Raw genomic sequence first — 142,918 nt, forward strand, 5'->3', positions numbered from 1 at the left:
AGAAAGTGTTTTTAAAGAAGCTTTTAAAGTTTTAAAGTGATGGTTTTTTAAACTTTGCTCTCCTTTAATTTGACATTCTCCTTTAATTTGACATTCTCCCCTTGGAGATTTTGAAAGATAGTGTACTTCGAAAAATATTAGCTTAACTTTTAGCTTTTTTATCCCTTTGATATATATCAAAAATAAATTTTAAAAGAGAGAATGCTTTTGCCAAATAATTTTGAAGTTTTGAAACACTTGGTTTAAAAAAAAAAAAGTGACTTGGATTTTTTTTTAAGAAATACTATCCATTTTCAGTTTTGAAAATTAATATTTTTATTATATTTTCAAGGAGGGAAATATTTTTAAAAAACGGCTTAAGTAATTTTTGCAATGTACTAAGGTAATTTATGAAATTTACTTAAGAAAGAGAGTAGATAAACAACATTTAAATATTAATTCACTTATTGTCTAAGTATGTAAAAATTAAAGTAATTTTTATTAAAAAATATTTAAAAGTAATCATCTACTTTTCTTAAAAGAAATATCTAACCTTTAGCTACTAGTTATCTACTAGAAGATAGTAAACTAGATCAATGTTAATTGGTATTTTTCGTCTAGATTTTATGTTAATGTGCTGATATAAGCATTTAAAAATTCAGGTAATCCCTTAAGCATCTCATACCATTCTAAGTATTTTTAATACACAAATAAAATATTCCTAATATGCTTATGAGATGTTGGCTACCTAAATCTATAGGATCATGATTTCTATGAGAAAATCTGGGCTAAATCTAATTTTTGAAAACCACTAAAAAAAATGAGATTTTTATTAAATAATAAAAAATTTAGTTTTCAACCTAGAAATAAGAAAACATAAATTTTGAAAGACAACTTAAATTTTTGGAAGAGAATGATGAGATAAATTTGTTGGGCACTACTCGAAATTTCATTCTGTTTCTCTTGTACAAAAATTTGTACAAGTACAGAACTTTTCCTAGCAACCCATGTGTTCTTCAAAAGTTAAACTTAGATTGTAAACGAAACTTAACATTATTAATCCAAGTTCGACTCATGTGTTCTTCAGAAGTTAAACCATATTATAGAAGTTGATTAAATATCTATTTCAAAGATTGATTTCCAGGTCGTTGGCGAGACACTCGGCCTTCTTGGTTATGGAATCATCCACCACTTCCTAGACAAAGCCTTTCAAAGAAATTGAATATTTAAACTCCTTACAATAAACCCTAGGTTTAACTACAGAGAACTCAATTGAAGCACAAAATTGATAGTCTCTCGTGTTGGTATTTCAGGATCCATACAAAGAAAAACTAAACTAGTTTCACTACGGAATAAAGAAACTAGTTGTACCTTTCTTCGTAGACAAAGATCTCTTGATCTTCTGCTGTATTCCTCTCCTCCTCTTAGATATCGTGTGAGCGATGATCTACCAAGATAAAGCACCCGAACCTTTTCTTCTTCTCCTCCAAGCACCGCCGACCATAAAGATTGAAGCAAGGTGCCGCCGACATCAAGAGAAAGAAAACAATAGAAGAGGGCCGACCACACAAGAGAATAAAAGAGAGAGAGCTTAGGTTATGTTGTTAGGGAGCACCTCCTCCTCTTTTATAATCTTTGCTAGCGGCTAAAAAGGAAAGTTTTAAATAAAATTTTCCTTTTATTTGCTATTGTGGATGGTTACAAAAAAGGAAAGATTAAAATCTCTCTTTTAAACCACGGTAAATAGCTATAAAAGAAAATATTATAATAAAACTTTGTTTTAAACAAAATCTTCTTTTTATTCCTATAATGGTTGGTTACAAAACAGGAAAGATTTTAACAAAATTAAAATCTTTCTTTTAAACCATTGTAGATATCTATAAAAAGGAAAGATTTTAACAAAATTAAAATATCTCTTTTAATCCTTTGTAGAAAACTATAAAAAAAAGATTTTAACAAAATTTTGTTTTAAATAAAAACTTCCTTTTCTCTTCTATTATGGTCGGCCCCATGCTTGGGCACCAAGCATGGCTTGGCTGGCCCACATCTTGAGCACTAAGCAAGGCTTGGCCGACCCCTTGCTTGGGCACCAAGCAAGGATGTGGCCGGCCCCTCACTTGGGTAGGAAGGAAAATCAAAACGGGTGAATATGAGGCTTTATAGAGGCTACAGCAGAGACCGAGAGGAGGAATTGGTTTTGGCCTCCTGATGAGCTTGAGCTTCCTGTGTTCAACCCGAACACTCAACTCAAGTTCATCAATAATAACTCATACCACTAAAGAGTTATTATTGAACTACCGCACCAATCTCATATTACATTATGGGCTCCTTATCATGTGTGTGTTAATCTCCCTATGTTTAAGATATCGAATGTTCATTAATTAAATGAGTTACTGACAACTCACTTAATTAACATCTAGCTCCAAGAGTAGTACCACTCAACTTCATTATCATGTCGGACTAAGTCCACCTGCAGGGTTTACATGACAATCCTTATGAGCTCCTCAAGGGGACATTATCAACCTAGATAACTAGGACACAATTTCCTTCTATAATCAACAACACACCATATAAATAACATCATTTCCCAACTTATTGGGCCTATTGATTTAACAAATAAATCTCACCCTTTGATAAATTAAAAAAATAAATACTAAGTACATGTGCTTGTTATTATATCGGGATTAAGAGTATGCACATCCATAATAACAGAGGTTCTGTTCTTTTATGCAGTCAGTATAAAAGGAACAACCTCAAATGGTCCTGCTCAATACACACATAGTATACTAGTGTAATTTTATAGTCAAGATAAATTAATATCAAATTACACTAAAACCATTCCAATGGTTTGTCCCAATCCATCTTAGTTGTTAGCTACTATTTATAATTTATAAGAAACTGATAACATGATCTTCTATGTGACACCACACACTATGTTATCTACAATATAAATTACATGGACAACTGCATTTAACTAAATGCAGACATTTGACCAATGTGATTCTTATTTCAAAATAAATGTTTATAAAAAAACTAGACTTTTAGTATATATTCTAACAAAATTAAATTGAATTTTGAGAATATTTAGGTTCTATTCTAAGTTAAATTTAGATTCAAGTTATAATAATACCATGAAAAATCAACTGCTAGTAAAAGTCAACTACAGTCAATATCAAGTCATATCCCAAAAATATACAATAATGTGAAGTTACAAAATCAAATAGTCTACTGGGGCTGTGATGAAGTGGATATCCTGTGCTCAAAGATCTAAGTAAATCTATGATCTCAATGAGTTGGGTCTATGTCTGCTATCAAAAACTAGTAAATGACCTCTCTAGTCAGGTAACAATCCCTCAATCTTGATGACCCTATCTTTCAGGGTAGGGTTGTAAACGAACCGAGACTCCAAGCTTGAGCCAGCCTAGGCTCGAGCCCGGCTTGACTCGATTTATACTAGTTCGACTCGAGCTCGAGCTCACTCGAGCTTGTAGAGTTGAGCTCGATATTTAATTATGGGCTCGAGCTTAACCTCAAATTTTTTTTAATTATTTTTTAAAATAAATAAATATATATATATATATATATTATATATTATATATTATAAATATATATATTATTATTGGCTCATTTGGCTCAATGATGTTAAGGTCGAAATGTGCTAGAGGGGGAGGGGGTGAATAGCTCATCGCACTCGTTGATGTGTTTCTTCGATGATGTGTAGTGGAATAAACAACAAGAAACATACTCTACAATGCTAACACAAGGATTTACTTGGTATCCACCTCAAGAAGAGGTGACTAATCCAAGGATTCACACACGCGAGCACTCTTCACTATGAAAACACTCCTTTATGGTAACTACCGAAGGCGGAGAAACCTTACAACACTCTCAATACAAGAAGAAAGAAAGGGAAGCAAATACAAGTAAAATCTTACAAAATTTACACCAAGAAATCCTAACCCTAGCTTCTTCTTCTTGTTGTAGAAACGTCTCTTGACCTTGGAAGTGTAGCAACACTTTGCTCCAAGAAAGCTTCAAGAACTGGCGTCGACAATCGAGAGCAGTGAAGAGGATCGCGTGAAGAGGAATCAAAGAACTGCGGAGGAAAACGCTCGTCAATGGCTATAACCTGCGTAACGGTCGGATCCCAATCGATTGAATGGCTCTCAATCGATTGGGGAGGCTTTGAATCAATTGGTCGATCGATTCAGAGCACATCTATGCTCTCTGAAAATCACCTGAATCGATCGACCGATTGATTCAGCTCAATCTTGCTATTTCCAGTTCCCCAATCGATCGGTTGATCGATTGGAGGTGCCCAGTTGATCGGCTGATCGATTGGGAGAGGTTTTGTGCGTGTGATTTAAGCTCCCAATCAATCGATCGATCGATTGGGACATCTGCTTGTTGCGGCGCACATCCAATCAATCAACTGATCGATTAGACTTCAGTTCAATCGATCGATTGATCGATCGACCCACCTTTGACTTGCCTAAACTCAAGTCCAAGGTCTCCAATTCCAACATCCGATCAACCGTGGCCTGTTAGAACATCATGCCTAGCATCCGGTCAACCTTGACCTGCTAAGACTTCTTCACTAAGTGTCCGGTCAATCCCTTTTACCCACTTGGGTTTTTCTTCTCGTGCCAAATATTCGGTCAACCTTGACTCATTTGGCCTTCCTTCCACCAAATGTCCGGTCATCCTTGACCCAGCTGGATTTCTTTGTGTCAAGTATTCAGTCAACCCTTTGACCTACTTGGAATTACCACACTAGGTGTCTGGTCAACCTTGACCCATATGGATTTCTTTGTGTCTGGCTTCACTCACCATGTCTTTCCACTGCCCGACTTCACTCATCGAGACTTTCACCTGGCTTCACTCACCAGGATTTCCCTTCTATCTAGCTTCACTCACCAAAACTTTCACCTATTTTCACTCACTAGGACTTTCCAACTGTATGGCTTCACTCACCAGAACTTTCAACTACCTAACCTCCAGTTAAGACTTTCCTAGTCAAGTATCTGGTCAATCCTTTGACCTACTTGACTCTTCTTCACATCAATCTAGTCAAACCCTGACCAGAGGAGAATTGCACCAGTAATCTCCCCAATCGAACGATTACACCTGCAATCTCCACATATTATCAAACATCAAAACCCAAACATCTAGACTCAGGTTTGAGCCAACTAAAACCTAGTCAACCTGATCAACTTGACCGAGGGGATATTGCACCAACAGATGAGTCACTGAGCCAATAATAATTATGCTCGAGCTTGGCTCAATTTCTAATCAAACCGGCTGGAACTCGGTTTGAGCTCGATTAACTTCGAGATCAAGTAGAGTTTTGACCGAGCCGCTTGCGAGCAACTCACGAGGATCCAACCTTAGGAGTCTTTCCCTTAATCCTATAATTATTAAATAATTTAAGTCTAACTATTTAAAACAAGAAAAAAAATTAATTTAGGGGTATTTCGGATGTTTCCTTGACATATTGAAAATTTTATAAAGAAAAATGACAACCTAGGTTGATTGAACTTGGACCGGGATAAAAAAACGACATGAAAACGGAACGAGAACTTGAATTGAGGCGTCTCTAATCAGAGATCTCGACCTCCTTATATAAGGTCATCCAACCTATATTTATCCAAGCATCTAGACACATCGTAGTATTGAGGTGCCTGGAGTGGTTCCAGATGACTCAATAGTGAAAATCATGGGTGTCGTGGTCAAAAATCGTGGGTGCCTCAAAAAATGGTTTAGGATGCTAGAATTAAATTCAGGCGCCTTTGTTGAGGCGATGATACCCAGGTGTTTAAGTTTTAAAAAAAAATTAATTAACTTTACGTTAAATTAGGTTTAGATTAATGAAATTAAATTAAGTTTAATTAAATTTTAAATTAAAGGTTCATTAAATTTTAAATTATATAAATTTAGTTAAAGTGAAATTTAATTAAGTTAAGGTTCTAAATTTTAATTAGTAAGGGTTAATATGTGTTTAATTAATTAGTATTAATTTGGGTTTTAATTGGATTAAGATTATATAATATTAGGTTAATTTGATTAGGTTATTAGATTTATTAAATAGGTAGTTTAATTAAGTGAATTTGGTCAATTAAGTTAGGATTAATTTAAGTTTTGATAATTTGAAAAATTAATTTAAGTTTCAAAAATTAATTAGGTTTTGAAAAATTAATTGAGTTTTGAAAAAGTAATTAAAGTTTTGAAAAATAATTTAGGTTTTGAATATAATTTAAGTTTAAAAAAATTAATTTATTTTTTAAAAAAATAATTTAGGTTTTGAAAAATAATTTAGATTTTGAAAAATTAATTTGAAATTTGAAATTTGAAATTAAAAAAATAATTTAAGTTTTGAAAAATAATTTAGGATTTGAAAAATTAATTTAAGTTTTGAAAGATTAATTAAAGTTTTGAAAAATAATTTAGGTTTTGAAAAATTAATTTAAGTTGATTAGATTAATTAAAATTAAGTTAACTTAGTTTTTGATTAACATATTAATTATGCTGGTCTAATCAAACTAATTCTAACTTTAGTATTTCATCCATTTCTAAATTTTTAAATAGGAAATTTTATAGGTATTGTGAGATGATTATTAATTTTATATTTTTTAATTTAATTTGAAATCTAAAGATTGATTGACATTTGAATTAAATTCAGGTTTAAACCATCGGTTAATTAAATACACATTACGAAAATTAGCTTTCAAGCTATAGCGAGGCACATGAGCATCTTTGGTATCAAAACAACCATCACTTTTAGACAAAATCTTTTTAAGAAATTGTGTATTTAATTTTTCTATTGAAAATCTTGGTCTAACTAGTCTAGAATGTGGCAAGGTAGCTACGGTTAGTTCTGTTGGTCCCGTTGAGGTCGGCTAGAAAGGGTGAATAACCTGTAAGTTAGAATTAAAACTAATCTTTTGCTTCCTTCTTTAGCAAAGACAACACACATTAGTTAGTCAAAAATAATAGCATAAAAAGAAAGTAAAAGACTCAAGATTTACTTGGTTTGCAACTGGGGAGGTTGCTAGTCCAAGACAATACAAGCTCCTTTCAAAGATCTCCCTTTTGACGAAGGTGGAGTAGACTCTTAACAGCGTTGAAAGCAACAGAAACTAAAGACAAAATTTGTAAATGAAATATATAGTGTGTTGTATTAAATGAAAAAGACCAGAGTTCTATTTATGGCTCACTGGTCGAAATATAGTCGACCATGGCGTGGCAGGTTCCGGGCTCTTGGACCATGTCTGGCCCCTGGATTTGGTCCAGATCTACGGACAAATCAACTTTGTGTTGACTTGTCTGGCTGCTGCTTCGATCGCTTGGTAATTCTTCGGTCATCCAGAGTTGAGCTTACTCGAACCCAACTCCAGCTTTCTCCTTGAGCAGACTTCCTTCCCGGCTTCTAATCCCTTGGAAGCGCCACACACGTCCTTCTTGTCCGCTAGTGTACTCTTCCACATCTTTTCTTCCCTCGGATGCACTAAGCTCGTCAATTCACTTCCTGTGTCATCATTCTCGCTAGCTGTATTTTCCGCTCGACTTACTGTATTCCTAAGTTCTTGTACACTTAGACATAAGACATCAAATACGCAGAGTCTAACTTAACATGGTTGATTACATCAAAATTAACTCGAGGTACTTATAATCTTCCCTTTTTTATGTGCATCAACCTAAGTTAAGTTAGGGATAAACTAAAATAGAATAATTTAAACAAGTAAATTGCAATAAATTAAAGGAAAGATAAAATATTTTATACCACCCCCTTAACTTAAGCTTTCTAACTTTCTTCCCGTTTGATTACATAAAAAATAATGTTATAGAAAATATGAAAGATAGTTAGAAAATTTTGAAAATTCTTTTAGGGGTACAAAACAGAATTTTTAGTTATTTATTTATCTTTTTACAGAAAGTAATTTTGAAAGAGATAATTTTTATTTAATTAATCAATAGTTTTTGTAAAAATAATTTTAAAATTATTTTAAAGTGTAAAAAAAATCTTGAAAAGTTTTGTCAATAATAATCATAATAATTTGAAAACATGATTAAAATTTCAAGTATAGAATATTTTTATTTTAACCGTAGAAAATATTTTAAACCGATAGAGTTATTTTTAAAAATAAATAATTACAAAAATAGAGATTGTCATAAAAAAAATCTTGCTAATTTTTCTATATATTTATAATGCAACAGTAGTTTTCATAAAAAAACAGAATCTTCAAAATTAATCTTCAAAATATTTTAAATTTTAAAAAAATCTATCAAAAATTTATAAAAGAATTAACTACTAGTTGAAAAATTCTGAATTTTTTTTACTCTAATAGAAAACATAACTCATAATCACAAAAGAATTATGTTTTCAAAAAATAAATTTTCTAAACATTTTCAATCGTCAAAACTTATTTTTCGAAAGAAGAATTTTAATAATAAATATAGTGATAAGAAACTTTCAAAAATATTTTTATGAGTAGATAATATCTTTATTTTGCATAGAAAAAATTTTTAACACAAAACATTAACAAAAGACATACGAATTAATTAATTTGATAAACAAAGTTAAAAACTAAGTAAATTAAATTTAAAGTATGCATAAAAAATTAATCCAATTAGTTTAAGCATGATTTAGAAATCTAGAATAAGTTCTTTGCTATTAGATTTATCAAAAAAAAATATAGAATAAATTTTCTATCTACTTTTATAATTTGGCTCTTAAGATTCCTAATATACTAGTTAAGCCCTTTATAATTTCTTAAATTTAGAATATCATAATTTGAACATGCAGAATTTTTAAAAATTTCTATTTATTCTTTCACTTTTGCATTTTGTGTTTAATTTTATCGAATTATTCTAGTAGACATGCTTTAGCTAAATTTATCTTTAACTCCTTGTTTTTTTATTTTTAAATCCATACATTTATTTTGCAGTTTACAAAATTTCTAGATAGCATTTAAATAGCATCGTAAAGTTGGTTGAGAGGTAAGAGTCGTACCCCTCTTACCGTGTTGGACTCATCGTTCGAAGCTCTCCTTCATCGATGCCCTCGATGCTTATCTAGAATGAAGTCGTGTCATCTTCTTCATCTTGGTGACTTGCCATTGTTGGGGTTCAATCAAAGTCCCACATTTGAAAATTTTCATAAAGATCATGAGTTTAAAAGGATGTAGGATATCTTCATTGGTACGAGACCTTCTGGGGAGAGCCCAAGAGCAAAGCCATGAGAGCCTAGGTCCAAAGTGAACAATATCATGCTATTGTGGAGATATTGGGACATCCTTTGGGCATAACAAATAGTAACAGAGTCATTGTCCAGACCTGATGCAATGTGGGGTGGCCTTAAACAAAATCAAGGGGAGACTCAGAGTAGGTCAGGGTGACTGGATATTATAGGTCAAAGTGACCAAATGCTTACAGGGAGACTTGAAACAGGTCAGGGTGATTAGATGCTCACGGATAGGCCCGAAGCAAGTCAAGTTTGATCGGATCCAACTGCTTGCGGGGAGACTCGTAACAGGTCAAGGTGACTGAATACTCACGGGGAGGGGAGGGGGGGGGGGGGGGGGCAGAGCATGAGAGTAATGGTGGTCCTTCGCTTGAGGGGAGGATTATTAGGGTTCAATCAAAGTCCCACATTGGAATGATTTGGTAAAAATCATGATTTTAAAAGGATGTAGGATATCTCCATTGGCATGAGGCCTTCTGAAGAGAGTCCAAGAGCAAAGTCATGAGGGCCTAGGTCCAAAGTGGACAATACCATGCTATTGTGGAGATACATGGACATCCTTTTAGGTAGAACAACCATTAGTGCAAGTTTGGTGTCTTTCTTCATCTCACATTCGGATGACATCTCGTCCCAAGTCGCCTTTAGATTTTTATACTTTGTCCGTCTTAGCCCTTTGTTTTTGTCTTTTTCCTTAGTTTTTAATTTTGGATAGTTGTCTTTAATGTGTCATTCTCATTGACAATTATAGCACCAAATCTTTCATTTGCTTCATAGAAGTTTCATAGCCTGCGACTTGTTAAACTTGTTAGACTTAAAGAAATTACTAAAAACTTCCACCATAAAGGTTGCTTCATCTTCATCGAGTGATGTGTCAGAATCTGGTTTGTCTTTCTAGTTAGATTTCAGTGTTATCTTTTGACTTGGCTCCCTTTCCCTTTTTAGACCTGCGCATCTCAACTCGTATAATTCGAAAGTGAAAAATAAATTTTTTAATGTACTTAGCTCAAGTTCTTTGGAGATGTAGAAAGAGTCTACTATAGACGTCCACTCGAGTGTTCTTGGAAAAACATTTAATGCATAACTTAGTGAATCTCAATTTGCTGTCATTTCTCCGAGATTCGTGAGTCTGGTGATCAGCTCCTTGATTTTTGTGTGTAGATGAGCGATTGTTTCTTCTTTTTCCATCCGGAGGTTGCTGAGTTGATTCCGGAGCAGGTCTCGTCTTGCAAGTTTGGCCTCCGAGGTCCCTTTGTGCAACTCCAGGAACTTCTCCCAAAGTTCTTTGGCTAACTCATAGACTCCAATCTGGTTGATTTCTTATGGCCATAGAACGCTTAGTAGATGGAACTCTACTTTGTCGTTTGCCACGAAGTCGGCTTGTTCCTTCTTGCTCCGCAAGTACTCTCCTTTTTCAACTCCATGTTGATCGCTGAGTGCTACAAAATCATATTTAATCATGAGCAAAATATCAAAATTCGTTTTAAAGAATACCTCCATTTTCTTTTTCTAATTTTTGAAATCTCCCTCGAACTTTGGCGGGTGAATGCTTGCTCTGGCCATCTCCTTATTTCTTCAGTTTACGGATAGTCCTTCTGAGGTGTCCGGACTCTGATATCAATTGTTAGTCCCATTGAGGTCGGCTAAAGGGGAGTAAACAACCTGCAAGTTAGAATTAAAACCAAGATTTTGCTTCCTTCTTTAGAAAAGACAACACACATTAGTTAGTCAAAAATAATAATATAAAAAGAAAGTAAGAGACTCAAGTTTTACTTGGTTTGCAACCAGAGAGGTTGCTAGTCCAAGGTAATGCAAGCTCCACTCAAAGATTTTCTTTTTGACGAAGGCAGAGTAGCCTCGTACAAGAGTTGCAAGCATATAAACTAAAGAAAAAGTTTGTAATCGAATTACAAAGTGTGTTATACTAAATGAAGAGGACCAGAGCTTTATTTATAACTCACTAGTCGAAATATAGCCGTTGATGATGTGGCGAGTTTTGGGCACCTGGACCAGGTCTGGGCGCCTCCACTGTGGTGCCTTATCCGCTCTGCAACGGCTCCACAACGACTTCATGATAAGTCTCTTATCCATGCTCGGGCACTTGGACCGGTCCAGGCGCTTGGAATGTTGCTGACATGGATCCAAATTCTATCCTTGCCGTAACGTCTCCGAAAGGGTGTGTGTGCTAGCCTAAGCTAGTTAGGGGGGTCCGGACTGATCTGAGTGTCGGGATTTCGGGTGCTTGGACAAGTGAACTTTGTGTTAACTTGTCCGACTTCTGCTCTAATCGCTTGGGTGATTCACTGGCCATCCAGAGTTGAGCTCACCCTAACCCAACTCCAACCTTCTCCTCCAACAAGCTTCCTTCCCGACTTCTCATCCCTCGAAAACGTCACACGCATCCTTCTCATCGGTCGATGTACTCTTCACCTGCTCTTCATCCCTCGGATGCACTAAGTCCGTTAAATCGCTTCCCATGTCTTCATTATCACTTACTGTATCTTTCGTTCGACTTCCTATGAGTCCTTGTACACTTAGACACAAGACATCAAATACGCAGAGTCTAACTTAACATGTTTGATCATATCAAAACCAATCTGAGGTACTTACAAGTTCCACTTAGCTAAGTAGACCAAGTGGGGTACGCCTTACCTTATTTGACTCCTAGACCAAGTTTTTCTAATGTACTATCATCCCGTTCCACCCTAATACTAGGTTGAGCAAGTCGCAATTAAGCATAAGTCCTTATCTAACTAAATTTAAGAATAAAAATAAGCAAATAAATAATGCGGTAAATCACCCAAACATACAAGTTTATTTAATAACAAAAATAGTTTTTCTATTAGCTCCCACTAGATCATAGCTTTGATATGGTCTATCTAAATAATGAATTTGATCCTTGGGGATCCAATATTGATTTGGTCCAATTTGATTAATTAAGTTTGATTTAGAGACTCATTCTTAGACTTGGTTTCTAATGTTTCGATTACAAGTAAGATTTAAATATTGTTTTAGCATTGTATTCAAGTCCGGATCAATTGTATATGATACTCTATTTTCCAAGAATCATATTAAGATTCTTAAAACTCAAGATAAACTGTTCCCATAAACTCTTAAGTTCTTCGACTTGACTTTTCAAAGTGAAATTTTCTTCCTCAAGTTGTTGGATTTGAGTTGAAGTTCCATTTTGAACTTGATCAGTTAAAGGACTTAGGCTTGTCACTTCCTTAAGGGTTGTTACCTTATTTTAGAGTGACTTGACATGAACATTAAACTTAGCTAATTTGTATATCAAACAATTTATTAAATTATACAACTTATCTACTAGAGGAGAACTTATAATATTGTTTGATCATTCAGAAATAGATACAGATCTGTGACTTCTTTCAGACTCGTCTTCTGACTCAAACTTAACTTCGATTTCACTCTAGGACTTAGAGTCGATTACTTGTTGTCGTGCTACACTACAAAAATTACAGCGAATACCGACTTAATTTTTTGTCACAATTCCGTTAGTAATTTGGATTACCGACGGAATTTATGACATCGGAAATTATTGCATCGAAAACGTAATTTACCAACGGAAATGATATTCAATCGGTATTCTCCGACGAAATATAAATTTCCATCGGTAAAGTTTAAAGACAGAAAACTGTCCCATCGATATATAGGAGACGGAAGATAAAGGAATTTACCGACTAAATCTAGATTTCCATCGGTAAATTACCGACTGAATTTACTATTCAGTCAGCAATTACCAATTAAAATCATGATTCAGTTGGTAATTACCGACTAAATCATGATTTTTCAATCAGGAATTTATCGATAAATCACTGTACAGATTCAATATTTTTCCGACGAAATTGTGCTTTCCGTTGAAAACTACCGACGGAAATCATAATTCCATCGGTAAATTTTAATAAAAATTCAGCAGCCTCTCCTTTGTTTAGATACTATCCTATATACAATTTTCATATCAATAAAAATCATCACAAATGATGGCAACACAAACACAAACCACACATAAATCACAATTCCTACAACACACTCACAACATACAAACAATCAAAATATCCAAAATTCAATATGAAACACAATCATAACCGTCTAAATCTCTAAAATTTAGTACAAAACACAAGCATAAGTATCCAAATACAAAATGCTCACAATCATAATTATCCAAAGTGAATGACAAGTAAAAGGCAAATACAAAATATTCAAAATACTTACCATGATACATCTCCTACATATGTCCAAATATAATTGTGTGAAAGTCAAATACAAGAGATTATGATTAGAACGAATCGATCCAAATATAATATATAACTTAAAAATTATAATATATAACTAATTTTACATGTAACAAAAATACCTAGATTATATTTTGGATATGCAATGATGGTGATGGTGAATGTATCAATACGGACTCCTGAAAAAACATAATACAATTTAAGATAAATATCTAATAATATCTAAATAGAACAAATGTATTTTACTTAATGTATGAAAAAAAATCAAGTTATAGTTGAATATACCTCAGAAATCTAATCATCAGCAGTGTCTGATGGATTTTAAGTCTGCTGTGACTCAATATCATGCTGTGACTGGTCCCATCTAACAATGGCTGCTCGCATCTTAGCCAATTCCTACTCCTAAGCAACCCACCTCTCCTCCCACCTTTGATCCATTGTAGTCATTTAAGTCTTCAATTCTTGATTTTCTTTTCTTAATGACTCTACCTCAGAAGAAGAGGAAAAAGAAGAAGAACTAGCATGACCCCTAGGAGTCCTCAAGCGATCAAATACCACCTTAGCCTGGAAGTCAAGGCCGTAGAGGGAGGAGTTCTTTGTCCTTCCACCCACAACTTAATAAATATCATTTATTTGCTAGGTGGATAGATCCTGTGACTCCCCCCCCCCCCCCTCTACTGGTGGCTGAGATGTCTGAACCATCCTACTTGTCATTTCCTCTTGTGTAGAAAAAAAATATACGATTTATATCTTGTACATAATTACTAAAGCTAATTAATCATTATTAACAATTAAATATAATAAAGTTAATAATTCAAACTCCAATGCTCTTGGATCGAACATCAACATATGTGTCATCATTTCTTTGGTGAGTCTTGAGAAAGATCTCTAAGCAAGTGAGTTGTCTCTGTAAAGAACGCTCCTGCATACACAAATAAGTAGAGCCAAAATTATACAAGTTTGTTAATAAATAAAATTTGATTTATATAACTTTAAATTAAACCCACTAGATCCATAGCATGCTCAATAATGAATTGAGATCCTGATGTATGCCGAGCGGATCCGGTACTCGGGCCACCTGGTTCTGTATTCGTATTCTCTTGAACTTTTAGAGTCTTTGCATGCCATCTCTCTGTAGACCAAGTGTCGTCCATGCACCCCAGATCTCGTCGGATAGATAAGCTGGTCTTGTGTCATTCTTTCTCATATAATATAAGAGGTCCTTGTACAATTTGACACAATAAATATTCCAAGTCGTTGCAAATTTTGCCTCATGCCCATCCTCCCACGTATATTTTTTCTACAATTAAAAATTAAAATTTTAGTATATTAAAGGATAAATATATTGTACATATTCAATTTACTTACCACAAATTCATTATAATAAAAATATTTTGTCTCCTGGTCTACATGTCTCTATGTAATACCAGAAATGCAGACTCTTTCTTTAAATTTTCTGCTAATATATATCGCTACTCAATGACTATTAGGAGTAAACCTGCATATAAATAATATTAATATATAAAATATATATTATAAATAAAGAACTTGAATTACTAATAATAAAAAAATACTTACGACTTTCCAATAACTCTAAGCACTGTAGATACATGGAGTGGTGTTGGATGATCTGTCATGATATATAATATATATAAAATAACATTACAACACAGAGTGGTGCTAGTAGTGTCAGAAAACTCACTTGGGCTTATTCCTCTTCTTCTTATTCATCTGATGACGATTCATCCCACATAATTTTCAGGATTTTCTTTCTCTTTTGTTTCTTTTCTCCTTTTAGATTTAGACATGCTGACTTGAAGTGTCTTTTTTTTGTTACAACCGTAGTAAATTACATATTATTTGTCTTATATACTTGTGTTCGGACTTGACTTCTTTATCTTTTGTTTGAATAACCTTTTTGATCTTGTGTTTGGTGAATCATTTCTTCGTTTTTGCATAATTTCCGAACTAGACTTACTTTCCAACGAAGTAAAAATGCATCCTTAATTCGATTTAGCATTTAGGGCCAATTGCCGAAGTAAAAATGATCCATAATATTTCTTATTTTCCAACGAAGTCAACAGAGCATGCTAAATTAAACCCTAAAGTTTATGCAAATCTCCTCAAAAACACATCCTATAAATTTCACGGATCTGGGGCGCCGGAAATTTTAATTGTCTTTAAGATAAGGGTATTGCTAAATGGTCAGTATCTGACCAGCTAGAATATATGCATGCATGCATATGCATGAGTATTTTAGTAATTTCATATGGACATATTAATTATATACATGTACATGCATGCATATAATTAGGAGAGATATTTCTAACTGGTCATATTCTAGTCAGCAAGATTTACTCTTAAGATAATAAGACGATATAATCTTCACGTGAAGCGGAGATAATATGCAAGCAGGAATCTTCGACGTGGGAGCAGTGCGACTCTTCCGGCGTTCCTTCAGAGAGTTTAATGCCAGCTAACAGAAATTTATATCGTACATCCACTTCTTCCGAGCTTCATTAAATTCTGATAACTCCCCACGTGGCTCTACGCGCATGTATATAACAGCAGTATAGCTTTAGCATGCAATCGACAAGAGATCGATTGCTCTCGTCGTATCTTGTCTCTATCTCTCTGTTTCCCATGTCTCTTGCGAAGGATCTACCTTTGGAACTTGGCTCGCAAGCTTGTCCCATGTTCGAGGACGGGGAGAGCTCCGATTCGATGGGGAGCTACTCAAGCAGCTTTCTTTCTTTCTTCTCCGGCCACCACTTCAGCGCCGGTGGGAACAGAGAATCGCTTTCTTTTGTCGACTACGGAGCGGTCTCTGTTCCGGGCCCTTCGGTGCTCAGCTTCGAGCACGAGGACAGGGACTGGGTCGACGCCATCGAGCAAAGTTGCAAACTTGAGATCAGTGGATGTAGGATGGCTCGTGAGCAGGACAGCTTTGGGTTCGCCTTCCCATCATCTCGCGGAAAGAGACAATGCGACCAGGTAATTAATTCGTGGTTTTTTTATTTTTAAGTTTTAGTTGAAGAGATCGACCGAGAGCCCTTTAATTTGATATTCTAGTTGCAGGATTCGCGCGAGATGCCGAGCCCCAAAAAGCAGTGCAGCAGGAAGGTGAAGGAGAAATCCATCAGTCTGCAGTCCAAGGACTCACAGAGTGTAGCAGCAAAGGTAGAATTTTTAAAGCTTTTTTTTTTTTTGAGAATAATTAATTTTCTATGGTTTTCAGTTGGATTACGCTCTTGTTGCACAGAATCGGAGGGAAAGAATTAGCGAGCGGCTCAAAATTCTACAAGATCTCGTCCCCAACGGCACAAAGGTTGATCTGGTGACCATGCTGGAGAAAGCAATCAGCTATGTGAAGTTCCTGCAGTTACAAGTGAAGGTGATGACTGATGAACTAGTGATTCTATCTGTTCTCTGTTAATCTTGATCAATATATGTAATGTATTGAGAGATTTCAGGTGTTGGCCACTGATGAGTTTTGGCCAGTGCAAGGGGGAAGAACAGCAGATGTAGGGCAAGTAAAGAAAGCAATTGACGATATCTTATCCTCTCAGAGAGACAGGAACTCCAGATGTAATAAACACTGAAAACTATGCAGGAGAAATCGATCCCATGTTTTTTCTTCTTCTTCTTTTCTCTCTATCGTTTCTGACATGTATTCAGATATAAGCTCAATAAACTAATTCTAGCAACTTAATTGCTGCAGAATGCTTGATACTCATATGCATGCATTATGCATATTAAGATACAAAGATGATCTTGTTTCTTAAAAACAAAGTGGAGAACTGGATTGAATGTGGAGTGATAAGTTATTATGAAGTGTTCCTGACCGACAAGGAGACAATTAATGTCTAATAGAAAAATAAACATCGAAGAGACATATGCCCTTTGACCTTTACCATTATTTAGCATATTTTTTTTTATCAATTACTTGTTTTCAACACAGACGTGAAAGCCTCTTCTCCTTTTATTATTTATCTACACCCAATTTGCACATGAAAGAATTTGGATTATTTATTAGTCGATTGTGAAACTGAAATATTTTCCATTGGTAATGACTGATAATGAACAACATCCACCACAATTATAGTGGCCTAAATTATATATATACATATACAAGAAGTGGAAGGGAATGAGGGTGCAACGCAAGCATGGCAGCTTCGCCACATTGACCAAACACGCATGCACGTGGCCATTAATTCCCAATCGCTCCTCCAATAAATAAATTAAGAAAGCAGAAAACTGTTTTTGTTTTAGTTAAATGATTGAAAACAAACCACGAGCGTTGCGGGATTCTATAGGGGGTTTGAGCGTTAAGGCAATAGCATTTAATTGAGCGTGTCTTCCTACAGTGTTTTTTTTTTATAGGAAATAATTCATTGCTGTGGCTTAATTTAATATGCAGGAACAAAAAGCGATTGAGGCCTACAAAGGCACGTGTTTCGATCGATTTTGTGAATAATTTTTTTTCTTTCTTTCTATTATTACGAAAAAAAACACAGAGTTTAGAGTAGTAAAGTATACTGAGGTGGATGGGGGTGAAGAAAAGGGGCCGGCTGGTTGGAGCGATTGGCAAAGGAAATAGCACCTTTGACAACATACCAAGAGAGTTTTTGCTAGGTAAATAAGAAAGGCGTTCTGTGTTTTTTCCAGATCATTAAAAACATATACCATTCGACTATTCAGCTATATATACAGTCACTCAACTTCCCCATGTTAATGTCCAGTATTATTTTATTATTATCTTTTGTTTAAGCATTGTAATAGTTACAAAACTGTAATTACTTTGTAGCAGCTATAATTTTATAATTGTATAATATAAATACTAGATAAATAGATCGAATTTGTATTATAACATCTACAGTTTTATAATTATTATAATGTGAATGTTAAATGAACAAGGTTGAATCCACATTGTAAGAACTACGGTTTAGTAGTTGCTATAATGTGATTTTTTTAACAAGTTAAGTATGCATTGTAACATTTATGAAATATAAGTTGTTCAACGCTCCCGATCGCCTTAGGATTTAGGTGGAAGAATTAAGTGGGAGATAATAATACAAATGATATTGCATAATGATGTGACCGTTCGTGGTGTCTAGGGGTCAACGTAGCAAGTGGTATGTCAATCAAAGTTAAGGTCAGTGAAGAAAGATGTATTGCTCGGGGAATGATCAAGTCGATTGGGAACAAGAACGGAAACTCACCCTCCTAACCCTCACAACTCCTAAGCTTTCTCAAACAAGTATAGTCACTGTTTGGGTAACCCTCCAAGATACTACTCGAGTACACTTTATAGCAAGCAACATCTCCACTTAAGTACATATATAACCGCTCAGGTGAGTGAGCCACCGAGATACCACTTGGGAGGAACACTTCATTTAAGCTTTCTGCCTTAATAAACACTCAGTATCACCCACATTAAATATCCATCATAGGTACATGCATGGGAAGTAGAAATTCTGTCCCCAGGGCGTAGCACAGATGGGGAGTGCATGGTTCTGTGGCTTAAAGGTCCAGGGGTCGATCCCCGGGGTGTCACTGCCTGGGGTTAACGTCTCCGCCATGCACTTTCCACCTGTGTACCTGCATTTACCTCCCTCCATATCCGTGGGACCGGCTCTAGGGGGCCGCTGATGTGGCGGTTCCACATTTTTTATGGGAAGTAGAAATTCTGAGAGAAATTTACTCCAATTAGGATGTTCTCATCAATAAAGCTAAATTAAAAGTTGGAGGAAGATAAAATGAAGATCCTTGTAATTAATATACTAATCATTAGTTCATTAATTCCATTATAATAAATATAGCTTCATTAAATGAGGAGGAAAATGAAAAGTCCAGAAATGTGTATAAAAGGATAGTAATAATAAGAGAGAGGGGAGATCTGAAAATTGGAATTCTAAGCTTACTTCTTGTGCTCTCTTTTTCTTCCTCTCCACCATTACTAATTCACACATCATTATAGTCTTGTCAACTTTCTTGCCAGTGCATCGGTGAAAGTCATCCTCAAGTTTCTCGGAGCAAGATCACATAGTACTACCGAAGGATAATTGAGTAATTATACACAGTCAGATAGTCAAACGGGTGTCCTTTTGATTAAAAAAAATTAATGTAGAGCCTCCTTGATGATTTGGGGGGAAAAAGACGCCATTTTGATTTTTGTCCAATAAGAAAAAGATAGTTCAATGCACGAAACTCTCATCAATGTTGGTTCCAGAAAGAGTATATTGTACACCGTCTTAGTCGTTTCTATTTTTTTGCTATGGAAACAAAAATGTGGAGGAAAAAACAAAGAACGAAAGGAAACCAAAGAGATGAGGAAAGGAGAATAGGAATGTTTGCGGCCACCATAACCATTCAGCAACACTTTTAACTTCACATTTGTGGGCATCGTTGCCCCTTTACGACCAGTTCGACCATTGAGTTTAATTAGTGGCAGATCTAAGAATTCAAGTATGAAAGGATAATTTTTACGTGAAACAAAAGATAATATCCTTTATCTCTATCAGTGAAATCTTCACCCGAGTTTAACAAGATGGAGACAAATGGTGGAGACGAGGCTTTGATGTCTTTGAGTGCAATGAACGCACATCTTTGAGTGCAATGATGGTCATATATATAAATTGATCTCAATTCTGAGTAATTAATAAATTTCTATTTATAATATTATTTTTTTTAACTTATCAAATAATGACACAGATGATATAGTGTCAATTATTTTTGATATATTGGAAATAAGGAATATTAATATACAAGACGAAATTTATTTATTCATAACGAAATCAGATGAACGTTCCCTTAGTGCTGATTTAAGATTTGAATAATAACAGCGCTCAATTTATGATTAGATTATAAATATATTATCCATTAAAAAAGCAATGAGACATAAAGAAAAAGATATAATTAAAGAGGTTAATAGAAATTATCTAGCTTTAGTTATGAACTGCTTACGAAGGATTAATTTTGTAGGATCAATGCACAATCACGTGTTTAAAAAAAACTTTGTTCTGTTTTTAGTTTTATAAAATAAATACGTAGCGGAAAATATGAAAATAGAGAAAAAAGCAAACATGAATATAAGTAATTTTACTTAGTTAGGAATTTTCGATGACTCCTATTTTAAAACTTAGGTCCCTCGGATTTATCGATGGGCAGTCCAATAAATCTTCTTCTGGAGCCGCCGGAAGAGTGATCGAATAGAAAGAAATAAATAGAAAAGTGTAACAATCCTACACTTTCCTTTTGCAAATATATAGAGTAAGCACAAATTTAAAACTAGTTACCAACGCGAAGATGTTGAAGTGAGAGCGTTCATGTGTCGATCACAGTTTATTTGCAGTAGTTGAGCATAGCAGTGTCATAGCAAAACAGCAGCATGAAATCAGAGTAGTTGAAACGTCGAACGATTGCGTAAAACATGATAGAAGAGGTGTCCTTGAAGAGTTGGTTGAACAAGCCTTTTAAAGAGGATTGGAGGCACCTCCAATGCCACCAGAGATGTCTTCAACCCTAAAACTTATCCCGAAAGAAGCAACTCTTATCGTCGATGAAGCCCTTTACCTTATCCAAGCAAAGACGCCTTCAGTGCCAAGTTTCAAGACGCCTCCATCCACATGGGAGGTGTCTCTGCGCCCTTCTGAGCGGGGACTTCAACCAAAGCCTCCAAGGCGCCTTCAGCAGCACAAGAGGTGCCTCAAATATTGTTCACCCGAATTTTCTTATTCATTTTTGTTCCTGTAAAACATGTAAGTTCAAAAAAAAAAAAAATATTGTTAGTGCAATTTGTATTAATGATCTAACTCAGGTTTTGATGAATGACAAGGGGTTTAAAGTTAGAGTGCTTTGTGGTTTAATTATTTTATCAAGTGTGCAGGAGTTGATTGGTCTGAAGGTCTGACACCAGGCTGAAATCCAGCTAGGTCCGCGGGACTCGATAGCTAGTGGAAAATCCAGCTGATAGGTCCGTGAGGCCCGATATTTGGTGGAAAGTCCGATTGGGTTCGTGGGACCTGACAACCGGCCGAAGTTCAGTTGGGTCTGCGGACCTAACAACCGGCAGAAAGACCTACTGGGTCAAAGGAAGTCAAGCGACTGCAAGTGGTAAGTGAAGGTAAGCAACTGGAGAAGAGATCCAGTGAGGATGTGTTCCCAGTTGAGGAAACTGTAGGCGTCAATCCAACTTAGGTCAATTTGGGAAATCTAAATTGAGACCTTGAATAAATCCTAGTCTCGGGGAGATAGTATCTAATTACTACTCTTATTTTATTATGTTGTGCTAATTTTGTTTTGCAGGGTAAATATATTTTATATTGCCCAGACTAACCCTTTTTGGAGGGAAAAAAATTATTGAAAAAAAGGGGAGTCCGAGCGCCCGGACCAGCTCGCTCGGCTAGGTGCTGCGGGCACCTGGGCGGTCCGGGCGCCCAGAGTCGGTCCAGACGCTCGGATTTGAAAACTCATCCAGAAGCTGAGGTGGAGCGCGTCGACTGGCCAAGCCATGTCGACTGGCGTGGTCCAGGTGGTCGGAGGAGTTCTAGGCGCTCGGAATGGGCTTATATAAAGGTCTTCGACCAGGGGCTTCAGAATGACAACTGCTACGACTTTCACTCTTGCGCAGTGCTCCAAAAAAGCTCCTACGACGCTGTGAAGCTCCTCCGACAACCGGTGATCAATATCTTCCTATTTTCTCTGTTGTTAGTAACATTGTTTTTAGTTCTTGCACTAAACTCTGTAATCATTCGAACTATTAGTGGATTGTCCAACGAAAGAACTCGACGAGTGCGGGTCTTGGAGTAGGAGTCGTTGAAGGCTCCGAACCATGTGAAAGTTGGTTTTATTAGCATTGTCTTTTATTCTTCCGCTGTGTACCTATTTTTAGTCGCAATTTTTGACGAACACTATTCACCCCCCCTCTAGCGTCTTTCTGATCCTACATATCTAATCTGTAAAACAAAGTTAGCATAATTATAAAATAGCGGTATTAATTAGATCATGTCTTTCCAAGACCATGATCTAGTCACGGTATCAATCTAGATTTCTAAAATGGACTTAAACTGGATCTGCGCCTAAAGTCCCTAATTGAGACTCATCCTCACTAGAACACTCTCCTCTAATGGCTTACCTTACTTACCATGTAAAATCGTTTGACTCTACTTTGATCTACCATGTCTTCTTGTCAATTGTCAGGCCCTCAAACCTAACTGGATTTCGGCTAACTGTTAGGTCCCGCTGATTCAACAGTACTTCTCGTCAAATATTGGATTATTCTTTGATCTATCTGGACTTTTACACTGGCTATCAGGTCCTTTATACCTACTTGAATTTTAGCCTAGTGTCAAACCAGTCAAGTCATACACAATTGGTAGAAAAGTTAGATCACAATACCAAAGGAAATGATAATAAACAATAATTTAAGAGAAATTAATTGATTTTGAAATTCTATTTTATTATCTTAATCATTTTGGAATTAATTTTTTCATGTTTTCTAGATTTACCTTAGTTTTTCTTACTTAAACTCTTATTCTACCCCATTTGACATTCATCAAAATATATACAACTAAGCAAGAGACAATATAAAACAGATAAATAGAGCAAGTAAGTATGTCAAATAAATTTTTTAAAAGTAAAGTTTTTAGGTTTATTTAGGGAGGGACTTAGAAATTTAAAGATCTTTACGGAAATTTTGCACAACATTTTTCTAAAGTGTTTTCAAGGAAATTTGTCAAAGTAAAATAATTTTAAAAACATTTGCAAAGTTAATTTTCAAGGTAATTTTTTTCAAAGCAAATTGTGAAAAAAAAAAATCAAACCAGTTTTTTCAAAACATATATGAAAAGTGTAAAAGTATTTTCAAACTATTTTCAAATTCTTAATAAAGTATTTCAAAGGACTTTCAAAATATTATTGCAAAGTAATTTTTAAAATAGATAGCTGAAATGTAAAAGAGTTTTTTTAAGGCAAGTTTTAAGTATGTTTAAGGACATTTTTTTAAAAATTTGCAAGTTATTTTCAAAACATAAAACTTTGTACGAATTTTGTAAAATATTTGTCAAACTATCTTAAAATTTGAACAAAGAAATTTTTCAAAGTAAAATTTATTTTCAAAGAAATTTTTCAAAATAAATTTCAGATCATCTCCCTTAACCTGATATTATTTTAAAAATAATATTTATCTAAAAATAATCCTTAAATGTCTAATCTTTAGCTACTAACTAGCTGCTAAAAGATAATAGCGTTCATTTGGTTAGTCAAGTTAAGTATGTTAATCTAGATAGTTATTTACTAAAATAAACCACTTAACTTAATCAATGTATCTTTGGTATTTAACACCCATCCTTATTTTGATACACTGATATAAACATATGAAGTCCAGACAAAGGCCTAAGCATCTCACATTATTCTATGTTTTTGAATACACAAGCAAGATAATTCTGGTGTACTTGTGAGATGTTGACTGCCTAAAACTATAGAATCATGATTTATAGGGGAAGTTCTAGGCTAAGTCCATAATAATTTTGAAATACTAGAAAAACGGGGGATTTTGAGAAAATAGAATTAATGAATTTTCCTAGAATTTAAAAATAGTTTAAGGAGAAACACATCCTATGCTTTAATTAGATTTTCAAAAAAGAATTTACTAGATTATCAAACTAATGTAAATAATAACTATCAGATATATAAACTGAATAAGTTAAGTAGATAAGCCAAGTAAATAATATATACAAGTGCACTGAATAAAGTATAATCATTATCAACAGGTGAAGGTTGAGGATGATCAGTTAAATGTAAAGCCTGAAGTATAGCCTATATCTACTGGTCTATTTGCCTAAATCCAGTGGTCATCTCGCCACGGAGAGACGTGAATCCCTCCGAGACTGAATGCCAAATTTGTGTGGTAGACTGCTCTAGTTGGGCAAGGCGCTCATCTATGTAGAGTGAGGTCGAAGGCTGGGTCATGATTGGAAGAGCTGCAAAGAACTCCTCAAATGTAAAGTCTGACATCTCTTCCTCTGTAGCCATGGTTGCCTCATCGACCTCGGCTGGGATAATCGGCAGGATTCCCTCATCTGCCTCGTCTAGAATGGCTAGTTGAAGATATGCTCTCCAAGGCAGTCCCCTTGAGCGGTAACCTCTATATGCACTAATGCAAGCTGATGCTAACCAATCTTATCATACTCGCTAAAAGGAGTGAGTGTACTCTGAGTCATGTCCACACCTATGGTCAAAAAGATGAATGTTAAAATGTGACAGTAGTGCATGTGAATTCGTCCCCTTGTGATAAGACTGGATACCTGAATGACATTCTAAAACATATGTAATGCAATGTCGATGTCTAATCGCTGGTATAGTGCATAAAGGAAGAAAGAATGTGATGATCACATCGTCGCAACATCGCGAGATGTGATTGGTAAAATACAGGTGGTAAGGACTCTATACAAGACATAATCCTGAACTCTGAGAGACAGAGATCTAAAGTCGGTCACAATGAGTACTCTCTCTTCAAAAAAAAAAAAATACATATGGATGGTATCCAATGTAATATGAGAGAAGGGTTCGCCAAATGGCAAGTCCCTACTAGGATAACATAAAAACGGGCATGCAGACTGCCTAAGTCCCAAACTATCATATAGTAGAGTAGGACAGAACCTAAAGTCCTTACCGACTACTCTGGTAGAATATGTCAAGTCAACTATCTTAATTAAGTTGTTATAAAATTGGGCATATAAATCTAGGTTGACTGAATGACTATAGTAAACCTATCTATCTAACTTGTAGTAGTCTATAAGTTCTATAATAGAGGTATAATAACGAGAAAAAGAAATTGTCCTATTGAGGTACCTAGACTTTAATGCAACATATGTACAGTTCAAAAAAATCTAGCCTAAGTCGCTTAGTAGGAAATCTGACATCAACAGAGGAGACACTACAAAAACTAGCATGGAATGGATTAACGCTCTGTCTCTTCTAAAAGTGATACATACATGTAAATATTCAAAGAAAGCATGCAAATATAAAGGAATAAATATTTAGATAGAGTAAGAGGATACTTAGGAGGCATATTTGTTGTTTAGGAGGTGAAAAGGTAGAAAAACGCATAGAAAGTCGGCTAAAGGCTCTTCCAAAGGTGTTTTCATTAATAGAGAAGTCCTCTGTTCGCTGTCAAAATAGGGATTGAAGGTGCCTTTAAGCAGATAGAAGATGGCTTCTGTGTCTTATAGAGGGTGCTTTTAAAGTTTATGAAGGTGCCTTCAACTGTTTGGGCTGGAGTTTTACTGCCTTACTGCAGGGCGCCTTCAACTTAACTAAATGTGCCTTTGGTTTTTTTGATTTTTTTAAGGTTAAGTATTAATTTATTTTAAGCAAGTTTAAATTAAATTGCATTAATTTTGATTTGTTAAATGAACTTAGAATTAAATTGATTTTAATTATAGTTAAGTTAAGATAAGGTTTATGTTTAATTAAGTCAGGGTTTTAATTATTTTGATTAAGTTCTCATTTAGGTGTGAATTTTAAGTGATTTTAATTTAGAGTTTTGCATTAAGTTAAACTTTAATTTTAATTTATGTATGTTTTAATTTTAATTTTAAATTTAAGTTTAATTTAAATGTTAAGTTTTAGTTTAATTTAAATTTAAATTTTAAATTTTAGTTTAATTTAAATTTTAAGTTTTAATTTTAATTTTAATCTTAAATTTTAAGTTTTAATTTTAATTTTAATCTTAAATTTTAAGTTTAATTTAAATTTTAGTTTTAATTTTAATCTTAAATTTTAAGTTTAATTTAAATTTAACTTGAATTTTTATTTTTTATTTTTAACTTTAAGTTTAATTTAAATTCGGTTAGATTTAGGTTTAAATTTGAATTCAATTGATCTAATCATCTCACCCAGTTTAAGTTTTCAGACAAAGGTATTCCTATAGTTTTGTGAAATGAATTAGCTGAATTTTTATTTGAAGATAGTTTGACTTTGTGTTAGATTTAGGTTTAACTGTTAGTTAATTAAATGCACATTTCAAAAATTTACTTTCAGGCTGTGGCAAAGTACAGGAACCTTCTTGGATATCGGAGCAACGACCACTTATAGACAAAGTCTTTTTAAGAAATTGGACATTTAATTTTTTTATTGATAAACTCTGGTTTAACTAGTCTAGGATTTGGCGAGGTGACTTCAGTTAGTTTCACTTAGCTAAGTAGACTAAGAAGGGTATGTTTTACCCTACTTGACTCCCTAGTCTAAGCTTCCCTAATGTACTATCATCTCGTCCCATCCTGGTACTAGGTTAGACAAAAGTCAAGTTCTTTTTTTGTCTAGTCCTAATTACCCAGCCAGGTAAACTATTATTTTAGAGGTGCCAACTAGTTTTGTGTCTCCCTTGAATTATTGAACTTGGGTTTATTTTAAGTTTTATGTTTATGTTGATTTATTTTATAGTTATAATAAACTTGATTATATCAAATTTGCAATTATTTGATTTAAATTTAGTTTTTTTTTATTTGAATTTAATTTATTTGTTTTAGATTTTAAGTTTGGATTTGAATTTATAGATTTAAATTTTGTTTTTAGGTTTGAATTTAAATTATTTCATTTTGTTTTTAGATTATGAATTTCAGTTTTTAGGTATATAATATTACAGCTTGATTTGAGTTTCCATTTTCGGTTCGATAATTAATTTGTCTGGGTGTCTGGAGCTCCTTTTTTTAGCTACATGATTTCTTACATCACAAGGTTAGCATAACAAACAAAACATAATTGAATTTGACAGTCTCGGGATTATCCGATTCTGACTTTCAAATTTTCGTAAAATCCTAAGTCGAATCGACATCTGCTGTTCCCTCTACAAGGAATGCGTTCTCACCTACTCCTCTTAGGAGAGTTTACATAATGTCAAACCAATCCTCGAGACCAGTTGAAATTTTGCTCAACATCCGAGACTTCAGGACTTTTCGCTAGATGTCCTATCCCCGACCTATCCAGACTCCCGCCTGGTGTCTGTGACCTTCAGGATTTTTGCCTACTATCCTCGACCCGTAAGATTTTTTGCCCGATGTCTTGGATATGCTAGGACTTCTGTCCAGTCCCTTAAACCAAGACTTCCTTGTCTAGCCATAACTAGGACTTTTCATCTACCTAGTATTCATTAAGACTTTTACATTGCCTAAACTCACTTAAAACTTTCCTGCACACGTAGTCAGACTTATTAGAACGACAATATCTTTAACTTTGACCCCTTTGTCATTATCAAAACTTAAGTTCGATCATCTGGGGCCAGCTGCGGCCAAACTCGCGGCTAATAGTCGACGACCACCCAAGCTACTGTCGGCTAAGTTGCCGACCGTGAGCTGGTGGTCGACCAAGCCACCAGCTGTGTTCTAGCGGTTGACCACGCAGCCAACTGTGGCCAAGTCACCAATCGCAGCCAACAACTGGCGATTGCCCAAGCTACGACCGATCAAGCCGCCAGCCACAAGTTGACAACCAGTTAAGCTGTATACCATATTTTGGCTGTTATAGTGGTGTGCTAGCGGCCAAAGCTGCATGTTGACAGCCGGCAAAGCCGCCAGCCACAAGTTGACAACCAGTTAAGCTGTATACCATATTTTGGCTGTTATAGTGGTGTGCTAGCGGCCAAAGCTGCATGTTGACAGCCGGCAAAGCCGCCAGCCACGTGGTAGCAGATTCGGGAAGAAGGAGAGACAATTTAGAGGAGAGAACTTACCAGTTGCTAAAGTCGCTAGAAGATGATTTGGGAAGAAGTTGTGCGCATTAGAAAAATCGAGGTTGTGCCCTAATTTTTCAATCCCATCTTACTGTCAAAATTGAGATTCCGTCGAAAATTTTCAATGGAATAACATTTCCGTTGGTAGCTTGGGCTAGGGCATTCCATCGGAATCACAAATTCTTTCAATAACTCAGGGTTGGATATTAGGATTTGGTAGTACATGCTATACCTTTTTTAATGGAATTTTATTTAGTTTTACCGACAAAATTTCAATTTTATCCATATTTTTGTTAATATTTTTGTAGTGGTTAGATTTGATTGATATATTTTTTTAATTTTTTATTGATTAAAATTTGATTCACCCGTTAAAGTTAAGTTTAACTAGTAAACTAATAATATTTATTAGTTATGCTTATTATTAATTGGTATTTTTTTTTTATAAAAAGTCTTTTAAAAGTATTAAAACACATTCAATATTATTTATCTCTAAATTTTAATTTTCTCCCTCTCTTCTAGTTAGGGTGCCCTTATTCCTCTAAGTTATTGTTTGTAGCCTCACTTTTCTTTACAATTTATTATTAATATAAAAAAATATTACCAACTAAATATTTTTTCTTGATCAATAAAAATTAAAATGTATATTAATCAGTATTATAATAATTAAATATTACTAATAAAATTAAATATTTTATATAAAAATTATTTTAAAAAATTAGTATTTATTTTTTTTAATCCCAACCCTAAATATTTTTTTTTCACCTAGGCCTTCAAAAGTCTTGAGATGGCCGTATATATATACACACGTTAATGGATGGAATTATGATATAAATCCATAATTAATGATAATTATTTTCTTAAAATAAAATAAGAGAAAAAGAAAGGTAAATTGTTTGATATAATTATCATACATATGAATTATATATCGACGGATTTTATCTTTATTACAGTGTATATATATATATATATATATAGTGATGCTATGCTGCGGACTGGAATTTGCGGATCGCTACGGACTGCCCTCGTGGCAAAGTCCACGTCTCACCGTTTTTAATTACTTCTCGCCACGAAACCCTGCACAAGCCCTCATCTTGCCTTTCGACGTTGTGCCCTAGCTCCTGCCCCAACTCGCCGCATCTTCTTCCTCCCGACGCTGCCCCAAATCACCACTCGCCGCATCTTCTTCCTCCCGACGCTGCCCCAAATCGTCTCTTCCTTTTTCTCCTGGCGCTGTGCCCCTACAGGCGCCTCTTCCTCCCGACGTTGTGTCCTAGCTCCTGCCCCAACTCGCCGCATCTTCTTCCTCCCGACGCTGTCCCAAATCGCCTCTTCCTTTTTCTCCTGGCGCTGTGCCCCTACAGACGTCTCTTCCTCCCGACCTGTGCCCTAGCTCCTGCCCCAACTCGCCGCATCTTCTGCCTCCCGAACCTGCTCCAAATCGCCTCTTCCTTTTTCTTCCGACGTTGCCCAGACTCGCCGAAGAGACCCCTCTCGCCGAGTCCCTGCAGAAGCCCTCTTCTTATGATCAAACCAACATCTAAATCATCACTTTGGCATCTTCTGTCGACTACACAACCTCTAAATCATCACTGAAATTGTTACTACCACTTGTAAGTTGCATGTTTATTTTTGTGTGCATTAAATTTGACACTTTGATTTTTTTTAATTTTTTTTTTTACAATTTAATGGAGGAACCTAATTTTGTTTATTTATTACACAGGCTAATCCTGCGCAGGCTCTTAATGTTCCTGTTGTCCCTTTAGGAGCTTTACTAGCAGCTGCCTATCCTTTATCATCTGGACCTCCATATGTTCTGTCATGGCTTAATGATCAAATATCAGCACAGGATATGATTTCAGCCTGAGTTGTTTACAAAGCTTATCTTGAATAATTTTTGTAAGTACAAATTTATTGAACCGTAGTCTTAATATAGCAGTTAACATGCTCATACTGTAGACACATTACATGCTGATATACTAGCCACCAATTTTCTGACTGGTTTTTGCTTTGATTCAAATCAACTTCTACTTTTCTTTTGTGGCAAGCCTATTTACCTTCATATTTATTTTTAATCCCTCTAGATTAGTGAACACTATAATTGGGGATAGTACATGCAAATAAGTGGCTTTGGCTTCTTTTTTTTCTTTGGCTCGGTGGATGAATGATTTAGTTTGTACAACTCTAAATCTAGCTTGGTCAACTTTATATAGTTTTGTGAAATTCTCTTTGAAAGATGTGGAGGATGTGATTAATATGTACAGAAAAGGCAAGTCTGAAAGGGTATGATTGTTTGTAACTTATGGGGTACTTTGATGTTTAGATATTTGTAGCTTGTGATCTTAAAACAGCTGATTCTTCAGAGTAAATGCTACAATTCAGTTTGTCAGTTTTTTTTTCAGAAATCATTTTTTTTCTCTCTATTTATGGTTTTTTTTCCTAAAACATTTTGTTTGTGTTCCCATAACACAAGGATGGAGTATAAATTTCTTTTATTTTACACAAGGATAAAACTCTATCTTAATTACTTTATATCCGTTTCAAATGTCACCATCTTACATTCTGAATCATGGTACTTCTTTCCTGAACCGATTGTCGGAGCTAGTAGTAAAAATTAACTTATGATCAAATTTGTTTATATTTCTGTTGCAAATTTCATCATATTGTTTACGATAGTATTTACAATCTGATTTATTTTTATTTATGTTGCAAGTGTTTCTGTTTCTGTTTTACAGTATCTACAATAAGTTGTATTTTTTATTTGTTTATCTAATTATTTATTGTCAATTATAATGTGAGGGTGTCCAGAAATGGAAGAAAATCGAGTTGATAATCAGGAATACATTCCCCAAGTTTCAGATGATCGAAAGCCAAAAATTGGAATGGAATTCTCATCACTAGATGAGGCATATTCATTCTATAATCAATATGCACGAGAAGCTAGGTTTAGTTCAAGGATGCACATGAGCAAGAAAAATAAGATCACAAATGAAGTAACGTGGAAACAAATTGTATGTTTTAAAGAAGGACATACAGATCTAATGCAGTGGAATAAACATACAAAAGTTGATCAACCGACAAAAGAAAGAGCACGTGGCGCAGTTAGAACGGGTTGTAAATCAAATATTACATTTGTGAAGAAACAAACTGGGCCTAATTGGGTTGTTGGTAACTTTATAGAAACTCATAATCATCCACTTTCTACTCCATCCAAGGTGCATTTGCTACGCTCACATTGTAATGTTTCGGCAGCAAAGAAAACATTGACGAAACAATTTTCAGAGGCCAATATACCTACTTGTCAACAAATGCGAATATTGAAGATAGAGTATGGAGGACCTGAGAGAGTAGGTTGTACAGAAAAAGATATTAGAAATTTTGAGAAAAATCTAAGAGATGAGCAAAAAGGTATTGATGCTGAAACACTAATCAAGTTTTTTTACATCCGAGCAAGAGAAGAATTCTGCTTTTTTCTTTAACTATGAGACTGATTCAGATAATAGATTTAGTAGATGTTTTTGAGCTGATCATATATCCAGGCGGGCATATAGTGTATTTGGTGATATAATTGTATTTGATACAACATATAACACCAACAAATATGGCTTGATTTTGACACCTTTTGTAGGAGTTAATCATCATCATCAGACAATTATATTTGGTTGCGGATTTCTAAGTGATGAGAAAACTGAATCTTTTGTTTGGTTGCTTAAAAAGTTCATAGAAGCCATGCCTAAAGGTCCACCAAGTGTTATCATCATTGATCAGGATCTTGCTATGACAAAAGCAATTGCACAAGTTTTCCCTCAAACAGTGCATCGATATTGTTTATGGCACATACTGAACAAATTTCCAGAAAAATTAAAACCTTTGACTTTTCAAAACCATTATCAAAGCTTAAAGAATATCATTGCAAATTCTACAACACCTGATGATTTTGAAAAATCATGGGAATAAGCTATCAAGTCTGCTAACTTAAAGAATAATAATTAGTTATCGTTGATATATGAATTACGACACAAATGAGTGCCAGTATATTTTAGACATTTATTTTGTGCTGTAATGTCAAGTAGTCAAAGATTTGAAGGCTCACATGCATTTTTCAAGAGATATGTCTCAAATAAGAATGATGGATTTTATCATCTGTTTTAATAGAGTACTGAGACATCAAAGACATAATGAGTTAGTTGCTGACCATATTGTAATGAATGAACATCCGAAAATTAAGACAAATTGACCAATGAAAACTCAAATGGTTAAGTTGTACACAAAAAAGAAATGGCTGGAGTTTCAAAGTGAAATGAGCGAGAGTCATGGTTATTATGTGCAGCAAGTATTTACAGAAGTTGACTAAGTGGTTTACCATGTGATGAAATTTCAAAGTTCTTCTTCCTCGAAATCAAGGGTACTTATGCATGACAAACAAAGAGATTACATATCGTGTAGTTGCACAAAATTTGAGTTTGAAGGCATTCCATGTAGACATATGCTAACTTTTTTCTATATTAATCAAGTGTTTCATTTGCCTGATACATATATACTCAAACGATGAACAAGTGTTTCTTCTCCTTTTACTCTTTTCCCAAATAAAAAAAAAAGACAAAAAATTGTACATGTTAATAGAAAAGAACTTTAATAAAAAAAACCTAAAATGAGTATTCAACAGCTAGAAATTATATTTTATTTTCCATAATCGATTATTTGATAATCGCACATTAAAACATATGCGAGACAAAGTAACAATTATGAGCTCACCTTTCTATGCGACAATCATTTCCTTTCCTCTCTCAGAAAAGAATCCTATCCACCCACGTTGCGACAGCGTGTCATTTCTTAGCGTCCGCATATTCCCTTGCCCGCAGATGACAGCAGCGCACGATGCCGGTAAAATTACTAAAATCCCCTCGCTCTCTTTAACTCAGCAGAGTAATTGCCATGGGTATTCTCGTCTTATCGGCCAAGATAATTATGGGATCTCGGGCGTCTTCTTAAAATGGCCTAAACTCCTTTATCTTTTAATAAAATAAATAAATAAATAGTTATTTATTTATTTATTTATCAACTGTAATCATGGATTTCCAGATATAAAATGCTCTTTGTCAATTTAAAGCTCAACTTAATAGCTTATGATAATTTTTATTTAATCATAATTATTCAATTTTCAAATTCCAAACAAACGTACGTATATTACATATAAGTAAACTATACGATCTTGTGCAGGAAAATGTTGAATGATTTACTAGAAATTATGGTCAGAAAAATGTTCCCAGAAAGGGAAAGAATTTCACGTCATGATAAAAAAAATATTACGGAGGGGCAATTTCGTCAACAACGAAAAGAGGACGCACTAAGTCCCCGGAGAGAAAATAATTGGAAAAGATAATCGAAATTGGTCCACTCGATCTCCCTCTGTTTCCAATTCTAGGGTTTTCTCTGTGCGTCCCTTGTTCGATCCGCTTTTCGTCCGTTCCCTCCCTGCAATTTCCTCCACTAATTGTTGTTGTTCACCTTCAATTCAGGGCTCCGAAGTTCCTTTCGCGATCCAGTTCGTCTCCCTCGTTCGCTCGAGTGAGGAATTCCTCTTCGCCTGAAGGTTCCGCAGTTACTCTTTGCCTTCTGGGCGTCAGAAGCCGTTTTTGTTTTCCCTTCTTGTGTTCAGTTTGTGGATTAGGGCTTTTGGTTCCCACTCCTGGGGGGAACTGAAGACCCTTCTAGGGTTTAGGCTCGGGAAGCTTTGATGAAGAAAGAGTATTCGTGATGTTCACCCCACAGAAGAAAGGGTGGTCGCTATCACCTAGTATTCGAGACTTCAATGAAAATGGATTGGACTCGCCGTCCAACCCTCAGGGGCGCGTCGGTGGCCCATCGTCCTTGAAAGGGAAGGGGAAGAGCGTGGTAGAGGAGCCACGGCCACCTCAGGCTTTGCTGGTTGAGAATGGAGGGGATACCATCGGAGGATGGGGTGCGGAGGTGGAAGCTTGGCGGCATTTTAGGGATGCAGGGTTGCTGGACGAGTCGGTGTTGCAGAGGAAGGACAGGGAAGCTCTTATTCAGAGGATTAACGAGCTAGAAAAGGAGGTTATTGATGCTATTTATTTATTTTTTTCTCTAGTTAGCATTTTGATTTCACCATGATTGGTAGTTCTAGTTATGCTTACCTGGCGTTGCAGACATGCACAGTATTATTTTGACTAAGTAAAGCATGATTTAGAAATTAGATTACTCAAGTGGCCTTCAATCTAATGATATACATTTTTTCATGTTAATGTAGAGCAAAGATATTAGCATAGAAGCAAACCCAATCCAACCAAAATAGCTGGTCACTAGAGCGGGCAGCCACTGCCCACTTGAACAATTTGGCGATGTGAACTAAGTTGCTTCAATTATCCACCTTCCATTGTAACCTATTTAGGATAAATTCCAGGACACTTGCCTAATAAAACTCGAAACAACCACACACTTATACTGAGCTAGGACAACTAAAGTTCCTTTGATACTGTGTTAAGGCCTGAGAGAGACCTAGTTCACCCAAAATAGGTAGCCATTTAAGATTTTCTCTTAAACAAGCAGAACAATCAAACACACAAATTAGCAGTGTGGATCTAAGTAATCTCAACAGTGTCAGTAAAATGTAGTTACTTCTGAAGGGCAAACTGTTTAAAACACACAATTAGTAAAGAAATGCAATCTACACTTTCAGGATATCATGCTATCTGAATCTGCAGAATATTACTTGTTTGGATTTTAAGATTCAGGTTTAGTCATTGTCTATGAACATGGACAAGCTATGGTTCCATGTTTATCTTTGACATTATGCTGAGAAATTGTGTTATTATCTTGGTTCATCTGCAGGCACTGCTTTCAAGCTTACGATCATATACAATAAGACATATTGCCTAGTTTTGTCCAAAGTGTTGACAACCTTCTTAATGTTTGCATAGATGCCAATTGGAAATATATGCTTTAGTCTTATGCAGTGTCAAGTGAAAGATTATTTTTTTCTTCTTCCAAATGATCATCTTCTGGCCTACCTTATTTGAATTAAACAAGCCAAAATGAATCATCCTTTAAGAGGAATGTTTAGGAGTCTGAGTCATTTCCTCTTTCATTCATATGTCAGTTCCTCCAACTTTCTGTCTCTTTTACTGTTACCTTGGTCTTGCACACAAAGGAGAAGCACACTGAATATATGTTGATCCAGAGTAGAGCCTTGGATTGATAACCAATTGTAAGATAGATTTGTCATATTTATATCAAGAGCTAACTATTCCTTTCAATATTATATTATAAATCGAGGTTTTTGTATCTGGAGATTTTCTTTTGGATTCCCATATCTTCACTAGTTATTAATATTTCTGCTGTACTGGGATTATAGTTGTTTTCTTGCCATATTATTCTGAATAAAATTAGAAATGAACTACTGTTCAGAAATTTTTCTTTTGCATATTATTCATTATCTGATTGATTTCCTTTTTCTTTTGTCAAATATGGAAAGTCCCATATTTCTTAGATACAATGTTGTCCCTATTTATATGTCATCAGTACTAATTAACTACTTTGTTGTATGATGTTTTTTATGCAGCTTCACGAGTATCAGTATAATCTTGGTCTTTTACTAATCGAGAAGAAAGATTCGATCGCTAAATATGAAGAAGTTAGGCAGGCTTTGGCAGAAGCTGGGGAGATTCTAAAGAGGGAAAAAGCTGCCCATTTGATTGTGGTCTCTGAATATGAAAACCGGGAAGAGAAGTGGCAGAAGGACTTGGGGATTGAGAAGCAGAAAGTTGCAGTTGTATGAGAGTAACTTTAACTTTTTTCTTTATAAATGATTTAGGTTAAATTATTTTGTTCGACATCAAGTTTTAAGGTAAACATGCCAAGTAACTAAACCCATTTGTAAATGCGGTTCTTATGTCTTTTTTGGAAAGCTACTATTTCTTGTTTATATTCATCAACAATTATGTTCCATGTGCTGTCATGCATAATGTTCACCTTGAACCAATTAGATCAATTAAGAGTTAGGCTGCAATTCGTCAAATTACAATGCAAATTCATCTTGATGTCTGGCTTTTGTCATTTCCCCCCTCCAGAATAGGCACATGACAACCAACAACAACAACCACCAAGCCTTTTCCCACTAGGTGGGGAGAATAGGCACATGAACCACTTTAAATATTTAAAAGACACTTTAAATTGGTGACACGGAGAAAATAAGATGCTTCTTATAATGCTCTTGTCATGTAATCTTTCATTCATTTTCATCCAAAATTTGGAATCCAAGACACCAATTGAAATATTTAGCGAGCTTCTTAAAAAAGCCTTTTCTTCTACCATACTCTCTGCTTATACGTCTTTCTAGTTTCTATGGACGTTTCAATGCTAGGTGCTTGAAAGACAACGCTTGAATCTGTCTAATGTGCAAACACACTTCTCTTCTAATGTGGTACTCCTAGTTCACTAGTTGCAAAAGTGCTACTTGATTGGATTCGACTTAGTTTTGAATTACTAAGGAACTTTGTTTCTTGGTAACTAATTATATGGTCTTTGGTTATCTTATTATTCTATGCTTGGGAAATTTCTTCCTAATACCATGATGTTTGCCATGGTCTTGTAATTTAATATATCTCTGACTATATATTAAATTATCTGTTTTTCTGTGCTTGCATTACAGAGTTTGAACTCATTAGATGCAACTTGATTCCTTCTAGAGCTCCAAAATCAAGATTGATTCATGTCTTCTTAGGTGGCTGTGAAACTTATAGGGAAGGATGCATTGAGTTTTAGAGGTTGAAACCAATGATTAATGAGCTTGAGTCAAGGATCAAGAGGAGAAGCAGGAGGTCCTATATATAGTGCATACTGTAGAGTGATGATTTTGCTGGCCAGGCAGTAGAGCAGCTGGTTCTTGGAGATTTTGGAAGGACGGTAGTGGCTGTTGTCTTGAGGAGACATGGTAGGTACCAGTCAAGGATCAAGAGCAGTATGAGGAATAGTGTATACTGTATAATGATGCCTTTGCTGGCCAGGTAGTAGAGCAGCTAGTTGTTGAAGAATGTAAGAGTTGTCTTGAGGGGACATAGCAGGCGTATGAGCTTCTTGTATTCCAAAAATTTTCAGTGAGGTTGATGGGTGAAGGCAGGTGATTGAGTCGCTGTATCGACTTATCTTAGAGTGAGAAACCAAGTGAAATTAGATATTTGCTTAAAAAAGAAAATGATCGGTTTAGGTTGTATATCATGGGTTGAGCTGCCTGATTGTTTTCATGTATGGCTTGTGTTCGATATAGGCATGTTGTTACCTTGCATTCTAGATTATCAACTAAATGAGCAGCAGCAGATTATGATGGTTGTGTGGGACACTGTGCTCTTATAGATACATTGATAATCATGTCTGATTTTTCCTAACAATTTTGTCATATTTATCTCACATTCCTTTGGATCTTGGATATGTGTCTAATATCTAAGTTCACTTCATTTCTGAAATCAATTTGATGAATGTTTATTCACTCTTTAAAGTCAGGCCACTTTGTCATCCGCATGCCATATCCCTTTTTGTCTGTTCTATTTTATCCATGTAATTGTGATAGTTTAAACAAATAAAATACAGAAAACTTTTACAGTTTGCATCTTGTTCTTTTCTTTTTTGACAATTGAATGGTTTTGTATGTAGCTCGAAAAGGATTTGCGAGATGTAGGTTCTGAAATTGCAGAAGTCAAGTTTACATCTGAGAAAAAGTTAGCTGAGGCTCAAGCCTTAGAGGCTGGTTTGGAGGAAAAATACCTGGAAATTGAAGCGAAGGCTCATGCTGCTGATGCTAAGCTAGCAGAAGCAAGCCGCAGAAGTTCTGAGTTAGATAGAAAATTGGATGATCTCCAGTCTCAAAAGAGAAAACTTGAGAAGGAGTATCTATCTTTAACATCCGAGTAAGTCTATCCCCTTTTTATCCCATTCTTATTCTGATTTAGTTGACCATACCTTGAGTTTGTAAGTTTATCTAAGTACAAATTCTTATTCTTTCATTATCTTCTAGGCAAAAGGCACATGAGAAGGACCTAACAAAACAAAGGGAAGATTTTTTTATTTGGGAGAGAAAGCTGCAAGATAGTCAGAAGCGGCTTGTTGATGGGCAGAGACTTCTGAATGAAAGAGAGGATAAGGCAAGTGAGTTAGATAAAATGCTTAAAAGGAAACAAAGAGAGATTGAAGATGCAGAAAAAGTGATTGAGGCATCAAAAAAATCCTTGAAATTGGAAGAAGATGATATTAGTATAAGACTCAGTGCTTTGGCTTCTAAGGAGAAGGTATATGATTCTTTAGCATTACTTTTGGTTTACTTCGTATATCATGTACTTGAATGATTCTAATTTTCAATTTTTTTATTGCAGGAAGCAGAGATCAAGTTTGAGAGTGTAGAGAAGAAGGAGCGGGAATTATTTTTGAGAGAAGAAAAGCTAAATGCTAGGGAAAAGGTGATTTTTAAATTATTGGGTTAATCTTGGAATGTTATTCATGCATATTTAGTTTTCTTGTCTATTATATTTAGGCTAAGATATTTTACCCGAAAGCATTGTCTTAAGAATTTTACCCAAGATTGAAAGTTCATAAAAAATTATGATATTGTGGATTTGCTTTTGAATAGTTTAGCTAAATAATCTCCAAATGAAACAAGTGCTTTCAGACTGTTATTGATCATAATTAAATTTATTGCTCAATGGCTTTGCTGTTTATGTAATTGCACTTCCATTTCACGTTGACATGTGATTACCCAATCATTAGTTTCTTAATTAAGTCAAACTACCTGAATTTATGAGTTTTTCAGCATTATTGGAACCTAAATAGTAATAATCCTTGGCCCTCTGCTTCTCAGATTTTAGTACATTTTATGTGCAATATTTTTGCATGCCATTCAATCCTGTAAACATGCTGTTTTTTACTGGTTTGTCTGAGGATCAATGGAGGACTATATTGCTCAACATGATTCAACATACCCCATATCTTTTTATAAATATAATAATTACAAAGTTGGATGGTCTAGGTGTACTGGTCACTATGGATTATTTGTATATTGCTCTTGTGATGTTGGTTGTGCTCGGCATCTCTCCAATTGATTTTAAGTTGAAATTTTGTCTTCCTCCTGCCATCTTAATTGTTTTGTGTCAGATTTTTTTTTTTTTTTTATAAACGGCATTTGCATATTGCAGAATATTTTTCATGCATGATACACTGCCTACTCTGGGGGTTATTCCATTGAATTGACATCTGTCAAAATTGGCTTATATGTGCCAGTTTAACAGCTACTTTGTACTTGTTGGAATATTCATCCTTCGTTTATGATGAATTATTGAAGTGAAAGTTCCATCTCTTCTTTTAACAGGATCTCATTACCCTCTTTACAATTCTCATTTCTGTTTATGCAGGTGGAGATTCAGAAGCTTCTTGATGATCACAATGCTTTGTTGGATTCCAAGAGACAGAAATTTGAGTTAGAAATGGAGAAAAGAAGAAAAGCTTTTGATGAAGAGACAAAACTCAAGGTAATCGAATTGGAAGAAAAGAATAAGGAAATTGGCCACAAAGAGGAGAAAATTACAGAAAGAGAGAACCTCTTGGAAGTTAGAGCGCTGAAACTACAGGAAATGGAAAAAGATATTGACTCCAAATCACAAGTTCTGAAAAAGTGGGAGGAATCTATTAAGGCTGCCGAGATAAAATTGGAGAAAGAAAACCACCAGCTAAAGAGTGATAGGCAGGAACTGCTCAAGTCTGTATCTGAAGTTGAATCCATGAAGATGGCAATAGAAGCTGAGAAGGTGCAAATTATCAAAGAGGAGGAGCATCTTAAACTTACCAGACAAGAAAGAGAAGAACATAACCTGTTTCAGTTGAAACTGAAGCAAGAGATTGAAAATTACAAGATAATGAAGGATTCATTAGATAGACAAAAAGAGGATTTAAGACACCAAAGAGAGAAATTTGAAAAAGAATGGGAGTTGTTGGATGACAAACAATTAGCACTAGAATTTGACCTAAAGAAGGTTGATGAAGATAGAGAAAAGTTTGAAAAATGGCGAATTGATGAGGAGGAAAGGATTACGAATGAGGCACAGGAAGAGAGAATTAGCATGGAGGATAAATGGGAAGACTTCAGGATGAAGAAAGAAATTTTTGAAAAAACAATGGAACGTGAGAAGTTGGATGTGCATGAAATGCTAGAGTGTGAACGTGCTGCTATGAGTCGGGATCTTGAGCTTCGCAAACTTGAATTTGAAAATGAAATGGATAAAACGAAGGAGGCTATGGAGAAGGATTTGCAAGATAGAGAGAGCGAATTTCAGAGAAAGAAGGCTAGCGAGTTAAATGAAGTAAAATCTCTCAGTAGTGCTAATGAATTAAAATCTAGAATCTTGAAAGCGGACCAAGAACAATTGGAAAAGGAGAAAGACTATCTGTCTGCTTGCAGAAAGAAATTTGAAAATGACCAACTTGATATTCAGAAGGACATCGATGCTCTTCATTCACTCAACATGGAAATGAAGGAACAAAGGGAGCACTTTGTCAAGGAGAGGGAGAATTTTCTAGCAATGGCTCAACAATGTAAGATATGCAAAAATTGTGGTTTTCAAATTCATGACGTGGATCTTCTCTGCCTGCAAGATACTGGTGTTATTCAATTACCAAGATTGATTTCTGAAGATAACTTGAAACCCAAGAATTCTGAAACTACACCGCAAGCGATGTCTCCATCAATGACACCAAGAGGTGGTTTATCATGGCTGCAAAAATGTTCTAGATTGTTTAATTTCTCCCCTACAAGAAAAATTGAAAATGTGGAAGATCAGGGAAAGAGTTCTTCGTCGCTCGGTTCAAGACTTGATAATGAAGTTTTGAAGGGCGGAACTAATGATGAATCTGCACCACCACAAGGAATTGCTACCCATCCTTTCATCAGCCATAGATCTGAAGCATGTAGCGAAATCAAGCTGAATGAAGAGTCAAAAGGGTTAGATGGATCTGTAGATGAGGCAGAACCTCCAGTTGTAGTTGTGGATAGCTCAGCTGATATTGATGGTATCCAAACAGATATTTTTGATAAGGAGGTGGTTGCTGGGCAGGCTGTTCAGACTGAAACTCAATATGATAAAGAAAAAATATCTGTATTTTTGGGAAATGATTCCCAGCCCAAAGCAGCAGAAATCACAACATGTCAAACTACCCAGAGTAAACCTAAAAAGATACGGAGAACACGGACAGTGAAAAGAGTTGTTGAAGAAGCAAAAGATTTCCTCGGGAAAACTTCTAACAAGAAGAATGAGTTGACAAATGGGCAAAGTCTTTCTTCAGATTTCCAAGAGGTTAATGATCATAATTTAGTTAATGTGGGGAAAAAGCGTAGTATTTCTCATGTGTCCATTCCTAGTGAACAAGATGTGGACAGTGAAACTCCTGAGATCAGTTCACTTGGAGTACATTGTAAAAGGAGACAAATAGCTGCTCCTCAAACTCAGGCAGTCGGAGAAAAGCGATATAATTTCAGACGCACCACCATGTAAGTTGATTTTTTGAGGACCTATTTGTTATCCCAAAGCGTAACTGAAATAGAACATAGTGTTATGGCATTAAATGGTTGGGTTGCTGTTATAGATTAATTCCTAGCTTTAACACGCTTACAAGCTAAGGGGTATAAATGAGGTTTCTGTAATTATCTTGAGGAATTTTTTTGGTTTCCTAACTTTGCTCATTCTTCAAGGATCTAGTATCCAAGTTCATTTGCTATTTGGGCTGGAGGAAACTTTAGGGAGAGACTTCATATTCTATTTTCAGTTAGTGTCATTTATGTAGGCAAGACTTGGTTAGCAACAATGAAACAAGATAAAATTTATTTAAATATAGATGATGATATAGTAGGAGATAGAGCTCACGCGTAAAAAGATTTATACAGCTGGCCCCATCTAGTGGGAAAAGGTTTGGTTGTTATTGTTGTTGTTGTCATTTCTGTAGGCACAAACAAAGTCATATTCCTTTGAGATGCTGACGCTTCTTGACTTCTTTTGCCCAGATTTTTACCCTTGGGACACCATTTCTCCCATTTGGCATTGTTATGGTTTCCTTTCGTACATATAATCTCTCCTTTCTATTGGGAACTTGACAAGCTGTCTTTTATATTAACATAAAAGTATTAACCGCATGATAAAAGCCGGGTTGAATGACCTTTTACTTTTCAGTGCTACTGCAGCTTCAGCAGCTCAACCAGTAGCTGATCAAACCAAAGGGCGTGCAATTGGAAGCTACCAACAAGTTTCAGGAAATGAAAAGCTGAAGAGCAATGGAGATGGAGAAGGAACTTCCAAACTAAGGCTAGAAACTGGGCCCGAATCAAGTTTAGTTGAGGGTGCAAAGTCAATAGAAGTGCAGAAGACAGCTGCACAAAATATTGCGGAAGTTCAGATCTCCCAGAAACTTGTTCGGGTAAGTCTCTCTCTCTCTCTCTCTCGGGATGTTGATACTCATGAATTTTTAATTCACTACACAATTCTTGTAGTTCTGCTTTCAGAAAGGGTATGCAGCTGTACCTGAAGTCTACTAAGTTTGGTCATCCTAACAATGGCAAGCATTAATGTCTGCCTAAAAAAGTCTGCTTGAATCCGTTAAAAAACATCTTTTTTCGGGTTGTTTTAATGGGATAGCATTAATGATTTAGTACATTTTTGATTGTGTGATTGAGATATTTACTTGGACAACAACTGTACTCCTTGACAGCAAGAGATGGAGATCCATGATGATGATGCTGAGAAATTTGTTGAAACAAGTGAGCAGACTGATGAAGATAGAGGGCAAGAGATGGAGATCCATGATAATGATGAAGAGAAATCTATTGAACCAAGTGAGCAAAATGGTGAAGATAGGGTAATGGCACATGAAGCAGCAGCATTAGTTACAGAACCAAATACCCCTGTTGGCGGATGGAGTGAAGATGGGGACAGTGACGAGGATGAAGAAGATTCAGAAATACTCAATGCTTCAATTGGTAAAAAGCTCTGGACATTCTTCACGTCATGAAGTTGCTACTTTTCTTCTATTAACCCCAAGATTTCAAGACTTCATGTGGGTTTTTAGTATGTGTCTGCGTAAATTCATCTTTCGTTTAGTTGTGTTGATGTGCATTAGTAATGTAAGTCTCGTGTATCATTATTTTTTTTTCCACTTTAGTCTCAGTAGTTATTGGTGATGCTCAATAACAGTTCAGAATGATGTATGGATCTTTCATGCTTTGGACTGGAAAACATGATCTAAGTCTAGTCGATTCCTGGAACAAAGGAATCCTGTTCGTGGCACCTTGTACCATTCATAACTTTTTCCTTATTGTGCGTAACAAGTGGGACACAATTGCTATAACATCCTTGTTGACTGATCTTTTACCTTATCAATTGTTGAGTTATTGCAACACATCAAAGGCACCTTATAGATATGAGAAGCTGCCAAAAATGTTAGAGGTTGCACGGCAGTGCTTGGCAGTGTCTTGCTGGCTCTTTCAAATGACGGTGTGTGTTGTGTTTGTGTTAGGTTGATATAGGTGGTCCTTGCTCTGTTACCTTCTCCCGTTGCCATGGATGCCCACAGGGAAAATTTCGGCAGTGTGCACACACAAACCACTTCTTTCTATTAAATTGGAAACGACTTTAAGACTGGTCGCTCTGCTCAGTAGTTGCTACTTCCCTTATAGAATATTGTCCAGTAGCTTCGATGGAAAAACCCATGTCCCCATGGCATGATTTAAGATCCCAAGATAACTGGTGAGACCTTCTTGCTACTTGCTCTACGGCAACCACTTAAATTAAAAGCGTGAAGTAGGATTAGGCTACAGCAGACAGTAGATGCGAGGGCCGATAAAGTCCTCAGTCATTCATTATGGCCGTCCTACGGCTGGAAACATCGCTTTCTGTACCATTGCCATCACCAGAGCTCTCGCGTAGCAACAGAACCCGAGGGCGGTTGGGAACGCGAACACGCTGCTGCTTAACTGCTTTCCTCTCCATTCCTGCTGCTGCTTCTTGGCATTGTTTAAGCTTTTTCAGCTCGAATCCAGTCTGAGCTTTTCAGGCTGGAGAGCAAAATCAGTTCCACTACGACTCAATGAGCTCCATTAGCTCTTCGCATTGCCTAAAGGTCATTTGGATCAAATTGAGACCAAAATATGGCATTATAAATACAAGGGAGAAAAGAAGCACGAACAGTACTGGAATGTGGAAGCAGCATAGCATAGGGACTGTCATACTGGAATCCAGCATCATTGATAGATGTGAGAAAAGAAGAGCCAAATGGATAGGATAGGCTTCCTTCTGCATGCATAACAAGCACGTAAAGAACATGGTCCCTCCATTTAGTTTTCTTTGATTTTTGTGAATCGAATCTCACCGATCGTATCGCTCAGTAAAGTCCAATTTATTCATAGAAAAAGAAAAAGAGCTAGTGACGATCGAGTTTAGCCGAGCCTTAATACTTCCAATAGGTTTTTCCACTTTCCACAGTGCTCTCTCTCCACCATGGAAAAGGCTGTGAGCTATCTGAACTAGCAACAGATCGAAGTACAATTCTCACAGGATCTTCCTTCGTTATATTTTACGGCCATGCAAGACGCACCCATCCTTTCTCCCTTTTCCGCTCTCTTTTTCCCTTTTGCTCCCATTTCCCATCATTACACAAAATTAACAAGCTCCAATTAATGCCATCCTTGGATATTGTTGTCCTCGGCCAGGAACCTTGTCCTCTTTCATAATTTCTGCTCGGCAAAAGCTTTCGACAGACACCGCCATCTTCTCACATTTTTTTACTCAGTTCATTTTTCGAATTCTGTCGTTGGCTCGTTGCCACTGTGCCTCCGAAACAGGGGAGTTCGGAGTTGCTATCCAGGGCGCCAGCAGGATTCTCATACTGCAAAATTTCCAAGATTTCTGGAGAGGAGTAGTGGGGATGTGGAAGATCACTTCTTTATCGTTTCTTCTCCTCGTAAATCTCCTTCTCCAGCGTGCGTCGGCCGAAACAGAGAGCTCCGTCGCTCCAATGGACAAGGCGGAGAAGGAAGCGCTGTACTCGGTGATCCGAGACTTGGTCGGCGTACGGTGGAACGGCTCGGATCTTTACCCTGATCCCTGTGGATGGACGCAGATACAGGTTCTTGTGCTGTTCGTCAAATCGTCGGATGCCCTTGGCTTTTTAAAGATCTCAAATCTCGATTTTAAGTGCAGGGAGTTTCATGCGACCTGTTTGATGGACTGTGGTACGTCACTTCCTTGAACGTCGGGCCAATTCTCGACAATTCCCTCGAGTGTTCGTCCGATGCCAAGTTCAATCCAAAGCTGTTCCATCTCCGGCATCTCAAGAGCCTCTCCGTCTCTGACTGCTTCTCCTCTCGCCGCCAACCGCTCACCATTCCATCCAGCGACTGGGAGAGACTAGCTCCGACCTTGGAGAGCCTAGAGCTCCGGTCGAATCGCGGACTCGCCGGCCAAATTCCGGCCAATTTGGGTCAGCTCGGCAACCTCAACTCCCTAGTTCTGGCGGATAACGCATTGACCGGCGAGCTGCCGGTGGCACTCGCCGGCTTGGTCCGTCTGAAGAGGCTGATGCTCTCCCTGAATAAGTTCTCGGGCCGAGTTCCTGCTCCTCTGTTCGCCGGCATGGCGCAGCTCTTGATCTTGGACCTCAGCAGCAATTACTTGACAGGTCCTCTGCCTGCCTCCCTCGCCAATCTCAGTTCCCTCCTGAAGCTCGACCTCAGCAACAACCAGTTCCAGGGAAGCCTTCCACCGGAGCTTCGAAAGTTGACGCACCTCTCCCTACTAGACCTCAGGAACAACTCCTTATCAGGCGAACTGCCGAGATTAGAGTCGCTTCAAGATTTGCTCCTGGCTTACAATCCGTGGGGAGGAAACCTCTTGGAATTCGAGTGGGCGAATTTGCAGAACCTCTCCACTTTGTATCTATCTCACATGGGCTTGCGCGGCGCAATTCCAGACGCCATTACGAGCCTGAAGAGATTGAGGTACCTCGCGCTGGACGGGAACCAGCTCAGTGGCGGCGTCTCTGCTAAATTCTCACATCTGCCTTATCTCACTGCGCTGTACCTCAACGGCAACAACTTGAGCGGGCAGCTGGAGTTCCCCGGAGGATTCTACGAGAGGATGGGGAAGAGATTCGCCTCCTGGAACAATCCAAACCTGTGTTACAGTACTGCTTTGGCCATCGCCTCAGGGATCAATGCACCTTGCGGCGTGCCACGATGCGAGCGAGATCAACAACACTCGACCGAAGAGTCCAAATCCAGTCAACTGACAGAGAATGGCAGTCCAGAGGAGCATTCTGCGTTATGGCGGGGAATCATCATTTTGGTCGTGTTGTTGTAGAATTGCGAAGAAGCAGGATGGTGGATTAGTCATATGGGTTTAGCTAATTTTTCTGGGGGAAAACTGATGAGTCTGATAAATCTATTGGAAGATTTGTTTGATATATAGCCCTTTTTTTTTTTTTTTTTTTTTTTACCTTATGTCAGAAGTGTTGATTAACAGAAGATATTGTCCCCTCGGGACGGTGCGATGATTAAAGTATGGGATGTTATCACATGAGGTCTTGGGATCGAAACTCGGCGTGATCGAGCATAACCTTCCTCATATCTTGGTCATTTGTACTAATGACTAGTAGTCATCCATGATTTATCTCCTCGGTGTTGACTTAGGGACGGATTGACGAGGATGAACAAATCATCTTTTGTCACATGATTACAGAAGATGCTAGCTATCAGAAGGCTATAGCTGCTGTCAATTAACTAGGGACAGGCAACGACAGAAGGTGCAGAAGGCTCTCTATTTGAGGTGGATGTTCGCTTCTTTAAATTGTCTTTAAAGAGATGCATTGTAGTTAGTTGCCCGTCTATAAGTAGCCTTGTGACAGGGGTAAAACTTATTGGAAGATAATCTTCTTGCATAGTTACATTAAGGAAGATGAGCAATCGTCTTGTAGATGTAAGATCAGTCAGTGACAATGATTGGATGGAGCCAACTCTGAGGTATAGATCAAATGCTGGATGATTGATATGCGTTTAATATTATCTAGCATCGATTGTCTAACTTGTATTCATGATCATTGAGTATTTTCTTTTCTTGCAATTGGCAAAATACTGATCATAAGAGTTTTTTTTTAAAAGTAGAAAAAGATTATACTTTGGTTCGGCCGATATGGTTTGGTTTAGATTAAAAAATTGGTAGGTTGATCAAACATCTTGTTTGAGCAACTCTCTTCTGATTAGGCAACATGTTTTAGTTGAAGTTAATTTTACAACTTAATAATACACAATTCCCAACGATACAAGGGGAAAAGGAAACAAGTTAGATCCTAAAACCACTAACGTTTGGAATAATTTAACTTGATACAAGATGAGACAAACCGGTGACACAACCTGGAAGATCATGCAGATGATCCTCTGAATCGAGTGTCGTATACCACCATTTGAATCATACAAGAACGTCCCCGTTCTATCAAAAAAATTTGGAGGGGAAAGAAGAGTCTCTGCATGAAAAAAGTTGGCAATATTTGAGAAAATTGCCACCAGTGAGCTTCTGCATGAAAATTGCCAAGGTGACCCTCCAGATGTATTTGAGCAATCTGTAATTTATGGCAAAAGAATGCCAGATAAAACTTAGTTTCCTTGGAGGATACACGGATAACTTGGTGAGCTTTGATGTAGATTACATATAAACCAGGAATGAATTTGGCGACGGATTGCATATCTAAGCTGCAATAACAAATACTTCATAAAAAAGTATGCAGTAGTCCCCCTGCAGTGCAAAAAGGGGGGATAAACAATCACACCTAGTTATGTAAGCAGCAAGTGCTCTGAGCAGAGGGTAAAAATAGGCTTTATCCAAATGAAGTAGCAAATAAGAACCCAACCTGACCTTTACTTCTAAAAACAATTAAATGAGCAAACAAATAATGAGAACATTTTAGGACTGGTTAGCCCATTTTTTGTTTGACGCTACATGAAGCATGCCTATCGATAAAGAACCATTCACTTGAGGCAAGTTAAATGACAATTATATCAGGCCTATTTTGTTTTTGAAAATAGAGTGCACCAAATGCTACAAAAGGTAAACAATAAAAAAAATAGATGTAGCTGAAAATAGCTTTCCCTGGCCAAATATAAACAACACACTGAGAACTACAGGCTGTTTTCATGTTTCTTTATTTTATTTCCCTGTTACCATCTTTTAATTTGAAACCTGAACAATTTCATGTATGCATATTCCCTTCTCTTCAACAAACAATTAACAACAAAACAGATTCTTTCTATAAATTTCATGAATGAACATCCCCTTCGCTTCAATAAACAATTAACAATAAAACAAATTAGTAAAAAGATGAGAATCAGAATAATCTGCATACAACACATGAGCATTAGTTCAAAAGAAAAGAAAATTTGAAGCAAGTCATTATGGCTTAAGCATAATGTCATATCATTGGGCTTTAACAATTAAGCTACTTCTACTAGACAATGTTTGGGAATGGATAATTTGATCAAACTAAATTTATCAGCAAAAAGAATCAGCATTAAGAAGACAAGGAACCTGACAATCAGAACTGCGAATTGCTCAGAAATGTAACCATGCATCTAGCACTCTGAAACATTTTGTCTATCCTCTGCCAGACTGTGCTTTGAACTTCAAGAAGCCTTTTTGCTTTTTCTTGAAGCAGTGAATGATGCCGCAGTGTTTCACCATGAATCTGGTTGGCAGAATCAAATATCATTTCTATAAATGCATAATATATAAATTTGCCAGAAGTTAAGATTAAATCATCAACCCACATTGGCTGTTAAAATGATAATTAAGAAGATTTTGTTTATTAAAAAAACAGAATTATCATTGTTCCAGCATGTGGAGAACGCATGCCTATTCTCCCTTAAATATAAATGAAAAAATCACGTAGGACTTGAAAGGATAGTGAATAGTTATCTTATTACACCAGCAAAATGTTTGTAAAATCTACATTAATGCGCATACATACACAAGTGGAAATAGTGTGGCTGATGATTTGAATTATGAAGTTTTAGCATCAAAAATCGCGTCTGACACTTCTGATTCTTTAAGACAAAAGGTTTCAGTAAAATACCATTTTCACAATTAGTCCTAAAATGTAAAAAGTCATGGCTCAGATAAATGTGTACCTTCAAAAACAATTTTATAACAGCTTGAATCAACTCAAAGTTATTCCTGGAAGAAAGCTCATGAATTAAATAGTCAAGTAGTATTCCAATAGACTGAAGTTCTGGTTGTCGCTGATCTAGTTTTTCCAAATTATCCTCATCTACAATCTGCAAAATACGGAGTTCCAAATCCAAATCTGATGGAGATAAACCTTTAATGTAATCTGTGAACGCTGAAACTGTAACAGGAGAGAATTGAAAAGCTTAAGGATACATTCAAATATCGAGATATATAGATCACAATGAAAAAAAAAAATCAATGATTAATACTAGTGTCAAGAAACAATGTGTTGGTAAGAGATGGGAGCTGGAGTTCTAAAAAGCTTGGAGAAAATTTGATACTTATACACATTCATTTTTTCCAACCAACTTTTGATTTATTACCTGTCATTTTCATATGAGCATATTCTGAAAATAAAAATGACTATCTAATTCAAAAAAATCTCAAATGATGAATCAAAAAGAACAAAATGTATATAAGTGTATTACATAGACACAAAGTAGCACTCTAGATGAAAATGATGTTATCAGAGCTCATTAAAGCACAAGCATCCATGTCAATAGATATGATATAGCCACTAGAGTGAAATTTTAGTAAACACGAGGAAGGAATAGCCTCTGCCAAATGAAAATAGATAAGGTATATATAGTATCAGAAGTAAATGGTAAGTCCATAACTATAGTCTAAAGATCCGAGTTATGTGAGCAGCAAGAATAGGTTTCAAGAAATGAAATGGCCTTGAGATAGCCATTTACTTGAACCAATGCACAAGTATGGTAAATCTTGCCACAGTAAACTACACAAACAAAAACAAACAAAACATTAAACTTGATAGTTTTGGAATCAGGTGCCATTTTGGAGAAAAGTGATTTTAATTAAAAACATCATTAGTGCATATAAGTGGAAGAGCTTACAATTTTTTGTCTCCGCACAAGAATTCAGTAAAAGGATAAAGTGTGAAGATAGGGGCATCCCCTTCAAGTTTTTCATGTTTTCTTTATCTTTTCCTGCGGTACCTTCACTGTTGGGCTCAAATAATATCTGTCCAGAGAGAGTAGGAACTGAGGGTAAAAAGAAAGGGGCTTTTTCTGGTTTTTTTGGTGGCTCGATTGGCTTGTTGCGAACCTGAAGTTAAGAGAGACATTCATTATTCTGACAACAAACATTAAACCAGCCACAGGTTACGACAATGAGACATTGGATAGATAAACAAGGCAATCCAATTCAAAGAAAATCAATATAAAGAGCATACTGACCTTAATAATATCCAGATTAGTCAGACTTTGCCATTGACTTCTAGGGAGCAATGAAAGAGTAATGAGATTAGGCATCTGTTTATCCAGTTGAGGAATAGTATAGGCATTATGAATTGCATCAACATTTTCAGCACTAAGAGTTTCTTCTTTGTTGGCACCTCCATTTGAGGCAACAGTTGGCATTTCAACACTCCTTACTTGACTTCCAAGTGCATAAGAATCCATCTTTGACACTCCAGAGAACATAGCTTGATTAACCCTGATAGATCAAAGGCATGTTAAGACTATAAGAAAAAAAAAGTTTCAACAGAAACAGTTCCACTAATATTTATCTTTTTTTTTCTGGGAAACTTGTAGGAAAACAAGAATAACCAGGAGTTATTCTTGAAAACCAAAGAATAACGCAGACTAACACGAAGAGTCTCTTTGGAGATGTCTGATTTATAAATAAAAAACTAAAAAGAAAGAGAACATGCTGCATGATACACATGTAAGAGTCAGCATTAAAACTCAACATTAAAGGAACAAAAAGAATGCAGGTGTGGCATCTCTCCATTCAAAATGGATATGGTAAAGCAGCAGCAAAATTTTCGGAATTGTAAAACTAAACAAGTTTAAGTGCAGTTCAAGGTGACAACAAATCTGAATTTTGCTGAACATAACTAGCTCAAATTAAACATACAAGAAATTAAAGTACAAAGGAGCAACTTTTTCATTCTTATTCGAAGTTTGAAGTGGTAGGCCTAATTTTTTTACATATTCATGTGAGTAAACATAGACCAACTGATAACTTACCAAAGGTATATTCCATTCTGATCAACATGAGAAGTAACCAAAACATCCATTAAAGGAGACAGAGACAATGCTGTTATTGGAATACCAACAGATATTGCATCTATTTGTTTTGCTAATATGACATCCCAAACTCGTAGAGTTCCATCCATGCTCGAAGATAACAGCCATTTTCCATCGTCACTAAAGCACAAATCAGTTATGCGATCATTATGACCTTCAAACTTCCGAACCATCCTCAATGCCACTACATCATATAGCCGGATAACCATATCCTCCGCTACAGTTGCCAAAAGACCTAAAAGTGAAATCAAGAATTACATCAGCTCATACCCTGCAGCACTAACAGAATATAACAGAGTATTACCATTTGTTCGGTGGTACACCAACTTAATTACATGTTTTCCAACATTCCAACTGGATTGTAGCTCACGCCCTTTGAAATCCCATACCTATGGAATATAGAAGATCTTTAAAAAGTCAAGCATACAATTTAAAATTCAAAGTATACACTATAAAAAGAAGCTAAGGCACAGAGCTTTTTGACATTGTTCACCTGAAGCAGGTTTGGGATTCAACATTCCAAGAATTTCAGGCATTAGATTAGTGTATCCTTATGTTATGAACAAATTAAGGAATGCACGCCAGAAAGCACTACCATATTGCATGAAATCTGTTATAATGTGTTAGTCATGTCTTATGAATCTTTTTAAGATGCACCAACGAATGCCTAGGGTACTTTTAATCTGGACCAATTGGTATGCAATTATACAATATGAACTGGATAGAGAAAAAAAAAAGTGGTGTATTCTTCCATTACCAAATATATCATTCTCCTTCTTTAAAGCAGGTTTAAAAAAAGAAAGAAAAAGAAAACTTCAAGAGGGATGCTAATGTGTTGAGGCCAAAAATAATACAGCATCTTGGTCTCACAGCTCTGTAAATGCAAATGCAGCTAGAAACATCTAAGACAAGGATTAACTCAAATAGGAAACTAGTGGTATACACCTGAAAAATGCACCAAGGAAGTTTTACTGTGTGGTCATATGTAGATGTGCGGAAAACTTAATACTTGCCCAAACACTTCTTGCACAAATATTGAGTAAAAGACCACATGCCACTAAAATCTCTCTTTTTATTGGATTTTTTAGAACTGTGAAACATGCAGATCCCTAGCAGATATCCAACAGAAGCATTATTTATACCAATTCAGGTCAAATATGACTGGTTACCAAAAAAAAAAAGATTATGTAGTAAAAAATAGTACTTGTCCAGTATTGTTTTGAATATTATGGTTTGTTCTCATAGGAAGTCTCAATCACATTGCATCATAATGCCAAATAACATCAACCAAATCACATTAATATTAGGTCCATCAAAGAAGAGATGGTTGATGGAATCTGTTGTATGATAATTTCAAGTTTGAAAAAGGTAATTTCATTGGTGGATGGTGCAAAACAGTTCAAAATATAATATCTAGTGTTTATTGTACCCAAAAAAGATATTCTCAACTCTCATATACTAGACTTTTGACCGAAATACAAACACACTAAACTCTTGGATCAAAATACATGCACACTAGACTCTTTCAACATATACCTTGATGTCACCATTATATCCTGCACTGATCATTGAGCTGTTAGTAGCATCACAAGCAATTCCAACCACTTCTCCATCATGTGCATACTGTCTTGATTCTGAAATATCAACATAAGTGCCTCGGCTGATGCCTGATTGGAGGTTAAACCGTTCAATCCAGCCACCATTAGTGCCCAAGATCGCAAAATTACCACATGCACTTATTGCACAAGCCTGCTAGGTAAGAAAGATATAATTAGATGACTTATCAGAAACACCACAAATTTCTATAGAGAGATATTACTGGAACCAGTTAGGAGGAAAATGTATCATCAATATTTAAAATTACAAAGTGAATAAAGCAAAGTAATTGACGTGCTTCAAAGAATATGCCTTAATCGGAGTTTGGATATCTGCTGACAGTGATAGAATATGTTCGCCGATGACAAAGTTCTGAAGCCGCCAAACATAAGCCTGTGGTGTATCCATATGACAAGTAACAACATTGCACCAATCACGTTCACGAATCTCAGCTGAAATATGCAGAAATGAATGTAATTAAAATATAATAAAAATAAAATGCATACATAAGAGGCTTGCAAGCTGTAAATGCACTTGGTCACCATTATTATTAGATATTTAGATGTGAAATGTAGTGACTATTTGTGGACAAATCAATAGCAGAAAAGAAAGCTATTAGTTAGCCAACTCATCATAAACGAAGGATTCACTATATTTTGTTGTAGAGTTCTTTATAATTTCTCTCCTTTCTCTACTGTTCACTTGACCTGATGGCCGAATAAATTCCTGTCTAAAAGTTCACATTTTTCTTACTCATGTTGAAAATCATCATGTGAGCATAAATAAGCTTCCAAGAATATTTAACGTGGCAGCTATGAGATATGCTCATTAAGTCAACTTGTTATAATAATATTCTTCAAGTATCATTCAAGTTATATCTGAAATCACAATCACAAAATCTGATGACAGTATTCAAAAATGCTTATAATGGAATAAATTTTCTAACCTAAATATATGGTTTGAAACAATTAAATATGTTGATCAACAGAATAAGTTTCTAAGAGTTGATTGCGCAGATAAAGTAAAAAAATCCGAATATTTTGTGTTCCCAATCTTGCCAGTGGATAGTTTTCTAGGTCAGAAATATTATTGCTTAACTTGGTTGATCCTGTCCGAACCAGAAGTCAACAGACGCTGGGCACGTGGCGCTCCAAGGCTCGCTGATGTAGATCTCCAACTAGTGTCGAGATGCTCCGGCTATCCTGCACAGAAGTCGAGCCGGGAAGGGGATTCCCAGCGACGACCCTCCGACGCTCAAGTCAGGTAAATCACGATGAACAAGGTGGCTCCCGAAGTCTCAGAGTACGTACCCGAATCCTCTGTCGATGAAACCTGAGGTTCTTTATATAGAGCTGTGAAAGGTTTGGGCACGCGTACCAAGGTGCATAAGTGTCCTCTGTCCTATCCTAGGTATGCGGCTGTCAGAAAGCTTACCTGTCCTTTCCTAGGTACGCGGCTGTCAGAAAGTTTACCTGACCCATATCGCTACAGTCAAAGCATGCCCTCGATGGGACAGCAGAATCCCCTGTCACAAGATTTGGAGCATGGCACACACGTGAAACCTACAGGTTGTCAAAGAAAGAAATCCTCTGGCCCTTTCCTTTGCTCCAAACTTGTAGTCCGAGCGGACAGATACCTAAACATCCGACCGGACATCCGCAGTGGTTTACTTGTGCTTTGTGGAGACTAACAAACAGGGGTGCTTTATGACTGCGGTCGGTCAAAAGGTCAGCTCGGTCCATGACCTTTTTAACTGAGCGTCGGAACCCCGAGTCGGCAGTCCAATCGGACCGGCCGTCTACGGCCGTCCGTCCGGTCGGACCACACTCTCCTCTGGGTGGGCGGCTGTTCCGGTGACTTCCCCTTGGCGTTGACTTTGCAAGAAAAAAAGGGGGGGCCCACTCTTACTACCGGATCACTTGCCTTCCCTTCAAGTCTAGTCGAAGGAGGCGCATAGTCCGACTGACTGGACTGTGAGTCTAGCTGAACGGCTCATTTATGATGGTATTCTCCGCCCGGTCAGCCGTAGAGATGCCCTTGAATGAGTCAGTGATGGCCTTCACCGGATCTCCTCGCGTTCTGCGCCAATCTTCGCCATCAAGGTTGATCATACCTTCATTAAATGCTCCGAACGATTGACTGCCACGTGGAGCGATGCTCTCGGAATATGGAGGCGGCAGCGTGATATTTTGATGTGACCGAAGCAATTCGAAATATACGGCTAGATGTATGCTTTGATTCCCATGACCTGGATCCGACGGTGGAGGCCGCCCGGCCCTCACCCTATAAATTCTTCATTTCCTCCTCACCTTTACACGCCTCCGTCACCTCTACTGTTGCTCTCTGCGCTCTGGAGCTCCGGCGATCTCGCTTCTGCCCTTTGACGCTATCCGGCGCCTTTCTTCGATCCCTCTTCCCCCAGTAAGGTTTTAGATCTTTCCTTTTTCCTTTCCGATATCTAATTCGCACCTCTGCTCTAGTTTTTGAAACTCCATTTCCTCGTCTTTGAAACTTCCTTTTTGATTTCTTCTGTCCCGATCATGGCCAGTTCTTCTCATCCCGAAGAACAATCCCTAGGCCCATGGTATACTACCATGCGATCTCGCTTCGAACAACGGGATTTTGATATTTTGGTCGACAATTTCGAAATCCCCGTGGTCCTGCCGCTCGGCCTCATGGACCACCGCGCGGCGGTTTCTGTGTCTTTCGCGACCAATTCATCGCCGGTCTGCGGTTCCCCGTACATCCTTTTATAGTAGACGTCTGTAACTATTTTAGCGTGCCGCTCGGCAGTTTAGTACCAAATACCTTTCGTCTGCTCTGCGGCGTTGTCGTTTTGTTTAAGATTCACATCATCCCCTCCGACCGAGGTCTTCTTTATTTCTATTATCCTAAGCAAGCCGCACCTTTATGTTCCAAGCTCGGCCCGGTTTCGTCTTCTTCAATAAACTACCCACTTCCAATAAACATCGAAGGACTATTATTTCTATATCCGCATGCCCGACCACCAAACTTTCCGACCCAGTGGCAAGTCACCACCTCCTCCCGAATCAAGAAATTCAAGACCGACCGATTATCTTCACGCAAATGTACTAGCTTTACGGCTCGACATCAACAAGCTTCTTCAAGAGGGAGTGATGTACATTTTTGGGCTGAGTCCTATACGGACCCCACTTCCGACCGGTAAGAACTTTGCTTTGGCACTTGCTTTAATTGCTAACGATTTCTTTTCTCTTCCCGCACCGACATCGCGTTCTAAAGAGAAAGGCAGCGGCGCTGGAGGCCGTGGCAGCCAAGGAAATGAAGGCGCTGGGTATTCAGCCGGTCGGTTCTCACGAAGGAGAAAGCGGCACCCAGGCTGAATCGGCCGCTCAGGCCTCTCAACAGCAGTGGACAGCGGAGCTACCCTCCAGGGAACCAACGGCCCCCGAGGAAGGGTCCGTTCGGGAGGAGGATCAGCCACCGCAAAAGAGACGCCGAGTGGAGACACCGCTACGCCGGCTACCTCCGCGGTCCAACCCTCCGACCGGGCCGCCTGACCGCGAAAGGGAAGGCGCCTGTGCTCGAGACCATTTCGTCCGACCGGACGCCTCCCATGGCCGAGCTGCCCTCAAGTGTCGAGGTTGCATCTCCCGTGACCTTCATATCGCCACCATCGAAGCCCGTAGCAGTCCAACGGCCCGCGATCTTACCGGCTTCTGGCACAGTGGCCTCCTCACACGGCTCCGAGAGGCCGTCACTCTATCACGACGGTCCTCCACTTGCCAACGGAGGACTACAGCGAGCCGAGCGCTCAGTCCCGGACCCCCGAGCATCGATCCTCTCGTTAGCCAACAGCCACATGCAAGCGGCTACGGGTAAGTTCTTCGTTGTTTTTGTTTTTGTTTTGCCTAAAATATTTCCGCTCGGCTTCTAACAACTGCGCCTTCTCGTTTCAGAGGTGGGTGGAAGAGATAGCAGTTTCCAGCCGTCTGGCTATGGCGGACGAGGAGATAAGGCAACTGCGGGCGGCAGGTGGTCCGAGCGGCTCCCAAGGACCTTCCTACTCCGAGCTGCAAAAAGAGCTGGAGAAAGCTCAAACTCTGCTGGCTGCTGAGCAGAAGAAAACAGCTGACCAGGCCCACGCCCTAGCAAAGATAACTCTTGCCACCACTCGGAAGAACACAGCCATCTCCGATCTGGAGAAGAAAAACGTGGAGGCCCGGGGCCTGGAGTCGAAGATAAAAGAGCTGACGGAGCAGCTCGATCGGGAGAAGGCAGGCCGCTCGGCTGATGCGGAGAAGATCGAACGTCTGAATGAGGCCCTCACAAGCTCCCAGGCAACCTTCAAAGAATACCAGGATGCCGAGCCGAGCCGAGTCGCCGCTCTCCGACAAAGCCACATCCGATCGCCCGAGTTCTCGGAGAAAATTTGCGAGCGGATGTACTCGGCTTTCGACTTGGCCATTACGGCTACTATGACCTATCTGAAGTCGAAGGGCCTTCTTCCGGAGTCTACCAATATTCCGGCCGGCGATCAGGTGGAGCTTCTGAGCAATATTCCGAGGGACCTCTACGACTACATCGAGTAATTCTTGTAATTTAGCCGCTTGGCTGATCTTGAACCTTTTTGTATTTAGGCCACTCGGCCTAAGGTTTTAATTTTAATGAAATGCTTTCCTTTCGTGTATTTTATCTTCTTGCACTGTCCCCTTGCTAACACTTGTGCTGTCCGCTCGTCTCCTGTCACATCACACCTTTGGAGACGGTTGCACATAATTCCGTTCGGCCATTTTCTCCAGCTCTTCCGTTCGGCCGCACATAATTCTGTGTTGCTACCAAGAATCGCTAGTTATGAGACGATCCGAACCTCTCGATGTTCAACCTCGGAGCTCGACGGTTGGCCTGCTTGGATTATTTATAGACGCCGACTCGTCTCTTGATCTTTAACGACGGTGTTCGTCGGCGCGGATATTTATAGCCGGTCGGCGCGGCTCTCGATCTTTAACGACGGTGCTCGTCGGTCTTCCGCTCGGAGGGTTTATAGACGCCGGCTCGTCTCTTGATCTTTAACGACGGTGCTCGTCGGTCTTCCGCTCGGAGGGTTTATAGACGCCGGCTCGTCTCTTGATCTTTAACGACGGTGCTCGTCGGTCTTCCGCTCGGAGGGTTTATAGACGCCGGCTCGTCTCTTGATCTTTAACGACGGTGCTCGTCGGTCTTCCGCTCGGAGGGTTTATAGACGCCGGCTCGTCTCTTGATCTTTAACGACGGTGCTCGTCGGTCTTCCGCTCGGAGGGTTTATAGACGCCGGCTCGTCTCTTGATCTTTAACGACGGTGCTCGTCGGCGCGGATATTTATAGCCGGCGCGGCTCTCGATCTTTAACGACGGTGCGCGTCGGCGCGGATATTTATCGCCGGTCGGCGCGGCGCTCGATCTTTAACGACGGTGCTCGTCGGTCTTCCGCTCGGAGGGTTTATAGACGCCGGCTCGTCTCTTGATCTTTAACGACGGTGCTCGTCGGCGCGGATATTTATAGCCGGTCGGCGCGGCTCTGCGGTTTAACGTCTGGGCTAGACGGCCGTCAAGGCTAATTTTGACACTTCCGTTCGGAGTTGCTCTTCGCCTTTCCCCCAGCTTGGATAATGCCCTCCTGGCCGCATGGCTCAGGATCTACTTCATCGAGTATTTTGGCTCGGATAATATACCTCCGTCCGAAGGGCACGGGGCCTTCGATCTTCGAGCGTTTGGCTCGACCCATTTACCTCCGGCCGAACGGCGCGGGGCCTTCGTTCCTCGACGCTTGGCTCAACCCATTTACTTCCTACCGAACGGCACGGGTTATTTGCTTACAAGTCTTAACCACATAAACCTCCCTACCGATCGGCTCGGGGCCTTCGCACTACGATGATAATGCCTTATATTCACTCCTTTGACTTTTCATCTCTGCATTTCAAGTATTTAGTCGAAAATGAAATACGGGTGATTTACATGATACACCTTTCACCCCGCCTGGTAAGGCTGGAGGTGGTTCGCGATCTAGCTGCCGTCCGTCCTCATCCTCCAGATAATACGCTGAGCGAGCTTTCGATGATTTCAAAGGGCACCACGGCGCTCAAGCTTGCCGACGCCGACCGACTTTCTTCCGCATAAGATCGCCGACTGAACGATCCGGGAATTACGCTACGTCAGTTTTGCTTCATCCACGACGACGCCATCACCGAATCCGACGCCTTCGCCTCTCTTCTACCAAGTCCACCCATGTTTCTTCGTTCGGTGTTGTTATCATCATAGTTCTGGATCCGGTCAACGCCGACTTCGACCGGTATGACGACCTCACCGCCATATACCAAATGGAACGGTGTGACTCCGTCCCTTCTTTTGGCGTCGTTCGGATAGCCCACAAGACGCCGAGACTTCATCCGCCAACCCTCCCAAACGGTCGAGCCGAGCGCGCAGAATACGAAGGTTGCTTGACCGTTGCTCGAGGATAGGCCACGGACGTGAAATGTTGCTCGATGGCTTTGGCACCAATCCTCCAACATCTTCCCGTGAATCGCCGGTTGCTTGGACACCGAGGGACGCCGAACCGACAAAACGATGTCGCCGATGAATTTTTAACCATTTGCTCGATGATCTTTGCTAATGCCTCGGCCTCCACCCACTGGAGAAATAGTCACCGCCACTAGTAAAATTTCCTCCGCCGCCATCGGAAATGGACCCATAATATCCATTCCCACCGATCGAACGGGAGACGGTTGATGCCTTCATCTCCTCCGCCGGTGGGAGAAGTTGTGATACTTCGCACGAAGGCGTAGATACTTGTCCGAGCAGATCCGCTGCAAAGTCGAAAGTATCCGCCAAGAGGATCTTCGCTAACGAGCGTCCGCCGGACGACCTCCACGATCCTTGATGTACTTCCCGGAGGATGTAAGTCGAGTCCTCCGAGCTTACATTTTAGCAGAGGACGCGAGAAAGCTTTCTTGTAAAGCTCTCCGATGAGTGTAAACCGACCGGCTCTTCTTCCGAGGAGCCGGGCTGCATATTCATCGGATGGTGTGGTGCCTGAACGGAGGAATTCTATAATAGGTGTCCTCCACCACTGAAACGCGAGGCTCAGATCCGTCGACACGCGCCACCATCGCTTTTTCAATCGGGTCACGAACGGCGATCGGCTATTGAGCTCGCGAAGTTCGCCAACTCATCGGCCGCCGGTTCTCCGCTCGGGAATCTTCTCAATAAGCACTTCTGAAAGTAGCTTTGAGTTTTCAAAGGCCTCAACAGAGAGTTTAAGCCGAACACGCTGATTTCAAAGGTGCTTGAAAGTCGCCGAGCGGCCAACCGTGAATTCCGAGAGAGTCACCCGACCGGCCCCCACATGCCGCGCCCTGTAATCCGGCTATAAGGGCCTCATACTCTGCCTCATTGTTGGTGGCCTTGTAGTCCAGCCGGACGGATAGGTGCATCTTTTCTTCTTGCGGTGAGATAAGCAATATCCCAATCCCGCTTCCGAGTCGAGTGGAAGACCCATCCACATATATCCTCCACAGAGCTTCCGGCTCTGGCCTCTGCACTTCGGTCACAAAATCAGCCAAGGATTGGGCTTTAATCGCCGAGCGGGGCTGGTACTGGATGTCAAACTCGCTTAATTCTGTCGTCCACTTGATAAGCCGTCCGGACGATTCTGGATTCAACAGGACTCTTCCGAGTGGACTGTTCGTCCGGACAATGATTGTGTGAGCCAAGAAATACGGTCGAAGGCGCCGAGCGGCTAGAACCAAAGCAAAGGCCAACTTCTCGAGCCCGGTGTAGCGAGATTCAGCATCTTTCAAAATATGGCTCAGAAAATACACCGGTTGCTCTTCACCGTTCGCCCTCACAAGTGCTGAGCCTACAGCATGCTCAGTTGACGATAGATACATATAAAGTGACTCACCCCCGATCGGCTTGACAAGTATAGGCAGAGAATTCAGATATGTTTTCAACTCTTCAAATGCTCGGTCACACTCTTCATTCCACTGGAACTTAGTAGCCTTACGCAGGATCTTGAAGAATGGCAGGCTCCGGTCGGCAGTTTTGGAATGGACAAAGCAGTTATCCGACCGGTCAACCGCAGCACTTCCCTTGTGTTTCTGGGAGGAAGCATGTCTTGCAGAGCTTTCACCTTGCCGGGGTTGGCTTCGATTCCCCGCTCGGTCACTACGTATCCCAAGAAACGCCCTCCCTTTGCTCCGAACAGGCACTTCTGTGGATTTAGCTTGACTCCATATTTGCGCAGTGTTCGGAAGGTTTCTTCCATATCCTTGAAAAGATCGGCCGCCCGGATTTGATAAGAATGTCGCCAACATAAACTTCCAGATTCGCCTATCTCTCCCCGAACACTTTGCTCATCAAGCGCTGATAGGTGGCTCCCGAACGGCATCACGTTGCAGCAATAGTGCCGTCGGCAATCACGGCTAACCTTTTCCCGATCTTCGCGGAGCGGTACCGTGATAGCCCCGGTAGGCGTCGAGCATGCAATTAATTCACACCGTAGAGTCCACCAATGATCTATCCGGCGAGGATAAAAATCTTTGGGACATGCTTTGTTTAAGTCCCGAAAGTCAATGCAAACTCTCCTTGCCCGGCTTGGAGACCAATACCACGTTAGCTAGCCACGGAACTGACCACAGATGCGGCCGGCCTCCAAGTTTCTACTCCGCCGGATTATGGCATTCGCCGCGCTAAAATCTCTTTTTTCCGCCATCGCCGAGCCGTCGGTCGGACACGCAACCTACATGCCGCGCTAGGCTCGCGAAATTCCGGCAACTCGTGTGTCGACCAAACAAAGACATCATGATTTTCTGGAGGCAGCTTCTTCTTCTGCTTTTCCTCTAGATCCGAGGCGATGAAAGTGGTGGCCTCCGATCGGGTCGGATGGATCTGAACTTCCTCCTTTTCATCATAAATTAAAGCAGGAGGTTTCTCGGTTATGGCGTGTACCTCGATTCGGGGCGCCGAAGCTTCGCTCGGATCATCTCTATATAGCATCGCCGAGCTGCTAGTTGATCTCCACGCACTTCTCCTACTTTGTCTTCCACGGGAACTTTATCTTCCGTGGAAGGTCAAACAACCGCCGGAATTCGCCGGCCGGCCGTCCAGAACGACATCAGAGGATGATGGAGAGTCGACCACCACGAAGTTTATTGTCCCGGTCCTCCCGAGCGGCTCTTCCCAGTGAGGTGGCCACCGGATCCGTCCGACCTACAACTTTGTAAACCCGTAAAGCGGGTAGTCATGGGCAGCACTCGGCTCGATCAATTCTGCACTGATCGAACGCCTTCTTGAATATGATGTTGACCGAGCTCCTGTGTCAACGAATATGCGATGAATAGTGTAATTGCTATTACCGCTTTAATGAGCAACGCGTCGTCGTGGCACTTCTACTCCTTCCAAGTCTCCAGGCCCGAAAGTGATTTCCGGTCCACTTGCCCGCTCTTGGCTACAACCGACCGCGTGGATCTGCAGCTGCCGGACGGCCGCCTTTCGGGCTCGGTTGGAGTCTCCTCCGGTCGGTCCGCCAGCGATAACGCTGATCTCGCCCCGGGAAGTATTGCTCCTATTTTCCTCCTCCCGAGCGGACGGCCGGGACCGTTCTCTGGACGTCCGGCGACTCTCCTGTCTTGGGGATCGGTGCCGATCGGACGTCTGGTGATGTCGCCTCTCGGTGTGGGTCCGGATTAGTCGTTTAGCTAATTTGTATTGAGATATCTTTGGTGCTTATCCAGTCCCTGTGGATACCATATCTTTCTTTATTACTGACGACATATCCGTACACTTGCGGATCGTTAACATCGGACTAGAGGTGGTGGTGGTCTCCCATCAGCCTGACCGGTCAGAGCTGGGGCCCTCACTTCCTTCTTCCTAGTGGCTTAAGCTTCCTCCACATTAATGTATTTAGCCACATTCCACAACAAGTAGTTGAAGCCCCTCGCAGGCTTTCGGATGAGGACTTGGAAGAAATCTCCCTCCAACAAGCCTTGAGATGAAGTGCTTATTCATATCTCTCAGGAGGCAGCTGGGACATCCAGCACCACTTGGTTGAAATGCTTAATCTACATTCTCAAGGACTTCTTTGTTCCTTGTTTGAGCATGAACAGACTATGATTGGCTTTCTGATATCTTCTTCTACTAGCGAAATGGTGCAGGAAAGTGTTTCTGGAATCCTTGAAATAAGTGATGGATCCGATTGACAGTTGAACCACCGTTGAGCCGATCCCGAGAGAGTGGTAAGAAAGACGCGGCACTTTACTCCATCGGTGTATTGATGGAGCGTGGCAGATATCAAACTTACCCAGATGATCATCCCGGTCCGTTGTTCCATTGTATTCGCCGATCGTCGAGGCACGTAGTGTCAGGCGAGGGTCTCGTAAAATATCTTCCGAGAATCGGCGATTGGTCCGCCGGAGATGAGTGCCGGGGCTTTCCTTCGTCATCCCGCCTGCATTTCATCCAAGAGGAGCCTCTATCTCTTCGAGCCGGTGCGGCTTGAAACAAGGCTCGGGAATGCGACGGTGGCTTGAGGTGCTTCCGCCCGGCCACGAGACGCAGATGTTGCTTGTTGCGCCGGCCGTTTGGCTTTGCTCCATGAGTTCGGCCCTTATCTCGACCAGTGCGTCGAGTTCCTCCTCTTACTCTCGTCCAGCCTCGTCCATTGTCTCCGATCGGATGCGCAGAGCGTTCCCACGGCGCCAATTGATCTGTCCGAACCAAGTCGGCGACGCCGGGCACGTGACGCCCAAGGCTCATGTAGATCTCCAACTAGTGTCGAGATGCTCCCGCTATCCCGCATGTGTCGAGCCGGAAGGGATTCCGACGACCCTCCGACGCTCAAGTCGTAAATCACGATGAACAAGGTGGCTCCAAGTCTCGTAGTACGTCAATCCTCCGTCGATGAAACCCGAGGTTCTTTATATAGAGAAAGGTTTGGGCACGCGGGTGCATAAGTGTCCTCCGTCCTATCCTAGGTACGCGCCGAAAGCTTACTGTCCTTTCCTAGGTACGCGTCGTAAAGTTTACCGACCCATATCGCTACCAAAGCATGCCTCGATGGGACAGAATCCTCACAAGATTTGGAGCATGGCACACACGTGAAACCTACAGGTTGTCAAAGAAAGAAATCCTCTGGCCCTTTCCTTTGCTCCAAACTTGTAGTCCGAGCGGACAGATACCTAAACATCCGACCGGACATCCGCAGTGGTTTACTTGTGCTTTGTGGAGACTAACAAACAGGGGTGCTTTATGACTGCGGTCGGTCAAAAGGTCAGCTCGGTCCATGACCTTTTTAACTGAGCGTCGGAACCCCGATTTGACAGGGTGCCTCCCAACTATAAGTGCGAGCCGGCCGGACCCCTCCGGGTACTCGATTCCATCGACCGACCGGCAGTCCAATCGGACCGGCCGTCTACGGCCGTCCGTCCGGTCGGACCACACTCTCCTCTGGGTGGGCGGCTGTTCCGGTGACTTCCCCTTGGCGTTGACTTTGCAAGAAAAAAAAGGGGGGGGGGCCACTCTTACTACCGGATCATTGGTCAATATTAATGATGCTACCTAAATGGAAGCATAAGAATCAACGAGGGCCAAGATATATGAAAAAGACAGCTGATATAGTTTCATTATGAATCCACTAACCAGACTTTTAGTACCTATCTATGTTTTCACCAACAGGAGAAAAAAAATTAATTAAGGACTAAGGTCTTGTGGCTGATCAAAAATCAGAAAAAAAGTAGTAGTGCAAGACATTTATAGAACATGGCTCGAATACATGAGAATCCTTGTTTTTTTTTTTCATGAATAAGATCTACATCAAGAATAGGGTCTCTATCAAGCAGGACTAAGAGCAAACTTTGTCAATCTATATAATGTCTTTAGTAGAAATAACAATAAAAGGAAAATTTTCTTTTAAAAAAAGGGTCAAATATTTCCAAAAGAAATCTATGGGCAACGGCTGTGTGTAATTAAAATATCCAGTATTCTAAGTAAAAAACGATTCGATGTCAGATCAAGATGAATTGTTTCCCATAAGAGACTCAAGGAAACACACTTTAGTCAGACATCCACATGGATATTATGAGGACAATATAGTCCGAACTCATGGAACTCATATGTTGAGAAATGATTCATACCAAAGTCGAATGTGATAACAGGCTTCAATTTGATTTCTTCCTCCTGATAAATAGAAAGATGTAAGGGTAAAGGGATTGGTAGGTACACGTTCATGCTCATTACAAGTTTAAAAATGCAAAACTTCGATATACAATATGTTTGACATTAGATGCAAGATTATTAACAGTACCCCTGTCCTTAACTTCTTAGCTCTTTTAGTTACATGACGTTGAGAAAGCTCCCTACTTTGTTGCTCCTGTTAAACAAATAAGGCATATTTATTAAATAGAATATAGTAAACTATAAAACCTTGTCGTCAAATTCCTCAAGTAGCAGGACTAACAGAACATATGCTCTTCTTTAAAAAGGAATAACTTATTCTATAAAAAACAGTTAATCTAGAAAGATACGGTTTTCAATAATGTTCAAGGAAATCACAGCAGGAAGATACCTAGCAATAGAAAACTCCATTTAATATAAATACCAACTCATAGGGACGATTCAGAAAGCAACAACTTTGTCACTCAAAAATATACAAACAGATGGAATCAAGAAGGGAGAACAGGGAAAGTTGTAAACATGAACAAAGTCATGAATAATTAGTCAATTCATTGAATATTAATAGAAATTAAATGATGAAAACTGACATAAGGTTACACTCTTATAGATCAAGCCCAAAGATATAGCTGCATGTAGAATGATGGGAAAATAAAGAACCTAAAACTAGGTGAAAGAAGGCAACAAACCTGAATAATTGAGAAAAGACGGAAAGCCCGATCTTGACCTGCAGATAAGATATACCTCCCATTTCCATAAAATCTGTCAAAGTTAGAAACTTCTTAGATTGTTCGAGTCAACCATAATTGAAAGCCAGATGATACAATCTATTCCATCATTTCACATCTACGTAACCTAACATTCTGAAGGAAATTAATCACTGTCAACAAGACAGTAAAAGAATAGATTAGAATGTAGACAAAACAGAGGATGTTTTGAAAATTTTATGTTCACCTTATACATAAAGATGGAGCACTATGACCACTCCGAAAGCGTAAGAGACGAGCATCTCCATCAGTTGTATCAAAAATCCACATCTATCAAGAACAGTACAGAAGTTATATTAATTAAATGAAGGTACCTAAATACTTCTAAAGCATTCAAGGTAAAACTATGATATTAAAGAAACTCAGCAAGATAATGATGAATTTGATTCTACAACAATAAGATTCTTATATGTAAATCTAAAATGACATAGAGTCAATGGTATAAATAATAATTTATCAATGATTGTGGCAAAAGGCGAATACGCTCGCCCTCAGCGCCCCCGCCAACCAATAATTTATCAATGATGAAACATAACCTAACAGCTCGGAAGAAAAAAAAAAATCAAATCAAAGTTGAATATCAAATGCAAGAAAATGCAAGGTAACAAGAGATAAAAACTTTAAACAAGTGATAATCAGTATGATCAGAGAAAAGCATGACTCAAGAGTAAAAAAAATTGAGCTATTGGAAGGTATAAATTTAGTTTCAGCAAATAATTTTAAGCAAAAAATTGCACAAAACCAACAAATGACTGAAAGCCAACATTTGGAGCCTTTGAATCCAACATGAATTTTCAAGTATGCTTCAAATAAGGCTCAGCTGGAAGGAAATACATGCAATAGAAACAATGGAGATAATAAAATACAACCCAACTTAGATTCAGCTCCTTATTGAAATATAAACTGCAGATTTCATTACATCATCAATCTGATTCGGACAAAGGGAAACAGAATGACATGAGGTTAAAGACAACCAAAACTGGCAGAGACCACCAACTAAACCAAACTATAACTTCATCATGGTCCACCAACTATATTGGCCATTTGCAGTCCTTTCAATTTCTGATCCGAATCTGTAACTAATCACTATATTGAACAACAGGATGTGCAAAACATTGCTTAGATTTGGACAGTCACTAGAGTGGGAACAGAAGATGTAATGAGAAACCAATAAAATAGACTGAGTTCTTTGGAGAAATGAGGAGGAAGAGGAGAAAGAGAAATGCATTGATTTTCTTGTTGCCTCTGGTTTCATCTCATTTTATCATCAGACAATCTAAGCCTGTATCTGCCTTTACATCATAAGTGAACCAGCTTGTACATGATTTCAGATGAAACATGCTTTTGACCGTGAGCAGCAATCAAGAAAAGAAAGCAGACTATCGGCACTACAATATAAAGTTGACATATAACATAAGGTTCCTAAAAGAAAAGGAAGATGATCCTGAAAAGAGCATCTCTTGTATCAAACAAAGGTAGTGTAAGAAGTATTGAGAGAATATATTTTTCATTAAGCAAGAATAATAATACAAGCTGTATTTATATACATCGTAAAGAGATAAAGATAAAAAGGAAACATATACATAAAAATATACAAAAGATTTATGCATAATATATTCCAAGATATCCTAATAGGCCCCCTCAAGATGATGGGCTCCTAAAGACACCAATCTTGGCACAGAGAAGACGAAGTAGAGCACTAGGAAGTGATTTCGTCAAAGCATCAGCTAATTGGTCAAACGACGAGACATGAGAGACACGGACTTTATTACTCTAAACTAGTTCACGAACAATATGATAATACAAAGCAATGTGCTTAATGCGTGAGTGAAACATAGGATTTGCGCAGAGATAAGTAGCTCCAATGTTATCACAATATATAGAAGTTGAAGAGGTCACAGTGTCCACACCCAATTCATCAAAAAGAGATCAAGCCCATTGAAGTTCCGCAGCAATAAAGGTAATGACACGATATTCAGCCTCAGTAGACGAGCAAGCAACAAAACCCTGCTTTTTGGAGCTCCAGAAACTTGGGTTGGGACCTAGAAACACAATATAAGCACCATTCCACGTGTGATCATCAATGTCACCAGCCCAATCTGCATCACAGTAGGCTTGCAAAGAGGGAGAGGAGTGTCGTCGGAGAATCAGACTATAAGAACGTGTACCATTAAGATAGTGCAGCAGACACTTAACAGCCCCAGTGGAGGGATGAGGGAGCATGCATAAACTGAGACAGTTTGTTAACAGCAAAGGCAATATCCGGTCGAGTAAAAGAAAGAAGACTACCAACCGTTCGATACAAAGTAGCGTCCACAGGAGGCGAGCCATTGAAAAGGTGCAGAGATGCGGACGTGGCAACAGGCGTTTGAACAGTTTCAAGTCCGCCATATTGGTTTTGGTAAGAATATCAAGAAGATATTTTTTTTAAGAGAGACAAAGGCCCTCGGAGAGGAAACAACTTTAACACCTAGAAAATAAGATAAGATTCCTAGATCTTTGATAGAGAAATGAGCATTGATGAATCCCTAAAGGGCACTAGCATTATTTTCTATAAGAATTAGATCATCAACATAGACAAGTAGATACATAGTGATACCTCTAGAGTGGAAAATAAATAACGATGTATCAGAAAGAGAGGTCATGAAACCAACACTGATTAAAAAATGAAGTGTAGGTGTGTGGTGCCTGCTTAAGACCATAAATTACTTTGTTCAATTTACGGACATAAGATGGAAAATCAGAGTCAACAAACCCGGGCCATATACACACAGCCATCAACCCTAAAGAAATGCATTATTCATATCCATTTGACAAAGAGACTGCCCTTTGAAAACGACAAGGGACAAGAGAAGGAGGACAGTAGTAGGCTTTGCCACGAGATTGAAAGTGGCAGTGCAGTTAAGACCGGGACGCTGGTGAAATCCCTTAGCGACTAGACGAGTCAACAGAGTCATCGGGCTTTCGCTTAAGTCGAAACAGCCACTTGCAACCAACGACATTCTAAGAGGTATCAGACAGGACAAGATCAAGTGACATTACAAAGAAGAGCATCGAATTCTTCAGACATGGTTGCGCGCCAACGAGGATCCTTGAGAGCCATAGTATGTGTTGTAGGTTCAGACGGAGTAGTGTCAATGATAGCGGTGAGACCAAAGCAAGGATTAGGCTGGAAGACATTGTTTTTGGTACGGGTCATCATAGGATGGGTGTTGGTGCCAGAAGCAGGCTAAACTGGAGGAGCAAGTGGGGGTAGAACTACTGCTGGGGCTAGCATGACAGGCAGAGGCTCGGTAGGAGATGTTCGACAGGTGGAGGCTAGGGCTGGTTGGTTAATAACCAGAGGTACGGGACACGGGTTAAGGAGCAAATAGGCGAAGAATCAACAGCATGAGAATCCTCCAGAGACATATTAGGCAGTGCTCTAGGAAAGGTCCAGCACTAGAACCACCACTAGCAAAAGGAAACTCAGACTCAACAAAAACAACATAACAAGAGACAAAGATTTTTCTAGAAAAGGACTCATAGCTCTGTCTAAGAAAGTAACCAAGAACGTTAGAGAGTAACCAAGGAAAACACAGCCACACAGGGTGAAGATCAGTGTGCAGGTTTATGAGAAGCATAGGGATGAAGCCAGGGATAGCAAAGACAACCAAAAATGCAAAGTTTGGAGAGATTTGACAAGGAGGCAAAGAGACACACAAAGGAAGATTTGTAAGAAAGATTGCGTTTGGGTAGTCGATTAATAAAATAGGTGGTAGTGGCAAAGGGCCAGAACTAGGTCTGAATGGACACACGATGAAGAAGCGCAAGATCAGTTTTGACAATATGGTGGTGACGGCTGATACGGAATGTAACGAGCGGACCCAGGATATGATATGGCAGTCAAATCAAGATAACAAGGCAGTTAAAGTTAAAGTCAAAGTCAAAGTCAAGGAAATTCTCCACCTGGCTTGGTTGCTCAATGAGCGCTAAGGCTCTTAGATCCAGCTCGACCGGATTACAAGCCGTTCGGGAAAAGGTTGACGACCCTTAAGCCGGTTAAACATAGGGGGTTTAATGCTTTATTCCTGAAATGGAAAGATAGTATGTCCGATCATTCAATAACCGACCGAGTTTAAGGACGACTAGACCGGAGGTACTGACCCACTTTACAGTCGACTAGTCATAGATTTAGTCGCGAGAAAAGTGAAACTCCTTACTCTGTACGAGTCTTCCTGCATATGCCTGGTCGACCTTATTACTGATCGTCTCTATGAGTTTCCACATGACAATATGCTTGTGTATCCGTTCGGTCATAGAATTGAACGGATTTATATGCACGGCCGGACAAAAGGTCGACTGAGCCTAAAGTACTCAGCTTCATATTGTTTCCCAAAGTAAATTTCCAGCACACACGGTTTATCATATGGCTTCTCGAAAGGATTTCCAATATACCTAATGAATCATATTATGCTCCAAATGGATTTCTAATAGCATTCAATACATAACAAAGCAGCTTAATGCGAGGACAGATATAAAGACGACTGACCTTATTATAGGCCGGCCGGGTTACACTCAGCCAACAACATGAACAGACTGCGAAACATAACTGAGCAGCTTAATACATGGACAAGCATAAAAACGACCAGCCTTATTGGATGGTCGGGATATACGCAGTCGACAACATGAAGAGAGAATCCTAACAACCCGTCATAATAACAACCACATGTCAGAAAATATTATTCTGAAACCTTTTTCAAGGATAGTCGTGTTTCCCATAGCAAACCACTTATGACAGCATATTTCTTCAACAACCTTAGCAATAACATGAGCTATAAATGACAAAAGAGGTCTACGTGTGGGTAAATAAAAAATTCCTCGGACAATTATTGCACATTGCCTAGGTTGTACACTTTTCTTTACCTAACAACCTCTAGTACACTTCGTCACCTCATAATTGCGGAGGTTATGAGAGGTGGTATATAAAGGAGTCTTCTTCGTTGGCAAGGTACGTTCTCTGAACATCTGAAACTCACTCTCGCGCACATTCTTTACTGTTCTTCATTCACCCGTCCGGGATTGTACTGACTTTAGCGTCGGAGGGTCTTCGCCAGAACCTTGATTTCTAGGCACTGACATTTTGTTGGCTTATTTTAAAGTGCGCAGGATCGAAAAGAAGTCTCCGTGTGGCGTAAATAGTCTTATCTAAGTCAACAACCAATCCACCGTTCTAGCGCGTCATCTCTGTAATTTACAGACAGGATTAACGACGTTCAGAGAAATTATTATGTTCAGGAGTATGAAGAGGAGTGGTCAGCTAAGAAATTCCATGCAAACTAAGAAATTCTTTTAGCGCAAGAAATCCACCACTATGGTCAGTATATATATGGTGAGGATAGGACAATTAAACTGTTTCTCGTCAAGAGACTTAAAGCATAGAAATACAGAAAGGACATCCGATTTGCGTTTTAAGGGATATAGCCAAATATATTTACTGTGATGATCAACAAATATAACATAATATTTATAGTCATCATATGAGAGAACTAGAGAAGTCCAAACATCAGAAAATATGATATCAAGGGAAAATTGTGAAAAGAGTGACGAGTCATAAAAAGATATTTATGACTTTTATTGCATTGACAAGAATTACAATGAAAATGACGAACTGAAGAAGCAAGGCAAGATAACGTGACTAATTGACATAAGACTCGAGCAGACGGGTGACCCAGACGACTATGCCAGATAGGGAGAGAAATGACGGAAGAAGAAAGTACCAGTGGTGGAGAAGGAGTGGACGCAAACCAAGAGTAGACATAGCCTTTAAGTAGACCTTGGTGGAGAATTGCCCCTGTGTGAGGATTCTTCACCTGGAAAGCAAAGGAAGAGAAAATAACAATGACATCATTAGTTTTATAGAATTGGGAGATGGACAAAAGGTTCTTATTGATTGATGGAACACAAAGGGCATTGGGAAACTTCAAAGAAGACGAGGTAGAGGGTGGTAAGAGATAACTTGTGTGAATAATGGGAAGTCCAGTGCCATCACTGACAACAACACCATCAAAACCAACATATGGAGCATGCAGAAAGAGATTGGAGAGGTCAGAAGTCACATGATGGGTGGCGCTAGAGTCAAGGATCTAATCAGATGAAGAGAGCGATGCCATAGTGTAGGCAACAACCGACGGAGGTGGCGGCCCATAAGCAACATGAGATGAGCCAGTGGGAGGCGTGGGAGTAGGAGCGAGCTGATACAAAAAATCAGGGTAGCACAGAGCAGAGTGACCTTGATGACTGCAGAACTGACAATGTCCAAGATACGGGCGTGAGACACACTAGCCCTACGCCGGAGAGTGTTGCTGCTGATGCGGCCAGGAGGGCCATGGACCAGTGGGATGAGCACTAACGGGTGGATGAGCCACGATAGGTGGATAAGATGATCGGAGTGAGAAGGCAACGGATTGGAAGGCGGCGTGGGTCATGGCCAGAAGAGTGATTTGCATATCCCTACGAGTGGCAAGATGGGCTTCATAATTAAGGAGCTTCTCATGGAGTTCCCTAAACGAGATTGCAGTGTCCCGGGCCTGAATGCATGGGTGAGTTCCTTATAGTCATCATCAAGACCATGAAGGACTTTGATGGTGAGGTATTCAATGTCAAGAGAGACATTCATGAGCGCCAGTTCATCAGACTTGGATTTGATAAACTGCATAAATTCAGGGATAGATTAAAAGTCTTTGACTGGATTGCGAAATTGTATTTTGAGTTATGTAATGCGACCACGAGAGGGCATGCCATAAATGAGAACAAGAGGGTTCCAGACATCACAAGATTTGCGAGCAGCAGTAATGAACGAAATTAAGGATGGAGAAAGAGATCTAATAATAACATTCAATATAAGTTGATCCTGGCTGATCCCGACAGAATATGCAAGATTAGGAGTCTGAGTATGTAATTTGTCTGGACAGGGGTGAGAACCATCAACAAAGCCAAGCAGATCATGACCAATGAGAAGGGTCATGAGCTGTAGACGCCATGAGAGATAGTTGGAGGAAGGAAGCTTCAAGGGTGCATAAGCAGCAACATTGAAAGAGATCGGGGTGGTCGCAGAGGCAGCCATAGAGTGGCCGGAAAAAAAAAAATTTAAGATAGAGGGTGCACGGCAACGACGTGGCTAGAATTAGGGTTTGTGGCGTAGGCCAAAAGTTCTGATACCATTAAGAGTGAGCAAAAATTCGGTAAAACTGAATTAACCAAACCAACCGAATTTAGAAATTCGGTTTGGTTAATTCAGTTTTCGTTTTTTTTTTAATTTTGTTCATTTTTTGGTTAATTCAGTTTTTTGGTTTGGATTTTAAATTTTATTAATCGGTTAAACCAAATAAACTAAATAAGAATATTAATTTAATTATTTTTTGTTTAAAAATATAATTAAATAAATAAACTTTTGGTTTTTTTTAGTTAAAACCGAATAAGGTTTTAAAATTTCAATTAATTCGGTTGGAAACTGAATTAACCGATATTGTATCGGTTTGGCTCTCGTAGAGAAATTCGATCGGTTCGGTTGGTTCAAAAAAATTTTGATTTGTTCGGTTTTCGGTCTATTTGGTTCGGTCGGTTCGATTTTGACCGAATACTCAACCCTAGATACCATGTAAGAAGTATTGAGAGAATATATTTTTCATTAATCAAGAATAATAATACAAGTTGTATTTACATACATCGTAAAGAGATAAAGATAAAAAGGAAACATATACATAAAAATATACAAAAGATTTATGCACAATATATTCCAAGATATCCTAATAGGTAGAACATGAGGCACATATATCATGTGTAACAAGGAAACTTAATATACCAATAGGACAACTTTCTAGCTCCAAGGTTCTAGTATCACCAAATTCCAGAATTTGATTGGAAAATTAAAAGTTTGTAATATCTAAGTTAACAAGGATCAAGTATGATTGAGGAACACAAATAGCTACCTTAATTGAATTATCTGCTGATGAACTCATTAGAACAGGCTCATTGGCAAAAAAATGAAGTGAAATAATAGTTCCATCATGAGCTTCCCTAATGACAGATTGAAGTCTCCTCTTCTCCAGATTCCATATGCTTATAACGCCAGATGAACCACCAGATGCAAGAAAAGGTTGCCCATCTATCATAATAAAGAAGTATATAAGTTGCAACGACAATGCAGTCAAGCTAAGGAACTACCGAAAGTATTATCTTACTAAGTATACAATTTGTCATAATATCAAATAAGATTTCTACAAGAAAATGTGATTTCCCAATTATTTATGGCGAGCTATAAAGATCCATAATCTTTTGCTGTCACTGATCTCAAAGGAAGGAAATTTCCTTATCAAACAAACATATGCAATTATTTTTCCCCTTGTTTCCTACAAAGGCAAAGGCTTTTAGAACCCTTCCACCATTCTTGAAACCTTAAATCATGATTGCCTACTCTGTCATCTCACCAGGGTTCATTGTTATATTACAAAAAAGACAAATATCATAAATTGAAAATATTTGTGATCTATTAAAAGACAGCATAACATTTGGGATAAACTAATTAAATCATCAGAGTGATTGATTGTATTTGGGTGTTAATTTTAAGGATAATAAAACTTGAGTTAAGCCTGTTTAATTTTTAAGATTGTGATCAAGTTAGATTAGGAATGATTTTTAACTGAGTCGGACTTTAGGTTTTTTCTTAAGTGAGAAGACACACTAGTTTAGTTACAAATAGTAAATGCAGACAACGTTGTCAAACCAAGATCCATATCTTGAATTGGTGAATTATTGAATCGTGGATTGTATCAACTACGAATCAAAGGATTTGATAAAAATCTATAGAATATGTTAAAAAAATAATTCTACTTTATTTAGAATAATTTTGGTATAATATAAAAATAATATAATGTTTCATTTGATAGCAAAATAATAGATGTTCATTTTGATTCATAACAACATATATAAGTTTATACCTTCTACTAATGGAAATGTACAGATTATTATTTATTTCATTTCATTAAAAATTTAAATGAGAGGGCAATAGGAACCTTCCTCGTCAAATGTTTTTAACATAGAAAAATCAATGTCATCAAATGGAACACAATTAAGGTATGGGTTTTTTTTACCCTTATTGGCATTCACTGGATCAATATGAAAACATTTATTCTTCAAAATCATGGTTAGATGCCAAGTTCACATTGCCTATAGTTGACTTTGTATCTCCACTTAACAAGATTTTTCTTCTATGTTGGTAGCTTTAAAATTTAACTCTATTTGACCATTAGACTTCTATTGTACAACATAAAATACTTCAATTACTTCTCAGTTTAATTTCTAGCATACTGCGTTCAATTTTTTTTTTTAATGAGATAGATTGACTTTTAGTTGGTTAGACTTTAACTTTTTTAATAAGTTTTCTTTTTTATTTTTATAGAGTTTATTAAACTCTCTGAACAGGATCAATCCTGCTTATCAAGAATTCTTGTTCTCATGCACAAGACCGCTCAAACATCATGCCTCATCCTCTACTATACAAAGTGTCATTCATGCATGCCAAAGAGACCACAAATGCCATGAAATCCTCTTTACTCAATAAAAGTTTGCATTTTTGGTTTAAATTTAGAAGGGAATGGGCAATGCTACTGGCATTCATAGTTGCAACATTAAGATTAATTGACAAGGAAAGAATGGTTGGCATAATTCAGATTGGTAGCAAAAGATATTAGATGTTGTGAAGAGCATTTAAAAAATAATAAAAAAATAAGATTATTCAGTAAAACTAAGGAAATGTTTTCCATACTGCAAAAGAACATAACCCTCATGTAAAGATAAAATAACGCAAACAAGGCACAAAGTAAAGTTGCCCTAACAATGGGCATCATGTCATCCAACAAGGATACTTCAGCTAGAACCAAATACCTGTTCTGAATGATAAGGCCGTCACAGCACCACGCATAGAATGAGTAAAAGACACTATGTCTTCATCATAGCGCACATTGTGGACATGGATAGTTCCATCAGAGCAGCCAATGGCAACAACATCCAATGCAGGTGAGGCAACACAACAACATACAGATGAATTCCACCCTTTAAAGTCAAAAAGTTTTTTCTTTGTGTTGACATTCCATAACTGCAACTGGCCTTCTTGACTACCAATAATGATCTGATGAAGAACAGCTTTTAAACTCCCCATAATCATATTACTCTAGAAAACAAAGCTCTTTGAACTAGGAAACCATAGAATGGATAGTTAGTAGGAACCTTGTTGAGATAAGTATCTGGATGCATAATACAACTTGGGGTGAATTTGTCGTCTAACAGAATATGGCCAACCGGCTCAAGGTTCAGTTCATCTCCCCTTAAGGACCATATAAACAAATTGCCTTTGATATCAACACTCAAGACATGGTCTCCAAACACAAGCAACAGATTAACTTTGTCCTGGTGTCTGCTCCATGTAGCTACCTGAAGTAAACTCAATATAAAGTTAAATATGCAGAAAAAAAAGATAGTAATCAAATCTACAAGATATAATTCAAAATTGCACATGATTGAAGAATCAATCAATCTCTCTGTGCAATACAAATACAGAAAATTGTTCAGAAATATCATAATGAAGGAACATAGGAATTTGTCGCTATGTATTTGACCAAATTAGATCTCATCCAGTTCCTCTAGACCTTTCACTAAAATACCCCTAACAGGTTGGCAAAGCCAACTGCACTTGCCTCCAGCACCCCCGCCAACCCATCCCAGGGCCAACACGGAGGAGAAAAATATCCCTAACAGGGATAGCACTAAACGGGGAGAGAGGCTTTTCCATGAGATGTGAAATGAAAAGTATTAGCCCCAAATGGGGTAGAAGAGCATATTTACAAGTACTTATAAATCTTTATGAAATTCTCTACGAATATGAAAAGCAAGTAGGTTTTGGTTTTCTGCATATGTCATTATTGCTTAATCATCACCACCCAAAAACTTTTCAAAGAAACTCTTCCTTAGAAAATGACAATAATAGAAGCATCAAGAAATCTCTGTATGTAACAGAAGAGCATGTGTTGATGTAACTATAATCTTTATGAGATTCTCTACAGATTTGAAAATCAAATAGGTTATGGTATACAAATATACAAAGGCATAATTGATTATTCACTATTATACACTGAGTTCCTGCAAAAGATCATAACATACTTTCTTAACAATTCAAGCACTAATTTGAAGGGATGTACAGAATAGCAGTGTTACACACATACTATTGAACCATCATAAATGTTAATTCCTGTGTATACGAAGTTCCATTATAATACACCTTCTATGGTAAAACACAGTTTAAAATAGACTCATCTATGTGTAACAGTGCAATAAGCAAGGGCAATGATTCTTCTACAACCTGATGAGCACGTTTAAAGACGCCAATATCATTTCCATAGGCAGCCATAGTAAAATCCTTACAAGATGCAAGAGCTCTGATCTTTTTCGGTAATTGAGGACCTACAATAATATTTTTTGGATAAATGTCATTCAGAAAAAAAAGGAAATAAATTTCTCTCTACCATGCATATGCTCAAAGAGTAACAATTGACAGGCATAATAGAAGGCACTACCATTGGTTATTTTCAGTTAAACATCATTCACTCATTTCATCATTCAGTAAATATATATATATATATATATATATATATATAGCGGATCGCCCTTTGCTTTGGTTAAACATCATTCACTCAGATGAAGCTTAATAGGCAGTGAAGCATTGAGGCATCGGGAAATTGTTAACACAAGACTTGTGACTACTATTTTCATTTTTGTTCCATTGCACAGTATATCTTATTATAATGTATATATATTCCCTTGTTATTATTTTACATTTTCATTTCCTTGCACTGTATTTTTTATTATAATGTAAATATATTCCCTTAGTCGGCATTTTTCTCTTGGTTCCGTAAAAGATAACTACAATATGAACCCTTAACTTTCATAGGTTAAAAACAAGACAAGCAAGATCCTTTGAGGAAAATGTTTTACTAGTCAATAGGCCACACTTTGATCATGATGGCTAGTCATACCAATGGCATGATCTTCATTGCATGAAAGATCCTAATTTATTCATTTGAAATATTATATGGCAGATCCAAATTTTCATTTTATGGATTAAACAGGATAATGATTTCGATAATAGAAGAATATGGATGTAAACAAATATTTTAACATACTTAGTGTTTTGTACCTTTTAACAATTACAACTCTAAATAATTTAATATTTACAGCATACGCATCCACATGTCACATATGCAATATGCAATGGCTTGATCACATACCTCTATAGACTGTGCAAACAATTGGTGAGAAAATGATATTAAGAAACTTTCAAACTAAACCCTAGGCACAAAAATGTGTATGCTATGCATTGAAAGAATCCCCCATGTCATGAATAATGTACCGAAAAGGTTCAACTGAGATGATTAGGAAGACAATTCAAGTGAAGTCTTACCTCCAAGAAACAAGGTCAATTTCGCGCACTGGAAAAGAAAACAACAAAAAATGAGTGAAAGAATGAAAACTAATAAATATTTGAGAGTATAGTCAGGAAGACAACTTTAGTTGAGCTATAAACCATAAAAAATTTCATCATGGGCACATTGCAGATTATACATTACATTGTAACAATAGCATTTGGAAATTGAACAACAATAGACTCGAAAAGCATCCGAAGTTCACATGGATCATGTATAATCTAATTTGAATCACCAAAAGACAGAAGAAAAAAAATGTTACCTTGTGCACATTACTATTTTAGATTACAATGTGCAATGAAAAATAATTAGTTGATAAGCATCTGAAAACAATACAGACTGCAAATAGACTTAAAATTGCATGGCAATTCTCATTAAAAAAACAAAGAACTGCAGATAGAGCTAAATTTGAAAATTTTGTCAATAAAAAATATAAGAAACTCGAACAGAAACTAAATAGCAAGTGGTTTTTCTTCAGAAAGTATTCAATAGCATTCCAGATCCAACAGGTCTACTCCCAGGCCCTGACATGGGTAACCTTTTTATAGTTTCTTTGTGACACTTACATAGTTAACTTTCCAACGTGGTTAATAATAAAAACACTAACCTTCCAATTTCGATCTCAATCAAAATAAACAGTCATAGCACCACTACAAGGCATCTTTCCCGTCAATATCAGCACTCAACTTTTTTTTTGTGGAAAAATAATACACAACGATTCTCCGATGAGACTCTACCAACTATGGTCGTTTAGAAGCAGTACCTCTTGAGTTCAAAGCACGCAAATTATTTGGTTTGTACAATATGCGGTAGCATTAGAGAAAAGAACGTCATTTGCCTATGGAAGGTTTTAAGTTTTCGCGAATAAAAATATGCCGAATGAATTTTTTTCAGGTATTAACTCAGGAGAATGTTAGATCGAGTGAGAGAGATGAATAGAAACATACGTTGTAGGTGCGCCACGCCTTCCCAACGCTGACTGTGACGAAAGTCTCCGTCCCCAGTCTCTGAACCGAGAAGGGTACGTTGGTGGTTATGTATCCGATCGCTCGATAGGGCTCGAATATCCCCATTGCTATCCGCTCGCCCCTTGGTTGATGGGTCGCAGTGAAAGCAGTTCGAGGGAAGGAAGCAAGGAAGCTGAGTATCGAAGCGAGTAAAGTTGCTGTTCGCCGGCAAAAGCTTACTGTGGAGCCGCGTAGGCGATGGCGGCGTCGGCGGCGGCAGGGATGAGAGTTTAGGTAGAAGGGTTTTGATAATTAAAAAATTAAAATTTATAAAAATATGTTAAAATTTAAAAGTCCCTAAATATGAAAATTCCTTGTAAAATATGAGATGGGCTTTTTCCACCCTTCTGACACTCTCCCTTTTACCCTTATACCCCCTCTTATTCTCCTCCACGTTTTATTTTATTTTATTTTGTTTTATTGATTTTTATTTTTTTATCAATTTTATTCTTTTCAATAATTTTTTATTATATATTTATAATCTTCTATTTATTTTTTAATTATAGATTTTCGCATCTTTGACATATTCTCTTTCCCGCCCTCTATTATTTATCTTTATACTATTTTTCTTATTTCATTTTTTTATTTTTTATTTTTTATTAAGTATTTTCTTGACAAAAATGTTATTTGTTTTTTATATTTGTAATATGAGATTGGATCCTCTGTCTCTAATTTTTTATCCCTATATCCCACTCGTCATCTCTAGCTCACTATCGGTGTCCTTCGGTCATCGCCTCGATCAAAACTATACCTTAGAGATAGGGCTGTAAATGAACCAAGCGTTCGTGAACAAACTTGGTGTTCGGTTTGATAAAAGCTTGTTTATGTTCGTTTAATATACATAAGATTAATTAAACAAACAAGATTGAACAGCTCGTTCAACTAAACAAACAAGCTTGAATACATATGTGTTCAGCTCATTAACGTTCATGAACAACGTTCATGGACAATGTTCACGAACCATATTCATTGATATTTTTTTTTAATATACTAAATAAATAATAAAATAAAATAAATTTAAATTATCAAGCTCAATAACCAATCAAACAACTAAAATTTTCAAAAAAATCCAACGAGTTTGAATTGAGAGCATGATAACATTTAAATGAACCAAACTCGAACCAAGCTCAAGCCAAACTTGAATTAAGAGTTTGATAACATTTAAATGAACTAAGCTCAAGCCAAGCTTCAAACAAACTCAAGCTCATAAAAAAAAAACAAGCCAAGTTTGAACACTCATTTCAAAAACTTGGTTCATTTTAAGCTTGGCTATCAAACAAGCTTGAACACCCTAAAGCTCGGCTCAGCTTGTTTATAGTCCTACCTAGGGGAAAGGTGAATCCAGGGGGGTTGCCATCGGTTCAATCGACGTCGAAATTCGACCGAATATAAGAAGGGACTTAGATCGACGGTGAAAGAAAGTCTACTCAGATCCGGCCGGATTTCATTGTCGATCATGTCGATGATGATCTCACTGCGTTCACCTTCCTATATGATATAGTTTTAATCTGGACGGTGACCGGAGACCACCGATGATGGACTGGGCGACGAATGGGACATGGGAACAGGTGATATTAGGACAGAAGATTTGATCTCTTATCATTTTTTTTGTTTTTTTTAATAGTAGATTTTGGAGGTTATTATTTGTTAAAAAAAATAAAAGTAAAATATGGATAAAAAATATAAAAACATTGATAAAAAAATAATAAATAAAAAAATAAAACTAAAGAGGTAAATAAAATAAAAAAAATAAAACTAAAGAATTAAATAAAATTGAAATAAAATAAAATAACTGGTTATTTTTCAAAAAGGGGATAAAAAGATTATTTAATAGGAGAGAGAGGGGGGCGCTCTCAAGGGATGAGAAAAACAATTGTCGTAAAATATTCTAAAAAATTTTATAGACCTTTATAATTTTAAAAGGAAACTAATGTATAGTTTCAAGTAATTTAAAATAATAATTGTATAATAAATCTGAGTTTACTGTCTATTATTTAAAAAAAAAAAAACTTAATTCTTTGAAATATTATAGAAGAAATTTTATAAATCCGGATAATCTCAGTTAGTTTGACTATTCTTGGGATGAAAATAAATCGAGAAACGCACATGGTGACTAGTCCAAAGTCCAGCATCCTTTGATTGCACCCTCTATTTGAAAGAAAAAAAAATCCTAAAGTGATAACCTAGATATTGCGACACCAAAACCCCTTAAAAACTTTGACTACATCGATAATATATATTATCGATTTAATTTATAAACATTATCTAATATGTGAAATGAACATATACTATATATATAGAGATTTCATATGTTGAGCGACACTTTGTGTGCGATCGGAAGCGAAATCCGACGTGGGCTATCTGACACGACCAAAACCTAATTTTTTAATCTCTCTCTCATCTGCATGCAACAACTTTTATCTCTCATCTGCATGCAACAACTATAAAAAATTTTAATCGCTCTCTCATCTACATGCAACAACTTTTCTCTCTTTATTTTTAAATTAAAATGATATTTTATCTTCTCTATCTTATTATTACATGAAAAAAATATTATGGTAGTGATGATACAACGTTGTAGCAGCTACTATGCAGTAGCTGCTACAACTTATAGCAGTTATTTATGCAATAGCTGCTACAACAGTGATGATACAATGTTGTAGCAACTACTATGCAGTAGCTGCTACAACAGTGCAGAAGTTGCTACAAAGGTGCAGAAACTACTACAACGGTGCAGAAGCTGCTATAACGGTGTAGTAGTTGTTACAATGGTGCAAAAGTTGCTACAACGGTGCAGAAGTTGCTACAACGGTACAGAAGCTGCTACAACGGTGTAGAAGCTGCTACAATGATGCAGTAATTGCTACAACGGTGCAGTGCAGAAGCTACTATAACGGTGCAGTAGCTGTTATTGCTAGAACCTCAGGTTGTTTTGATGTGACTAAACAAGTTAAGTTAGATCCTGTGGTGTTTTAACTCTTGTGTCTAAGTGTGCAGGACTTTAGGAGCACATGAAGTCGAGCGGAAGACGCGATTAGCGAGAAGGACGGCATGGAGAGAGAGCCGACGAGCTCGGTGCGTCCGATAGACGAGGTGCCGCGGAAGAGTACACCGGCAGACGAGAAGGAAGCGTGTTTCCAAGGGACGAGAAGCCGAAGCGGAAGATTGCTCAGGAGCAAGAGATGCAGCTAGCGAGAATGTCGGCACGGGAGAGAACCGACGGGCTCAGTGCGCCCGAGGGACCAAGAGATGCGGATGAGTAAGCCGGCGGACGAGAAGGAAGCACGCGACGATTCCTAGGGACAAGAAACCGGGAAGGAAGACTGCTTGAGGAGAAGGTCGAAAGTTGGGTTCAGGTGAGCCCTATTCCGGATGGCCGTGATCACCCAAGCAAGAGGAGCCGGAGCGGAAGACCCGGACCGAGGCGAGTTGAACTGGAGCAGAGGGCGATCAAACACGATTTATGCAAGAAGGGATAAAGTTTTACCCCCTCCCAGGCGTCTCGACCAAGGCTATAAATATAGCATTGGTCCAAGAAGCTCGACAAGACAAGCAATTCTGATCACAACACTTGTATGTTTTCATTGTTAGTTTAACTTCTTATTTTTTTCTATGCTTGAATGTTGTAAGAGGCTTCTCCGCTTGAAAGGAGATATCTATTGCGCTTTACTCTCCTTAGATTAACAACCTCCTCGGTTGTAATCAGGTAAACTCTTGTGCATCTTCTTTCAATTTTATTGCTCTTATTTATTTATGCAAGTGTTAGTTTAAGAAGTCCGAGAAGTGTTTGTTTTTATTTTTGCAGGGCTATTCAACCACCTTTTTAGCCGACCCCAGTGGTTCCTGTTAGGACCTTCGGACGCGGCTAGAGAGGGGGGTGTGAATAGCCGACCCCAAATTCACGTTTCTTCCTACAATTTTAGTTAGCGCAGTGAAAATAAAAGATAGAAACGAAATGGGAGAATATCAAACCTCAAACGCGACGATATAACGAGGTTCGGAGATGATACTCCTACTCCTCGGCGTGTCCGTAAGGTGGACGGATCCTATCAATCCGTCGGTGGATGAGACCCCGGAAAACCGGCTAATATAAACTCCTTCTGGGTGGAGAAACCTCGCCACAATCTCTCTTGCAACAGCAAGATCAGAGTACAAAGATAAAGCAAGAAGCCAAGAACAATATGAATGTAAAAACACTAGTTTGCTTGCCTTCTCGTCGACTGGTGATGAAGCAACGACTTCACGGATGCCAACAACAGCAGCAACTGATCAGTTGGAGTCCAGCCGAGGGAAGCTCACACGAAGCTTCAGTAAAGGAGAGCTCAACAGATCGCAGGAGCAAGAAGAAGTCAACCTTTTCTCACATCTTTTTGTAGAGGCCTTCAACCTCGATTTATAACCTGAACCTGCGAAGAAGACAAAGAAGACACAGAAATCTAGCCGTTGTGACTCAACGGCTAGGCCTGGACCGATCAGGCTATGGCCTGATCGGTCCAGGAAATCTCTGATCGGTCTGTGGACCGATCAGGCCCTAGGCTGATCGGTCCCCAGACCGATCCCAACTCTAACAGAGAGTTGGTTACAGAGCCCTGATCGGTCTGTGGACCGATCAGGCCATAGGTGGATCGGTCCACAGACTGATCCCTCCTATTCCTTCTCCCAATCTGTTTGGTTACTGATCGGTCACCAGACCGATCAGATGACCCATAGTGAGAATCAGTGCATCACTGGATCGGTCATCAGACCGATCCAGATACCCATAGTATCACTGGATTGGTCAGCAGACCGATCCAATTTCGCAGTCTTAAACCCTAAAGCCTTCCTGATCTAGAGAACGAGCTACTGAGCCCTCTCTGACCTAGTCCGGAGAACGAGCTACCGAGCCCTCTCCAACTTCCACGTCCGGTCCAGAGAACGAGCTATCGAGCCCTCTCTGACCTAGTCCGGAGAACGAGCTACCGAACCCTCTCCGACTTCCACGTCCGGTCCAGAGAACGAGCTACCGAGCCCTCTCTGACCTAGTCCAGAGAACGAGCTACCGAGCCCTCTCTGACCTAGTCCGGAGAACTAGCTACCGAGCCCTCTCCGACTCTATCTATTCCAGAGAACGAGCTACCGAGCCCTCTCCGACCTCCCATGCCAAGCTTCCATACTTGGACTTTTCCCCGTGTCCAGCTCCCTGCTTGGACTTTTCCCGTGCCAAGCTCCCTACTTGGACTTTTCCGTGCCAAGTCTCCATACTTAGACTTTTCCCGTGCCAAGCTCCCTGCTTGGACTTTTCCGTGCCAAGTCTCCATACTTGGACTTTTCCCAAATCAGGTCAACTCAAGTCGGGTCAACCAGGTCAACCTTGACCAAAGGTTGCACCCACAATCCCCCAAGTTCCTATTCTTGTCAAACATCAAAATATAACTTCTCCATTATTGTCAAACATCAAAATATACCTCGAGTCAGGTCAACTCGAGTCGGATCACCCAGGTCAACCTTGACCTAAGGTTGCACCAACAGTTCCAACAGCTACAACGGTGCAGTAACTGCTACAACATAGTAGTTACACAATAAAACTATTACACGTTATACCAGCTACTATACAAAAGCTGTTACAATGTGTAGCAACTATTGTGTAGTAGGCTAGTAGCTGCTATAACGTTGTAGCAGTTACATCGTCTTTAAAAATTAGCAGCACAGTGATTGTTGCATGCAATCAGATGAGAGAAAGATTAAAAAATTTTATAGTTGCATGTAGATGAAAGAGAAAAGTTGTTGCATGCAGATGAAAGAGAGATTAAAAAAAATTGGGTTTTGACCAGGTCAGATAGTCCATATCGAATTTCGTTCACGATCGCGCATAAAATGTCGCTTAGCATAACGAATATATATATATATATATATATATATAAAATTTGTATTTTGACTTTGGTGGAATACACTCATATATCTATTTTTTAAAATCATAAAAACTATATATTTTTTAATTTCTGAAAAAATTACGTTGTTTTTGTCACTCGTATAAATCTCATTCTATGCGAACGCAGTCATCGTGCACGTCTGAGTCCCGCCAAATTCCTCCACTGGACTGCTTGTTTACAACAAATTCCCATAAGGCATAATCCACCTGTGCGGTCGACACCTGTTCCCTCCCCCCATCGCCCTCCACGTGTTCCTTCTCCCCCTTCTCCCCCTTGTCCCACACCAACCTCATCTCATCTCATCTCATCAGCTCACAAAGACACCGTCCCCCTGCTATAAATCCTCACTCATCCTTCTCCAACCTCGCTGCCTCTCCCTCCCTGCTCCAATCCACCAACCAATCAGCTCCACCCATGGCGGGTTACGTGGACCCCCTCGTGGTGGGCAGAGTGATCGGCGACGTGGTCGACCTCTTCGTCCCTGCCTTGACCATGACCGTCCGTTTCGGGTCCAAGCACGTCAACAACGGCTGCGACGTCAAGCCCTCCCTCGCCGTCGACCCGCCCTCAGTCCAGATCGCCGGCCGCCCTTACGACCTCTTCACTCTGGTCGACCTCCCATTAATTTTTTTTGTTCTGGTTCCGTAATTCTCCATAATCATCGAGTCAAACGGAGTTCATTAATTTTTATTTTATTCCTTTTCCTGTCTGCGTAGGTGATGACTGATCCCGACGCACCCAGTCCAAGCGACCCCACGATGAGAGAATGGCTCCATTGGTATAGTTTTAATTAACTGTCATCTCGAAGATTTTGACTTGTTGTCATACGATCTTTGCTGATCGATCGGTCAATCACTCAGGCTGGTGGTCAACATCCCCGGCGGGACTGATCTTTCTCAAGGTAATTAGATGTTTTATTTCGCCGTCAACGTCGTCGCTGATCACAACTGGCACGCGACACTTGTCGCGCCGCGATTCTTGCACGTGGATCTCGTGGCGCGACACCTGTCGAGAAGTGCATGTTGCTGGTAGTGTTGAATTGACGTGGGTGCCGTGGTGTGATTAATTGGCAGGGGAGGAGGTTGTGGGGTACATGGGGCCGCGGCCGCCGGTGGGGATCCACAGGTACGCGCTGGTTCTGTTCCAGCAGAAGAGCAGGCTGCAGGGGGTGGCGCCGCCGCCGGCGAGGGCCAACTTCAGCACTCGGGCCTTCGCGGCGCACTGCGAGCTCGGCCTCCCGGTCGCCACCGTCTACTTCAACGCCCAGAAGGAGCCGGCCAACAGACGCCGCTGAGGTTGAGGATCGATCGATCGATCGATCGGCAGTGCATACGTTGCGTGTGGTCTATATATGAATGCATGCACCTCCTTCAGATTGATCGATCGATCTCTCTCTTCCTTTTTCATCTATCTTTTAGATGCGTACGTTCCCTTTCTGAATAAATTAGTGTTAACGTTTGTGAATGGAGTAATAGGAAGGATCTGTAGGTGTGTTTGTGATGAACTTGGTTGAGTCTTTGGTGAAATATTACAATCTTGTGTCTCTGCACTTGTTTTTCATTTATATATATTTTTTATAATAGATATTGTTACATGAGATTAAGTTCATTAATGTTGGTATGGTAATCGATATTTTTCTCCACGACAAAAAAATAATTAATATAGTTTAAGTAGCTTAATTAATATCGACTAGTTAGGTATAGCATTACTTAAATTTTTAATTAAGTCAGTTCATAAAACAAAAGATAAAAATTAAATTAGTTTGTCAAACAAAGCTTCTAATGACAAGGTCTTTCACCATTCGGCCACTTGGATAGCGTGTATAATGGTAATCATGTCGTCAGCATCATTACCAGTTAATTATCTTTCTCCAACATGATCAGTATAACTAATTAAGGACCCATGGCCGTGGAGAATCGGACAATGTCTCTTTCTTATATATATTCTTCAATATTGCATCGTATGAAAAACGAATAAATCCTTTAAAAAAAACTTTGATAAATTCACTGCGATGAAAGAAAAAAGGAATCGAGATCGACCACGACAAACACTAGAAAAACGATAATTATATGGATTTAATGCATTTAATTTAAAGCCTCAGTGGATATTGCAACTGGTAATCCTCAGTCTACCGAAACTGTGCATAAACAATGCAAAGCTACGCCGCCTAATGAAAAGGTGTTTTTACCTAATCAAACTACTTTAACCTTTTTTTAATATCTCCTAGATTTTTCCTGTTGTGCTAGACAAACACAAGGGACAGTTTTTTATTCTAGAAGTGATTGAGGGGTGTGAAAAGGCCATTCGCAAGATGCTTTTGTTTTTTAATTTGATCATTTCAACCTTTAATCATAAAAGGTTTTGAAACTTTTATTTATTTATTTTATTAAATTAGGTGTCTAGATTTCAGACGACTAATCTTATCTCTCTTGATTTATTTAACATACAAATCTAGAACATAAATTATGCACACTCATAAATTTACCTCGGAGATATATATTCATTTTATTCGAGATTTTAATGTTGATCCTCTTATGTTTCATTTGAGTATTTTACCACTGTATCACTTCAATTTGATTGGAGTAATGGAAGAGTAATTCATGAATTAGCTATGTTTAAGGGAAGTATAGTTAATGTCCTCTTCTCTTAAAAAAAAAATGATAATCCCAATTAATCGTATTTACTATCTCTGGGATGACCGATCATATATCCGATTCCACGGAATTTTCATATCTCTACTACTATTCATTTTATGACTAAATTGCACCTTGGTTAATTAATAAATTGTACCTTGGTTAAATAAATATTGATATTGTAGATATATAATTTATATTATATTTAAAAAGGACAGTGGAGAAAATTTCCTAAATAATCCATTTAGAAGATGTTGTTTTCGAGAATATAATTTAGATTATATGTAACAATATAAAAATATTATATTTCAAAGTTATTCCAAGATTAGGTATTGTTCTTTGTTTGTCCTTTAGGTCACTTTATCATATTCTATACCATTCAATGTAATTCGCAAATCAACTATCCTTGTCAAAACTCTAATATTATGCACGATTAAAGTGCTAAAGAGGTCTCAATGGCTGCTAAGGTGAAAAGCTACACGAATATCTAATCTTTTTTTATTGGAACATTGGTTTCATTATTATTTAATCTTTTGTTGCGTGTCAATTTAAATTACATATTAATAGAGGAAGAGAGATAAAAATTTAGTTAGAAACCATAATTCATTCAGATGAAAAAATAATAAGGCAGCGTAATAATATAACCGAACTCATATAGTGGATAATGATTAAAGTGTTGTTGTATTTTATAGTTTGTTATTTTAAGTTTTTAAGCTGTGTCTTAAGAATTTCAGATTTCCAAGCGTATTATATTTGTTATAAATTGTTAAATTCTGTAATTGGACTAAAACGGGAAATTGTGAGAAATATTTGTGCCGGGATGTAAAATAAACTAGGAAGATCCAAGTCCAAACCTGCCCAACAAAGATGGCATCTCTTCCGTTCATTTATCAACGGCCAAGATCAACCGATGATGCAATCATCCGTGCGCGATGCGCCGCGCATCCACGTCCATGGATTCCCCAACGCACTTCGCTTATTACCAATCGCCACGTGTACAAAAGTTGACGCGGCGAGGCACCATTGGCCTGTTCGGCCTTTTTAATGTGGCAATTCGTGGCTTTTGCATTTTGCCACGGCTACGTTTGTTAAATAATTTTATAAATAAAAAAAATAAAAAGAAAAGAAAACTCCAGAAGTGAAGAGAAGCGAAGCCGAGAGGAAGACGAGAGATCTCCGCTTCCGCCTCCTTCCACGGAGCTCGACGCGTCGACGCCTTAACAGAGTCAGCATCTCCAAACCCTAACCCTATCATCCTCCAATGGTGTGATCCTACTACGCTTCTTCTTGATCTGGATTTTGATCTCATCTTTTGCCCGCTCAAAGCCCCTGCGTGATTCGTGGCCGTGCTCAAGATCTGCTGCAACGATGAGGACATTTTCAGCGGGAGTCTGGATCGTTTTGGTGATTATTTCAATGCTGTCCTTTTTTCCGACTCCTTCCCAATCTGCTGTTTCCAGCGTCGATCTCGGCTCAGAATGGATGAAGGTGGCCGTTGTGAACTTGAAACCCGGCCAGATCCCGATCTCAATCGCAATCAACGAAATGTCGAAGCGAAAGTCCCCGGCCCTCGTGGCCTTCCACGGTGGCGACCGCCTTGTTAGCGAGGAGGCCGCTGGGATCGCCGCCCGGTACCCCGACAAAGTCTACTCTTTCGTTCGTGACATGATCGGGAAACCTTACAAGTATGTGAAGGATCTAACCGAGTCGCTCTACCTTTCGTACGATCTCGTCGAGGACTCAAGAGGGGCCGCTGGTATCAGGATCGATGATGGCGTAACCGTGTATAGTGCAGAGGAGTTGCTTGCTATGGTACTTAGCTATGGAATTAGCTTAGCGGAGTCCCACGCGAGGGTCCCTGTGAAGGATGCTGTAATTTCGGTGCCACCGTTCTTTGGCCAGACGGAAAGGAGAGCATTAATTCAGGCCGCTCAACTGGCGGGGATCAATGTGCTTTCGCTGATTAATGAGCACGCAGGAGCAGCTTTGCAGTACGGCATTGATAAGGATTTCTCAAATGAGTCGCGACATGTGATATTTTACGATATGGGTTCCAGTAGTACCTACGCTGCTCTAGTTTATTTTTCGGCATACAGTGCAAAGGAGTTCGGGAGGACGGTCTCGGTAAACCAGTTTCAGGTAATTTCGATTCTAGTCTAACCTTTTTCCGTTTTCTCCTCAATAATTGGTTTTGACCTTTTTTTGGAACAAATAAAACTCAAAAATGGTTCAAGGTCCTATTATTCATAGAACATAAAGTTCAGAACTACTGATGCAACCTAGGACTTCTAGTTTGAACTCCACTTATGCATTTTAGCACCTTTTCCTATCGTCATCTTACCTTAGCATTCATATTGAAAATTAACCAGCATCAGGCGTCACTAATAATTCATTCTCAGTGTTAGCTATCCAATCACTCTGATGGATCGCAGTTCCATGTGTGATATAACTTTTTATTTCATGAAGCAGAATATGAATGCCAAATTCCCATTGATTTTATCGACACATACCCCGTGTAATAAGTAAAACCTATGGGGTTTTCATGCTCAATTGCTAACTTATTAGGTCTGATCTAACAGGTAAAAGATGTTAGATGGGATGCTAAACTTGGAGGACAAGATATGGAATTGAGGCTAGTGGAACACTTTGCTGATGAGTTCAATAAGCAATTAGGAAGTGGGGTTGATGTAAGGAAGTCTCCTAAGGCAATGGCAAAATTGAAGAAGCAAGTCAAGCGGACCAAAGAAATTTTGAGTGCTAATACAGCCGCACCAATTTCTGTTGAATCCCTCTTAGATGATATTGATTTCAGGTATAATCACCTATATGTTGACTTTGAATGATATATTACTCTGAACTGCTAAAAATCTGAAAATCTGAATTTCTGCCCTTTTAATGGCATAAATGTTTTATCTGTGCTATTGCTTATCAGTGTTTTAGTTGGACTGCTTCCCATAATCTGTTGCTTGCCTTTCCCTTCTTGTAGTTGTGCAACTTGCCCAATTATTAATAGATTGTTTAAAATCAGTTATAGATGTCTAGAATTCAATAACTAAGCAGTTAACTGACTTTTTTCAGAGGTTACTTGCAGTTAACAGATTTTTTTTTCATTATCTTTTTCTTGGTTTTTTTCCCTTTTTTCAATCACATGTTCATTGAATTTTAGTTAATGCTATATTTATTAGGATTAATTGCCAAAATTATCATAACCTATACAAGCCTTATGAAACCTATCCCACCCTTTTAATTTTAACATATCATAATCCATGAGGGCCTACCAAAATTATAACAATTATTATAAATGTCATCGATTCCTCCATTACCAACTGTCCGACCTATGATGCTCAACCTATGACGCTGCCTCTAATATTGACCCGTTAAGTTATTTTGATTAAAATGATAATGATTAATTCCTATGTCGTACCTAATACCTTAATGGCTTACGATTGAAAAGTTAATGGTATGTTGTATTTTCTATAGTTTTTGTAGGTTGATAGATATGTCAAAATTATATGCTACAGAATGACTATTAATTGTGTCCTCTATTGCATATTTTTTTACAGAGTGTTGGCTAAAAGTATTATCTGTCTGTGTTTTACAGAAGTACCATATCACGGGAGAAGTTTGAAGAACTTTGTTCAGACTTATGGGAGAGGGCACTTGTTCCAGTAAAAGAAGTGTTGAAACATTCTGGTATAAAGCTAAATGAAATATATGCTGTGGAGCTGATTGGCGGAGCCACTCGTGTGCCGAAGTTACAGGTAGATTAGATCAACACTTTAATTAACTTGATCCATATTGTTGGTAATCGTTGCGTTACAACAGGGACTGGAACCTGGAAACTTATGAGGAACTAAATGCGCATACTTTATGTGCCATCCAGATTTCCTATTCTTAAATGTTTTATTTCTTTGATGTTGATTTGACAGTCAGACTGAGATTGCTCACATTTTTAATTCATTTTAATTGTCTGATGTTATTTGTCAAATCCTCATCATATTACAACAACACAACACGTGTCATTATAATTTGGTGTTGGGAATAAGCTTATTTGATATTGACAATATCTATTTCTTACTAGTGTACTGAAATACTAAGGCCGTATTGTATGGTTATGCTGACAAAAAGGTGTATGTATTTCTTTATGTGCAAGATCTTGTTTTCTTGTCAACCTTTCTTAAATAGTTTAGCACTTCAATGCTGGAAGATTCTTGGCCAGGAGTGAAAGTAATCTAGTTTCATACTTTCATGTGATGTTAATGTATTCTTTACATTTTATTATGCAGGTGAAGCTCCAAGAATTTCTAGGAAGGAGCGATCTGGACAGGCATCTTGATGCTGATGAAGCAACAGTTCTTGGTGCATCATTGCATGCTGCAAATCTGAGTGATGGAATCAAGTTGAATCGTAAATTGGGAATGATTGATGGATCTTCTTATGGCTTTTTGCTTGACCTAGATGGCCCTGAACTTCTGAAAGATGAGAATACTGATACACTACTTATTCCAAGGATGAAGAAAATGGCCATTAAGGTATTGCACTTCATTGAATCTGTTCATAAATTCATGTTTAGCTTATCTGATAAAACACCTTTCAGACTACAAGCTTCATGGTTCTCATTGTTAAGCTTTTTGTTGAACAGTTATTTAGGTCTTTCAAACATGACAAGGATTTTGAAGCTTCACTCAGCTATGACAAAGCAGGTGAACTGCCTCCGGGAGTTTCTTCATATAAATTTGCAGAATATTCAATTGTAGGTCTGTCTGAAGCCAGTGAAAAGTAAGACGCCATTAACTCATACATGTGGATATATGCTTTTAGCTATTAACAGATTTTTTTAGTAAATTAGTTTTTTTTGGATGATTTATGTACTTTTTTAGTTGCTTATGCTAACAACGACTTTACCGTAGGTACTCAACTCGCAACATCTCCTCTCCCATCAAAGCCAATCTGCATTTTTCTTTCAGCAGAAGTGGAATTTTATCTCTTGATCGAGCAGATGCAGTCATTGAGATATCTGAGTGGGTAGAAGTTCCGAAGAAAAACACAACAACCGAGAATAATTCTACTACTAATTTTGACGCATCTTCGGAAACTAGCACGGACACTATTTCACAGGATAGCACAGAAACCTTGGAGGCTGCTGAGGATAACAATATTCCATCTAACTCTACCGAGTCTGAGAAAGAAGCAATTATTGTTACTGAAAAAATATTGAAGAAGAAAACCTTTAGGATTCCCTTGAAGGTATAACCCGAATTATTATTCTTCATTGTTTGCTTGTAATTTGTAAATAGTTGTCATTTTTTCTTTGAAGTTTCAGAGAAGGTGCAATCAACTCAACACAAATTCATATTCTGTAGGTAGTGGAAAAAACTATAGGTCCTGGATCGATTCTTCCTAAAGATTTGTTTTTGGAGGCTAAGATGAGATTAGAAGCACTTGACAAAAAAGATGCAGAAAGAAGGAGAACTGCAGAGCTTAAAAATAGCCTTGAAGAGTATATATATTCTATAAGAGAAAAGGTATGCCTTATTTCATTTCCTAGTTTCTAAGGAGAACTTCTTTGAGATAACCAACTGCTGAGTTGCTTGTGAATAACTTGAACTCAAATACCTAATTTACTTTTTTGTATACCTAATTTCACTATATAGAATCAGTATTATGAGCTTTAAAACACAATACTTGGTTAGTCACATGCTCTAGTCCACAAAAATAAAACAATTGTTTCATGTAGGATTAATTTATCACATTCTATCACTCTGTTTTAAATAGTAGTCATGAAGCTAAACACGTTGGCATTTATAAGCAACAGCTAAAGTTTGTTCTGGAAACTACTTGGCAGATCAACAAACATCTTTTGGGGTAATTTTTTCTTACGAAATACATTTAAACAATTATTGATAAAAAATTCACATCATATCAATTACAAATATTGAAACACTGACTGATTTACTGAGCAGAGTTTGAGAACTACTGCAACAAGGTTGGTAATTTTTTATAGAGAAAAGCAAACAAAGCTAGTCTTGGGTCAATATTTTTAGACTGTCAAGAAGATCTAAGAAAAACTATCCTGCTTCATATGTGAGTTATGAATGCTAATAGGATAGACCCTTGCAGAATAACTAAGTACTTAACAATAGAAGATGCGGATGCAATGGTAAATGGATAACCAGTAGCATTTCTAAATTTTTGATGGGTGCAACTGCTAGTTGGGACAATCATGGCTTTAGATAACCGAATTATGCTGTTGCCACCGCCAATTATATCCTACTGCTAGTTCAATTGTGTAGTAAATGTGGACTTGCTGTAGATCAGTAGATTTTTGCCTTTCAACAGCATGAAGACCAACAAGTCTTGGTCCACGGTGCTATAGTTTAAGCTAAATATCACTCTCCACTCTGATACTTTAGACTTGCATTCAGGTAGTATAGGAACATGTTTCTTCATTAAACTACATTTGCATCCAGGTCTTCTCATCTCAACTACATCTCTGATCTTATTGCAGATAGAAGACAATGTTGAAGTTGAGAAAGTTTCATCTGAAGAAGAACGCCGTTCCTTCACAGATAAACTTAGTGAAGTGAGTTTGTTTAATTCTTTTAATGAGTGTATCTGCGTATCGCTATCTATGCATTGCGCTTTAGTCATATTTTCTATTATTGCAGGTCCAAGAATGGTTATACACTGACGGCGAGGATGCATCAGCGAATGAATTCAAAGAGCGTCTGGAATTACTCAAAGCCATTGGGGACCCAATATTTTTCAGGTTGGTCATAATTAACTTCAATTAAGAAAAATTGATTACCACGGTTTATTGTAACGAAGTATAACTATTGCTACATTTGTTTACTCAGATTGAATGAGTTAAATGCACAACCAGTTGCTTGTCAACATGCCCGAGTGTATCTCAGTGAGCTGCAAAAGGTATTCAATGATACTTGAAATTGATCTTGCTATCTGAATTTACATTTCATTTCTTGATTAAATAAAATCCAGACCAATCATGAAGGTGAGCAGATCCTGAACACATTGAAAGTGCATCTGCTTGATCTATCTTTTTTTTTTGCTTTAAATTTTCTCAAGACCCATTTTTAGTATTATATGTTAATAGACTAATAATGCTGTAAAATTGTTTTTTCATAAAACTGTTTGGTTAAATTATTTAATTAGTGGATTAGAAGATTTGAGATGTAAAATATTTAGTCACCTAAGTTGTCTTTGTTACTTATAAATTAAGTATAATTAATTTGAAACAGTTAAGGTTATTAATATTCTTTTTGAATATTTTCCATATTATTGTTTTTTGATAAGTTTTTTATCTATTCTTGGTAATTGAATTCACTAGTTTAAGTGATTTACTTAAATTTTGCAATTAGAGATAATTTTAATAGGTTATATAGTTTTTCCATGATTACTTAAGTTTTAACAAATAATGTTTCTTGATGTTTTTAAAAAAGTATATGCCAAATTATTTAAATAATAAAATATTTCTTAAGTATGTGGTTTGATCATATCTATTTTAATGTTCAGTAGTGCAATATGTGGTCTTATCTTCGTTATTTACTGGCATAATTAAATAATTCTTTCATGGTCAATCTCTGTAACAAAATTTTACGCATTGTACGATTCTCTTTGTTAATTCATATCGGGGCATATAACATGGTATTGGAGCATGCTTTTGAGGACTTGTAGGACAATTGGTGAAATTATTCTAGTTAGAAACTGAATTATCATAGAGAATTTATGTGATATTTGTTTAGGGTAAGCATAGTGGAACTGTTATTAAGTCAATTTCTGAGGGCCTTCTTTTTTTTTAAAAAATTAAGCAGGGTGGCCCAATTTTGGAATTGTAAGCTAATTTAATTACAGTTGCAAAATTATTTTTTCATAAAATTGTTTTTTAGATTTGTTTAATTAGTAGATTAGAATATTTTATATGCAGAGATTATTTACTTACCTAAGTTTTCTTTGTTTATTTATGAATAAATTATAACTGATTTCAAAACAGTTAAAGAATTAATACTCTTGGAATATTTCAGAATTGTTGATTTGCGGTAAATTTTGTCTATGCATGGTAATTATTGACTTGTTAAGTTAATTTACTATAAAATTTTAATTAGAGGTAATTTTAATAGTTTATATAGTTTTCTCATGATTATATAAGGGTTTGAATAAATGATTCTTTAATGATGATTTTTCAAAAATTTGTTACAAATGATTTAAATAAGGAAATTTTCTTAAGTATTTGATTTGATCAAAGTTATTAAATCATTAAGATATTTTAGGGAGTTTGGCATATGGTGTTCTCATGATTAAACCCTAAATCAATACTTCATGATGGATTTTTATAAGGGTTTTGTTCCAATGATGGATTTTTATAAGAAAATTTTATGCACAACATGATTCTTTCTGTTAGACCATATCAAGAGTAATCAATTTCGACTTATCATTGTGCAACAATTCTATTTGTTAGAAATTTTGATCCTTATCCAGAGTAGTGTTCATTTGTCTCTCATTTGGTCAATATCCCTTATAATATTATGAGCAGTTAGAGTTCAAATGGAGAAAAAAGGTTTAATATTCTTTGTAATGGTTTTCCTAGGGCGGTTTAGACATGGTCTCATCACTGTTGTACATATCTTCTCATTATCTGCTGGATAATGTGTTATTTATTTGTTAATTGCATGTTAACAGATTGTAAGTAACTGGGAAACAAATAAGCCATGGATTCCTAAAGACAAAGTTGAGGAGGTATATTATTGACAATTAATAACTTGATGAATTGGTGGGCATTACAGATTATTCTGGTATTTTGTTCTATATTTTTAATATGTTTTGCTGGGTAAAATCATTGTCAGGTATTGAGTGAAGCAGAGAAGCTAAAGAATTGGCTGGAAGAAAAGGAGGAGCTACAAAAGAAGTAAGAATTAATAATTAATAATTGATGAGCTTAAATACACATTTATATGTAATTGCTTCCTTTTCTTGTGCTACTAGTTTGTTCTTATTGGCCAATAGATCTTCCTCTCACGGTTTGAGATGGCCGGTCACTACTGTGAGGAAGGCACATGGAGAGTATTAGGAATAAAATTATTAGTGAAGTGGCAAAACTTGTTCTGTACAAGGTTCTGGTTTTCCTTCTTATTGAGCGACCCATAGTAAATATTCGTTTGCAACAAAAGAAGTAGGATTTAAGAATTAGTAATTGATGAGCTTAAATACACATTTATATGTAATTGCTTCCTTTCTTGTGCTACTAGTTTGTTCTTATTGGCCAATAGATCTTCCTCTTCTGTTTGAGATGGTCAGTCACTACTGTGAGGAAGGCACATGGAGAGAGAGTATTAGGAATAAAAATATTAGTGACAGTGGCAAAACTTGTTCTGTACAAGGTTCTGGTGTTCCTTCTTATTGAGCGACCCACAGTAAATATTCTTTTGTTTTCCATCTCCATCTTCCGTTCCAACTAAATGAGAGGAATGACCTTGCTTCTACAGCCTTTCCTTGTTTTCTGTCATCATAATACAATGCATAGCTGGGATGCATGCCATGGTAACGGTCTTTATTGTTGGCATTCTAATGGCATTTTATTTTTCATTTAAACATTATAAATGAGGGTGCATCTCGTTTATTGGTATTATTTCTGTTGTTTAGTTGTGCCACTGCTGCTAAAATTGACACAAATTTCTTGCACTAATCTTTTTTCCATTGAGTATTGTTCGTTTTGTTAGTATTATTATTATTCTCAAATTTGTGGAAAACCAAATATTCAAACTTGGTTGGACTGCTCAGATCAGTTTCATTTCAATGTAAATCTTGTTTGGTAAAAGTGGTCAAATCAAGTCAAAATCTCATCTAAACCAGTTGAGCTAGTTAAAACAAGATTGACTTTTTTTTACAAGTTTTTAAATTTCATTTTCTTTAATATAGTTTTTAATCTTGTATGTTCTTTTACATTTTAGAAGTTAGAACAAAAATATCACCGTGATGGTATCAAGATACTACAATCACTGTAGGACTGGCCACAATTGTCATATCTGTCGAATTCCAAGTCAAAGGGTTGTTAGTGGTGCGATGTACCATCTTCCATTATTAACGGCAACTTTTGTTATGTTTGATGAGTTAACACTTAGTTTGTAGTTTAATCATCTCTTTTCCTACATTGCTATTCCGTGCGAGATTTGGTGCCCTGGAAGTTCTAAATAATGCTCATGTCAACTGTCTTTTTTACTTTCTTCCAGGACCTCTGTTTTTTTCACTCCAATTTTCACGTCAGAAGAAGTTAACCAAAAAGTGAACAAGCTTCAGGATAAGGTACGATATCCCTTTCATGTGTGCATCAATTGAAAGTGTACTGATTTCTCTTTCTGACGACGTACAATTAATTTTTTTCCAGGTGGCCAGTGTTAACAGAATTCCAAAGCCAAAACCTAAAATTGAGAAACCTCCAAAGGAAGAAACAGTAAGCCAAGATAACAATACAAGCACCTCCGATGGCACTTCTGACGAACCAACATCTGAGACTGAGCAAACTAATGATTCTGTTGATGCATCCAATTCTAAAACTGATGAAGAAAGTGCTCATGACGAGTTATGAGCATATCAACCAGCTGCTAATTAAGCTAAATGGATAGCCGTTCAATTTCAGGAAATTTAGAGTATCTGATGGTATATGCATCATTCAGTTGGTATATGCATCATTTAGTAAAGGCCTTTTTTTTTTTTTTGTTTTTTATGGTAGAGCAAGGAAAGGGGCGTGCGGCATGCGATATATAGATGATGGGGTTGTCAGATATTTTATCTAAAGGCCAAGAGCCCCATCATGAAGATCTTATTTTTGAGATGCTTTAGTCTGTTGTTTTGGATTTTAATTTTTTTCTTCACGCCTCAATGGCTGCAGAAAGGACGTCCCATTTTTCACTTTGCTAATTATTCCCACTTTGTAGAACGGTTATCGTGAACTTTAAATTATTAATCAAAAGCACAAATCAAGAGATTTACAGCAGTGTTACTTTTTTTTTTTGGTGTTGTTTTATACTGCACAACACATCTGTATAACCGTTATTCAGTTCAGTTTGGCTTCACTTGGTATGGCTGCTTGTAGAATCTGATGCTTCTCTTCTGTTCTTTTAGTAAATTGTATTACTGTCTCTCATCCATGTTCTTGAAGATGTTTTTTTTCAGAGAAAATACAGTAATTTATTAAAGGGGGCATTCAACTTTATGAATTTATCAAATACTTTGATAATTATTAAAAGACGTATTAATTTATTTAGTTTTCCCATTCTACCTCGCCTGAAATCATGTTCAATCTCAATATCCCACTCCACTCCCTCCCTCTCTGTCAATCATGTTCAATCTCAATATCCCTCTCCAGTCCCTCTCATTCTTTCCACTTGTGGAAATCAAATTTCTTTCTTGCACTTATCAAGTCTAACATGAGATTTCAGTCACTTATCAAATCTAACATGAGATTTTAGTCGATTTCGATCAAAAGAGCAAGAAGTCCAAATATGTTCTCCATTGTTTATTTTGACTTCTTCGGATGTGTTAAAATGTTATTGAAAGAATCTGTTGAAATTTCAGTTGAGCTTGATATGAACTCATTATAACTTGTGAAATCCACAAGATTAAAAATGGGTGCAATGTGGAATTTCAACTGATTTCGATCGAAATTCGTTAATTGACTTAGAGAGCTTAAATTGTACCTATTTCAGATTCTATGGATTTTTGAGGTTGCAATGAGTCCAAATATGTCTTTCATTATTTATTTCGGCTTCTTCGGAGATATTAAAATATTATTAAAAGAATCGATTGAAATCACACGTTGGGTCTAATATGAACTCATATTATGCTCAATGTGGGATTTCAACCAATTTCGGTTGAAATCCACTAATTAACCTAAAGAGCTCTGATTGTATCAATTTTAGGTTATGTGATTCTTATAAATCCACATGACCTAAAATGAGTATAATTGGATCTCTCTAGGTTAATAATGAATTTCGACCGAAATCGACTATATTAGACCTGATATGAACTCATATCAGGCTCAATGTAGGTAGGATTTTAACCGATTCTTTTAAAAATATTTTAATACTTCCGGAGAAACCAAAATAAACAATAGATATCATATTAGAATTTCTTGCAATCTTAGAAATCTACATTACCTGAAATGAGTACAATCGAAGCTATCTTTTTACCGCTGTTTGACTTAGAGAGCTCCGATTATATTAATTTCAGGTCCTATAGATTTCTAAGGTTGTAAGGAGTTCAAATATATTATCCATTATTTATTTCAACTTCTCCTGATGTGTTAAAATGTTATTGAAAGAATCTGTTAAAATCCTAGGACTACGTTGGACCTGATATAAACTCATATCATGGTCACGTTGTCAGGCCCAACGTGAGATTTCAGACGATTTCAGTTAAAATCCACTAATTGACTTAGAGAGCTCTGATTGTACTCATTTCATGCCCTATGGATTTATGAGATTATAAGGAGTCTAAATTACTTGGAGGTGTTAATAATTGACTGAAATATCACGTTGGACTTGATATGAGTTCATATTAGGCCCAACATGAGATTTTAGCTTATTTTGGTCAAAATCTACTAATTGACTTAGAGAGATCTGATTACACCTATTTTGGGTCCTGTTGATTTTTGAGGTTGCAAGGAGTCTAAATATGTCCTTCATTGTTTATTTTGATTTATCTGAATGTGTTAAAATATCATTGAAAAAATCGTCTGATATCTCACATTGGACTTGATTTTTTGCATAACGTTTTAACACCTTCGGATAAGTTGAAATAAAAAAATTGAAGGCATATTTAGACTCATTACAAACTTAGAAATTTCTTGAAATGGGTGCAATCGAACTCTCTAAGTCAATAAATAGATTTCAACTGAAATTGACTAAAATCCCATGTTAGACCTGATATGAGTTTATATCAACCCCAATGTGAGCCTGATATAAACTCATATCAAAGCCATAATGCGAGATTTCAGTCGCTTTTTTTTATTAACATTTTGATACCTCCGGAGAAGTTAAAATAAACAATTGATAATATATTTGAACTCCTTATGATCTCAGAAACTCACATGACCTGAAATGAGTACAATCAAAATTCTCTTTTTATCGTTGTTTGTCCTAGAGAGGTCAAATTATATTTATTTCAAGTTCTGTAGTTTTCTTAGATTACAAGGAATTTAAATATGTTATCTATTATTATTTTTGGTCTTCCATGATGGCATTTTGAAAAATGAATTTGAGCCGAATAAATCTATAGGTGAGAGAGAAATTTGCTTCCATGACTACAAAGAGAGGGAGGGAGTGGAGAGAGGAGGAAGAGGGATATTGCGGTTGCATGTGATTGGTAGGAGGGATAGAATGAGAAGATCGAATAAATTAGTGCGCCCTTTGATAATTATCAAAGTATGGTATATCTTTGGGTCAATTTAGAAAGCTGAATGCGACCTTTGGTAAATAAGATAAAATATAATGAACAAAATAAAATGAAGAATGAAAAGTAATTTTGAGTTGTAGTAAAAAATGATTACGCTCGTCCTAGATGTTATTCACAGTTTGTTCCTAGGTTATGTGAGATACATCACGGGATTACTTTATAGTCGATCGTCAAATGGCTAGAGGATGGAAGAAATTTTTTTTCGAGAATTGATTCTTGCTTTATTATAGTAAATTTGCCACCCTTAACCAATTGGGCACCTTGTGGAGACTAAAGCAGTGAAGATAAAAAAAAATATTGAATCAAGTAACACCGAATTTGGGTTGATCAACTTGATCTCACAAAAGTTTTTCACGACCTTTAAGTTAAATCGAGAAGTGCTCCCGATGAACAGTCCAGAAGTTCAATATCATATGATTAAATGTTCCATTTGATTTTTTCTTTATAAATATATCATAACTAAAGATTAAATAACAAATATCTAAATGATAATTTAACGTCTTTCTACTATGTCATACAATAAAAATGTTAATATTTTATTAACTAGGCCATAATTTCAATTAATAGTGTATTAGGGTACTAGGGTTTAATATAATACCTCGCTTCCAGCGGCACGTTCTGCTGCATCCCCGATAGGATAACACCAGCAGAGTAGGCGAAATCCGAGCTCGACAATGGCGGGATCGATGGCTTCGGCCCTATGTATCTTCTTCAAAGTACACGGAAGCTGTCATAAAGGTCATCTCTTATTTCCCACTTCTTCTCCTTCTTCTTCATTCTCTTTGCCCTCACTTCGATTCTCCACTTGGGGAACCCACCGTTCCCCTTGCTCTCCCTCCGCTTCCACCAAACCTTTGATTCCGAAAGGCCCCGTGTTTAGCGAAGGGAGGGACGAAGATGAGCGACGCCTGGTCTGCCCCGGATGCGGTATCTTCATGCAGGACGCCAACCCCAATCTTCCCGGCTATTATCGCAAGAAGGTCCCTACCCTCCGAGAGGATGAGTTTGATGACCTCTCCTACGATTCAGATGACTTTGTGGAGGGAGAGATCGGAGGGTTGTCGTCAAATTTGGACCTTGAATTCGAAAGTGATGACCTTTCTGATGCGGATTTGATGGAAGGAGCGACGGAAGGTGACGAACTGGATACGGGGATCGATTGGGAGTCTGACTGGGATATGAAGTTAGACGACGAAGAGGAGAATTTAAGGAAGGAGTTGGACGGGTTCGCCCCAGCGGGCGTTGGCTACGGGAACATTACAGAGGAGACGCTGGCGAAGTTCAAAAAGGAGAAGATTTCCAAGTCGGAGAAGAAACGGAAGACTAGAGAGGCTAGAAAAAGAGAAACGGAGGAGGATTCCGTCACAGTGTGCGCTCGTTGCCACTCTTTGAGAAACTATGGCCAAGTGAAGAACGAGAAGGCGGAGAACTTGATCCCTGACTTCGATTTTGACCGACTGGTCGCGAGCCGCTTGATGAGACCTGCAACAAGTGCCCCCGTGGTGGTTATGGTGGTCGACTGTGTGGACTTTGATGGTTCCTTCCCTAAAAGGTCAGTGAAATCCTTGTTCAAAGTATTGGAAGGAAGCAAAAATGAGCACAAGATATCCAAATTGCCCAAGCTTGTGCTCGTTGCAACCAAGGTGGACCTTCTTCCTTCACAAGTATCGCCGACAAGGTTGGATAGGTGGGTTCGGAACAGGGCCAAGGCTGCAGGGGCTCCTAAGCTTAATGCAGTTTATCTGGTGAGCGCTCGAAAAGATCTTGGAGTGAGGAACTTGATATCCTACATCAAGCAACTTGCAGGACCCCGTGGGAATGTGTGGGTGATTGGGGCTCAGAATGCTGGGAAATCCACTCTGATAAATGCGTTTGCTAAGCGAGAAGGTGTGAAGACTACAAGGCTTACCGAGGCTGCTGTTCCAGGGACTACATTAGGCATTCTGAGAATTCCAAGCATCTTGCCCTCAAAAGCAAAGATGTATGATACTCCAGGTCTTTTGCACCCATACCTAATGTCAATGAGATTGACTCGGGAAGAGCAAAAGATGGTCGAGATCAGGAAGGAGCTACAGCTTCGAACCTTTAGGATGAAGGTATATTACTTATTACTTCTTTTTACATCCTTTTTTAGCAATAGAATCTAAATATTTTAGCTGGGGTTTATAAGTTTGAGATGATAGTTTCTTAGCAGCTCTCAGCAATAAATTCTATTACTTTCCTTTGGTGTTGCCTGAAGCAAAGAAGTTGTTGTTACTTAGTGATAGTTTGATAGATAATCAGGAGTCATCTTTGACTAATTTAGAATTTTAAATTTATCCCTATTCTGATTCCATGGGAGTAAATCCTTCAAATCTCTGCATTTTCCCTTTGATTAGGAGACACACTTGCTGGCATGAGAGGAAAACGACCAAGTTGTGAATAGGCTTGAACTATAGAGATTAACACAGATAGGAGCAGCAGACATCTACATGTAATGAGCATACAAGTTTCGTGGTTTGGCTGTTTGACTAGTTTTCACAGCTTTTGATTTATTTATTTCTTTATTTCCAGTGTTATCTTACTTATGTGTGAATTTTAACTTCAATATGAATTCAACACAATTTCTTCATCTTTCTGGTTACCTTTTACCAGAGACTCATGTTGACAGCATGACTTTTGTTATTTATCTTTTGGATTTGAAATTAGATTTTATTTATTGGTTTTTATGCACGCATCTTTGTCTCAGGAGAAACATTTTCTCCAATGGAGATTCAGTTTCAGGATTTTTATTTTCGTTGGATCTCTAAATATTAACATCAATGCTATTGTTTGTGCCCATCTCAGGTTGGGCAGACTGTTCATGTTGGTGGTCTGATGAGGCTCGATTTGACCCAGGCCTCTGTGGAGACGATCTACGTTTCTGTTTTGGCATCACCTAATGTCTCCCTTCATATGGGGAAGACGGAAAATGCTGATGAGCTAAGAACAAATCATTTTGGCATAAGGCTCCAGGTGAGTTTTTCTGATATCTAGATTTTGTTACAATAAATCTTCTGTGTGCTGCTACTACTACTATGTCCTTGTGCATCCAAACATTGTCTTTCTTCAAATTTTAAATAGCAGGCAAAAACACTTTGCATCCATAGTTTACAAACTCGTCATTTAGCCATTTAAAGGTCAGTTTCTATGTTGTTGCATGTAGCCGCCTATTGGGCAGGATCGAGTGACTGAACTTGGTGAATGGCTGCCTACAGAAATGAAGGTATCAGGAACCAGTTGGGATGTGAACAGCATAGACATTGCAGCATCTGGCCTTGGATGGTATTCACTGGGGCTGAAAGGGAACGCAACTGTGGTGCTGTGGACTTTTAACGGTATCGAAGTAACGCAGAGAGAGCCATTGGTTCTCGATAGAGCTCCCTTTCTGGAAAGGCCCGGATTCTTGTTACCAAAGGCAATATCTGATGCAATTGGAAACCAGAGCAAGATGCAGGCGGAGAAAAAGAAGGAAAAAGATTTTCTTCTAAATGCTAGCGTCTGACTTTATTTGTGATTGTGTTCCTGTGGCTTCCTTCATTATCTTTCAGCATTCTTCCATTATGGAAATCCTCTTACAACAATGATGGTGCACAGAAGAGAACAATAACGTTGAACTATATCAGAGTTCTGATTTCATTGTAGATATTTGCAGAAAGTAAATGTTGAACTTGGCGCAGGCTTACTTCTGAAATCAACTTTTCCAACTGTCAAAGATGTCAGTAAGAAACAAATGTCAACGGCTATTTTATAATCGATTCAAGATGAAGGCATTTCAATCTCAACTGCACCACTGTTTCGGAGGATGGTAATTCAACTTATTGGCTCAACTTGTTCTAAATGAAGATAATTTTCAATAGGACGATCAGACTTAGTAGTAAGGCAAGTGGACCACGAATGTTCAACGTTTTGACTATTTCCGAGTCATTCGCCATGGTCAACCTTCTTCCAGTCTAGCGTTTTATGAAACCAGCAGTCAAATGTGTCAGGTTTGCATTAAAAGCGTTGAAACTAAAAAAAGTCAGCTTAGACACGAGCTGAAGGAAAATGTCGAGATCGAAAAACTCGAGGAAATGGAAAATAAAATTCAGTTAAATCGGGCCGCATGGATTCATGCGTTGGAAAGCGATCAAATTGAGCAAGCTCTGAACAGGTAAACGGCGCGGCCGACCAGCCGCAATATCTATCCAAAAGTCAACGCTAATGTCAGATTGCATTGCAGACCACTTGTCACTATTCTATTGGTTAGTCAAGGTTATATTGGCCCCTGCATTGAATTTCTTATTTGATTAAACATACAGAAGAAAATTTCTTTTCAAAAAGATTTGAGAGGATTGAGTTATTGAAAAAATATATTTTTACTCCTTACATGCCGGTCCCTTTCAATCAAATAAACAAAATGTCTTTATTTTTAATTGTACAATTCATTGTGAATCTTGCTCTAATTTGGCATTGAATGGGATGATACACGTTACTCCTGCATGCTGAATACTTTTATTGTGGAAAACTCACTCATGCAAGCATTTTCCTCCTTTTTTTTTTTTAATTTCTAAATTGCATATTAAAAGGCGAAGTGAGAAGGATCACGTTTTCCTCTTCGATTGGATAGGTTTTTGATCGAGAATAGATAAATTTTGTTTGTTTGTTTGTTTTATTAAAAAAAGACAATAAATCCAATTTCCATCAATTATATTTTTCTCTTCAAGATCAGCACATCTTCATACTGCCATGTCAACCCGCGTATCAAAATTCAAGCCATCGATCCTTTTAATTCATTAAGATTATACACCCAAAAACAAGAAAACTCACAAGCAGATCAACGATAAACTGTCAGGAGGGGGAAAAAACAGAGGAAGGAGCGGTGACAGTGCTACTCAGTAGCCGGCGGTGACCGGAGTACTCTTCGCTGCGAAGGACGGCAACGGGCTCCGCATCGGCGAGCGCGGTGTGGGCACCTCCTGCCGTTGCCGGCCAAAGGCGTCGTAGTAGATGGCGCCTGAAAAGTCCAGCGGCTGGCACTTCTCCCCCATCAGGATCTCGCGCCGCCACACGCCTTCGTCCTCGTCCGTGTCGACCTCGTCGCAAGAAGAGGGCTTCTTGCGGCGGTCAGAAGGGGAGCCGCTGCGGCGGCGGCCCGATAGCTTCCTAGTGGCGCGCGACACGTGGCGCGACCACGATGACACGAGGGCGGCGATGGCGTCGATCAACCCGTTCGCCATACCCCCGACGCTGCTCTGCTCTGCTCTCCTCCTGCGCGAGACTGCAACGACGTTGCCTTCCTGGCGGACATTTATAGAAACCAAGCGGCGGTTCAGTGATTAGACCGGCTTTATTTGACGGTTCAAGACGGGTCAATTCCTAAAGCAGAAAGAGACACAAAAGACTCCTTCAAAGGTTTATTTAGCAAGCAAAGCATTGAACTGACCATTGAGAAGGTATTTCATAAGAATAAAAAAAATTATGACCCATTAAAAATCTCTGACATGAAAGAAAACTCTTCCAATAACTATTAGTTATTTGTGAATATTAATTTCCTACCAAATCTCATTAATTTTTTCTAATCAACAGAACTTCATAGTCTTGGCTAGCCCTTGTTCTGTAGGGCAATCTCTACCCACATTCACCTTCAACCTCGTAGCAATTATGAGCTGCTTAAAAAACGAGGTAGATAAACAAAATATGGAGATTGAGTGGACTTTGTCCGATCTTAGCCAGATATCCTTATCCTTTAGTCAACATGATTAAGACACTAGTGCATTAATGGGAGGTGCAAGTACTCCAAGTTCTATCTCACTATTGGACCTCCAATCCATGAAGAACTCATGGATGCCCACTAGAGATGAGTGGGAACTTTTCTGGGTTTTTTTATGAGAAAACTTAACGTTGAGATAAGAAAATTAAGCATTAGCTCAAGTATCTGTGTGGCCTGAGAAGCCCCAAATGGCAGCTCAAGTTAGTTCTTTGTCTTCCATCTAGCAAAAGCTTGTTTGTTGATTAGATAAATCAAATAGGAGACACTTGGTTGATGATGAATCACCTTAATGAAAAAGCCAAGAAATGAAAGTAAGAAATAAGAATGACTTGTTTGGTTGAAATTAGGTCATGAGAATTATTGAAGTTCACACTGCTAGGACATAAATGCATTTCGATGATCGACTAATTAAGTCCACTTGAAATCTTCTCTTCCATCACACTTAACTCATTGATAAAGAATCTTCAATGCATTTTGGTGCTACTATTCTTTAATCTTGCAAACCATATGTGAATCACGTTATTTGCATAACATAATTGGATAGTATTGATTATTATTGTCTCTATCATTTTTTGATCGTCCTCTCTGATATTCTAATGAGAAATTAGATCTCTCATCAATGAGAACTCTTTGTTATCTTAGTATACAATCCTTCTATTTAAAAAACATCAATGACTCCAGGCTTTGTCGAGTGGTTGTGTTCTTATTCCTTTTTCTAAAAAAAATAAATTCACCCAATCTTTCAAGAATCATTTTGACTTTGGTGTGTATCAATAATGCTTGTATTTGGTTTTTGAGGCACATGTTTTGAAAATTAAGCCTTTAATCGTAAGTAATTATATTAGAGTTAATATTTAATCATCTTTTACTAATTCGGTTAATTCTTTGTTTATAGATCCAACTGAATATTTTTGATATTACGATACATTAAATCACCATATTATGGGATAATTATAAATTTCACACAAAGGTACAAAGAGTTACAGATTTTTAGTCGGGAGCAAGATTATGTGTCACTCAACTTTCAAGTTTCCAGTATGATAAATCTATTAGTAAAAATAATTCGTTGTCGGAGATTTTTGGGGACTTAGTTGAATTTAAAATTACACAGAATTTAAATTCACGTAACTATTGAAATGACCTGAGTTGATAATCTCAGGCTGCTAGCAAGAGCTGGTGTCTGCCAAGTGTTGAACGCAGGTTTCACAGTGGCCGATCAAGTGAAATAGGCTAAGGCCGACGAATGAAGAGGCTTACGCTGACCGAGCGAAGAGGCTAAGACCGATCGAAAGTAGAGGCTTAGGTTGACCGAGCGAAGAGGCCGACCGAGCGAAGAGTTTGACCGAGCGAAGAGGTCGACTGAGCGAATCGAAGGCTTCTGCCGAGCAAGTTGCTGTAGATCGAGTCGAAGGCTTCTGCCGAGCGAGTAGCTATCGAACAAGTTGCTGAGTGAACAACAGAGCGAAGCCTAGAAAGCGGTCGAATGAGTGAACTGAGTAAACCGAGGCCTACGACGAATGCAGTTTCCTTGAAACAGATTCGCCCCACCTCCGGCTGTACTTTGAGGCTTTCTTGGGTCATCTGTTTCCCAAGATACAACGGCTAACCGTGATTCCACCAAGCACTGATGGTCACGGCGAATTGAATGGTACCCGAACTATCACGGGCACTCCGTCGAGCAAAAGTTGCACGACAAAGGAGGAGGGAACGTAGGTGGAGAGGTTCCGCTGCTTTTCTATATGCGTAACCTTTTGCCTGTGGTCGCAACCTCCTTATATAGGAGCTCAGACCAATGGGCAACATTAATGATCGTTTAATGATCATTATTTGCCAGCTGTGCAACACCAACGTTACTTGCCTGCATTAATATTTCTTTAATGCATTTGTTGCACAAGCAGCAAAAAGGTTTACGTGGTAAAATATTGATTGTTCCGCTTGGGCAAATTTTACCCCGATCAGTCTGGCATTCGGCGCAAGTAGGTCATGCCCGCACACGAGTCAACATGATTCAGTGCAATCCGGGCCCTGGATTTGCACACTCCTCCCCGCGCGCACCCACGCGTGAGAGAGAGCCTCTCCCCATACATTTGTTCACATCCTCAATGCATGTAAATCAATATAAACCAACCAACATGTCATGAAACTCCCAATATAGGACTAAAGTCCCTTCACAATGGAGCTTATTTCCTCTTCCACCTCTTCTCCATTCACATCTTTTATATCCAACAAAATCTCATCAAGTGTTTTATTATTATACATAGTATTATTTATGGGATGATAATACACAGAATTGAATATTTTATATTAAAAGTTCTTTTGTATCTAAGCCATCTAAGTTATATTTTGACAGATGAATTTGTGTGAAATATTCTCAGTACCATTTGTAATTGTCTTCTTAGAAATATATGATGTGTAAATTATGAATTTATGTGAAGAAGGTATATATGGTGTGTTAGATGACCTTATAGGACTTGGAATGAATTCGATGATCAGAGTCCTCTAGCTTCATCAATAGATTTTGATTGAAACTCATTAATTGACCTAGGAGATTTGGATTTATGAAATTTAGTATGGGATGGAAGGGGTGAGTGTATAAAATGTATATATGTCCTCCAACCATAGTTCTGAGACTTACACAAGAATCTATGGCCGTGTGCCAAATGGCACAGACGTTGGTACTGGTCTTACAAAAGCAACACCAACATAGCCTTGGCTTCTCATCACCAGGCTTGATGTTGGTTTCCGAAGATTAGCACCAACATGGTGCTGATTTTCTTATACCATCACTATAATGTACAAAAAGATTCAAATCATTTGAACAAATGTTGGAAGACCTAATAAGAGTAAATGAGGGTATTTTTGAACTCTTATGACCCATATGAACCCATAGGACTTGGAATGTATTTGATCGGGGTCCTCTAGGTCCGTTAATGGGTTTTGACTGAAACCCATTGATTGACCTAGGAGCCTTGGATTTCTAAAATTTTGGTATGGGATAGAAGGGGTGAGTATATAGAATGTATATATACCCTCCAACCATGATTCTGAGATTTACACATGAATCTATGACTATATGTCAAGTGGCATGGACGTTGGTGTCGATCTTGCAAAACCAGCACCAACTTGGTCCTGGTTTTGCAAAACTAGCACCACGTTGGTGCTGGTCTTGTAAATCAACACTAATATGGCCTTGGTTTCTCATCACTAGGCTTAGTTCTGAAGATTAGCACCAATGTGATGTTGATCTTCTCAGACTAGCACGACAATGTACAAAAAGTTTCAAATCATTTGGACCAATGTTGGGAAGGCCTAAAAAGAGTAAATGAGGGCATATTTGAACTCCTGTGACCAATGTAAACCCATAGAATATGGAATGAGTTCGATCGGGCTCCTCCAAGTCTATCAATGGGTTTTGTCTGAAACTCATTGATTGACCTAAGAGTCTTGGATTTCTAAAATTTCAGTATGGAATGGAATGGACAATGACTTTCGTCATAGCAGGATCTTGATTAGTGATGATCACGTTTGGTGCCTCATTAGGCATGACTTCTATGAATTTCTTAAGATACCAAACAAAAGACTCAGTTTTCTTATCGCTTAGAAACTCGCAACCAAAAACAAATGTCTGATGATGATGATTAACTCCTACAAATGTTACAAAAATTAACACATATTTGTTGGTATTATATGTCCTATCACATACAACTGTTGGTCCCTTTGGAGGCCGGCAAGAGGGGAGTAGACCTGACCACGGTTCGGAACCGATGGTTCGACGGTTCGGAACCGCCGGTTCGACGGTTCCAGGCAGGTCGACCCTTAACCTTAACCGCCCAAGACGGTTACGGTTCACGGTTCAGAACCGCCGGTTCACGGTTCAAGATTAATATGTTAAAAAAAATTAAAAATTTAAAATTAAACATTAAACATTAAAAATTAGAAATTAAAATTTATTAAAAAAAGGGCTTGCACTTATTTAAGTTGCCTATGTATCCCTTTAGGGGAATCAAAGCCCACGTAGTTCTTTTACATTTTTATCCTTTTACATTTTCATTCACTTCCATTTCCTGTTCCTGTCGTATTTGTTCCTTCAGTATCAAAATTTTCAACTTCGTCATCTGAAAGTTGCATTCCTTGGATTTTTTTCTCCGCTCTGGTCCAATCGTCCAGTAATGCTTGAGCTTCCAATGAGTCGGGAGACAAAGTTGATCGTCGTTCATCTAATATGTTGCCGCCGACACTGAACGTCTAACAATAGTTGACACTGGACAAGCTAAAATTCTTTGCGATCACGGAGAGAACGGAAAGCTTTGAGCCTTCGTGACCACCACTTTAAGATATCGAAGTTTTCGCTATCTGCTTCATTAAAATCAAAAGTAGTAAAATAATTCTCAAGTTCCTGTGTGGAACTTGAGGATCCCCGTGGACGTTTTGTCCGTTTTTTTAATAAGAGTTGTGCTTTTGTAAGTTTTAAATTACTACTAGTAGTTTGTTGAATTTCATAAATATTAATTTGTGTTCCATATTTTGCATAATATTGATTATAAATATCATATAAATAAATTCTAACATTATATATAATATTAATTGGATCAGGGGAAGAAGAATCTTTAATTGGAATTAAAGCATCATAATATAAAGTTAACATTTCTTGTAAAACTTCTAATTTAAATCTAGGATCTAAAGCAAATGCAATTAAATAAATTTCAGGAATTAAATAAAAATATTTTTCCCATTTAGTTTTCATAGCTAAGATGCAAGGAGATAAAGATTCATTATTAATATGTTCATTTAAAACTAATACTATATTAGAAAAATTTTCTAAAACTAATTGAGCAGTGGGATAATAAACACCGGAAAGTTGTTCGGTTGCATCATTAAATACTTTTAAAATTTCACAAATACTACTACAAATATTCCATTGTTGTGAAAATAAATATATATTAGTATTAGTGTTTTGTGCAAAAAATGAACATAATAATTCTTTATATTGAAATGAATCTTGTAATAATTGGTATGTTGAATTCCAACGTGTTGGTACATCACGTGGAAATTTTTTAGGTCTCATTCCATTAATTTTATAAAACCTACCCCATTGTTTCATTATAGATGGATGAGACCATAAATAAGAAATTGTAATTCTAATTGGTTTAATATAACTTTCTAAAATTTTTAAACCATCTTGAACACATAAATTTAAAACATGGCATATGATCCAGTTGTAAGAACAGGGGCCCCCCGTCCGGTGGAGTCAACGCCACGTGGAAGTCAAAGTGGCAGGTGGCCGGCCGGAGAGGGGTGGGTTCGACCGGCCGGGCGGCCGGTCGGTGTCTAGTGGATGGTTAAAGGCGCCCTGTCGAAAGTCAGGGTTCCGGCACTCAGCGGACAAGATCGCAGGGCCGATCGGACCGCACGCTCGGCCAACGCCATCAGGTAGCATACTGCTAATAGTCTCCACAAAACACGTGATTGAGAATTTTCCTAAGTAAACCACCGTATACGTCCGGCCGGATGTTGCGGAAGCTGGCCGGCCGGACGCCCTCTAGGGAGTAAGGGCAAAAGGACAAGTGACATCTTTTTCTGACAGCGGGTATGTTCCATATGTAGGCCATACTCCAAATCTTATGACAGGGGGTTCCGCTGTCCCATCGAGGACATGCTTGGACTGTAGCAGTATGGGGCAGGTAAGCTCACTGACAAGCCCTTACTGGGGTATGGGCCACGGACACGTGTACACCTCGGTATGTGTACACTCGCTTCTCCGCTGCCCTATATAAAGGCCCTCATCCTTCACCGGAGGTACGCGTTCTAATATTTTTGGAGAGCCACTTTTTCACTGCTTGCTTGCCTGACTTGAGCGTCTGAGGGTCGTCGCCGGGAACCCCTTCCCGTCCCGACTTTTGTGCAGGCTCGCCGGAGATTCGTGCGACCAGACGGAGGCCTACGTCATCGACTAGGAGAGCGCCACGTGCCCAGTGTCCGTTGGTTCAGCGATTCGGATAGGATCAATTTGTCGCCGTCTGTGGGAACGCTCCTGCATCCGAGCGGAAGCAATGGACGAAGCTGGACGACAACACACGGTGACGCTTTCCACGGAGGAACTCGACGCTCTGATCGAGTTGAGGGCCGCCAAGCTTGTGGAGCAAAAATAGAAAGCACCAGCCGAGCGGCCGGAGCAGCAAGCAACGTCAGCATCTGGTGGCCGAGCGGAAGCACCACAGGCCACCGTTCCATTCCATCGGGCCTTATTCAGCACCCCTGAAGCCGTAGCAACTAATCGAGATCGGGGATCTTCTTCGGATGAAATACCTCGACGAGACGACAGAAAAGGGAAAGCCCCCCGAGCGGACTCATCGCCCGAGCGGATTAATCGCCAATTTTCAGAGGCTATTCTACGAGACCCTCTGCCCAAGCACTATGTGCCTCCGACGATCGGCGAGTACAATGGAACCAGCGACCCGGATGATCATTTAGGTAAATTCGATAACACTGCAACTCTGCATCAATACACAGATGGGGTGAAGTGTCGAGTTTTCCTCACCACCCTTTCCGGATCGGCTCAACGGTGGTTTCGGAGGCTGCCGGACGGATCCATCGCCAGCTTCAAAGACTTCCGAACGACCTTCCTCCACCACTTCGCCAGCAGTCGGCGCTACCAGAAGACTAGCGTGAGTCTATTCGCCATCAAGCAAGAAGCTCGCGAGTCGCTCCGAGCCTATATTCAGCGGTTCAACAGAGTGGACATGGACATTCCAACGGCCACCTCGGAGACCATGATGAATGCCTTCACACAAGGCCTCGTGGATGAGGATTTCTTCCGATCACTCATTCGGAAGCCGCCCCGAGATTACGACCACATGCTACACCGGGCCAACGAATACATCAACGTGGAGGAAGCCCAAGCAGCCCGGAAAAAAGAAACTCCAACCGAGCGGGCTCCTCCTGCCGAGCGGAAGCCGCACGCTCAACCACCCAGAGGACCGAGGGCCGAAGCAATCCGCTCCCCCCATGTTAGGTCCCACGTGCAAGAGGTAGCTGCCGCTCGGCCCAAGCCAAAAAAGAAATGGACCCCAATGTTCTGCTCCTTCCACCGGACGGATACGCACAACACAAGGGATTGTTGAAGTCTTCCCTTGATTGCTCATCCCGTTTCCCGAAATGGTGGTCGACGATTGCCCTCATCCGATAGACGACAGAGAACTCATGAAGCCGATCAGACTCAAGCTGACAGGAGAAAACAACAGACTCCCGATCGGCATCGCTCTCCAAGGAGGGAGAATCGCCGAATGTCTAGAGAACGGTCCCGACCGTTCGCTCGGGAAGAGGAAAATAGGAGCAATATTTTCCGAGGTGAGATCAACATCGTAGCTGGTGGGCTGACCGGAGGAGATTCCAATCGAGCAAGAAAGGCGAGCGTCCGGCAGCTCCAGATCCATGCAGTCGGCTGCAGCCGAGAGCGGGCGAGTGGACCCGAAATCAGTTTTGGGCCTGGGGACTTGGAAGGAGTTGAAGTGCCCCACGACGACGCTCTGCTCATCAAAGCGGTAATAGCCAACTACACTATTCACCACGTTTTTATTGACACAGGAAGCTCGGTCAACATCATATTCAAAAAGGCGTTCGATCAACTGTAAATTGAACGCGCCGAGCTACTGCCCATGACAACCCCCCTCTATGGGTTTACGGGTAATGAAGTCCTGCCGGTCGGACAAATCCGACTGGCTATCTCACTGGGAGAAGAGCCGCTCAGGAGGACGCGTACAGCAAACTTCGTGGTGGTTGACTCTCCCTCATCATACAACGTCATTTTAGGATGACCGGCGCTCAGCGAATTCCGAGCGGCCGCCTCCACCTTCCACCAGAAGATCAAATTCCCCGTCGAGGACAAAGTGGGAGAAGTACGGGGAGACCAACTGGTAGCTCGGCGATGCTACGTTGAGATGGTCCGAGCAGAAGACAATTCCGCTCGGAAGTCGCCACGGATCGAGGTAAACGCTATAACTGAGAAGCCTTCCTCTCTAGTTTATGAAGAAAAAGAGGAAGTGCAGATACACCCCGACCCGATCGGAGGCCATGACATTCATCGCGTCCGATTTGGAAGCGAGTCAGAAGGAGGAAGTGATCCAATGCCTCCGAAGAAATCATGATGTCTTCGTCTGGTCGACCCATGAGCTGCCCGGAATTTCACCAAGTATAGCGCAGCACGAGCTCCACGTCCGCCCGGACGCTCGGCCAGTAAAGCAAAGAAAAAGGGACTTCAGCGCCGAGCAGAATGCCATCATCCGAGCGGAAGACCGTCGAGCTCCGACGTTAAATATCGAGAGACGAGCCGACGTCTATAAATCATCCGAGCGGAAGACCGTCGAGCTCCGACGTTAAATATCGAGAGACGAGCCGGCGTCTATAAACCCTCCGAGCGGAAGACCGTCGAGCTCCAACGTTAAATATCGAGAGACGAGCCGGCGTCTATAAACCCTCCGAGCGGAAGACCGTCGAGTTCCGACGTTAAATATCGAGAGACGAGCCCCTATAAACCCTCCAAGCGGAAGACCGCCGAGCTCCGGTTAAATATCGAGAGACGAGCCGGCGCCTATAAACCCTCCGAGCGGAAGACCGCCGAGCTCCGACGCAAATATCGAGAGACAAGCCGGCGTCTATAAACCCTCCGAGGGATACCGCCGAGCTCCGACGCTAAATATCGAGAGGCGAGCCGACGCCTATAAATCATCCGAGCGGAAGACCGCCGAGCCCGACGAAATATCGAGACGAGCCGCCTATAAACCCTCCGAAGCGGAAGACCGCCGAGCCCGACGTTAAATATCGAGAGACGAGCCGCGTCTATAAATCATCCGAGCGGAAGACGTCGAGCTCCGACGTTAAATATCAAGAGACGAGCCGACGCCTATAAATCGTCCGAGCGGAAGACCGCCGAGCTCGACGTTAAATATCTAGAGACGAGCCGACGCCTATAAATCATCCGAGCGAAGACCGCTGAGCTCCGACGTTAAATATCGAGACGAGCCGGCGTCTATAAACCTCCGAGCGGAAGACCGCCGAGCCCGGACGTTAAATATCGAGACGAGCCGACGCCTATAAATCATCAGCGGAAGACCGTCGAACTCCGACGTTAAATATCGAGAGACGAGCCGCTTATAAACCCTCCGAGCGGAAGACAATAGCTTCGACGTTAAATATCGAGAGACGAGCCGACGCCTATAAATCATCCGAGCGGAAGACATTGAGCTCCGACGTTAAATATCGAGAGACGAGCCGGCGTCTATAAATATTCGAGCGGAAGACCGTCGAGCCCGACGTTAAATATCGAGAGACGAGCCGACGCCTATTAATCATCCGGACGGAAGACCGTCGAGCCCGACGTTAAATATCGAGACGAGCCGGCGTCTATAAACCCTCCGAGCGGAAGACCACCGTTTGACGGCAAATATCGAGAGACGAGCCGACGTCTATAAACCCTCCGAGCGGAAGACCGTCGAGCTCCGACGTTAAATATCGAGAGACGAGCCGGCGTCTATAAATCATCCGAGCGGAAGACCGTCGAGCTCCGACGTTAAATATCGAGAGACGAGCCGGCGTCTATAAACCCTCCGAGCGAAAGACCGTCGAGCTCTGACGTTAAATATCGAGAGACGAGCCGGCCTCTATAAACCCTCCGAGCGGAAGACCGTCGAGCTCCGACGTTAAATATCGAGAGACGAGCCGGCGTCTATAAATCATCCGAGCGGAAGACCGTCGAGCTCCGACGTTAAATATCAAGAGACGAGCCGGCGCCTATAAATCATCCGAGCGGAAGACTGTCAAGCTCCGACGTTAAATATTGAGAGACGAGCCGGCGTCTATAAATCTTCCGAGCGGAAGACCGTCGAGCTCCGACGTTAAATATCGAGAGACGAGCCGACGTCTATAAATCATCCGAGCGGAAAAGGCCAATAAAAAGGATGCAATTGTCCAAGAAACTCGCCGTCAATATCGTTCGATCGTCTCTACGTTCCGCTCGGCCCAGTACCCAAAGGTACTTCATCGGTGTCTAGCGAGCGATCTCTGCTATCAAAGCGGAATGTTGCATATTGGAAATATTACATATTTAGCCGAGCGGAAGGACAACGCCAAATACTTGCATCTCATAATAGGCGAGCGGATAACACACATTAACTAGCAAAAGGACAAAGTACGCGAAAGGGAAATGTTGCATTAAATTTAAAACTTTAGGCCGAGCGACCTAAGTACAAAAAAGGATCAAGGAAGAGGCGCCGGAGAGTGTCGGAAAGCAGGAATGGAATCGCCGGAGCACCGAAACACCAGAGACAAAGGTAGAAATCGCGAAAGCAAGCGAGGGGAATAGGAGAGAGCAAAGATTTTATATAGCGGAGGCCGGGCGGCCTCGGCCGTTGGATCCAGGTCACGGGAATCAAAGTGCGCATCGCGCTGTCCATTTCGAACCGCCTCGATCCCATCGAAGCACCACACCGCCGCCGCCGTACGATGATGACAGTTCGCCACGTGGCGTTTGGTCATTCGATGCATTTAATGAGCGCATGCTCAGCCTTAATGTCGAAGATTGGCACGGGTTACGAAGAGATCCGAGGAAGGTTGCTGTTGACTAACCTTAAAGGCCATCCCTGTGAAAAGCCGAGCGGATTAGGTGTGCCTAAAGGCGCCGCCCGGCTAGGCTAATAGTCCAGTCAGTCGGACTAATCGCCTCCTTTGACTAGACTTGAAGGGGAGGCAAGTGATCCGGTTGTAAGAACAGGGGCCCCCCGTCCGGTGGAGTCAACGCCACGTGGAAGTCAAAGTGGCAGGTGGCCGGCCGGAGAGGGGTGGGTTCGACCGGCCGGGCGACCGGTCTGCCGGTCGGTGTCTAGTGGATGGTTAAAGGCGCCCTGTCGAAAGTCAGGGTTCCGGCGCTCAGCGGACAAGATCGCAGGGCCGATCGGACAGCACGCTCGGCCAACGCCATCAGGTAGCATACTGCTAATAGTCTCCACAAAGCACGTGATTGAGAATCTCCCTAAGTAAACCACCGTATACGTCCGGCCGGATGTTGCGGAAGCTGGCCGGCCGGACGCCCTCCAGGGAGTAAGGGCAAAAGGACAAGTGACATCTTTTTCTGACAGCGGGTATGTTCCATATGTAGGCCATACTCCAAATCTTATGACAGGGGGTTCCGCTGTCCCATCGAGGACATGCTTGGACTGTAGCAGTATGAGGCAGGTAAGCTCACTGACAAGCCTTTACTGGGATATGGGCCACGGACACTTGTACACCTCGGTATGTGTACACTCGCTTCTCCGCTGCCCTATATAAAGGCCCTCATCCTTCGCCGGAGGTACGCGTTCTAATATTTTTGGAGAGCCACTTTTTCACTGCTTACTTGCCTGACTTGAGCGTCGGAGGGTCGTCACCGGGAACCCCTTCCCGGCCCGACTTTTGTGCAGGCTCGCCGGAGATTCGTGCGACCAGCCGGAGGCCTACGTCATCGACTAGGAGAGCGCCACGTGCCCAGCGTCTGTTGGTTCAGCGATTCAGACAGGATCAGCATACACAACGAATATGAAAAAATAAACCTCCAATAATAGGTTGACAAACAAATTTTAGATCATCTATACAAGCGGTATTAGAACTAGCATTATCTAATGATATTGAAAATATTTTATGAGTTAAACCATATTCTTCTAAAATTAAACATAATAATTGTGCGATATTATGAGCATTATGTGATTCATCAAAAACTCTATAAGTTAATAATCTTTTTTGGAGGTTCCAAGAGTTATCGATCCAATGACAAGTCACACCCATATACGAATGTGTTTGCCAATGATCACTCCAAATATCGGAACATAAAGAAACTTTATTATCTAATTTACTAAATTCATCAATTAAATTCTTTTTTCCTTGTTTTACTAATTTTTAATTGTACGAGTAAGTGGATTCCTAGGAACACGTTTAGCACATGGATTAAGAGATTCTTTACAAAAATCTTCAAATGTGCATTTAGATCCAAAACTAAAAGAAAGATGTTCTACCGAAACAAATTTAGCTAATGATTCTCTTAATTTATTATCTGAATATAAAAATAAACCGGAATCGGTACTACCGCTAGTTAAAGAAAATCTTGATAATTGTGTTTGAGAACGGTCGAGTCCATATTCCGTCGGGTGCTTCGTTTCTACATGTCGTTTTCAACGACCCATAGCCGCCGCCGGCTTGGAATTTGTAGGAAGCATTGCAGTGCTTACATTTTGCACGCATTTCTCCCGACGGAAGAGTGACCTTCTCAAAATGTTTAGTAAAAATAGAAGACTTTAGAGGAGGAAGTTCCCGAACCTTAGAAGTAATTGCATCGGTACTTGATTCGGAAGATGCTTGATCTCATCATCGGTGGATTGAATGTTGGGGTCCTCCTCCCGCGGATTCATTATTTGCTTTCCCTTCCGAGCTCGAGATGATGCACCTCCGCGGCCTCCTTCCATTGTAATTGAAAATTGAAAACGAAAGCGTGTAGAGATTAGAGAATACGAAAATGAGATTAAGAGTAGAGAAGATGTGTGTGAAAAATGATGAAATGAGCTCTCTATTTATAGAGTTTTGATAGTAACGGACACTAAATCATAGCCATTGATCAAAAAACGGTCAAATGATCCTAACCGTTGAAAAAAAATACCTAAAAAACCCTCCCAACGGCTACGAACCGGCGGTTAACCGGCGGTTCCAACGGCTATGAACCACCGGTTAACCGGCGGTTCAAGCCATTTAAAAAAAAAAAAAAAATTTGCGGCTGAACCGCCTGTTCAACCCGCCGGTTAACCGGCGGTTCACCGGTTTTTACACCCAATGAACCGGAACCGGCCCGGCAACTTGCCGGGCCGGTTCCGGTTCGAGCCGGCGAACCGGGTCAACGGGCAACCGACCCGTTGACCCGGTTACGGGCCCGGGCCGGGTCCGGGCCAGACCCGGCCCGGGGTCGGGTCTAGAGGGGAGGGGTGAATTGCCCTACAAAAATGAAACTAAAAACCTTTCTCGGATATTCAACTAATTAACAGACACTTGTAATAATGAAAAGAAGAGACTAAATGAAAAGATCAGACACAAGAGATTTATTTGGTTTGCAATCAGGGGATTGCTAATTCAAGGAAAGTAAGCGCACTATCTGATGATCTTCTTCGGGCGGAGTAACCTCTTTACAGCGTTAACAACACAAATAAAAGGAACAGAAATGAAAGCATAGAGAAAACTGATTACAAGTGAGTTGATTTAACTGTGCAGATCAGTGCTATATTTATAGCACTGGTCGGGTCGCCCCGAAGGGGTTCCGGGCGCCCTGAGGGGATAAAATTTTATCCCCCAACGATCAGATCGCATTTGACGCGATCCTGGTCAAAATCCGGGTTCGGGCGCTCGGAATGGTTCCTGGCGCCCGGACCAGGAAAGTCAACAGAGTTGACTTTTCTCGGTCCGGGACCTCTGCTCCGCTTCAGCTCGTCTCGATCTGATTCTTTCGCTCCAGCTGTGCTAGCTTGGGTGATCTCGGTCATCCGGAATAGGGCTCACCCGAACTCAAATTCCGGCCTTCTCCTCGAGCAGCCTTCCTTCTCGGTTTCTCGTCCCTCGAACACCGCGCACATTCTTCTCGTCCACCGGTGTACTCTTCCGCGGTCACCTCGTCCTTCAGATGCACCGAGCCCATCGGCTCTCTCCCGTGCCGTCCTTCTCGCTAGCCGCGTCTTCCGCTCGACTTCCTGTGTTCCTAAGCTCCGGCACACTTAGACACAAGGGTTAGACAAAGCAGGACCTAATTTAACTTGTTTGATCACATCAAAATACCTTGGGGTTCCAACAACAACAACTTCATTAGATACACTATATGCCCTCCTTGATATATGATCTATCCAAAAATACTTACCAAATTTGTCATCTGAATCAGTATCATAATCAAAGAAAAAAACCTATTTTTTTTTCTCTTTCTCAGAGGCAAATAACTCAATCTATGTTTCGACATCGATACCCTTTTGTTCATCCCGTAGCTCTTTCTCGAAGTTTCTAATATCTCTTTCTATGTAACCTATATGCTCAGGGCCTCTATACTCTATATCCAATAGTCGTACTTGTTGACATGTTGACACATTAACCTCTGAAAACTGTTGAGTCAATGTTTCTTTGCTACCAAAACACTATGATGTAAGTGTAGCAAGTGCATCTTTCTAGAAGTCGAGAGTGGATGATTATGACTTTCAATAAAGTTAGTGAGAACTCAATTTGGTCAGGTTTGTTCTTTCACTAATGAAAATTTTGACTTACATCTAGTTCTAACTTTGCCACATGCTCTTGCCTGTCCGAATGAAGGAAGCTAGAAAACCGAGGATGGGATGACTACTGACAAGATGAAAACCTCAATCCTGCAAAACAAAACCAAATCAAGGAAGGGGTCTCTGGCGTTGGCCCTCCGACGCTCAAGTTAAAATCAGGAAGAGAAAATGAGTATTTGAGAAATAGATGAATCTTTTTTTTTTCCTCATACCTGGCGTACCCTTTTATACCTTTCTTTGTGATCATTCATCTGTCTTTATTTAATGATATTAATTGTCAGAGGAAGACTTCTTTGTCTTGACTTTCATGCATTAATGATAAATGGAGTGTTCTTCTTGGTCTTGGCTTCTTCAATATTGATGATGATAGAAGGAGTGTTCTCTTTTATTTTCTCGCCTTTTCCTGTGTAGTGTCATTCTTGAGCCGGACAGACGATTCGAGCGACTAGCTTTCTTGCCGGGCAGGCTATCTGAGTGGCTCATTTTTTTGCCTACCAGAACAAACTACGGGTTGACCATTTGTCCGACCGGCCCATGATGCCCATTTGTCTGACCGGCTGGGTGATCCACTTGACCACTCCTTTGCCAACCAGCATTGGCTGAGGCTCTTTCTGCAAGCACAAGAGTTGATCGTTTTGACTTTGACTGACACCGTGTCAACTAACCCCTGACGGGTGGACCCTTATCACTACATCACAAGCCTCTACTTCAAGTCTAGCCTAGGGGTGTAAACGAATCGATTGAGCCGAATGTGCAGACAAATTTAAGGCTCGAATTCGACTCGAAATAGGTGTATATTCGAGTTCGAACTCGATTTGAAGCTTGAAAATTTTAAAATGTTTGGTTCGAGTTCGGTTAGAATTAGGGCTCGGGTTCGAGTTTGGCTCAAAAGATTCGAATATGTTCACGAACGATTCAAATTATTGCTCAAAAATAGGTCCGCAAAGCTCGAAATTTATTTATTTAATATATATTTAACTTATATTAATAAATATTAAGGCTCACGAGTGGCTCAAACAATATAATTTGGTCTTGAGTTCGGCTCGAAAAAAAGTTCGAACATGTTCGAGTTCGGCTCGAATTCGATAAATTCGAATACGAATCGAATATTTTTCGAGCCGGCTAAAAAAGCTCGTGAGTCGACTCAATTCGTTTGCAGTCCTAGTATAGTCGAAGGAGGTTACAAGTCCGACTGACTGAACGAACTGTGTTTTAGGTGACTCTGAAGCCCGATTGGCCCAAATGTCCGCTCGGACTATAATCGGTTAACTGATCGGCCCATGGCTTGTTTTTCGAGCCGATCGAGAAGAGGAGCAGCAACACTTGGAAAAATTCTCTTCCCCTCGAGCAAGCGCCGTCTAGGCTGACGTCATCTAAATTTCTCGAAGATCATGCAAATCCTCGATAATTATGGTTGAGCACGCGGTCATACCTTTTTAATTAAGCTCATTAAATGCTCTTGATAACCGAATGACATGTGTCTGCTACTGTCGCATGCCCGATGTGACAGGCGGATATTCTCCTGTCCCGAGACGTGCCTCGTTTCAAAATGAACGGTTGGATCTACTTCTAGGTTTTTTTTATCGCCGGATCAAACGGTTGAGGTTGATCAACCGCGAGGTTTATAATCTCGCGTGCTTCTCTGATTTCCTCACTTGTCGTCTTCGTCTTCATCAGTGAGCATCGCGGTGTTACCGTGCTCTGCATCTTCTCCGACAATCTTTAGCAATCTTCCTAGTAAGCTTCCACTTCCCTTCAATCGAATATATTCAGTGTTTGTAGTGTCGTTTCTCCATAGAACTTCTTGATTTCCCAACGATTTTTATTTCTCATGGCAAGCTCATCTCAATCCCCCGTCGCCATCCCTGGATTCTGGTACACCTCCATTGAGTATAGGTTTGACGCAGGCGATGCGGAGAGTTTGAGGGATGCATATAAAATTCTACCTAACTATCAAATTGGTCTTCCCTCTGCCTTTGACTGTCCGAATGAACCGTCGCCTGGCTTCGTAACATTTTTTAGGGACCAATTTATCACTGGTCTGCGGTTCCCGATCCACGCTTTCTTTTCTGCTGTTTGTAAATGTTTCTGTATTTCTGTCCACTAACTAGTGCCAAACGCCTTTCAGCTGCTGTGTGGAGTCATCATCGTGTTATGCCTGCACGACATTTCTCTTACTCCTCGGCTCTTCCGTTATTTTTATTACCCCAAATTGTCTGAGTCGGGGACCTTCTTATTCCAAGCCCGAGTGGGCTTGGTCTTTTACAATAAGATGTCTTCCTCCAATAAACATTGGAGGGAATACTATTTTTTTTTTTATCAAATTCCCCGATCGACCCGATTTTCCTACTAGCTGGAAGCTAGAGGTTGCGAATCCATCGCCACTCGGTAGGTATAAGAGCCAATCAGACTATCTTCAGGCGGCTAGCAGCTTGGGTAGCCAGAAGTACGATATCCACAAGCTGCTACTGAAGGGGGTCCTCTACGTATTCGGCTTGAGCCCGATCGGCACAAGACTTCCGTCCAGCCTAGGTACGCTCCTTCTTGGTCTAATTTTTGAATCTAACTGATTTTTCCTTCTCTTGTGCAACCCAAGTCGTGTTGCGTGCACGTTTGGCTGGCAAAGCCAAACTCGCGGGCGTAGAGATCAATGTTGCAGCTGTGGCTGAGTTGGAGAGTTGCGTTGTGTAGCCGATTAGACCACAAGAAGACCCACTTGGAGAGAGCGAGGGAGCACCAACCCTAGTGAGTGAAGGGAGAGCCATCCGGATGCCTAGTGGTGGAGTGGTTGGTGCATCGGATCCTCCCTCCACACGGCTGCCGGTGATTCCGGTAGAGAGGGCGTTGGACTTGGCCTCTTCCGAGGAATCACTGATAAGACAAAAGAGGCGTCGGGCAGAGACTGCATCGCGATCCGCTTCTTCCATGGTGGGGTCACCCATTAGAACTAGCCCGCGCCATCCTTCCACCAAGCGGGTTGAAACCTCGACGCCAGCTCCCACCACGACGACTGTTCCCCCTACATCATCGGATCAGACACCATCCCTATCCGGTCTGCCATAGGGAACCATTTGCACGCCGCCAGTTGCTTTCTTGTCGCCGTCGAAGATTCAAAAGTCTGGCATCCGCCCGGCGTCAACATCTCGACCATCTAGTAGAGAGACCTCAGCCCAATCAACCCCAAGCGGCTGGCGCCACTTAACGACGGTTATCCATCTTCCGACTGAGGAATGACGTGAGTGAGATGATGCTGAATCCCGAGCACCCAAGCACTAGATAATCATTCAAGGGCCTCTCGCCCAGATATGGGCTGATGCTAGAGCACATGCAGCGGTCATGCCACCGGGGGTGCTTGCGGATAACCATACCCAGATGTCTACTAGGGTAAGTTTTTGTATGCTCTTAATTTATCTCCGATCTATTCTTATAATATTCTGATTCCTCGCAGTATTGGGTAGAGAGTCTGGCCATGTGCCAAAGACTTACATTTTTTGAGCAAGAAGTCAAGCAGTTGATGGCGCTGAGAGATCAATCATCTACTTCTTAGGCTCAACTGGAGCAGATTAACGCTGAGATGGCTCAACTAAGAGCCGATCTGGCTAAGAGCGCCGAACAGCTGGAGGCGGAGAAAGGAAAAAATGTGGATCAGGCCACCCAAATAGCTCGACTTAATAAATAGGCCAATGCCTTTGAATCCAAAATCCATTCGACCAATACTAGGAAGCTTCGGGTTATTGAAGATCTGGAGATCAAGAATAAAAAGTTCCGGGTGTTGGCCCAGAACTTGAAGGAGGTTGAAGACGCACTGAAGGCCGAGAGGGATGGACTGTTGGCCGAGCAGACTACAACGAAGACCCAGCTTGACGCCAAGGATGAAGAGTTGGTCCAGTTGAAGGAAGAACTCAAGGCCTCCTGAGCGGTCCTAGAGACTTATTAGGGAGCCGAGTCGAGTCAGTTTAATCTCATGAAGCAAGCCTATATCCATTCGGATGTTTTTAACAACAAGGTCATCGATCGGGCTCTTTGTCTATTCGACCTTGTGATCGAATGGACGTTCGGCCAACTTAGGGAAGGCGGCTACCTCCCTACTGCTCTCTCAAGCAAGATCATCAGTCGAGACAAGCTGACCGAGTCACTGCCTGATGATGTCTTAGATTACCTGGAGTGAGCTTGTTGAGAGTTCTGCCTTTGTAAAATTTTTGAAGCTTTAATGAATGTTTGTCCGTCCGACCAACCTTTATATTCTTCTAGTATTTTAATTTTTTGATTCATTTTTCATAAACTATGGCCTCGTGATTCTTTCGATCGACAACGACTTATTTACATAGTCGATCGATCCGTTTTGTTTTCAAGGTAGTAGATTGATTGTTATAGCGTCGATATGAGTTTAAGGTCGTTGCTCGACTGCTGACGAAGTCAGGGGTTTAAGGTCGCCACTCGACCGTTAATGGAGACAGGGGTTTAAGGCCGCCGCTTGACTGTTGATGGAGACATGAGTTTAAGGTCACCGCTTGACCGTTGATGGAGACAGAGGTTTAAGGTCGTCGCTCGACCGTTGATGGAGATAGGGGTTTAAGGTCGTCACTCGACCGCTGACGAAGTCAGGAGTTTAAGGTCACTATTCGACCGTTGATGGAAACAGGGGTTTAAGGTCGCAACTCGATCATTGATGGAGATAGGAGTTGAAGGTCGCCGCTCGACTTTTAACTTGGCCTGATCAACCCAAGAGTTTAGAAAGCTTTGATTTTTATTTATGTTGACCTTGCATCCAGAAGGTATATACACAAGTACATTTATATTTACTCACGCATCTCACCCAGACCTATATGATTGAAGATGATTGACGCTCCACGACCGCTTGAGTCATCTCTCATTTTCGTCTTCTAAGTAATAGGTCCCCGAGCGGAGTTTCTGTACAACCTTGTAGGGTCCCACCCATGGTGCCTCGAGTTTGGTGACGTCGTTGACAGACTTGATTTTCTTTCACACCAGATCACCAACCTGGAAGGACCTCGGGATCACCCTCTTGTTGTAGTTCTGCCTCATTCGCTGTCAGTAAGCCATTAGCCGGATGACCGCTGTATCCTGCGCTTCATCCACCAAGTCAACCTCCATTAACCTTCGTTCGTTGTTTCCCTCGTCATAGAGTTGCACCGGGTCGGACTCTACTCCGACCTCCACAGGAACCACTGCTTCTCCCCCGTACACCAGCTAGAATGGTGTTACGTCGGTCACCTCCTTTGGAGTCGTGGGGAGTGCCCACAAGACATTTGAGAGCTCGTTGACCCAGCTACCTCCTGCGTGGTTAAGCCAAGTTCGTAAGCCTCTAAGGATCTCCCAGTTTGTAACCTCCGCTTGCCCGTTGCTCTGAGGATAGACGATTGAAGTGAAGGCATGCTGGATGCCATAACCTTCGCACCACTCCCTTATCTTCTGACCCGCGAACTGCCTCCGGTTATCCGAGACCAGCCGGTAGGGGATGCCGAACTGACAGAGGATGTTCTGCCAGATGAACTTGATGACCATCTGCTCACTTATCATTGTCAAGGGTTCAGTCTCCACCCATTTTGAAAAGTAGCCTATAGCAACGAGGAGGAACCTTCACTGACCTGTCGCCATGGGAAATGACCCCACGATGTCCATGCCCTATTGGCCGAATGGGCAAGATACCGTGGATGACTTCATCTCTTCGGTTGATCGATGCAAAATATTGTGATACTTTTGGCAGGATAGACATGTGGCTGTCGTCCAAGCGACATCCTCTTGGAGAGTTGGCCAGAAGTATCTGGCCAGGAGAATTTTTCGAGCTAGTGAACAACCGCCTGGATGGCTTCCACAAGAGCGTTGGTGCACTTCTTGTAAGATGTATGTTGCGTCCTCTGGTTCAACATACTTGAGCAAGAGCCTAGAGAAGACTCGTTTGTACAGCTGATCGCCGACCAATGTGAACTGTCCGATCCTCTTCTTTAATAAATGTGCTGCCTCTTGATCAGCCAACGTACCACTCGATCAGAGAAATTCGATTAATGGTGTTCTCCAGTCACTCGGAAAGGCAACTTCCTCCATTCGATCAATGTGCGCCACCAGTAAAACCTGTTCAATCGGCTGACTGATCACGATCGGTGATAATAAATTAGCTAACTTAGCCAGTTTATCTACTGCGTGATTGTCCGATCGAGGAATCTTCTGTACGGTAACTTCTTGAAAATTTGTTTTTAATTTCTCGAAGACTTCTACATATAACTTGAGTCAGGGGTTGCTAATCTCGAACGTCCACGTCAACTGCTGGGTGGCCAACTAAGAGTTCGAGTGAATGAGGACCTTTGTGGCTCCAACATGCCGCGTTGCTTGTGTTGGAATGTATACTGAAAGCCTAAGCTTTTGTAAACATTTATGTTAAATAAAGAATCACATTTGGTCAATTTATCTACATTTGTTTGTAGTTGTTCAATTAATTTATATTGTAGATAACATAGTATGTGGTGTCACATATAGAAGATGATGTTATCAGTACCTTATAAATTATAAACAGTAGCTCACGACCAAAATGGAAAGGAACAAACCATTGGAAGGTCGTAGTGTAATTATGAATTAGTTTATCTTGACTATATAATTACACTAGTACACTTAGAGTGTATTGAGTAGGACCATTTGAGGTTGTTTCTTTTATACTAACTTTATAAAGGAACAAATATCTCAGTTATTATGGAAGTGTGTGCTCTTAATCCTAATATAATAACAAGCACATATATTTGATATTTATTTCTTTAATTTATCGATGGATGAGATTTAGTTCGATGAATCAATAAACCCGATAAGTTGGGAAATGATATCACTTATAGTGTGTGTTGTTGATTATAGAAGGAAACTGTGTCCTAGAGATACTAGGTTGATAATGTCCCCAAGAGGAGCTCATAAGGATTGTCATGTTAAACCCTGCAGGTGGACTTAGTCCGACATGACGATAAGGTTGAGTGGTACTACTCTTGGACTAAGATATTAATTAAATGAGTTGTCAGTAACTCACTTAATTAGTGGACATTCGATATCTTAAACACAGGGAGACTAACACACTCATAATAAGAAGGAGCCCAAAAATGTAATTTGGGATTGGTGCGGTAGTTCAATAATAGTTCTCTAGTGGAATGAATTATTATTGATAAAATTAAGTTGTGTGTTCGGGGCGAACACGGGATGCTTAATTTTATCGGGAGACCAAAACCAATTCCTCCTCTCGGTCCCTATCGTAGCCTCTTATTTATAGAGTACTATACCCACCTATACCCACCTTCTATACCCACCTAAAGGGGGCCGGCCAAGCTAGCTTGGAATCAAGCTAGGGCCGGCCTAAGCATGGTTTAAGGTGGCCGACCCTAGCTTGAACCCAAGCTAGAGGGGGCCGGCCATATTAAATTTAAAAGAATTTTAATTTTAATTTTTATTATTTATTAAAGAGAATTAAAATTAAAATATCTCTCTTGTAAAGGATCTACAAAAGATTAAACAAAGAAATTAGATCTCTTTCCTTATTTGTAGATTGGTGAGATATTTTATTTTCTCTTTAAAAATTATTCACATGTTGAAAAATTAAAATTATAGAAATTTTTTTTTATCAACCATGAAGAGATTTTTGAAGAGAAATTTTATTTTTAAAATTTCCGGAAACAAATTAGGAAGTTTTAATTTGTTGATTAAAACTTGTCTAATTTATTCCTCCATGATGTGGCCGACCATTATAGTTTAATTGGAAAATTTTATTTTATTTTTCTCAATTAAATCATGTCAAGAAAATTAAGGAAATTTTATTGTAATTAAATTTCCTAATTTACCAAGGCTAAGGAATATAAAAGAAGGGGTGGGGGTGCCTTCATTGGTGACAACCTCTATTATTTCTCTCCCTCTTTTCCTTGGTGTTGTGGCCGGCCATCATCCTCTCCCTCTCTTCCTCTTGTGGTGGCCGAATCCTTCATCTCCCTTGGAGCTCTTGTGGTGGCCGGATACTACTTGGAGAAGAAGAAGAAGAAGAAGAGAAAGCTTGCATCTCTTGGAGCTTGGTTGGTGTTTTGTTCTTCATCCTTGGTAAAACTTCCTTATTGTGGCCGAACCTAGCTAGGAGGAGAAGAAGGTGGTTAGTGTTTTCTCATCTCGGAAGATCGTTGCCCACACAACGTCCGAGGTTAGAAGAGGAATACGGTAGAAGATCAAGAGGTCTTTCTAGAAGGTATAACTAGTAATTTTTCCTTTCCGCATCATACTAGTTATTTATAGAAATAATACCAAATACAAGAGGCTTACGATTCTAGTATTTCGAATATATTTTTCGATGTTGTATTCTTTTGTTTTATTTATCCTTGTGATTTGATTGTTCTTTTCGGTTAACCTAAAGTTATTTTAGGAAATTAAATATTAACTTTTCATAAAAGGTTTTGTCTAGTCGGTGGTGGTTGCTCCCATATCCAAGAAGGCCGTGTGCCTCGCCACGTCAGTACTGGGAACCAATTATGGAAATTAATATTTAATGGAATTAATAACTTAAGGTGATTTGGGTCGAACGTGTTAAGTTCTGCAGGAGACCCAAGTCAAAACCTAAAAGAACGAATAGATTAAGTTTTGGATCAAACGTGTTAAGTTCCGCAGGCGATCCAAAATTTAATTTAAAAGAACACATGGTAGCTAGGAAAAGGTTCAGACCTTTGTACAAAATTTTTGTACAGTGAAACCTCTAGGTTTTCCGAGTAGCAACCAACAGCTTGCAAGCCGGCTATCAAAGCTTCATGCTCAGCCTCATTGTTGGTGGCGCGATAATCCAACCGAACATAAAGTTACATTCGGTCTTCCCTTGGGGAAATGAGCAGGATGCCGATCCCGTCTCCTTGTCGGGTGGAAGAGCCATCAACATATATTCTTTAAGTTACTTTTAGCTCGTCATTCTAGATTTCTTTGACAAAATCAGCTAAGGACTGAGTTTTTATTGTCGTTCGGGGTTGATATTGGATGCCAAACTTACTTAGTTCAGTTGTCCACTTGATCAGCCGACTGGATATTTCTGAGTCGAGGATGACTCTTCCTAAGGTACTGTTAGTCATCACGATGCTTGGGTGGGAGAGGAAGTACAGGCAAAGTCTCTGAGCGACTAGTACCAAGGCATAAGCTAATTTTTCCGGACCAGTGTAGTGAGATTCAGTGTCTTTCAATATATGACTTAAAAAATACACGGACTGTTGCTCTTGCCCATTCTTTTTAACTAATGTCGAGCCGACCACATTATTGGTGGATGACAGACAGATCCAGAGCGGCTCTCCTGCGCTCGGCTTAGCTAATATAGGCAAGGAGTTGAGATAATCTTTGAACTCTTCAAACTCCCGATCACAGTCCACATCCCACTGAAATTTTGTCGCCCCACGCAGCACCTTGAAGAATGGTAGGCTCCTGTCAGACGATTTGGATATGAATTTGAACAGAGCAGTAATACATCCGGTTAGCCATTAGGTTCCTTCAAGTTGCGTGGCAGTGGCATATCTTGCAGAGCCTTAACCTTGCTTGGATTCATCTCGATCCCCCGCTCGGTGACAATGTATCCCAGGAATTGGTCACTTTTGGTGCCGAACATACACTTGTTTGAGTTCAGCTTTATTCCATAGGTCCTCAGAGTTTGGCAGGTCTCCTTGATGTCTGTGCAAAGATCAATAGTTCTTAGAGATTTTATTAATATGTCGTCGATATATACCTCTATGTTGCGACCGATCTGCCACCGGAACACCTTATTCATGAGCCTCTAGTAGGTGGTGTCAGCGGTCTTTAGTCTGAACAATATGACATTGTAGCAGAATGTTCTGTTGGCAGTGATAAAGTTGACCTTTTCTTGATTTTCTCGGGCGAGCGATACTGGGTGATAACCTTGATATGCGTCAAACATGCAGATTAGCTCATAGTCGGCTGTAGAGTCCACCATCCGATTTATCCGAGCAGCGGATAGAAATCCTTCTGACACGCTTTATTCAGGTCGCAGAAGTCTATACAGACCCTCCATTTGTTGTCCAGTTTGGGGACCAGTACGATGTTAGCAAGCTATCTCGAAAATTATACCTCCCGTATGTGGCCAACCTCTAGCAATTTCTCTATCTCTGCTCGGATGACCAAGTTTTGTTCCGTGTTGAAGTCCTTTTTCTTTTGTTTTATTGGCCGAGCGTCTGGTTGGACGTGTAACTCGTGCTGGGCCAGCCTTGGTGAAATATCAGAAAGCTCATGTGTCGACCAAGTGAATACATCATGATTCTATCTGGGGCAGGCTACTAGCTCCATCTTTTTCTCCCCCTCTAGATCGACAATGATGAAAGTAGTTGCTTCAGGGCGGTTAGGGTGGATCTAAACTTCTTCTTTTTCTTCGTAGACCAGTGTGGAAGGTTTTTCAATGATGACGTTCACCTCCAAGTGAGGTGTCTTTCAAGAGGCTCGTGCTTTCTTTTTGACTATCTCGACGTAGACAACGTCGAGCGACCAACTGATCTCCTTTTACTTCTCCTACTTTATCGTCCATCGAGAATTTGATCTTCTGGTAGTAGGTGCACCACTCGGAACTCATTGAGTGTCGGTCGATCGAAAATAATGTTGTAGGCCAAGGGCACATCTACCATTATGAAATTTGTGGTCCTGGTCCGCTTTAGGGGTTCTTCTTCGAGTGACATGACCAACTTGATCTAGCCGATCGGTAACACTTCGTTGCCCGTGAAGCCATAGAGTGGAGTTGACATTGGCAGCAGTTCACTCTAATCAATTTACAATTGATCGAATGCCTTCTTGTATATGATATTCACCGAGCTCCCTGTATCAATAAAAGTACAAGGGATCGTATAATTGGTAGTTACCGCTCGGATGATTAATGCATCATTGTGGGGGACCTTCACTCCCTTCAAATCCTTAGGCTCGAAGCTGATTTCGGGTCCTTCAGCTTTCTCCTTGCTGTAGCCAACGGCGTGGATCTCTAGCCATCGCACATGCAACTTTCTTGCTCGGTTAGAATCTCCGCTGGTTGTCTCACTAGCGATCATTCCTATCTTCCCCCGAGCGGCGTTACTTTGATTAACTTCTTCCCTTGCGGACGGTCTGGTCCGTTTGGAGGAGACTCGGGTAGGGATTCGGTCCCTTTGTGGTTGGTGGTGGCGTGGCCTGATTGTCCTTTCCGAGTTTCTTCGTTCTGTAGATCGGCTTCGGTGACGCCGATCCGGATGTGGCGATCGTTGGGGGTATCTGTGCGAAACTAACCTGCTAGCTGCCAGGTCGTAGCAGTCCCTGGTGTTGTGCGTCGTCGATTGGTGGAAGGTGCAAAATATCGATGCCCACCTCTTACTTCTTAGATGAGCGACCGCCACTTGTTGTAAGACTTGTAGCCGAGTCTCCTGGTGTGGAGTGGCTCCCGACTGAGGCCCTTTAGGTGGTTGATGACTGCTCGGTTGACGCCGTTCGGATACTCTTGTGGGCTTGGTGGTCGTCTCCTTCTTCCTTGCCGCCTGGACTTTTTCCACATTAATGTATTCATTAGCCTTCTTTTGGAGATGACCAAAGTCCTTCGACGATCACCGAATGAGCGATCGGAAGAACTCTCCCTTGGCGAGCCCTTGGCTGAAGGCGTTCACCAATACATCTGAGGAGACTGTTGGAATGTCCATTGCCACCTGATTAAAGCGCTGGATATAAGCCCTCAGGGCCTCTCGGGGTCCTTGCTTCAGCGAGAACAAATTCACGCTCATCTTCTAGTGGTGGCGACTGCTAGCAAAATGATGTAGGAATACCGCTTAGATACTTGAAACTGTGGATCAAGCTATTCGGTAACTGTTTGAATCATCGTTGTGCCGATCCAGATAAAGTGGTAAGGAAGACTCGACATTTCACCCCGTCCGTATACTGGTGAAGGGTGGTCGCGTTGTCAAACTTGGCAAAATGGTCGTTGAGATCGGTTGCTCCATTGTACTCCTCGATCGTCAGCGGGATATAATGTTTCGGCAGAGGGTCATTTACGATCCTCTCCGAAAATTGTTGATTGACCCGCTCAAGTGAGTCATCTTCCTTCGACGCTTTTCCCTTTTGTGCATCTCGCATGGGCACCTCATCCAATGAAGATTCCTGGTCTCTATCCGCTCGGCCTCTTACTTCTGGAGGAGCCCATGATAGCGCTCAGTTGAAGGGGATTGGCGTAGTATGGGCGCCTCCATAGGAGTCGATCGGTCTCTTATTTGGCTCCCAAGCGGAAAGTTGATCCGCTTGATCTTCTCTTTCTTTTTCACCATGTCGACCTGCTATAGAGGCAACATGCTCATGCGTTGGCCGATCGACCAACGCCTGTTGCTGTTGCTCCAATATCTTCGTCACTCAAGCTTGTATTAGTGCATTGAGATCCTCTTGCGTCAGCGTCATTGTTGTGAGTCGTCCAGCGTCTTCTATCTTTTTATTCGGATACAAGTCACGTTCCCACATACGACTCTAAATTGATCCTGTCCGAATGAAGGAAGCTGGAAAGCCGGCGATGGGTGACTACCGACGGGATGAAAACCTCAATCTTGCAAAACAAAATCAAACCAGGGAAGGAGTCTCTGACGTTGGTTCTCTAACGCTCAAGTTAGAATCAGGAAAAGAAAATGAGTATTTGAGAAATAGATGTATCCTTTTTTTTCCTAATACCTGGCGTACTCTTTTATATTTTTCTTTGTAATCGTTCATCTGCCCTTATTTAATGATATTAATTGCCAGAGGAAGACTCCTTTGTCTTGACTTTTGTGCGTTAATGATAATTGGAGTGTTCTTCTTGATCTTGACTTCTTCATATTTAATGATGATAGACAAAGTGTTCTCTTTTATTTTCTCGTCTCTTCCTGTGTAGTGTCATTCTTCAAGCGGCTCGCTTTCCTGCTGGACATGCTATCCGAGCGACTCGTTTTTCTACCTACCGGAACAAACTATGGGTTGGCCATTTGTTCGATCGGCCTATAGTGTCTATTTGTCTGATCGGCCAGGTGATCTACTCGGCCAGGATCACCCGACCACTCCTTTATCGATCGGAATTGGTTGAGACTCTTTCCGCAAACTTAGATGTTGACCACTTTAACTTTAATCGATACCATATCAACTAACCTATAACAAATAGACTTTTATCACAGCATCACACACTATTAATTATTCTTGTACTAAATCTGACTTCTCTATATATTACTTATACAGACAGAACGAAATTACTTCCTCCAGTGCAAATTCAAATGTAAAATTTCTTTTTTCATGCACCATCTGTATTTTACGATCAACTCCACAAGCTTATTTGCATGCAACCCGTTCGATTTCAAAAAGCTCATTTGCATGCAAGCCACTCGGCATCAAAAGCTTCCAAGCATGCCGATCGGCTCCAAAAACTTAAATCAAGATGATCGACTTAGGGGGATAAAATTCGATCCAATACACATGGACAACTCTCAATTAAAAAACTGATCGGCAAACTCCATTTGGCCATTCGGCAATGGACACTTCCGAATCGTCAAATTCGATTAGTAAATTCAAAAGCTCCGGTCTGGGGCTCCCTCTTACCCTCGCCAATGAATAATTAAAATTCTCTTCATTTTTTCACATAAATCGTCTAGTCATTCTCGCCTCTTTTAACTAAATTTAAAGAAAAGAATAGTGATACAAGAATTTATCACGGGCTCACATGTCTACCAGATAAGTCAAGTGAGACTCAACAAAAGTCATACCAATCCTAAATTCTGCCAACCAAAAATACATTTATTATACTCCAATAATCTGACGCCTCCAGTTCAAAACCCAAAACTACAGTAGCCATGACCTATCTCCCCTAAAAGATAAGTAATGCGTCATAAATGTATTGGAATGAGAAAACTCAGAATTTAAGAGAGGATATTTCATCCTTAAGCAATAAAATTAATATAAAATTAATGGGAAGAAGTAATCAAATGAGATACTTCATATTTTATGTGCAATTAATATCTCATCATCAGAATCATCTACAGCAGAAGGTATCTCCCATCTCCATTTCAAAGTTCTCCTGTTATTTCAATAATTCTTCTTCTTCTTCTTCTGATTACTTCCGACTTACCCTCTGTTTGGGAGGAGGTGAGTAAAAGGGAAAAAAAGATAAACATGAGTAAAAAATTTTTTTACACTTGTTTAGGAGAGAGTGAGCCATGAAGGGGAAGGGGAGAGAAGGGTAAAGCTTCCCCTTACATGTTTGGGAATCAGCGAAATTCCTTACCCCCCAAATTGGGGTGTAAGGAAAAATTATCCCAATTTTATCCTTATTTATATTTTCACATATAGATTTATTAAAAAAATAAGAGGATATTTTTGTAAATTTGTATATTTAACCTTCATTTCCATCCCTTTGAACTTTCCCTCCCTTCCAAACAAGGACAAGATAAATATATTACTTTCCCTCCCTTTCTCTCCCTTCCCCTTCCATCCCCTTCCATTAATGAACCTTACCTCACCCCATCCAAACAGAGGGTTAAGAGTTGAAGTGCAAATGTCAAGTTATTCTTTGATGTCTTTATTTATAGATATTTCTAGAAGTCGTGATCCCTCTTTTTTTTTTTTGGCAATGATGGTCAAAATCTTGAGCCAGCTTACTAGCGAGTCATCCTAGAACATTTCGGAGCAAGACTAGTTAAAAAAAAAATATAAGGTTGTTGGGTTGAGGACCCATAATATTCTTACACAACCAGTTGATCGAGTTCCTCTTGTGATCTGCTTGACGATTGCTTATAAGGACCAATCGATCGAATTTATAGAATGTTGTCGGAAACTCGTCCTTCACTCGACCTATTTGTTTAATCAAAGGGTTCAATCAGACTGAATGCCTATCCTGTCCGATCGGATTATAATTTTGATCGACTGAACTCAAGATAATTAATCGTGCTAATTTATTCTAGATAGTGCTGACTCATTTTCAATTATTCATCCAGATTTAGGAATTCGTTATTTGATCAGTCCAATGGTTTGATCAAGTAATCTGAAGGATTCGGCGTTAGACCAGCTCAATCTGATAATCTCTCGATCGTGATGATCGATTGTACTGATTTTAATGGTTGACCGTTCTTTGATTTTGACTATTATATCAGTCCATTTCCTTGATTTTGACCGGACACATGGGTCACTTCAATTGAAGCATCACCGGTTGACTTTAACGGGATAAGAATCCATGTGAGACACGCGTTTCCAAATGAAAATGTGGAACAAATTGCGCCACTCAACCTTGTGATCATAAACTAGAACTGTATGTTCCTCTTTTTAAAAGCATCCATACCAATTTAGCACCAACACAATTATATGGAATTGAATTGCAGAGGGAGAGAGATCATGAAAAGATCTACACCAGAATCCTTCTTCACTTCTCTTCTCGTCTTTTTCTTTCTCACCACTCTTACAGGTGGAGTGCTCGGTAGATCTCAAAATAAAGGCTGCTCTTCCTCTTGCGGTATCCTTGACGATATCCACTACCCGTTCCGCCTACAAAGCGACCCAAAGTGGTGCGGTAAGTCAGAGTTTGAGCTCATCTGTGAATCAGGAAAAGATGCAGTCTTGCATAAGTTGTCATCTACAGACAAGTACCTGGTCACCGAAATATCATATAATCAATCGCAATTCAGGCTCGTCTATGCCGGTTATGTCACAGGTTCTAATAAATGCGTGCTTCCCAGTGCACACTTCCCCCTAAATACACTTTTCCTCATCCAAGTGTCACTTTGGCCATTTAGTTCGACTGAAGATGCTAGACAGCTTGAGTATGGAATGTTTAGAGAATGGGCTAGTTTTATGAGCTGCAAACAGGAAATTCATAGCGATCTTTACAAGCCCATCCATTGTCTTACTGGGGAGAATAGCTCGACAACATATGCCATCGTTGACTACGATGCATATGCAATACGCAACCTCAAGAACTCATGTAGATTCGTTAACTTTTTGCCAGTTGACAGAGATTATAGGTACAATTACAGTGATATATTCGATCTCCTAGCGAGAGGAGTCTGGGTTCCATTGGATTTGACAACCTTCAACGTTTTCGAGAGATGCTGGAAAGCAAGTTGGTAGGAAAATAATGTTTAATTAATTTTATCATGTGTTTTAACCTTTTCTTACCAAATTTAATTCGTAGCCCTGCAGGTCACTTGCACATTATGTATACCGCGACTTGAACTCCCCTTACAACGTGATACTTGTTCCCGTCTACGGCGAATTTGCCTTTTTAAGTTGCGTCTACTTGGGGGAGAGTGGTCGCAACCATAATCACGTTATCTTCGGTTTTACAATGGTCTTAGTCCTTGCAATAAATATAGCTCTTTGTCAGCTAGGTATGGTTTTACTTCATTGATTTTCCATCTGCATGCAGTAACACTACTTAGTCCAATCGCATAACTATAGTTTATTGTTCGCCATTCGCTTGTTACCACAGTTTGCAGATTTGTGATCGCACCGCTATTGATTCATGCATTCCTCGCATACAATTATTGGAAGACAAGAAAGCCCATCGACTCAGTTGAAAAGTTTCTGCAAATCCAGCAAAATCTAACTCCCACACGCTACGCCTACAGCGACATCATAGCCATGACGAGTCACTTCAGAGAAAAACTGGGCCAAGGCGGATTTGGTTCCGTGTTCAAAGGATACATTCTTGGTGAATTCCCTGTTGCCGTCAAGATGCTTGTCGGCAGCTCCAAGTTCCACGGCGAAGATTTCATCAGCGAGGTCTCCACGATCGGCAGGATCCACCACATCAACGTGGTGCGTTTGGTTGGGTTTTGCTCCGAGGGATCAAAGAGAGCACTCATCTACGAGTACATGCCAAATGGCTCGCTCGACAAGTACATCTTCTCTGCCAACAGGAGAAACACGTTCACTGTCGAGAAGCTCCATGAGGTGGCCCTGGGGATTGCTAGAGGCATCAACTACCTCCATCAGGGCTGCGACATGCAAATTTTGCACTTCGACATCAAGCCCCACAACATCCTCCTCGATCGCAACTTCATTCCCAAGATTTCAGACTTTGGGCTTGCAAAATTGTACCCAAAGGACAAGAACTTAATATCCATGAGCGTTACCAGAGGCACGATAGGATACATAGCACCCGAGCTGATATCGAGAAATTTTGGGATCATATCAAACAAGTCGGATGTCTACAGCTTCGGAATGCTGCTAATGGAGATGGCCGGCGGGAGACATAATGTAGATGTGAGAGCCGAGAACACCAGTCAGGTTTATTATCCTTCTTGGGTCTACGACAAACTTGTTCAGCCGCATGTAAGTGAGAGCATCCATGATATTGAAGAGATTGAAATCAGTGAAATGGAGAAAAAGTTGTCCATGGTGGGACTTTGGTGCATCCAAATAAAGTCAAGTAGTCGGCCGTCCATGAGCAGTGTGGTGGAGATGCTTGAAGGAGACGTGAATGAACTACAGATGCCACCCAAGCCTTTCTTTTCCTCACTAGAGTCAAGTCCGAGAGAATTAGAATTCACCTCCACAATTGCATCTTCTGGAGAAGAAGAACTACATGATCAGCAGCATACTTTACGTCCCAACAATTCTGGATTGGCTTCATCTTCTATACAACTATCTGTCATCTCAGAGCATTCTTAAACTCAATAGGTGTATATAGTTCACCTGTTACTAGAATTTTAGCCATCATGAGATTGGAAAGTAGCTATCTTAATAACTCTTCCGTTTAATTCTAATACTGTGCAAGACAGATGGGGTAAACATGATTAAGGGTTAAATGAATGATACACAATATTTGATGCTTCAGTTCGTATTCCGGGTGACCCCTTCAAACATCTCCAAGCAAAGCGATGAACTTTAACACCGGGCAAGATAAAGAGAAATTCACCGTTTTCTAGATTTTATCGAAAAGAAAAAATATTAAGAATTGAGGATGGTTTATCAAAATTCTTATACATACTTGGATCATGTCCGAAAATCATAAAAATAGAAAGTTAGGATGTGGCTGCTGCATTGACTGAATCATACTCTGATCTGCAAACACAAGAAACGTCAGTGCCAAGTCAAGGAAGCGGGCCCTAGCGTTGACCCTCTGATGTTCAAGTTAGTCAACGTCACGAAGAAGAAGATGAAACAATAGTAACACAAGTGTAAATAGTGAATAATGCGTATCTGCGCAAGTGTACGAACCCTCCTTTATATAATGTCTTGGTGGGCGATGTGCTCACTTTTCGAGGCATGGATACGTTCTTCCATTGGTTGCGAACACGTTCCCCAATTGGTCCTAAATACGTGGCCATGGACACGTGGTCATGGACATGTTCTTCAATTGGTCGTGGGCACGCCCTCCGATTTGTCCGTCGTACGATCCGCTTGTTGACCATGCGTTCTGTCGGCGGAACTATCTCCCAAAAGTATATCCAAAGATACGTCTCCTGCTGATCGCAGAGCGAGATAACCGCTCGGCTAAGTACTCCTCTGATTGGCCAAGTACTCCTCCGCTCGGAAGGACTCGGCTGCTCTTCCATACGACGACGAGTTTCGATAGTATGTTCTTACCCGACCATAATAACGTTTCGGTCATCTCCAGGCTCCTTTGCTCTGTGATGAACTTTTAGTGATCTTGGATGCACAGGCGCTTCGCTTGGCCCACCTCTTTGCCGGTCGGGCAACATATGCCGGTCGGCCCCTGCTGTAGGGCTCCGTTTGACCACCCTTTTGTGGGCCCGTCGGTCCTCTGACATTGACCTCCTTGACTTTGACCTCCACATGGATTGTTATCTTCCTCCTCTGACCCACACTTAGTGGGTCTCCTTTATCACCGCATCACAAGCCTTCCCCTCAAGTCTAGTTGAAAGAGGTTGCAAGTCCGACTAACTGGACAAGTAGTGCCTCAGATGACCTCCATCGATTGGATACTCTCCGTGCTCATCGATCAGATGAGCGCCCTGTGATAGTAGTTGACGTCCTCCAAATTTCTAGGAGACCGTATAAATCTCTGATCATTATACCCGAGCACGTCACCCATGCCTTTTAATTAAGTAATGCTCCGCTATAACCTGCTGACACGTGTCCCACTTTCTACCGTCGTACGATTGACGTGATAGGCAAATATCCGTTGGTGATGTGACAGGTGCCTTTTCAAATTCTATGTCCAGATCTTCTCCTAGTTTTACGCAACCCTTGATCGGACGGTTGTGGGTGATCAGCCACGAAGTTTATAAACCTCCATTTGCTCGCCGTCGTCTTCATCGTGTCTTGCATCTTCTTCTTCGAGCAACCTCTGCGACATTTCTTCTCCCCTTCTTCTTCGGCGACCTTTCTCAGTAAGGCTTTTCTCTTTTCCTTTGTTGAATCCGTGTGTTGTTTCTTCCTGATTCCTTCATTTTCGATGGCTAGCTCTTTGCAACCCCCTGTGCCCGTCCCTGAGCTCTGTTATACTTCCATCGAGTCCAGGTTTGATGGGGACAATATAGAAAAGATGAAATCCACCTACCACTTTCCATACGATTATCAAGTCGCTATTCCCTCCGCTTACGACTGGCCATACGAACCACAAGCCGGTTTTCTGTCTTTCTTTAAGGACTAGTTTAGTGCAGGTCTCCGGTTTCCCGTTCATCCCTTTTTTTCTACCGTCTGTAAATATTTCTGTTAGAGTGTATACTAAAAGCCTAGCTTTTGGTATAAACATTTATCTAGAAATAAGAATCACATTGGTCAAATGTCTACATTTGTGATAAATGTAGTTGTTCAATTAATTTATATTGTAGATAACATGGTGTGTGGTGTCACACACAGAGGATCATGTTATCAGTACCTTATAAATTATAAACAGTAGCTCACGACCAAAATGGAAAGGAACAAACCATTAGAAGGTCGTAGTGTAATTAGGTATCAGTTTATCTTGACTGTATAATTACACTAGTACACTTAGAGTGTATTGAGTAGGACCATTTGAGGTCGTTTCTTTTATACTGATTTTATAAAGAAACAAAGACCTCGGTTATTATGGAAGTGTGTGCTCTTAATCCTAATATAATAACAAGCACATATATTTGATATTTATTTCTTTAATTTATCAATGGGTGAGATTTAGTTCGATGAATCAATAAGCCCGATAAGTTGGGAAATGGTATCACTTATAGTGTGTGTTGTTGATTATAGAAGGAAACTGTGTCCTAGAGATACTAGGTTGATAATGTCCTCAAGAGGAGCTCATAAGGATTGTCATGTTAAACCCTGCAGGTGGACCTAGTCCGACATGATGATAAGGTTGAGTGGTACTACTCTTGGACTAAGATATTAATTAAGTAAGTTGTCAGTAACTTACTTAATTAGTGGACATTTGTTATCTTAAACACAGGGAGACTAACACACTCATAATAAGAAGGAGCCCAAAATGTAATTTGGGATTGGTGCGGTAGTTCAATAATAGTTCTCTAGTGGAATGAATTATTATTGATAAAATTAAGTTGTGTGTTCGGGGCGAACACGGGATGCTTAATTTTATCGGGAGACCAAAACCAATTCCTCCTCTCGGTCCCTATCGTAGCCTCTAGTATATAGAGATTTATACCCACCGCATACCCACCTTCTTACCCATCCAATGGGGCTGGCCAAGCTAGCTTGGAACCCAAGCTAGGGCCGGCCAAGACCAAGTGGATGAGCCATGAAGGTGGCCGGCCAAAGCTTGGGTCCCAAGCTTAGGTGGCCGGCCACTAGAATATTAAAAAGGATTTTTATTAAAATTATTTCTTATGTGGATATCATGTTTTTAAAAGAGAGTTAAAAAAATTAAAAATTTCCTTTTATAACTTTCTACAAAAGATTAAGAGAAGAGATTAATCTCTTTCCTTATTTGTAGTTTAAAAGGATGGTTTTAATTTTTGGTAAAAACTTTCCTTATTTGTAAATCATCTACATGATTAAAAGAGAGTTTAAAATTTGAAATCTTTCCTTATTTGTTGATTAAAGGAGGATTTTAAATTTTAAGAAAACTTTCCTTTTAAAACATGTTCATGATTTAAAAGAGAGTTTAAAAATTAAATATTCTCTTTTATAAGTTTCTACAAAAGATTAAGAAAAGATTTGATATCTTTCCTTATTTGTAGATTGAAAGAGATTTTAATTTTTAGAGATAACTTTCTTTTTATCCACATGTTTAAAAGAAAGATTTTAATTTATTAAATTTCCTTTTTATA

At 39.7% G+C, this 142,918-nt stretch overlaps 9 protein-coding genes across 25 annotated transcripts; 7 read left to right on the forward strand and 2 right to left on the reverse strand.

Annotated features, from left to right (window-relative positions):
• Window positions 1–16,552: 16,552 nt before the first annotated feature.
• On the forward strand, window positions 16,553–17,083 carry LOC122018944 (transcription factor RHD6-like). Its single transcript, XM_042576426.1, has 3 exons — window positions 16,553–16,647; window positions 16,730–16,861; window positions 16,941–17,083. Exons 1-3 carry the CDS (start codon window positions 16,558–16,560, stop codon window positions 17,067–17,069), a joined length of 351 nt encoding a protein of 116 aa, XP_042432360.1. The 5' UTR covers window positions 16,553–16,557; the 3' UTR covers window positions 17,070–17,083.
• A 16,489-nt stretch (window positions 17,084–33,572) lies between these two features.
• LOC122018973 (nuclear matrix constituent protein 1-like) lies at window positions 33,573–43,588 on the forward strand. 3 transcript variants are annotated; one of them, XM_042576472.1, is made up of 9 exons: window positions 33,573–33,630; window positions 33,715–34,273; window positions 35,778–35,987; window positions 37,865–38,118; window positions 38,226–38,496; window positions 38,581–38,664; window positions 39,613–41,741; window positions 42,418–42,661; window positions 42,953–43,588. In XM_042576472.1, the coding sequence occupies exons 2-9, from the start codon at window positions 33,953–33,955 to the stop codon at window positions 43,250–43,252; spliced, it is 3,813 nt and encodes a 1,270-aa protein (XP_042432406.1). In that variant the 5' UTR covers window positions 33,573–33,630; window positions 33,715–33,952; the 3' UTR covers window positions 43,253–43,588. The 3 variants fall into 3 exon arrangements, with proteins under 3 accessions (XP_042432406.1, XP_042432407.1, XP_042432405.1); XM_042576473.1 differs by adding an exon at window positions 42,735–42,799 and having other exon boundaries at window positions 33,580–34,273; window positions 42,953–43,015; XM_042576471.1 differs by having other exon boundaries at window positions 33,581–34,273.
• A 1,529-nt stretch (window positions 43,589–45,117) lies between these two features.
• On the forward strand, window positions 45,118–46,661 carry LOC122021455 (piriformospora indica-insensitive protein 2-like). Its single transcript, XM_042579573.1, has 2 exons — window positions 45,118–45,364; window positions 45,439–46,661. The coding sequence occupies exons 1-2, from the start codon at window positions 45,164–45,166 to the stop codon at window positions 46,594–46,596; spliced, it is 1,359 nt and encodes a 452-aa protein (XP_042435507.1). The 5' UTR covers window positions 45,118–45,163; the 3' UTR covers window positions 46,597–46,661.
• Window positions 46,662–47,485: 824 nt separating this feature from the next.
• Window positions 47,486–79,895, reverse strand: LOC122019883 (WD repeat-containing protein 36-like). Of its 7 annotated transcripts, none has more exons than XM_042577476.1 (19): window positions 79,571–79,894; window positions 78,602–78,629; window positions 77,504–77,604; window positions 76,375–76,578; window positions 76,033–76,276; window positions 74,079–74,254; window positions 66,296–66,378; window positions 66,031–66,103; window positions 65,475–65,540; window positions 65,305–65,347; window positions 53,472–53,611; window positions 53,100–53,312; window positions 51,868–51,952; window positions 51,504–51,798; window positions 50,709–50,967; window positions 50,367–50,577; window positions 49,413–49,630; window positions 48,819–48,970; window positions 47,486–47,851 (listed from the first exon to the last, which is right to left on the reverse strand). In XM_042577476.1, exons 1-18 carry the CDS (start codon window positions 79,694–79,696, stop codon window positions 48,821–48,823), a joined length of 2,715 nt encoding a protein of 904 aa, XP_042433410.1. In that variant the 5' UTR covers window positions 79,697–79,894; the 3' UTR covers window positions 47,486–47,851; window positions 48,819–48,820. The 7 variants fall into 7 exon arrangements, with proteins under 7 accessions (XP_042433410.1, XP_042433408.1, XP_042433407.1 ...); XM_042577474.1 differs by having other exon boundaries at window positions 47,486–47,981; XM_042577473.1 differs by having other exon boundaries at window positions 47,486–48,024.
• Window positions 79,896–85,895: 6,000 nt separating this feature from the next.
• On the forward strand, window positions 85,896–87,121 carry LOC122020252 (protein MOTHER of FT and TFL1 homolog 1-like). The gene is made up of 4 exons (XM_042578098.1): window positions 85,896–86,148; window positions 86,256–86,317; window positions 86,400–86,440; window positions 86,613–87,121. The coding sequence occupies exons 1-4, from the start codon at window positions 85,954–85,956 to the stop codon at window positions 86,831–86,833; spliced, it is 519 nt and encodes a 172-aa protein (XP_042434032.1). The 5' UTR covers window positions 85,896–85,953; the 3' UTR covers window positions 86,834–87,121.
• A 2,130-nt stretch (window positions 87,122–89,251) lies between these two features.
• Window positions 89,252–99,180, forward strand: LOC122018853 (heat shock 70 kDa protein 17-like). The gene is made up of 15 exons (XM_042576295.1): window positions 89,252–89,397; window positions 89,499–90,311; window positions 90,752–90,984; window positions 91,774–91,933; window positions 92,459–92,704; window positions 92,815–92,951; window positions 93,083–93,419; window positions 93,536–93,697; window positions 94,681–94,755; window positions 94,841–94,941; window positions 95,030–95,099; window positions 96,870–96,926; window positions 97,034–97,095; window positions 98,417–98,489; window positions 98,572–99,180. Exons 2-15 carry the CDS (start codon window positions 89,541–89,543, stop codon window positions 98,770–98,772), a joined length of 2,685 nt encoding a protein of 894 aa, XP_042432229.1. The 5' UTR covers window positions 89,252–89,397; window positions 89,499–89,540; the 3' UTR covers window positions 98,773–99,180.
• Window positions 99,181–102,229: 3,049 nt separating this feature from the next.
• Window positions 102,230–105,277, forward strand: LOC122020261 (GTP-binding protein BRASSINAZOLE INSENSITIVE PALE GREEN 2, chloroplastic-like). 8 transcript variants are annotated; one of them, XR_006122163.1, is made up of 4 exons: window positions 102,230–103,735; window positions 104,018–104,112; window positions 104,466–104,797; window positions 104,876–105,277. XR_006122163.1 is itself a non-coding variant. In XM_042578111.1 (4 exons), exons 1-3 carry the CDS (start codon window positions 102,314–102,316, stop codon window positions 104,793–104,795), a joined length of 1,644 nt encoding a protein of 547 aa, XP_042434045.1. In that variant the 5' UTR covers window positions 102,230–102,313; the 3' UTR covers window positions 104,796–104,797; window positions 104,876–105,013. The 8 variants fall into 8 exon arrangements, 6 of the variants coding, with proteins under 6 accessions (XP_042434045.1, XP_042434047.1, XP_042434042.1 ...); XR_006122162.1 differs by having other exon boundaries at window positions 104,466–104,633; window positions 104,824–105,277; XM_042578111.1 differs by lacking the exon at window positions 104,018–104,112 and having other exon boundaries at window positions 104,466–104,633; window positions 104,742–104,797; window positions 104,876–105,013.
• Window positions 105,278–106,398: 1,121 nt separating this feature from the next.
• Window positions 106,399–106,929, reverse strand: LOC122020980. Its single transcript, XM_042579044.1, has one exon. The coding sequence runs from the start codon at window positions 106,874–106,876 to the stop codon at window positions 106,532–106,534; it is 345 nt and encodes a 114-aa protein (XP_042434978.1). The 5' UTR covers window positions 106,877–106,929; the 3' UTR covers window positions 106,399–106,531.
• Window positions 106,930–137,017: 30,088 nt separating this feature from the next.
• Window positions 137,018–139,453, forward strand: LOC122021894 (rust resistance kinase Lr10-like). Of its 2 annotated transcripts, none has more exons than XM_042580066.1 (3): window positions 137,018–137,809; window positions 137,886–138,073; window positions 138,175–139,453. In XM_042580066.1, the coding sequence occupies exons 1-3, from the start codon at window positions 137,052–137,054 to the stop codon at window positions 139,356–139,358; spliced, it is 2,130 nt and encodes a 709-aa protein (XP_042436000.1). In that variant the 5' UTR covers window positions 137,018–137,051; the 3' UTR covers window positions 139,359–139,453. The 2 variants fall into 2 exon arrangements, with proteins under 2 accessions (XP_042436000.1, XP_042436001.1); XM_042580067.1 differs by having other exon boundaries at window positions 137,645–137,809; window positions 137,878–138,073.
• The last annotated feature ends 3,465 nt before the right edge of the window (window positions 139,454–142,918 follow it).

The sequence above is a fragment of the Zingiber officinale genome, chromosome 9A (genome assembly GCF_018446385.1).
Source record: "Zingiber officinale cultivar Zhangliang chromosome 9A, Zo_v1.1, whole genome shotgun sequence".
NCBI classification, from domain to species: Eukaryota; Viridiplantae; Streptophyta; class Magnoliopsida; order Zingiberales; family Zingiberaceae; genus Zingiber; species Zingiber officinale.

Bases quoted from the DNA above. Each gene is read 5' to 3' on its own strand.
- LOC122018944 (XM_042576426.1), top strand. From the start codon at position 16,558: ATGCCGAGCCCCAAAAAGCAGTGCAGCAGGAAGGTGAAGGAGAAATCC. The intron at 16,648-16,729 runs GTAGAATTTTTA...CTTGTTGCACAG, and splicing joins CACAGAGTGTAGCAGCAAAG to AATCGGAGGGAAAGAATTAG. The intron at 16,862-16,940 runs GTGATGACTGAT...GAGAGATTTCAG, and splicing joins TCCTGCAGTTACAAGTGAAG to GTGTTGGCCACTGATGAGTT.
- LOC122018973 (XM_042576472.1), top strand. From the start codon at position 33,953: ATGTTCACCCCACAGAAGAAAGGGTGGTCGCTATCACCTAGTATTCGA. The intron at 35,988-37,864 runs GTATGAGAGTAA...TTTTGTATGTAG, and splicing joins AGAAGCAGAAAGTTGCAGTT to CTCGAAAAGGATTTGCGAGA. The intron at 41,742-42,417 runs GTAAGTTGATTT...TTTACTTTTCAG, and splicing joins AATTTCAGACGCACCACCAT to TGCTACTGCAGCTTCAGCAG.
- LOC122021455 (XM_042579573.1), top strand. From the start codon at position 45,164: ATGTGGAAGATCACTTCTTTATCGTTTCTTCTCCTCGTAAATCTCCTT. The intron at 45,365-45,438 runs GTTCTTGTGCTG...TTTTAAGTGCAG, and splicing joins GTGGATGGACGCAGATACAG to GGAGTTTCATGCGACCTGTT.
- LOC122019883 (XM_042577476.1), bottom strand. From the start codon at position 79,696: ATGGGGATATTCGAGCCCTATCGAGCGATCGGATACATAACCACCAAC. The intron at 74,255-76,032 runs GTATTTGGTTCT...TTATTATGATAG, and splicing joins GGCCTTATCATTCAGAACAG to ATGGGCAACCTTTTCTTGCA. The intron at 50,578-50,708 runs GTCAGTATGCTC...TCTTAACTTCAG, and splicing joins CTAATCTGGATATTATTAAG to GTTCGCAACAAGCCAATCGA.
- LOC122020252 (XM_042578098.1), top strand. From the start codon at position 85,954: ATGGCGGGTTACGTGGACCCCCTCGTGGTGGGCAGAGTGATCGGCGAC. The intron at 86,149-86,255 runs GTCGACCTCCCA...CTGTCTGCGTAG, and splicing joins CTTACGACCTCTTCACTCTG to GTGATGACTGATCCCGACGC. The intron at 86,318-86,399 runs GTATAGTTTTAA...TCAATCACTCAG, and splicing joins ATGAGAGAATGGCTCCATTG to GCTGGTGGTCAACATCCCCG.
- LOC122018853 (XM_042576295.1), top strand. From the start codon at position 89,541: ATGAGGACATTTTCAGCGGGAGTCTGGATCGTTTTGGTGATTATTTCA. The intron at 90,985-91,773 runs GTATAATCACCT...TGTGTTTTACAG, and splicing joins TTAGATGATATTGATTTCAG to AAGTACCATATCACGGGAGA. The intron at 93,698-94,680 runs GTATGCCTTATT...ATCTTATTGCAG, and splicing joins TATATTCTATAAGAGAAAAG to ATAGAAGACAATGTTGAAGT.
- LOC122020261 (XM_042578108.1), top strand. From the start codon at position 102,314: ATGGCGGGATCGATGGCTTCGGCCCTATGTATCTTCTTCAAAGTACAC. The intron at 103,736-104,465 runs GTATATTACTTA...TGCCCATCTCAG, and splicing joins TTCGAACCTTTAGGATGAAG to GTTGGGCAGACTGTTCATGT. The intron at 104,634-104,823 runs GTGAGTTTTTCT...TGTTGCATGTAG, and splicing joins ATTTTGGCATAAGGCTCCAG to CCGCCTATTGGGCAGGATCG.
- LOC122020980 (XM_042579044.1), bottom strand. From the start codon at position 106,876: ATGGCGAACGGGTTGATCGACGCCATCGCCGCCCTCGTGTCATCGTGG.
- LOC122021894 (XM_042580066.1), top strand. From the start codon at position 137,052: ATGGAATTGAATTGCAGAGGGAGAGAGATCATGAAAAGATCTACACCA. The intron at 137,810-137,885 runs GTAGGAAAATAA...GTAGCCCTGCAG, and splicing joins AGATGCTGGAAAGCAAGTTG to GTCACTTGCACATTATGTAT. The intron at 138,074-138,174 runs GTATGGTTTTAC...TTGTTACCACAG, and splicing joins TATAGCTCTTTGTCAGCTAG to TTTGCAGATTTGTGATCGCA.